Below are 144,179 nucleotides of genomic sequence, written 5' to 3'. Positions count from 1 at the left end.
TGAGGACCTGCATCCAAAATATTTGACGCTAAGAAATGTTCGGTACAAATGGGAGATGACACTGATTGACAATGCCACGCAGTCACTGGCTTAGCCAGTGACCCCAAAGTTTCCTCATGCCTAGCCGTTCTCTGCTTTACACTGGGGATGGGGGAAAACATATTATATCTCCCAGAGAAAGGCATTTTGCCTTCTACTGCAGGAGTTAGGTGCTGCTCACCTGCGGAAAATGCTGGGTGAACAGGTTTAATCCTGCTCCCTTTCAAGTGACGAAAAGGAAGATTGGATCCAATGTCAGAAAATGTCCCCTTTAAATACTGTGTAGTGTACCAAACAGCCTACTATTGCAATAAAATATTTTAACTAATCATTTTGTTAAATGAAACGTACTTTAGGGCACCTTTTGTAATTAACAAGCCATGTTCCAGTTAATTTTGCACATGGCGTTTCAGTTTCACAGTTTATTACCAGGTACTACAAGGGTACATAATAAGTACCTACAAACAACTGCCCATATTAAGCTGTAGTATTGCCAACAAAAGCAATTAAGCTCCTGGGAAGCTTAGTATTATTTGTTTGTAAACAAGCATAAGGGTAGGACCTTTGCCAAACCAAAGGCTGGGTTAGTGGGATGATAAAGCAATAAACCTTGCGATGTATCGTGTTATTGTAGAGCCACAGTGGTGGAGAATTGAGGATGTTTTAGCAGAGACTTTAATGAAGCTGTATTTTGTCGACAGATAACATTTAAGGATACTGGTAGGGTCAAGCTGCACTTAATGATGCATTAGATGACTGTAGTGCTGGGATTAGAATTGAAATAATGGTTCATGATCTGAGTAAGGCATTCTCAGTGGATTATGGCTACATGAATGTATCTAGAAATTACCATTAAGTTGTCTGATTTGTAGACTAGAGACCAAAAGAAGATGTTTAAGGGGTTTGTGCTGAAGTGAAAGCTCCACCACCTGCCGTTCATCTTGTTCTCAACAAGTCAGAAGTTGCGGATACAAGGAACCGTTACAGATTTGTTCAAATATATCCAGAGAGCAGAGATGTTGCATTCTCAGTTCGCTGACTTGATCACAGTAATGCAGAGTGCTTAAGCCATCTCCTATTTGTTTCTGCTCTGCAAGCATAGCATAGCCACTACCATCATTTCCCATGGATGTCTGGCAGGACAAACCTAGTCAGGATGAGGTTACTCACCAGGCTTCATCTTGCAGTCAAAAGCAAAAGTAAGCTTAAAACAACTAAACCTCAACATTTTCCTACTGCAGATGTAGTCTGGGGAGACAGCTCCAAATGCTTATTAAAGCACCTTCTGAAAAATAATTATCCCTTGGTCAGAGCTAATCAGATGAATATCTTGCCCCTTTCATCCCTGCCCGGCAGAACAAACAGGTGTACAGGACTCAGGCTGAGCAAGGGAGGAGGAAGCCTGGTCAGGAGCACCTGAGCAAGCCTCTCTCTGTCAACTCTTCCTAACGCAAACCCCAGCGCTCCTTGGGGAGGGATGGAGAGTGAAGTTTCCCCTCTGATGCAGACAGATGCCCTTTGTCTCTTCCGAGTTGTTGCGTGCTGCCCTGTCCAGTATGGGCAGAACCTGTGGCAGGGTGACAAGGTGCCTTGGATGGAGAAGGCATTGCTGCCACGTGGGTCAAGCCAAGGAAGGGCTAGGGGCTCTGCCTGCCCACCACTGGGGATGTGCCCAAGTCTCGGGCCCCAGCACTGCAGGATTAGGCCTTCCCATGAGTTAACTGTGAATGTGGCATTTTCTGTCCTCCTCTGAATGCAAAAGGCTGGGGCTGGCTCTGCTGGTTATTACTTTTATAGGTGCTCTGGGTTCAATTTTTGCAAATTGCTGAGCGGCTTTGCAAAGCCAATGTGTGCCGTCAGCTCTCGCTGGCTTGATTGTTGGTCCTTTGGTAAACCCATATCTACAACACGAATTAGCCATCTGCTAAACACTGCCCCACTATATTTGTGCCAAATCATCACATCTTTCTTTCAGATCAGGGACTGAAGGGGGAAAACGAGTCTGTGTGTACAATTTTCTTGCAAAACATTTCTTGTCTATTTCTTTTTTTAAGGCTGTGCCAATATTTGGCTCGTGTCCTCTGTGGAGGTAAGCATTTATGTTTCAAATATAAGGCAAAACCAGGTAAGAGATGAAGATCTTTAATGATGCTCAGTTTGAACGCTGACAAAACTGTTGTGAATTTTCACTGCATTTAATTTTCTTCTCTTTGTTCTGTATTATCCTGGTCTGTCTGCAGGGTAACTGATGTTTACCAGGCAGTCTAGCTCTGGTTAGGATTCCCCAGCTAGGTTGCTCCATTTTGATGTTGCACCAGTTTCTTTGTGTTTGCCCTAAAACTGGAGGCAGCACAGATGAAGAGATAAGTTCCCACTGACTGGAAAAGTGGAAACATAGCTGCCATTTTTAATGAGGGAAAAAGGAAGACGTGGGGAACTACAAGTCAGTCTCACCTCTGTGCCCGGCAAGATCATGGAGCAGATCCTCCTAGAAACCATGCTAGGGCACATGGAAAATAAGGAGGTGATTGGTGACAGCCAACATAGTTTCACTAGGGGCAAATTGTGCCTGACAAATCTGGTGGCCTTCTACAACGGGTTAGAATGTTGGTGGATGAGGGAAGAGCAACTCACATCATGTACCTGGACTTGTGCAAAGCATTTGACAATGTGCCACACAACATCCTTGTCTCTAAATTGTGGAGACATGGATTTGATGGATGGACCACTCAGTGGATAAGGAATTGACTGGATGGTCACACTCAAAGAGTTGCAGGCGACGGCTCAATGTCCAAGTGGAGACCAGTGACGAGTGGTGTTCCTCAGGGGTCGGTATCAGGGCCGGTGTGTTTAACATCTTTGTCAGCAATACGGACAGTGGGATCAAGTGCACCCTCAGCAAGTTCGTTGATGACATCAAGCTGTGTAGTATGGTTGACACACTGGAGGGAAGGGATGCCATCCAGAAGGACCTTGATGGGCTTTAGACATGGGCCGGTGCAAACCTCATGAAGTTCAACAAGGTCAAGTGCAAGGTCCTGCATGTGGGTCAGGGCAATCCCAAGCACAAGTACAGGCTGGACAGAGAATGGATTGAGAGCAGCCCGGAGGAAAAGGACTTGGGAGTGCTGGTTGATGAGAAGCTCAACATGAGCTGGTAATATCTGCTTGCAGCCCAGAAAGCCGGGCGTATCCCGAGCTGCATCTAAAGCAGTGTGGCCAGCAGGTCGAGGGAGGTGATTCTGCCCGTCTACTCTGCTCTCAGAAGACCCCACCTGCAGTACTGCCTTCAGCTCTGGGGTCCCCAAAACAAGAAGGACATGAACCTGTTAAAGAATATTCAGAGGCAAGCCACGAAGATGATCCGAGGGCTGGAGCACCTCTCCTATGAAGACAGGCTGAGAGAGCTGGGATTGTTCAGCCTGGAGAAGAGAAGGCTCCAAGGACATCTTATAGCAGCCTTCCAGTACCTAAAGGGGGACTACAAGAAAGCTGGAGAGGGACTTTTTACAAGGGTGTGTAGTGATAGGATGAGGGGCAATGACTTTAAACAGAAAAAGGGTAAATTTAGATTAGATGAAGAAAGAAATTCTTCCCTCTGAGGGCAGTGAGGCAGTGGAATGGGTTGCCCAGAGAAGCTGTGGCTGCCCCATCCCTGGAAGTGTTCAAGGCCAGGTTGGCTGAGGCTTTGGGCAACCTGATCTAGTGGAAGGTGTCCCAGAACTGGATGATCTTTAAGGTCCCTTCCAACCCAAACCATTCTATGATTCTATGATTCTGTGATTCTGTCTGCAACCAAATGAAAAATTCCTGGTTTCCTTTTTCATGCTGAAGTCAGCAGATGGTGCTTACCGCCTTTACACACTTCTTGGCGAAACCCTACGCTATCTGCTAGTTTATTTATGATATTTACCAGGGAACAGCTATAAGGCTTACAGCTACTTGTCATTTTTCAGAGAGCTGAAGGATGGGCTCTGAAAGCAAAACACATCCCACAGTGTTGAGAGCTTTAGGATTTCAAACCCCTACGAGTCTGGTTGTTTTCATGGACTGTTTTCTCAAAATGCTGCTTTGCTGCCACCATAATCATTTGGGGTTTTTTGCTTATAATTGGAGGGTGGGAGGAGAAGAGTAAGTTGTACCATCTCCTTGGACAGGTTTCAAAGTGGAGCTTGCAGAAGTAGACTGTAAAAAACAGCTTATTCCTCTGGTACAGGGTTGCTGAGGCCCAGGGGAACCAGTTTGAGTCGGGATGATTTGCAGGGAATACTAAGTAGCGTATGCTTCGTGAGGGGATATTCTAATATTGCATGATCCCAGAGGAAATGGGTGATAAGGTCTCAGAACACCATCTTCCCAATCCATTTCCAGCACTGGTAAAGAAGTGCTACCCATCCTCACTGCCGAGGAGAGAAAGCTGTTGGGTTCCCATGTGTGCTTTGGCAGACTTTTACACCTTGAATATTTTCCCAGAACAACTACAACTTTTCTCTCTCCCAGTGTGACTTACATCTACTGGAAGGTGCACAGAGACTGGATTACACAGATTAAAAGAAAAAAAAAAATATCAGAACCACTCTGTCAGCAGGTCAAGGGAGGTGATTCTGCCCTTCTACTCTGTTCTCATGAGACCCCGCTTGCAGTACTGCCTTCAGCTCTGGGGCCTCAACATAAGAAGGACATGGAGCTGCTGGAGCAGGTCCAGAGGAGGGCCACAAAGATGATCCGAGGGCTGGAGCACCTCTGCTATGAAGACAGGCTGAGAGAGTTGGAATTGTTCAGCCTGGAGAAGTATCCAAGGACTTCTTACAGCAGCTTTCCAGTACCTAAAGGGGGCCTACAAAAAAGCTGGAGAGGGACTTTTTTAAGAGCGTGTAGTGATAGGACAAGGGGCAATGGCTTTAAACTGAAAGAGGGCAGATTCAGATTAGATATAAGGTAGAAATTTTTCACTCAGAGGGTGGTGAGGCACTGGAACAGGTTGCCCAGAGAAGTTGTAGATGCCCCATCCCTGGAAGTGTTCAAGGCCAGGTTGGATGAGGCTTTGAGCAACCTGATCTATTGGAAAGTGTCCCTCGCCTGTGGCTGGGGGGTTGGAACTAGATGATCTTTAAGGTCCCTCCCAACCCAAACCATTCTATGATTCTATGATTCTGTCATTCAGTGTTGGAGAGTGTGAGCAGCAGTGTGCTGAGGACAAAAGGCTCAGCCACACAGTTTCACCATTCATGCCCATGCAAAGAGTTTGTTTGCAAATGCAAAATTTGCCCATGCAAAACTTGTTCTTAGTTATTCATCTATACCTTTCCTTTCTACAGACACAAAACCAGAATAGAAACTCACCTGGCAGACTGCACCTGAACACAGGTGAACACATCTTCTATTCGATATTATTCTCTTCCTCTCGTTATTTGTAGCTGAATTATGACTCTGTTAAAGCAGTGATTTCTACCTCCAGCCATGAGTCTACAGTTATAGGTATAGGTAACAATTTTGCTTATCTTTAAAACCAGTAGGAATTTCTTTCAAGATAATGTGAGTCCGACCAACTCTCCCTGCTTCCAGCCCCACCACAATGTTGGTGCTACCTGCATTTCTAGGAGTAGCCTGAGACTTAAACTTTTCATTTGACGATGGAAGCAGAAGCAGTATTCCCTTTTGGGGTTCTTTTTGGGGGGTTATTTTTATTGGATCACGTGTTGTTCAAGCACAACTATGTCTTCTACACGGGACGCAATTTCTAAACCCATCAAGGCTGGTTAGAGAAGGCGACAGCCTTGCAGTTGGGCTGGACTAACATCCTGGCTGCTCTTACCAGCTAACCCAGGGCAGTGAGAGTTGCAAGGAATTGGTGCTGCTCAGTACTCTACTCCTGCAGCCTGGACCTGCATCCTCAGGTTTCCTTCAAACAACATTATTTTGTCCTGTCTGTATGTTTACACTGGAAATTGGTGAAAACTCAGAAATATCGGTGTTTTCCTGAGACTGCCAACTAGTTATTTTATCTCTCTGGAAATAATGCAAGATAAAAATCTTGGATGATTAATAGCTGTATGATTTGATTGTACATGGGTAGTGTGAATCAAAGATTTTCTAAATTACATAGGAGAAGACTGTGTCTGGGCTTGGGCAGAGGAACTGGAGAGGGATCTGACCCTGGGGAATCTGGCCCAGTTTGAACCTTTACTGGGGAATTAGTGTATTTCAAATACCTGGAGCTGATATCCATGGCATTAACACTTTGCATTAATCAAGATAATAAGATAAAAGTAAACATATAGAATAACTTCTAGGTTTTCGGCTGTGCCCAGGAGTGCTGAGCAGCTGCCCTTTAGTCTAACTTTCTGTCAATGACTTAAAAAATGGATGTTGAAAACAAACACAAAGTGGTTACTGAGGTATTATCAAGCTACTTAATTTTTGGTTGATGTCATGTGCAAGGCTGACTAACTTTGTTTGGTCCTTAACCAATCTACAAGAAAAAGACTTGCACATTCAGTTCACTTTCTGTCCTATTTCTAAGACAAGGGTGCAAGCACAGGTCTTGTTAGTGAAGGCGAAAAGTGCTCAGCAACTCTGCAGCCCCATTTCATTTCAGCAAAGCACAGGCAGATGCCAAACACTGAGCTCAAAGGGAGACGTGCAAATGGGATCCCTTGCTTGGATGTAGGGAAGACATAGGACGGTCTCTAAAATCTGCTTTGCTCCCAAAGAAGTCAATTGCAGAGCTCTTATGGATTTCAGCGAGAGAAAAACCCTCTTTCAAGGGTAAGTAAATAAATGTATGTCACCCATATAGAGATCAGCACTCACACAGCTTTGAAATGTGAAGCACTGAGCATCTCTAGCATCACAGTGAGCGCTGTGCTGCTTTGCTACAGCACACTTTATCACCCAGCCCAGACCTTCCCCCACCCAGGCTGTCTTCATCTGCCCACAGGAGCAGAGCGAGAGGAGTCATGTCTCCTCCAGGTCACCTTGGGTTTCCATAGTGACTATTTGAATGCGATTGTCTTATCAATCAGAACCTCCTTTAGTTTCATAAGCAACTATAAAATCTTTCCTGGTTTCTATAGCAACCATCCTTAAACCCATATATTTGTTTTCTCTAGGCTTAGCTGAATTGTTTGAAATAGTGCAAATTAACTGCTGGTGTAATATTTCTTATATTTTTTTCCCTTAAGCTATCCTTTGCTGTCATCCAGAACAACAGTCATGATGAGGCTACTGCCCTTTTGTTTCAGTTACTCAGAGATCCTCTTTGCTGCCTAACCACATGAGCAATGCCTCTTAAAAATCCTCATTTCATGAGGAACATTGAAAACCTGAAACCTCTGGAGTTCAGTCTTCCCCTTCCCAGTTCAGGCCCCTATGCCATTCTGTCCCCAGACACTTAAAAGAGAAAATGGTGCTGTTTTGTTACCCCAAATCACTGCTTGTAATAATACGTAAGAATAGCACCTTCCCTCCCATAACCTCAGCGCAGAGTACAGTCATTACTGAACAGGAACAGGGTGAGTTAGTCAAATATTATTATCAGTGTAGTATGAAGAATGTGCACAAGGTTAATGGCCCATCTACACTGCAGACCAAATAAATGTCAAGAAGGTTATTTTTTTTTCAGCCTAAATATGGTAACTGCAGACAAGGCTGATATCACTTCATCTACAGTTTCGTTTCGCCAGACAGCAGGAAGACATAAAGTTATCTAAAAGAGCTGACACTGGCATGACCACAACTATGCTCTTCATGATCTGACTATAAACACACACTGCTTTTCAATCTCAAAGTTCATTATTACTGTGTAGATCATAAGTGGAGAATGTGCTTAATTCAAGGTTATACATTTAGTAAGTGATGCTTATTCTGCTTTGAAACTTTGCAGCAGCATTTTCTGGGATTCTCTCGGTAGCAGCAGATTGCAGCCATACCAGGTCTACCCCTGTGCAGTTTCTGGGCTGCATGGAAAGGTTGATGGACTATCGAAGAGGAAAAAAGACCTCAACTCCCTCTGTGGTGCTGGTTTCTAGCTGTCCTGGGCTTTTCTTACTCCTCTTCCCCTGTATTAGGAAAACAATTTTGGTTTTGGACCAAGATGACAGAATTGTTTGCTTTTCTCTTAATTTCCAACTTTTCTTAGAAACCATCACTTGGTCCCTCTGATGTTTTCATTTGCTCTCCCTTGCCCAGAGCTGCCTGGGTGCTGGCACAAGGTGTCTTTGTGCCTGTGCGATGGGACAAGCAGCACGTGCAGAGACACCAATAAAGCCGCAGTTAGTCTGTCTTGCTCCTTAGGAAAAGGATTGCTAACAAATGGGAAAAAGTTCAAGGAAAGATGAAAACATAGCCAGGGGAAGGGACATCTTCCACTAGATCAGGTTGCTCAAAGCCTCATCCAACCTGGCCTTGAACACTTCCAGGGATGGGGCATTCACAACTTCTCTGGGCAACCTGTTCCAGAGAAAAATCATTTTTTAAAATAAATGCTTTGTAGAAACACAAACTGTTTTCCACGGAAGCTTGGCTGGAGCTGTTCCTCAACCCAAAGCTCCCAATTTCACAGCAGTTCCTGCCCAAACAGATGCCCCTGGGTTGAGCAGGGCTTTTGGCTCTGTGCAGGGACCTGCCACGTCGCTGTATCCTACCAATGCTCTTGCAAAACTCTTTACAAACCTGCTGGGTACTGCTCAGAGAGGGGATGCTAGGAGCCCAGCTGCCTTAAAGCTTGCAGGGGAGATGGCAGCAGGCAGAGACAGGGCACAGGGAAGTCATGGAGCAATACTAATTAGCAGGAAAAGCCACTTTCTTCAGGCAAACACTCGCAGTATCTCTTCGCTCGCAGTGAGGAGTTGCAGTTGCTGGCTAAACCTTCCTGAGAAAATTTGCACGACTTTGCTCTCCAAAACACAAGTGTTAATAGATTTGAGCCCATTACATTTGACTTGGCATAATAAGAAACTCACAGATGGAAACTGATTATATGGAGCTGTTCTTATCTAAATTTCAGCCTATGCGCAGGCATGCTCAGAAGCCATACAGCACTGATCTTCTACCTCCGCATTTCTGGAGAAGATGCTAAAATATTTACTGTGTCTACTATTGAGGTCTGCAGAAGCTACTGATACAATACTCTGATTCTTTCTATGCAAATTTGCCTAAATTGTCTAATTTCTGAATGTGTAACTCATACATAATCTGTGCAAAATAAACATTTGCCCTTTGCTGGCAATAGAAGAACATTTACAAATCTAAAGCCAAATACTCAGGGACCGAGAAATGCCAGAGTTTAGTTTATCTCTGTATTTTACCTCAGGCCCTTTCATTGAAACGCTCCGAAGAGGAGGGCATTTTGCATTGTGGTTTTCCTCCCAAAGCCCATGGCTGGGCGAGTGCGAGGCCAGTGAGAGCACAGCTCCACAAGACCTGCTGGAGTGTCACAACAGACACAGATAAGGAGCGTCTTGCTTGCAAGGACTAAGCCTTGTTCTCCTTATCCCAGTTTTCAGAGCCACTTAAGCCCTGTGTTATTTTTTCCCCTGTGTGGCTGATGTGTCAGGGAAATGATGAAGAGCAGCTCCACATGTTCCTGCCTTCCATGGGGCTTGCACAGCATGGCTGGTGGTCCTTCCCTCGGAAACTCCGGAGGCACGGACTGTGTCCGTTTAACACCTCACTATCTACACAGTGTGTAGCTGCACATCTCCGTCATCTTCTCAGCAGCTGCCCCCAAGAACATGACCGTTATTTATGCTGCTCCCTCTCCTGCTCCTGTCCCCATTGCACTGTGTGGGTCCAGAGCCTGTGGTGGGTTTTGGCTTGGGTGAATGACTCAAGCAGCAATAAGCCTCAGTAGCTGTGCTGAATGCTGCCCCAGCAGTTTCCTTCAGGGTTAATCTGGTGGGACAGCCAGTAAAGCAGATCAGTGCTGGGGTTTAGCACACTGCTCACTGGGCTCTCATGTCCATGCAGGTGGCTTCAGTCCTTCACCCTGAAGTCACTTGACTTCCAGCCCTTCTCTGAAGAATCTGAGCATCTCCTGCACAAACAGGAGCTGCTTCTGTAGGAGGGACTATAGGTAATCACTGGATATTGGGTTAAAACATGGCTGGCAACACTACTGTCTTCATCCTGCATTTGAAGAGGGTCGGATGTGCTCTGAGCACAGTCACGGGACAGGTCCTTCAAATGAGGTGGTGGTTGTCCTCTCCTGTGACTCCCACCAGTGTGCGAGATGACGCAGTCTAGACCTGGGCAGCTGTGTGCCCACCCAGCAGTGGCTGCTTAAATGTAGCCTCTAGACATCCAGATCCAAGTTTGTTCAAAGGGACTTGAACTACTAAAGCCCATCCAAACTCAGCCTCTAGCCCCCCTTGTAGTAACGATGAGACACCTCAGGTCTCAGTAAAGGTGAGCTAAGGACATGACTTTTTCATGTTGTTCAACAGACAAGAAAGCTGGGGTACAAACGTGGGGGCGAGGGGTGGGAATTTAAGTGGAGCTTCTTGTCAGAGTCTGAACTTCCTTTGCCTTTCTTTTTTGCTTTCCTTTAAAGACAGCTGAAGTGTGTGATTTTGAAAAGGGAAAGGAGTTATTTGAGTTCACCAATGCTCACAGAGAGGTGGCAATCACCTGTTTGACTTTTGATAGCAGTGGAAGAAGCTACGAAGCTTTTTATATTGGTTACATCTTTGTAGGCATTATTGCTGGCACCTGCAGCAAAGAGCACTGAGTTTGGGTCCTGTGCTAGGCTGGCTACAGGAGGCAGAGACGAGCACCTGAAGATAGGGAGTTACAACAATGGGTGCTGTCTGCATGCTCTGAAAGTGGTAAGTGGTTTGCAAATCTCTGGAAGAGTGCAAAACATTTGAAGGACATAAATGAGAGTGCATTGGGCTCTTTTTCCCCTGCAGAAGGGAAGTGTGATGAGATCTGTGACTACATGTATGCAGAGGCGGACAGGAGCAAGTAAGGTCTTTCCTGACACTGTGTGAGCTTTGTCCCGGGGCCAGATGCATCGGGTGGGAGTTTATGCTGCAAGGAACAGTGCTTTTCTGTGGGAAGTTCCTCCTCTCAGACATTCCTGAAGGATTAGTCAGATTCATATGCCTCCGAAAGAAACTTGTACTACAGCTTCTGGAAAGAAAAGAACAAAAATAAACCCAAGCAGAGTTGTAGTTCAAGCAGATGGAGTTGCCCAGCTTGACCAAGCAGGCTCAAGCTGCCCATGGCTGGCTCTGCACACCTGCAGAGTATGTGCAAGTCAGATAGTGCTCTAAAAAAATAAGTTTTCTGTGCTGTTGCTCTGCTACATCATAGACAACACACCAGTGCTATTTGTAATATAGAGTCACACGCAAGTCAGAGCCTATTGTCCTAAGCACAGGACCAAGTACGTCTGTGAAAGGTTCTGTAGTTTCCAAAAGGAAGAGTAATTCCAGAGTGGAAAATTATTACTGTTCCATCCTTTTGGAGACCAGTGGGTAGATTTGCTCATGTTTGAATATTTGAACTAATCATGTGTAAATACAACATCTCTTTCTAATTTTGGAAAAGTATGTTGATAAATCAAAGAGTGTTGCGAATATTCTTCTAGGCATATCATGGCTGTTTGGTGGAACAGAAGAATAAATGTGTGCTTTGTAAGAAGAAAGACTGCTTCTAAAAAAGATGATCTACTAGTATAAAATAATATGAAATTGTTTTAAAAGAAAACATAAACTCAGTGTTTAGATCTTAGTGAAAAATAAAACAGAGTAAAAATCACTTTACCACCACTAGAACCTGCTGTTTGGCCTTGAAACCGAGACTGTGCTCAAGATACACAAATCCTTGGGGATATTTCCACAGGAGAACTGGTGTTACATTAGTTGCCCACCCACCCTGCTTCCCCGGGAAAACACTCAGTCACTGGGCTGTGGGCTGACTTCAGGAGCTGGGAGCAATTTTATTGAGTTCAGCTTGACTTACCAGCCCAGAGATCCGGATACATCTGTACACCTTTGCAGAAGCGCCACGAGGTTTTATTTCCTCTGAATGCAGAATCTTGAATCATTCACTGGGAAAAAAAGTCAGTGTAAAGCTGCATTTGCCAATGATCAGAGAAGCATCCAGGTGTCTTTTGTTGCGTAGCCAATTCGTGGTGGCAATGGCCAAGGCTGGATTTAAAATGCAGAGAGAAAGCATGTTTGTTACTTCTGCTGACCTGGAGGGTCTGCTCTTTCCTTACAAGGTCCAGGATGCCCCAGGAAGGCATCAGCAGGCACCTTCCCACAAAAGAGGTTTTCATCACAAACTGGACATTTGTTGCAACCAAATGGCTTCAACAAACTGGGCAATGTTGGGTATGGGACTGAATGGGAAAGAAAAAGCTTGTAATCAGCTGCTGGTTAATCTGAGACATGCCTCTTACTTGCTCTCTCCTTAGAAGAAAAAGTAGTTCATTTTATCCAAAATTGGGGGAAAAAAGTCAGGAACTTCTATCATTTGTGACATGGATTTCCTGTTTTCTGGCCAGCTCCTTTTGCCAGTAGGGCCACGTAGCCTGTGTAGCGCTGACCTTGTCCCCCAAGCTGGGAGCACATGTTGGGGGCCAAGGAGGACAAAGCTCTTCTGGCAGCGGCCAAACCAGCCTCTCTTGTCAGTCTCCTCAGTCCAGGCCTCAGTGGATGAGGTCTATCATGCTCAGGAATCTCAGCCCTTTGGCAGGATGACATAGTAAATCCACCTCAAGTCTGAATTTCAAATATGTTATTTAATGAGAGCTGTAAATAATGGCTCAAGGTAAGTCAGCATGGCACAACAGATACATCCTTGGTCTTGATTTGATTCATGAGATTTTTGTGTTAAACTGATAATTTTATCTTAGCATCACATAGTTTTCAGTCTCTAGTTTTCATAAGGTCTTGGAAGAGAAGTCAGAGACAGAAATAATCTGAACTTGGGGAGGGCTAGGCAGTTAAAACTGCATGGTTGCGAACTGAGATGGGAGGTGGAAATCAAATGCCATCAAGCTTGGGGCAGGGTCAGGCTTATGTATATGGTCTGACCAAGCCAAAGAACCTGCTGAATGAAAGGGGAGGATGAACACTGTCTTCCGTGGCTTTTCTCTGCTTCCATCCAGCCCCATGGCTCCAAAGAAGATGTGCTGTGTGATGGCCACTGTCCACCGACTCTCCTCACTTCAGCTGGTTACAGTGGTGACACTACTGTTTGGATCACACCTTCCAGCTGCAACTGCCATCACCATTTCTTTTTCTGCAGGTTCCTTCTGCTTCTGGAGCCTTCTTGGCTTCGCAGTTGTAAGCTTGCCCGCTGGCACGTGCACACCACGCAGAGCCGAGCTCAGCACTGTTCGTGCAGCTCCAGCCAAACCATGCATGAAAGGAGGGATGAATAGCGTGTTCCCTCTCACACGAGCTGCTGCAGACATGCATGCCCTCTCCAGATTTGTTCCAGGCCCTGGCATGACGCAGTGTATGTCCATTAAAGCAGCCCGTGCCGTATTGTCACGGGCTGTAAATTACTGGTTAATCACACAACTGACCTGGATGTCCGTCTCGGTCTGGAACGCAGTGGCAGCTCCGCAGCATCGCTGTCACTTCCCACGAGTCAGTTCTCCGTGTGGCTGATAGCGATGGGTGTCTGCGTGCCAACGGCACCAAGGATTACACCCTCGGGAATGCAGGACGGAAGCAACCACAACGTACATGATATGGATAGTTCCTACCTAGATAAACTGTTTGAGGGGTTATATGTATGTGTGTGTTTCTGAGCAAACACGATAAGAGAAAACAAGGATTTAAATTAGCAAAATTCTGCCTGTGATTTGTGACTATATAAAAAAAAAAAACAACAAAGCAAACAAATCAAAATCCCCTCTTCTCCCCCACGTTAATCTCTTTTCTCCTCTTGTACTTTCTCGTAAATCTGTCCTTGGTGTTGCAGTGGCTTGTTTTCAGCACGGCTAAGTTTGCCCCTGTGTAGCATTTCAAGTAAAACAATTTAATGGCCCATTGGCTAAATGCTGACAAACCTACTTTGAATCCAGTAGGAGGTAAGGACTGAGCAAAATCTCAGCAAGGACTTTGGCATAGCATCCTGTGACACATCCTTGCAGTTTAGTAGGAGCTGTTTACCCACATGGGTCTGTTTCACGCTCCGTGTGAAAACTGTTTTAACATTTTGTTGCATTAAACCAGCATTACCGAGGCCCTTAGCTTTCAGTTGTTAGGCTTTGTGCTCAGCCTGCACAAAGCGTGGCCGCTTCGCAATGTCATTCAGCGACACGTTCTTCTCCATTGACCCATATCTGTGTATTGCTGCCAATCGTATGGGATATTACAGGTGTATTCTGTATTTTGCTGCAGATATGAATCATTGGTGAGCGCACATAAACACAGTTGTATTGTAAGTATGGTCTTACACAGCTCAGTATGGGCTGTGGAAATATCCACAAAGTACACAGGCCTATAGCCAGCTGCTTTTCAATGGCAATCTGATTAGGTTACCTAATTATCATTCCCCCTGGTAGCACCGTAAATCTCAGCTCTGCTCTCTGCATGATCCAGAGGTCGCCAGCAGTGATCACTTCTCAAATCATGTCAAGTGCCATTCGTGGTGTCATTTCTACTTCAGCATCCTTCAGATGTGTCTGATCCTCCCTGGAGCCTCCATTCCTCCAAACAAGCAGCTGGGTTACAGCTTTAGCACTGGGTACAAGTACCAGATGTGCCATCGGAGCTCCTCAGTCAGAGAAGGCTGGTAGCCCCAGTCCCGCAGGAGTCCAATCCCTCAATTCCCTTTCTAAATCTCTGTTTGCAGAGTCTCTCTCCTCCTCTTTCTTTGGAGGGCTATCCTAAGGGGAATAAGCACCCATACATTGAAGTCAGTCTCCAAAGCTACCTGCCATCGCTGACAGCAGAAGTTAACAACAGGCAGCATAAGTTGGTGACGCTGTTACAGGTTTCCTGGTAGGATCCTGTGCACCTACGTGCTGTTCTTCCTCTGCTTTGATAGATCAGAGGCGATGGATGAAGACTGAGTCCTGCTGTCCTCGTCTATAGATGGCATAGCTTGTCTCTGGCTGGAGAACACACAGGTAAACAACGCTGATGGCTGAGCACACAAATGGTACGCGGCGGAGGCATAGGGAAGAAATATCTGCAGGAAGCCAACAGAGCCTTTCCTCATCGCCCTACTGCTGGAGCCATGGGTGAGTAAGCCCCTACAGCATAAATTCACGAACTGTGTTTAGACCGATATACACATCTTGAATCTTCTCTTTCAGTTTTCATCTGTATTTTGAATTACTAGGAGTTACATCTGAATGACAGGATGGGGTTTCTTCATTCCACAGGGAACGCCTTTGGGCTTTTTCTATTTTCCCATATGCATTCTACATTCCAAGGAGGAAGAATATGGTCAAACAATATTTAAAATTTACTTCTTTCAGCCAGAAGAAGTAGAGGCCAGCTTTTAAGACACTTCAAAAATCTAAAAATGCAGATGTTAAGAGGTTTTATTATGCATGTTATGTGTTTTAACAAAAAAAAAAAATGTGGAAATTTTATGCTTGAATACCATTTTATTCCATGAAGTTTTGTCTCCTTCACCACTTTTGAAAGTCAGCTGAAAACTATCTGAATTAACATCCACTGAAATCAATACCAGTTTGGGAAACTGATCAAGGCCCATCGAATAAATAACATCTGACTTGGAAGATTACATAAACATGTATCTATCTATTTTTGGAATATTTTTCAAAGAGCTGTGCTGTGGCTTAATCACAGGGAGATAAAAAATACAGAAATATTTGCATAGGACACAACATTATCTGTAGATACCCTGGTAATCAGGCGATCAGCTGTAACAGAAGTTAAAACCTTCACTCAAATTCAGTAACTCAACTGACAGTCCAGTATCCTCATCTACAGAGTTAAGGGAACCAGTAGCCCTAATTCACATGAATAAAGAGCCAGGAGACAAAGATCAGTCATAGCAATGCTTCAAGTTCCTTTTTCCTTTACAGCTTTTTTCATAAGTGGCAGCTTTTTCAGTTTGAGCTGTTACACGTATGTTGTGATCCTGCTTTCTGTTCCTCCTCTCCCCAGAAGTTAACTGAAGACTTCCTACCACCTTTACAGCTGGTATTACCCTGAACTTAGAGATGAGACTTCCTTATGCACCCCTTCACATGGTTACCTTCCCTCCCTCGTGCCTCCTGGAAGCATCTCAGGGCTCCCTATGAAATAGTTAGACTCGCGAAGCCTGTCCATTCACCTAGTGCTAGAAGGAGGATCTTCTGTCCTGCAAGTCCTCAACAACTCAAACCAGCAACCCAAAGCTCAGGGGAAGCCTGAGCTTTGTGCACAGGCAGCAGCTTTCTTTGTGCAATGGGCAAAGTCTCCAGTGTCTGCACTTTGCCTCCTCCAGTGAAACAAGACGGTGCACTTAGGGCACATCTTTGCATTTCCTACAACAAGCTAAGGAACAAAAGGATGAAATTCAGTATGAGACGTATTAGGCTACCATCTGCTGAATTAAAACTTTATATGCAGCAAGTATATTTGGTATTCCAGAGAGATTATCTTATTTTGACTCCATCATTTTCATCACGCACATCCATGAAGAAAGTAAAACCCGTCGCAAAAATGAGAGAAGCAGTAAATAATAAAAGGAATATTTCACTGAGGGGCAAAATACCTGACCAAGTGTTAAAATGCATCATTTGAAATTTAATAGTAGTCAGTCTATGCACTGTTAGTCCATTGAAACATTCTAGATCAAACCGTTCTTAAGAGAGGTTATACAGTAGATGAAAATAAATTTAAGATTCTACCTTTTTTATTATTTATTTAATCCTTATCTTTTTGTGGTTCTAAGCTTTTAGTGGCTTAAAATACTTAAAAATTTGATTTTAAAAAATAGCTTCTCAGACTGCATAATTTCACAATTTTTAGTTCCACTAAACCTTTCAGAAAAAAAATAAAGGCAAAGTAAAATACAACACTTCCGGTAAGTCTCGAGAAAACTCAAATCACTGATTTCTGCTTTCATTCCCCTCTGCCTCTGATTAAAGAACAAGCACTGTAAGAATTTAAATAAGCCATTTAATCATAAGGGATCAATCACTTACCACACCATTAGCTGCTGTGAAATAGTTAATGTTCCAGAAATCTGAAAAAAAACCCCAGACTTTTCTGTTCTCAGTGCAGACTTCTTTTATGAAGGTTCATTAGAGGAAAATTAGAGCAGTATCTTCTATAGAGGCAACTGAACACATGACAATCTATCACTCCAGGGCCAGCAAAGCTTCTTTTTGTAGATCCAGGACTAGATGTTCTGATAGAATTCTACTTTAAATGTCTCTACAAAGTTTTCCTTTGATCAGGCTAAGCTTCCTGCTATGCCATCCTACTGATTTTGCAATGTAAGTTCATATCTTTTATGGTGCCAGAACCATAATTTCCAATTCAGCAATAATCTAAGCAAGCAGTAGTCTGTTACAAAAACTTAACCCTTGATGCTACCGCTCCAGCAGTACCAACACAGAAGTACTCTTCCACATGCCAAACATGGTTTTGAAGTCTGGTCTGACTTACTGTTCTTTAGCTCTAGGAAGAGGATGGAAGTATTCTTAGGGTTTACTGTACATAATCGCCTGATGGATGAGCAGAGGTGAACAACAGGCAGCTCAAAGCAGCCAATAACAGGGCTCTGTATTTTGATGATTCAGTTGCTTATAGTCAATGAAGAAAACTGGGCACTACTATGGGAAGCTACACACTATGGTATTGCTCCTGCCCCTGGCTGTGAGAAGGCTTAGGGTGCTGCTAAAAGCACCAACTAGAAGAAAAATGCTTGCCATGAGTAGGATTGGTTGGCCTTAGAAAGCACCAGTCCTCTCACCTGTACTCCCTCTTCAGTACCTCCAGTGAGACTAATTTATCTTTTCTCTATTTGGTTTTGTTGTTGCAGACAAGATACTGCTGGAGCCACACTAGTTCTTAAAAAAAAAAAAAACACCACCCCAAAAAAACAAAACCAAAAAAACACACCACACCAAAAAAACCCACAAAACCCTTTGCACTTAGTGACACTGATCTTCCAGCACCTAGTGTCACATGCTTATACATGAGGTCTGTGCTCCACTGCATCAGTAGAGATAACATCCTTTGGAATAGGTTTCCAAGAAAAATCCTTCCCTCAGTACTTCAGGTGCCAGATTCCCTAGTTTAATTGATGACTAAAGCATAGGATAGAATCTCTTTCAGCATCCTCCTCTGCTCCAAGCACCTTAAAAAAAGTAAAGCTACTACAGTGATTTACTTAAGAAGGAATTCTTAACTTTTAAAGCCTTTACCAAGGTCTAACCAGAGCCACTTGCTCAGCAGAACATGCTGAAATCTCATTTTATTATTCAGTTTAGTCTGTAACAAAAGGCAGCAGAACCTGGCCTAAGTATTCAATCAAGTTTTAACGTCTTACTCTGAGCTGCAGACTATTGTCCCTAAGCTACAGGGTTTTGTGTGTTACTAATTTCGTCCTATGCTTTAACACCTGTGAAGTTTCCAGGTTCTTTCAGAATGTGTACAACCCTTGGGGCAAAGAAGAGAAAGAGCCATAACTCATTAAGCAGCTGAGTTACTTTCAACTGACTGCACAACTGTCCCGTGCTAAGTGTGAGAGTTTTAAGCCTTTTTGACTCTTGTGCACAAGAACGCAAAGCAATGGCCTGTCACAAACCGTGAAAAGGGCTCTTACACCCAAAGTACCAAAAACAGCTAAACTCAACAAGTCAGGACATACCAGTAAAATGAACTTTATTTTAAAGCTCATTAAAAAGCTTCACAATAACACTAACAGAATTAGCATTTCCTTCATTTTATGTACCCCACATGAAAAATGTATTGTTTAGCAAGGGATGAAACGTAAGCGTTTCTGCATGCTACTAACACATTTCACCATCTTATTACCTGGTAAGTGCTTTGGACTGCAATAATCAAAAACCTCAGAACGGAAGGATTTCTTCTGGAAAGCCCTTACGAATGGGACAGACACTGGCTTTTTATTGACATACCCAATTAGATGTCCAAATGAAAGAAAACTACCTTGGCATCTACAAATGCCTACGAAGGTTTCGATTACAATCTTTTGAAGGAGCAGTATATTTCAGAACAAGGTCTTATATTCATCTTTAGTGATGCAAATGGTTAAATACTGCACAGAAGCTTAGTATGAACTCACAATTCCACAGGAATCTGAAAGTTACCAAGGCAATTTTCCTTTTAGGATAGTCATGACCAACACAATTACTATTCTTCCTCCCATAACACAACATATCCCAGACAAGTCTTAAGAAAAAAATATAAATAGTTCCCAAAACAATGCATTCCCACCCCCCATCACATACAACAGCAAAAATATCTTCTGTCATGGGATGAAATAACTTGCTGCAAGTGCAGTGGTTTAGTCCAAGTCCATGCTAACGGTGTTTTGATCACTTGGATGACACTCGCCGTTCTGTTGAGGCATTTCAGAATTCTTGTCATCTTCTCCCATGTCTTCAGTTTTATAATCACTCCGTTCATTTAATGGGTTTTCTTCCTTAGGAGAGTCAACTTTTGGTTTCGGTTGTGTCACAACAGGCTCACAGACATTGTTTAACTCCTAAAAGAATGGGAAAAGCACGTAGTCAGAATTTGCATTAAGGACGCACCAGCTTCACTAGTGTTAAGAGTCCTGTGCCCAAGAGACTGATTGAAACTTAGTTCTGTATTTGTTTCCCAAGTTCAAACTGACAAGCACTTACTGTACCCCGAAATAAATGAACTAGTCTACTTTCTGACGTTCTGTGGGCAAAGTTCTTCACATTAATATTTTGGATTTTGCATGGATTTTTTCAAGGCTATTTTGTGCCTACTAGGAACACTGAAAAATAATCGGAGTTTTTAAGGTGACTGAAATACACAAAATGTGAATAAGCTCCACAGAACTGTACACAGTATAGTACTGCTCCTCTGCTTTCTACTGAATGTCTCTCTGTCCTTTCTAAATATCTTTTCACAATGGAGCAGTAAGATGAAACTGGGGGAGGAGGAGGAGGAGGACACATAGCAGTCTAGCTTTAGCATCAGCCTCTAAAATTAGTTTACGGTACTCACCTGTAACTTTGCCTTAATTTCACTCGAACGCACAGCTGGATCCTGATCTAAGCTCTTCTTAGCCTGTGCACTCACAGCATTATTCATCCACTCTACCACTTCACTAACACACTTCTCTACTTTCATCATTTCCATTTCATCGATATGGATGTATTTCTCATCCTGCCCAAATACAAACATTTTGTATTAGTTATTACTGTCGTCAAGTTACACCAACAAGACTATCTCAATTATTCACAATTTATAATCTTTACCAATTTTCAGAATAAATAGAAGCTGGCAACCAGCCAGATCTGTTACAGTAAGAGACAGCAAGGAAGAGAGATGTCAAATAAAGATTCCTTTGCCCAATAATCAAACAAGAAACCTAGTTCACAGAGGGAGTGGAAGCTGCACAAAACAGGACACAATAAAATGTGTTTTTAACAGGGTTGATAAAAAAACATCCCCTCCCTCCTGGAGAGTCTTACATGGTCCCAAGATAGTTTAGAGAGTGGATTTCTGCTGTACACAAAGGGAAAGAAAGGACCAGTTGTTCAACGTTAGGAGCACTCCTTACAAAGCCATAGTTACACAATTAACAGATATCAGGAGAAGGATTTACCCAGCAACACAACCTATGATTTTAGTTACAAATTCTAAATATGGATTCAAGTCTTAAATGTACTTTTTTCAGTGATGCTAGTTATTTCAAGACTGCATCTAGTTTTTTCAAGACTGTGTAATACTACTGAAGGACTTCAATTAATAATAACAATTCTGTAATCTGTAGCTGCGTGGTCATAATTGCTTCTGATGCAAGTCTCAATTTCAAACTGAATTTAGATTAAGTGTTGTGAGAGGCCCTGTTAAAACTCATTAAATTGAAACCCAAGGAGTACATGTTTCAAAAGGCAAGAATGCTTATCAAGAAAGTAATCTTCAAATATCAATGGAAAAAAAAAAACAAACACCATTTATATAATAAAAAAGCAAGATGTTGTAGTTTATCCTGAGTAGCTTTTACCCTAATTCTTCTTACCACGGCACAACTTTTTGTTCCCAGAAGAAATGGATGAACTTCATCAAGAATGGATGAATCTGACACTTCAAAAAATGTCAGATTAGCTTTTAAAAGGCCAAGAATTAGACCACAGTCTAACCCTCACTCTATGTAAGAATGTCCTTTTTGGCCTGAAAACATCCAGAAGTATGAAGTAACTGAAGATATGACGCACTATGCAAGATTTTTTTAAGTACTGGGAAACATTTGCAGTGTTAAATTTGTGACACATATAATAGTAGATTGCAGCTCATCTGAAAGTGAATTTGAAACCTGTGCCAGCTGGTGAGCCTCAGTGAAACACTATGTGGTAAAAGAAAGGTTCTTTGAGGTCACTTACTTTATTCCTGAATTCCCCAGCTATTGTAGCATAATACTGGAGCCTGTGTCCCAGTTCTTCTAACAGCTTTGGTCGTTCTTCAGCTTCTTGATAGCGCATTTCAATTGGCGTACCTAATTTCTAGAAAAAGCAACTCTTGTGTGTTACATGATTCATTAACATTGTGTGTGATATTCTGGAAATTATGCAGTTTGGGTATACCAACAGACCTACCTTTAAATCCTCTAATTTGTCTACATACACCTGCTTAGCTTCATCCTCACCCTCTTCATACAGCCAGCCTTCTGTCTCTGTTAGGAGTGCAGAGAATCCCTGCAGATCCTATATATCAATATAATTCAACATGTCAAACATCAAAATATGCACCAATTGACTGTGTTTGTCTTGCAGTCATGGGACACTGGTAAATATACACATTAATTCTTAGCCTCCTGTATAAAAATTACATTTCTACTGCAGCTTTTGCCTAATCAAGTCAGTTAAACCACACCAGCTTCTGAACTGGGAAACACACAGCTACTCTATTTGGAATCAAAACTTTACTCCATTTGTGACAAAATTTATTTTCAGGGATACGTACTATTTGCTAAGCCTGAACCTAATTCTGGATCAGTCCCAGCCATCATTCAAATGAGCTACAGTTTTCAGCTGTTTCCAGGGTGGCTGAGAAAGCTTGACAAAGGAATACAGAATAGATATTTGGTATCAGTATTTTCAGAGAAGCTCCTGAAACCATAGCCTACCTACCTTTTCACAAACAAACTTTTCATATGGTCCAGACAACTTGTCCCTGAACTCATACACATATTCCTCCACTGCATTCTTCGCATCATTTCTTTCTTTCTCCAGTTTATCTTGCATAATCATCTTTCCCTGTACAACCACAGAAAATATTTTAATTAGAAAATACCTATGTCCAAACAGCATTCTACAAAGCACAACTCCTGTAAAACACAGTGATTTCTCAGAGCCCCTGGCTAACGTTAACTGCTGGAATTCTCATTGCTACGAAGTGAACTCACCTGAAGAAACAGGATGCACTTCTCTAGATTACAACAGCTTGAACCAATCTGTGATGTCATTCCATGGATGAGAGCTCCGATACTATGGCTATAAACAACACTTCACTATTTCTGATTAACATTTGTCAGTTATGTGTTAAAGTTGGACTGTATATTAGCTCAGTGTATATTATCTGAGTCCACACTTCAGACACAGTAAAAGATCAGAGGTTGCCTTAAAAAGCAGATGAATGATGAATAACTGCAATCAAGAAAGCAGTTTAACTTACCTCTGTTTCAATATACATATTGAGGAGATCTTTTCCTAACTGCCAAACCAAGTTAGCTTCAATAGGTAGTTCCACATTCTTCACTTTTATCTTGGCTTTTTTAGCTTCTGGGGGTTGATCACCTTTCTTCTCGTTTGTCTGAGTTGGAGAGAAGAAAAATAAGGTAATTTTCCTGAGTTCCTTCTGATGAAGTAGCACTATGATGAAAGAAACATTCACAGGAAGAACATGCAGAGATTCTCTGTGTTCTTCAGAATCTTCGAAGTATACTTGTGAGGCACTTTCCCCTTCAAGGGCTCCACCTCCTATCCTAGTCTGCTTACAGTCCATTTCATGGACAGTAAGTACTGAGCTACAGGAACAGCGTTTCTCAGATATGTGTATTTGCACGTTTTCCAGAAGTGCCCATCTGCAGCTTAGCATGTCACCAGTGATGCTGACAGTGGCAAGATTTTAACGCAAAACATTTTTCATCTTACACAGATGAAAGAGCAAACCACTAGCAATATCATGCAGGCTTATATTTTTCACATAGATTATTTCCTCTTAGGTTTATGAATTCCTGACCCGAACTTCTCTCAGCAGGCCTAATAAGCTTGGCCTCTAACAGTTGTTAAACAAATTGAAATGTTTGCAACTCAAATAAATCAGCTGTACAATACTGCATAAAGACAGGGAAGTGGTAGAGAGACACTTGCAGAAATTTTTGCGAACTCTTTACAAAAGTCATCATGAGATATATACATTATTTTTCACAATAGAAAAGGTATGAAAATGAAAAAGGTTCCAAGCACCAAGTTCCTTACTTTGTCTCGGAGTATGTTACCATTTTAAATGCCACTATTATAGAGTATAACATTTTCAACAGAGTTAAAGGGTCACTCACTTTCTTGACATCTGGGGTTTTGTTTTCTTCAGAGGGAGGTTCTGATGAAGGGGAAGACTGTGACGTTTGCTGACCATCAGTTTGTACCTGGGACTGTGTTCCAGCCTCACTGTTCTCTTGCTGGATATTTTTCTGCAATGAAAGCCCAGGCACAAAGGATGTAGAGGGCATGTGCACTTGTATTTGATAAAAGTTATAGGGCACTTCGCTTCTGACGCACGTATTGTACCAAGTGCCCTACAAAACATTCTGTGCACATGCAGAACCACACACACTTGAACTGACAGAGATACAGACTAGGTGCAAGTTCAGAAAGACTTGGTGAAGATGCTACTAGTGCCAGGCTTCCAGCATAATGTTTGTGTGTGCGCGCGTGCGTGCTACCACTTTGTCCTACAAGAAGTGGATTTTAATTTGCTGAGTCATAGCTTTGAAGTTGTTGTTTTTCCCCCCCTCAGAAAAGTATTAAAACATCAAGTCCACCATAACAATGTTGCATTACTCCCCAGTGTTCCCCTCCCCTTCAGTGCTGTAGAAAACAACCCAGCTTTCCCTTCCACAAAAAGTTTCAGAACTTCACTAATACAAAGGATTATATACAAACCCTTTTAACACAGAAAGCACAGATGACTAATAATCCAAATCAAGTTTTTCTCTTTGGAACACTGTGATAACAATGGCAGCTGCAAACAACCCCTCCCTCAAGCAACCCACCTGCTGCTACTTGGCATTTTGCCCAATAATTGATTTTGAAGTCCACACACTTTCAAGATGGCACTAATTTTATCCTGCTCTTATAGAGACATTTTATTTCCTGGCAGCTATGCACATCTCAAAATTGACCTCACTTTGCTTCCTTAGAAGAAAGTATTTTTCTTCCAGAGCACGTAACATCAGAACACACTTTCATCAGTAAGGACATTAACACACAGGAAAGGTCAACTTACATCACTTGAGTTTTCAACAGGTCTCTGGTCCTGAGATTCCACTTCAGTCTCAACACCGACATCTTCACTCTCTTCGCTTTTAACTGGTTCTACCATGGATGCAGTGGACACGCTGAAAATGCCATGAGTATTGACACGGACTTTCACTTTGACTTTAGACTTCTCTCCATCTTTCTGGGCTGCCACGTTCTGGATAACATACCTACCTAAAAATGGAAGAATCAATACTCATACAGTGGAATTAAATAGGTAATATTACAGAGCCAGGAAAACACTGCCCTTTTTCATAGAGGACACATTTTCTAAATATTTGATGAAGCTTCTGTGCTAATCTCACAGGCCCTAAAATGAAATATGACAAAATAACCCCCAAAGTATGCTGATTTTAAGCCAACTTCATCTTACAAATCAAAAGGGAGAGCGTTCATTTTCACAATCTAGGATAGGTTCTCCTGCCATTAGTAATACAAAGTAAATAAAAAAAGCAAGGCTCACTCCCCTTTACTTGTGCTATCTGTGATGTTATAGCGGGATGAAAGAAAACTACACAAAGATTTAGTCTACCACCAACGTTAAGTGGTATGTCTTTTTAATACAAGTTACTGCGCAACATAGAAACTGTATTTCTAGAAGTGTTCTTTTCAGCTTCTTTTCCATGTAAGTCTGCCATCACCTGTTACTCTTTTGTAATTCCTGTAAACTTGAAACAAGCATTGTGAAACTAAAATAGACCAAGTAAATGAAGAATCACATCTCCTTGACATGAAGAGCAGACATATTTTTCCTGCCTATTACACAGTTATATGTGCATCCCCAAAACAGTGACCTGGAGATTACAATGCTTGTATAATTGCAAAGTACAAGTTCACTGATCTCATCACAGGTTGGATATATACATGCTCACACATCCACCATTCCTTCATCAATAGATCTAAACCACAAGCATGCAAGCTTTTACCTGCTTACTTTACAGGCTAAAGAATGTAATCGCTTCTCTCTTGTAAATCCAGTAACGCTGGAGTTGTGACCCGTTCCTCCCTTTCAGTAGTCTCATCAGAACTGTTAACTCACCCCTTAGGGCTACTAACAATTCTGTTCTGAGCAAAACGTTAATCAGCGAGTGAGCTGAAACCAGTCTGATTTTCAGTTCTGTTCTTACCAGCTTATGGAGCAGCAGTTAAACATCTCGTTTGTTAAAGTCATAAATTGAACTCTGACAAATCCCACTATCCGTCTTTATGGTTAAGAGTTAACATGAAAGGAAGTCTGCTGTTTCTGTAACTACAAAATATTGTGCTGGTTTCTAAGACAGATGGTATTTGAACTTTGTGACTCTCAGTCAACCAGACACATAATTTACTTTGAAGTAGATAAAATGACTGATGTTTCCTGCTAGGATAATAGTTTTTTGTTAACTTTGTAGTGCATTAGGTATTAGCTGAAATATTAGTAAATCAGATGGAGATGTTTTTACGCTATATCTTCTCCCACTCATTTTAATAATATTTATAAAGCTTATCTTTAACATTACAATTCTGGTGATACTGTATTTTAAGTGCATTATTAACCAACAGGACAGCTGTATTGTCAAATACTTAACCAAGATTTGTCATTTCTTCTACCACTCTGAAAAAAAGAGTTGAGCTTTCTAACCATGTAATTACCTGACAACTAGTAATAGCTTTATCTTACTTCTACATGCAAACATACAACATTTAATTATATGCTTAGAACTCAAGAGCAATTATTTAATTGGCCTGTCTTTACCATCACAATCTTTACAATGTGGTTAGTTAGAAAAAGTGGTTTTAAGTGTCAACACTGTCAATGTTGTAATTTCTCAAAAAGGATGAAAGAGCTGCTTATAAATGTTACCTAGACAATTCAAATCAATACTGTCGTCTTGTACCTGCCACTATTTCAGGCTGCCTTGATTAAAACTTATGCAGCATTATGTCAAGCCCAGAATGTATAGGAAAAAAAACTAGTTACTCAAGACATGTTCAAGTTTTTTATATGCAGGAGATATTTTTCAAATATTCCTAGCTTGCTTTAGTGATAAGCAGAGAAGAAGATTAAAAAAGTTAAAAAGTTATCTTTTGCAGTGATAGCCCCATTCTAGTTCTGGACATTCAGCTATAGTTTCCTCTCATTTCTTCATTGGACTGAAGCAACTTTAGACATTAGAAAAATAAAAATCTAAGTTCAGTTACCTGTGGAACAGGAGAATTGAAAATTGAGTCTTTCAGATCCAAAAACTTAAATATATACATCATATAATCATACTGTAACACAACACAGTTACAGAACTGATTTAAGACCAAACAATGTGAGACAATATCATTTCCAGGACTTACCAATTTTTGACTCGGGATACGGGACTCCATTAGGATCAGAATAAAAAGCTTCTAACTCAAATGGACCTTTCCTATAGAACGTAAGAACCTTGGAGAAAGGTGCTGCGTGATTTCTGCTGAAGACTTCATGAACCCTATAATTAAGAGAAAAATATCACTTTTTTATTTGAGCTGAGTATTTGAGCTGAAAGGCTTTGATCTAGAGTCAGAACTCTTCAGAGAAATATCACCATGTTTTGACACATTTACCCTTTTGAACGATTCCACAAAAGATACTTCACTACTGTCCTGTAAGGGAAAAAAACCTACTGTTGTGTACTGTAATGGGAAATCGTCCTATTCTACTAGTTTTGAGTCTCAGAAGCAAATAAGTTGAGATGTAGGTGGTAATTCAGTGACAGACTATGAGCAGACCTCCAAAATTTGTTTCCTGAAAAGACACTATTCTGAGCTTGGAATAGCATAATTTAAATAATAATTTGCACCCTTTCGCAGTTAGTCTCAAAAGGCTAATTACAGTCCTGTTAATCCTTACTCATTTACTTTCTGTGGCTCAGCGAGAACCCTGACACCAGATTATTATTATTCATTCCTTCGTATGACAGAAAGACAACCAGCTTTATTTTATGTTCTTCCTCTAGAGTCTGTCTGATATTATGCCAGTCTGATTTTAATTTCCAACTAAGTTTTGTCTCCTAATTATGGAAAGACCTCATCTAATAACCTAAATGTGAGAAAATAAGAGCTTCACCTAGAATGTGAACCCACAGGTTGCTCTCAGAAGCATATGACAGAACAATTAGGTTCTGCAGCTCTACAGAAGACAGACCAAAAAAGAAAAGGTTGAAGTACACAGAATATGAGAAAGGTATGAACAGGTCCCTCTACAACTCTGAATGTCCCCGAAGTTAAACTCAGACCTCTTTACATTCTAGACAGCCACTGCATTTCCCACGAGCATAGCATAGTTAGTAGCAGAGAAGTTAGAGTCTTAAGACGCTGCAATTGCAAGAAATTTCTCTTATGAAACCTTAAGAGTTAAATCCTTGCTTCTTTTTTCAGCCAGACAAATAGCTGACAACATGTAAGCTCACCATGTTTACACAGTGCATAATGTTCCTACTAAAACAAGAATCCAGACAGGTGTTAGGAACACCTTGAATGAAAAAAGCCAGAAAGGAAAGTGGGATCAGGATCCAGTGCTTGTTCTAGTTCATTTTGTACTCCACAACCTGACAATCGGATAAGACAAGATAAGATACTAGTTGGTAGCTCATTCAATCACAACTTCTTTTTTTAATCTTTATTTTTTTAACAAATGAGTTCTGGTTAAATTTCAATGCATACCTTTACACAATCTCCACTGTCAACCAACTCTGGTACATGGTCTATATTGTTTTCTGCATCAGAATGCCAAGATCTTAATTTAAATGCAAAGAAGATTATCCTTGAATTACGAAGGCCAAAAGCTTTGCAGAATTGTAGTTTGAGCTACTTACCCTTCAGTGTCCTCTGCTTCCGTGTTCCACAACAGAGATATTGGGAATGGTGTAGCATCTGTCACAGAGAATTCTCTCACTTTAAAAGCTGGAGAAAGAATTGCACACTAAACAAAAAACAGACATGCATTAAAGTCGGTTAACTCCTCTACTCCACCCATCCCCAAGACAGCTAAACATCTTTAAACAAGAAAAAGAGAACTGTGTTGACTTTACTAAAACGGAGCTCAGCAAACTGCTTGATTTCCACAGAATATGATAAGAAAAGAGAAACCTCCTACAGAAGCGTTTATACCCTTTGGGTTAGCGGGACTTTTGGCCTTATTCTTGACGCAGCTTGTGAATAAAGATAACAGTCTAAATGAATACCAGGACTGTAAAGAATGGAAGTGCTGCATTACTTAGTCCTAAAAGAAGTGGTGTTTATCTTACAGGTCCTGCTTCCTTCCCTGGAGACAAATGATTGCTAGTGGTGGAAAGCAATTAGTGAGATGAAGTAAAGAAACAAGTCAAAGAAGAGAGGGTGAAATAAGAGAATAAGGAGAAAAGGAAGAAGACAGAATGAATGGTTTGCTTGTAAAATATAGTTCACTAGTTGGAAACTCTAAAAGCCTGTTTCACATTGATGGAAAATTGGATACCAAAAAATGCAAGCTTGCAGTGTTTAGGGCTCTCCATAGATACTTCTCTCACACTTTGCTGATTAGAAATATCTCTCCCCTCAGCTTGACAGTGACTAAAATTTTTTTCATTAAAGATACCTAGATCTTGTTCTTTTGAAGAGTGGACTGCTTACAGAATACACTCAGCATCAGCACTTTCAGTAAAGTACTGCACCACAGAGAAGTACTCAGGGCTTTTTAAGCAGCATAGTCCCATAAAAAGACCCAGTGAACACGTATCTTCCCTTGCATACTTTAAAATCTACCACTTCTGCCATTTCTCATAGCTGCTTGGCTAATTCTTCACAGAAGTGCTGTCAGGTGTTTTAAATTTACCAAGTGTTGCCAGTAGTATACCTGCAGAGCACAGCCCCTAGCTATGGCTTCATCTGCATTCAGTGTTGTACTGACATCCTTGCCAAAGAATTTAGCAATCCTCTCTTTGACAGCAGGAATGCGGGTTGCTCCTCCCACAATCTCTACAGCAGTTACATCTTCCACTTTCAGTTGTGTTTGTTCCATTAATGAAAGCAGAGGCATCTCTATCCTTTGCAGCAGGTCAGCACACAACTCTTCAAACTGTGACCTAAGAAAAGAAATGGAATTAACCAAAGAATCCCTGTCCCATTTCTAAGATTTCCTGGTATTCTTGTTTCCAAAGTGATGCTGACCAGGTTTTGTTAACTACACTGCAAAGAAACTTAAAGCTAAACCCCTCTAAGTAGGCTGAAGTGACAACCATACACAAGGTAGTATGTGAACAGCTGCTTACAGATTTCTCTATGCTGCTATCAATGGAGTTAAATAAGATGAAGGCCTTGTTTGGGCAGACACTTACCTGTAACCTCTGCTGAGAGGCAAATATAAGAACACCGAAAACACTGATGCTTTCTTTACAATGAAAAACTGGTGTCTAAATACTGGAGGGAACTAAAAAAATCCTCACCACTCTCTTGGCAGCAGTTATAGGACTAACACTGACTACAAATTAAGTTATGCCTGTGAGTGTGTGCAAGAAACAGAGGGAGACAGACACACAGACTTCATTTACACTCAGGCCATAATCAAGTCATCCCCCATAAGCACCGTTTTTGTCCTCCATTTCTCTGCCAATATTCACAGTACAGTAAGAACAGAAAAAAGGGACAAAGCTTCAATTGTAGCTATCTTAAGAGCACAGGATTTAGGTTACCTAAAGCACTCAGGAGACCTAAATATGCAGCCAACCCCCCTGGGTCTGGTTTGCATGCATCAATCCATGGTTTTAACAATGTGCCATTCTAGAAAAAGAATCCAACCTTATTATGCATGCATTATTACAGTGAAACATTGCTCAGGTAGCTGAACATTGCATTTCAAAGCACCTAGTTATTCTAGCATTACAAAAACGACACAGCTATTCAGCACTTGTGCTTAATTTTAGCTCAGTAAGTTTCTTTCAAACACGGAAAGAAATAATTAAGAAATACAGCCACCAAAGCAACCGCCTGTCTTGTACACAACTCACCGGTTCATTTTTCCAGATACATCAGCATCATTCATGAAACACTCAATATTTAGGGGAATGTCTGTGCTATTTGAACTCATTAGTTTCTTCAGCTTCTCACATTCCTGATACAGACGAAGAAGAGCTCGAACTTTTGCTTTTGGATCCAGTTTATACTTTGATTTTATTTCTGCACAAAAGTAATCTACTAGCTTTCCATCAAAGTTTCTTCCACCTAGGAAAGGGTCAAATGCTGTGCCAAGTACCTGGTTTGAAAGAACACAATTATTTATTCTTTGACCCAGTAAAATCAAATGAAATAGCAGTCTTGCAATATCAGCAAGCCTTTGCTTCAAAAAAGGTTGGGGACACATCAGCCTGTCTTCCAATGCACAGGCTTAAGTACTTCAGTCAACCATATCAGCCAAAAATTGCTCTTCACTTTTACAGTGGAAGTAAGACTAAATAACTAGGTGACAATCCTAAGCATTCATAATTTTAATCGATACATACATTCATTTAGATAAAACAAACTAAATTATAGCAGTTGTATATTTTACATTGGTGTACTGAAAGGAATTTACAGCCTCTATTTGAAACCATCCTAACTAAATGAAGGACACTGATAAAAATCTTCACCTTTTGATGCGTTGCCACTTCCCTCTCATGCATTAAATTATTTCAGAATTTTAAAGACAAGGCAGGTTTACAGGCTACTTGATTCTAATGTCTCACAAACCCTTCTATTTCCATTTAATCTTACTACCTTTAGTTTACTCTTGTTGAATGCACAGGCTGATACTTGAAATGCAGAATGTCCCATATCAACAAACACAACTATCCGTGGCTTCTCCTCAGGAGCTGGAAGGTCTTGCTTATAAATTCCATAATTCAGAGCCACTGCAAAACAAGTGTCAGATATTGTCAATGCAATCTCTAGTGAGTCTCCAATTGCATGCCATGACATCCTATGAATATTAAGCTATAGGATCAAGAGCAGTAAGAAAAATCCAGACATACACCTATGCAAGGGCTTACCTACATGTAAGCTTTATTCCATCAATATATGTTTGCAGGATCCGAGAAGCAAAACACCCTTCCTCAGTCATGTATATGTTCTTTTAAGTCTTTAAGCACGCAAAACTAAGAAAACCCCTGAACAGGGTTGTTGCTATTTATTAACAATTTTTTTTTTCTTTGCATAGCAATCAAAATCACAGAGTACTTTTAAAACAAAACCCAAATCCCATTTCATATTTACAAGGAGTAGCTCCCAGGCATGAAAGTTTTGTCTGAGAATGGTTTAAATGGTCAGCAGAGGCTGCAAAAGGTAAGAATCTATCTATACAGAATATCAGACAGGGACAGCTTGTGAAGTGCACCAAAAGTGTAAAACCAAAGCCAGCAAGGCATGTGAACACTGAGTAATTAATACAAAGCATAGAACACAGTTTTGCAGCAGCATTCATTCTGGACACACATGTCAAAGCTAGGCAGGAGGCTGATGCAGTAATCGAAGACAAATAAAACCCTAGAGAGTCTTGGCTACATGGTTAACATAGGAAAGGCCAAGGTTTTGGCATGAGACAGAAGGTGCAAGAATACAACATTTGTGTATAACGAAAAGATCCCAAGATGAAGATAACAGCCAGGATACTACACACATTATCCAAAAATAATTAGAGCATTAGAGAAGGTGATAAAAAAGGCCAGGAACATGTGCTCTGAAGACCAATGTTTTATATTCACACTGACTCACTTCAGGCAAAAGAGACACTGACTTCCTCTCCCATCAAAAACAGTAGTTCCAGAGCATCTGGAACAAAGACAGCCAAGTTTCCCACTGATCAGAGACTTGAGACTTATGGATTCTGGTGTCTAATATAAAGTCCCTCTGCTGCTGGTGTACTCATTCTCATCTGTGTGGATTCTTTGGGGTCTATGAAAACCCAATACCAGCACTCATTAATCCCTCCCACAAGCAGTCATTAAGAGGTGGTTAATTAAAAACAAAAACTCTATTTCACGAAATGTATCTACTATATCCTTGAGATCTAGATTTGACTGAAATTGTGCACTGGTCTGTTCAGTCACATAACTTCTGTATTTGAGCAGACTGAGCACACTGCCCTTTTTTCCAAGCTAAAAATAAATTTATGAACAAAACTTGACAAATCACAGCAGAATTTGCCTTTCATTAAAAAAACTATTTTTCTTTTCTGTCCTACTATACCTCGGGACTCCTTCTCCAACAAAATAATCAAAGATTCTTACATTTAAAATATTAGAAAAACTCAGATAGCACTCATTAGCCTTGCAAGGTAAAGAAAAGACAATTAGAAATGCTATGTGCTACACAGTAAAGAAAGGCTGCTGGTGCTGCTACGGGGATGGAAGAGTTATCTGCTTCTCTGAGGACTGTTCATCCCAATAGTGAAGCTTCTAAAGATCTTTTCTAAAGAGTCATGAAAAGTTCTCAAGGTTCTTGCATGGCCAAAGACTTCGCTGATGTGTTCTTCCAAACAAACAAAACGGAAGTAACAATGCTTTTTTTGGCAAAGCCTTTAGTTGGCTTGTCTCGCCCCATCATAAGAGGTCATCTCTGAATCCAGCGTGAAAAATTCCTTCTGCTTCAATACAGAAAGGAGTTGGAAAGGTACTCTTTTGACTGCTAAGGTTGGAAAAACACTTTTTTTTTTTTTGAGTGCTAAAGTAACTTTTTTTTCTTTGTGAATACAAAGTTTCTTCATAAACATTTTTAAAATGGAATTTGAAGGTTAAAAATAGAGCACTGGATATTCATCTTTCCTCTTCCTCCTCTCTCCACAGTCACCCTACAGATGTACATGAGACAAAGTGTATGTACTGCGGGGTCCATGCTTACCCAGCTCAAGAATTCACACTACCACACATTCTCTGTAGCACTCTTTGCTACGTAAACAACGAATTAACCTAAAGCTAGAAGACAAACATGCACCTATGGCTTTTGCATCGATATGGTCAAATTTGCTCTTCATTAGGTGCAAATACATAGTGTTTAATGTAAAGAACATAATACAAAGCAACTGCATTTACCAGAAATCCTAAACATTACCATGTAGACACTCATCTGAAACTGATTCTGGAAAATTTAAGATACTACTCCATCAACGCATAGTTATGATTGCTTTACTCCTTAAAAAAAGAAAATAAAATATAAAATTCAAAAGCATAAATCCAGCTGGTTGCACCAAAGATGTTCGCATGGGACGTCCCCTTTAAGCAAACTCTTCCCTGCTTTTCTGCTCTCACTGCCCACATTAGATAAGTAATTGTCTTCTGGTACAGATCTCTACTTCCTCCAACCTTCCACACAGGAAACAAGTGCTCATTATTATACCATTTAAAAACATCGAAAAAATGTTCTCTCAAACACAAACAAACAAAAAAATGCAGAAAGACAGGGTAAGAATGCTTGTTTTATGAAAGACCAAACAGACTCTTGGTTCTGCCAATGTGTCTATTTTATAGAGTTCCAAACAGATTAGCAATGGAGAGTAATTGCACACATGCTTGTGTGTGTTTTAAAGCCACAATTATACTGACAAAAGCCTTGGAAGTTACTGAGCAATGACACTTAATCAAGGAAATTCCCTTAAGAGTGCCTAAATCCCACAACTGTGCATCCTAAAATCTCCTCCATGAAATCTGAACAGTAAATTAAGTGGACAAGTAATCCAGGCACGTGCGGTGACTCCTAAATAAGTACTCAGGGAGAAAACCATCACTGAAGCTTCACCTCTTCTACCCGTTCACACACAAAACATTAAAATGAAAGACTGTAAATCAAGAGGAGAGCAATAAGTTTTTAGAACGTTTATATCTCATCTGATTTTTCAAGTCAGCCTTGTCTCTTACAGTAACTAAATGCACCCTCTATCACATTTTTCATTTGCAGAAACTGCTATTTTGCCCTACTTACCTGCTGTCATGTCATTCATTAATCTAAGACAATTTAATCCAACAATCTGAGCTGCATCCAGAAGGGATCTCCTTTCAGCATCTGTGAAAAATGATGGAACCTGAAGAAAGGAGGAGAGAATGGGAAGTTATTTCCAGAAAATGAGATATCCCACTGTTTTATTTGAAAGTATTAATTTAAAAATTGTTATCTATTCCTCCTCTTCAAGTAATACACTTGCTCACTGCAAGCCTTTTAACATGCACTGTACTGAATATGGACTTCAAATATTCTATTCAATCAAGCCAAGATGGAAATAAATGAGCATCAGCTAGTTTACACAAGCACACACTACCAAGAAACAAATAAGCTACTTGTATACAAATGCTATGAACCTTAATTACTGGTGCAAAATATGAAACTGGGTATTATGGAGACAGAGACATGGAATAACCTTTATCAGATCAGAAAAAAAAAAATCAACTTGCTGAGAGGATGAACATAAACAGGACAGAAACTAAGGTTTTCTTTCCGCTGCCGGAGGACAAACTTCAATAAACAAAAGTATCTTTAATGAGTAATTAGTGTGCTTAGTTGGAAACAAGCTGAAACAGAAGCGTATATACCCGGATCCCAGAAACATTCTGGGTCCGAAAGTTCAGACATCTCCAAGAGAATGAGTTCATGAAGTGGGGTGGGGTCTGGAACATTGAAGTGGCCCTGGGATTTGTTTAAGTCAAAAGCTCTAAAGCTAGTTAGGATTAATCCCTCTGTAAGTGCTTATGCAGTGTTCTTTTTCACTCTACACGAATAGAAACAAAATGTCCTCAATAGCTGAAGTTAAGACATAACGTTCCTGTGCGCTACAATTACTTACAGAAATAACACAGTCTGTTACTGGCTTTTTCAGGTTACTCTCTGCAGTCTCCTTTAATTTAGTCAATAACATAGCTGAAATCTGTTCCACACTGAAGATATGCTCCTCATCCATGTACATGACCTGCATAGAAGAAATAGGTAAAATAGTTCCGTTATTTCAACTGGAGGAAAAATTACTTACATTTAATGTTTTTGATACACTGTTAACTAATACTCTATCAATCATGACATGCTTAATTATTTCCTTATAGAACTTCACTTTACAACTTAATTTCCCAGTTGAGTGTCTACAGAAGCAATAATTCCATTTTCACAGACTTAAATCATCAAGAACCATATCAACTCCACACACGAAGGAAATGGCTAGGAAGTGATTTAAGAAGTGACACAAGTCTAAAACATGACTAAAGCTAGACATGGTCACACAGCATTTTGCCAAAAATGTAAAAACAGCCATCAAATTTCACATTGCTGCCAACAGGAAAAAAAAGTCCAGAATTACTTGCTGACTATTTTCCCAACATGTTTATGCTTCTGATCAAATATGTGAAAAGTCTCTGAAAGAAAAAGCTGTGCAATAACAGTTCACCTATGCACATAAAACAAATAAAAGCTTAAGACGAAGCTCAGTTAAAAGTTTACTCGTTGCTTCCGTACCAGAAAATCATTCTTGAATTATCGTTTTTCTGTGTAATATAATAAATGGCAATGATGAAGTGAAAGAATGTGTTTCAATTGATTCTTGAAAACAGTGCTAGCCTTTTCCTCGCATCAGTCCAATTTGGGGAAAAATTCAGCATACCAGTTTTAACAGAAAAATCATTCTCTAAACATCCAGTCTTAAATGCACAGCCCTAAGATAGGGCCTTCTTTAGTGAAGCAGCACCATCTGTTAGCCAGCAAGGCTTCACCATCAATATTTTATACACTTCTGTAAACGAATACACTGTTATTAACTGCACTTATTCTAGGAAAAGCTGACATTATATCAGCAAACTCCTTGAAATTTAAGCAAGAATCAAACCTGCAGTGTGGTACAAACTGGTTTCGAACATTTGTTGCAAGCAACTTATACCAGGCGGTCCACTAAAGACAAACATGTCACTCATTTACAGCAATTGTTCTAAAGAAGAGCTCTTACTACTTTATAAGGAACTTGTAACCACATAATCAGACTGTTGCAATGCATTCCACACAAGAGTGACAGAAAGGTTAATACTTCAAAGTAAAACCACACGACCTCGTAATTGTCTCAGCAGTTTTCCTGACTGGATGTTTGAGCTGGATGTGCCATTTGCCAACAGGGAAGCCTGCATTTCAGCAATTACTCGCAGATCAACCTTAATTTGATAGTTAACATCCACTACTTAAAGATGAAGCTGTCTACTCAAACAAGAGCTCTTCTTTAAGAGAAAGGTTAATGAAACCTTTAAGGTAATTAAATAAAACCCATATTATCATGACTAGGTGCTGAAACAGAAGCTTTTAAATTTAGCTATAAACCCCAGAAAGATACACGGCAAATTTACCTTTACTCCAACTCCACCGTTCTTCATAGGAACCAAATCATAGCTCAACTTTTCTTTTTCCTTCTGAACAAAAGGATCATTAAATGCACGGCCATGGAATCTCTTGAAGTTAGATACTGTGTTGTGGGCATGAGTGATTTGCTGTAAAGAAATACAGGACATTCAGAAATCCACTCTTAATCAACTTGCAATATTCGGTGCTGCTCTGTATGCCCCCAAGCATCAGTCAAGTTTTAAGATAACTGCTCACTCACTTGTCACATCTGTTTCTATAACACCTGTAATTACTATCTTGTACTTTATATCAGCTCATTAATACAGGGGATTACATGAGTCAGAGACATAGATACGTACAGACCATTATATGTTAAAGTATTATAAGGATTATACAAGTGTCTCTAAAACCTCTAAGCAATCAGGTGAGCAATAACAGAAACTATAGCACCTACTACTTTAGTCACCTAATTTAGACAGAATCCAAACAATTAAAGACAGGAGTCAGCTTCACAAGTACTTGCAATGCCTGTAAACTGGCACTCCAATCCCAGCCACCTCACCTCCAGCTGTTCACTTTAAACTCCAGTACACTAAATGCAAACAATTGTTTTTGTAGTTACTAAGTTTCAAGATGGTAAGTCTCTCAATACATTTCAATGCTTCTTTTTTTCCCCCTGAGCTACTTTTAAACCATGTCTTTTCCCTGTTGATGCTCACCTAGCAGTCACTCAAATTCTTGCACCAGGCCAAAGAAGGACACAATGCATAGGCAACAGCAAGAAACAGGAGACTTTGTTGCTAATAATGCCAGTTTAAAGTATATGCTAAACTACAGCGCAGGCTCCCCACAGAACCAACTGACCTAGAGAAGCATTCTTTATCAGGAATTCAATATACAACAGAAATTAGACTAGACCGGCCTAAAGGAGATACTGCAAGTATCTCAGTAGAATGAATCCTACCCTACTGGAGAGAAACTATAAAAGTCCCTTGTTCTCTCCAGAATAGATTTAGGCAGGCACCAACAGACTGCATGATAATAACGCAAGTGACAAGCACACACCAAGGAAGATTTCTAGCATTCACTACCCTCAAAGGAAAGTATCAGTTTCTTATTGCATGCAAAATTTTCCATCATGGAATTGCAGCATTTGAGCTAGGTTTTATATTAGGAAACTATGCAACTATGACAGTTCTCCAACAGAAAAGCTCCCTGACAAAGCAGCAGGCCATAGCCATACTATTAAACAGTAACTTTCAGAAAGCTGTGTGTGTGGAGAGAAAGATGTCACACCCAAATCCCCTACTGGGAATCATCTCAGGTTTATTCTAATTGCCAAACAATGCTCAACAATTATTAGTAAGAGCACGAGATACAACAGGCCAAAAAACATGCCAGACTATTCCAGTACTTTAATGCAATGGAGTATGTAGGCTCCTGTGTCCAAGATTGTTTCCCAGCATGATTTCATTTATTTATATAGCTATAACTTCAGAGTACTTGAACGCTACGTAATTCACAGCTGTATTGCTGAAGAATGTAGAAGCAAAATTATTACCATGCAGCGGGCAGAGAAGCACAAACACTCTGGTAGCTTTTATAGCCTAATTTAGAATTAACCTCAAAGCCTTTTCTAAGAGAACAATCTTCAGATATTTTTAGCGCAATTGTATGCCATTAGGTCTGTAACATGTTTTAATATCTTCCTGCTTAGTCACAATTAAGCAAGCTGAGAATTATGGTCTGTTAACTAAGATACTGCTCTCATCTCCAATGCTACCAGACTTACCTAAAGGAAACAGAAATTCTCTGTAAATTTGCTCCAACAGCAGCTCCTCCAGTGTTAAATTAAGAGAGCACCTCTGCATATTATGAGCTCTCTCACACATAATCACATTGTTGAAGCCACCAGTCAAAACCTATTTTTTTTTCTTTTGTTTAGTGAGGGGTTTTGTTTGGGTTTTTTAGTGGAGAGTTTGGTTGTTTTTTTTTTAAAAAAAAAAACAAAACTAAAACTCATTCAAATGAAAGGGATAATTTTACTCCTTGACTTCAGTAGCTACTACACCCTAGGACACTGAAAATATAACTCTCGATTGTCCATGTCAAGAAACTTCTACATTTACAAAAGAAACACGATGTACATCTCAGATGGTTAGCCAAACTAGACTGCTTATAGCAAGAGAAATAAAAAGATAAAATACTTCAGAGCATTCAAGTACCCTATTCTTTCTGTCCAGCAAAAATATGTAGTTTCCACTGCCAGGACAACCAAGCATGAAAGACTTAATATAGTAACATCTTATAAAGGTTAGGCTGAAGGCAACTGAAGTCACAAGTGTCCATCATTGCAAATACATGCTTTTAAATGCAATTCAAGAGACATAATGTACTTCACTTTCAGCTTACTTCACATTTTCAATAGCATTTACTGGAATAATCCAACAATACTGAAACACACTCAAAGAGTACCTACGATTCAGATCATTTGCGGTTTTGAGTAACAACTCATTTCTGCACACCGACGAATCACACTAGTTTCTGACTTGAAACAGTGGAAGCAGTCAAATAAACAAAAGCAATGCCAAAATGAAATTTAAGGAAAAAACACAAACATATGTATTTACTTTATTACTCCAAATGTTAGCCTGTAACTGAAAGCGTATGTGTGCTTGTGAATATCACTTATTCGTATTGCCTTGGCTGTTCAAAATTAAGAGGGGAGCTATTATAGTGGGGAAAAAAGGTGTCCTTCAGTGCTCTCTCCATGGAAACCCACTGCAGTCCTTTTACTACAGGAGAGATCCGCACAGGCCAGCGGAGGCTGTACGCTCAGTCTCTGCCAGCAGCAGTTACATAACAACCTACAATACAATACCTGAGGATCTATTCAACCATTACATTTAGTTATTCTAAGATTTCCCAGAATTAAGCTCTCCTTTTAAATTGAAGATATTACTTTAATGAAGAAAACATTCAATCTTTCAGAGTACCTCAAAAAAAACACCCGTAAGGACTTATACCTTCAAAAACACAGGCATTTACCTTTCAGTGAAACCACAGGTAGTAAGGTACCTAAATAGCTTCAAGAATTTGAGCCAAGACTCTCTCTTTGCATCTAATTTTAAGAAACTCTATACAGCATTTACAATCTTTTTCTTTAAGTGCAAAGAAAGTCTTACATATAACCATTGGGAAAAGAAATCCAAGGACCTTAAGTTGTCAGAAAAGGAATGTATTCAACTGGAAAACATCACCATTAATGAAAAAGAGAGCAGAAACGTTCTAGCAAAACCATCCTGCATTTCTCTGAAGGAAGCATGGCAGCTTAGTGCAGCGTTTCTAAACTAGAAGGCTTGACAAGGAAGATGAAGTTGTTTGTTTCTAACCACAGTGAGCCAACTCTCTCTGCATCTCCTAGTACTCGAAGGGTTTGCACTGGCCGATTCACTGTTATGCACAAACACCAGGAAACGACCTACCTGGTTTTTAGCCGAGACGCCAATAGCTCTGTTTTTGGATCCAAACGAAACCACTGATCTGAAAAGAGCAACAACAGGCTAATTAACTCAGTACTGACAGTAAGCACGACTGAGGACTGTCGTGGACACGTTTTCTACCATCACAAACAGAACACAAAAGTCTTTCTGTCAAGGCATCATTCTCATGGCTCGTGGTGAAACACCACAGTAAGACTCTTACCCATCCTAAAGCCTTGGCTCGAATCCAGGGCTTCTCACAACGGTTTATCCAAACACTGTTGCATACGACGATTACAGTTAAGATCCCACATCCAGACTACAGCCCACCCGCCTCTGTTCAGCTGCTCCTAACTTCACAACTAACTCCTGCTTTCAGCCTAAGGCTTTCCATATCTGACCTCGGACTACAGGAGAATTGCTCCGGGGCAGTTTCAAAAGAGTCCATCCGACCCCAGAGAAATTAGGTCGTGTCCCGTCCCCGCCCCCCCTCCCGCTCCCGCCATTTAAACCGTCCCGATGGGGATTCCCCTCGCAACCACCGGCTTTCCCGGCCTGCGGCACAAGGAGCGGAGAAGCCCCCGCACCGCGGGCCTGCCTCCATTCCAAGTCAGTGCCCGCAGGACACACTCCAGCCCCGTCCTGGGGTGTGGGGGACACGCAGCGGAGCACCGCCCGGCCCCGCACCGCGCCGCCGCCGTGCACCTGCCCCCCGTGCCCGCCCCGGGCTCCCCAGCGGCCTCTCGGGGGCCGGCGAAGCGCCGGGGCCCGCGCCGGCCCCGCACAGCGGACACACATCCCCACCGGGAAGCTTCCAGCACCTTCCACCGCGGGCCCCCGGCCGGCCACGGTCCCCCGCCCGTGAGGGAGCCCGCTGCGCCCCCCTCCCCGCCGCACTCCTCACTCACGGCGTGCACCGGTCGCTGAATTCGTTGGCGACGGTCTCGATGCCACCGGCCCGCGCCACGGCGATGTAGCAGCTCTGGAAGCCCAGGTCAAAGCCCACCACGGCCATGGCCCCGCCGCCAGGGGGAGACCCCCGCCCGGCCCCGGCTCGGTTCGCTTCGCTGCCGGCGCTGCGGCCGCCGGCCCCGGTACCGCGCGCGCGGCGGCTCGGTGCGCAGGCGGGCGGGGAGGGAGGGGGAAGCGGCCGGCACCGCCGCTTTAAATATGACAATGAGACGAAGTTTCCAGAAACTGCGGCAGCCACTCACCGGCTCCACGTGCGGCTTCCGCTTCCGCCTTCGGCGGCGTTCTCGAACAATTCCTGCCAATCAGCGGCGCCGGGACTCGGTGACGCGCGCCGTTCTCATGGCGACCGCGGACGCCGCCGACGCCGCGAAAGGAGGAGGCGGGGCGGGGATGTGCCCGGCCGTGTCTGCGCCGGCGGGGCGGGGCGGGGCGGGGCCGGGCCGGGCCGGAAGGAGCGGGGCCGAGCGGAGGAGCCGGGGGAGGGCAGCGCGCGCCGGCAGTGTCTCGGGGCCGCCGGGCGGAGGCGGTTAAACGGTTTCTGCGCGCGCGGTGCGGAGTGCGCCGCGGCGCCTCGGTGTTGCCGCCGCTGCCGCCGCTGCAGCAGCAGCACGTTCCCCCTGTCCCCTCGTCTGCCTTGCCCGGTCCTTTCGCTCGCCGCTCCCGAAGCGGCGGTGGGGTTTTACCCTGGCGCGGGGCCGGCCGGCGCGGGCTGCTTTGCGGGGAGGGACGACTGTGCGGGTGCTGAGGAAGCACTGTAAATGGCCGTACGCGCCGATGGTGTCCGCTCTGCCGGCGGCAGGGCGGAACGAGCCCGAGTGTAGCCGGGGAAGGGCTGCAGCCGCGGCGGCCGGGATGGAGCGGCCCGGAAAGCGCAGGGGCAGGGGCTGCGTGAGGAGCGGTGCTCGGCTGTCCGAGTGTGTTACTCGGGTATGCCGTTCAAGGAATTTGTGCTGTGCTGAGTCTATACGTGTGGGAGAATAGAGGATAAGCAGCTACCTGTGACAGTATCTTGACTCCTCTAATACACTGGGAAACCTCTCTCTGTATTATTATCTGTATATTGTTAACAGGTGTTTCCCCGCTGTGCTGTTGGGATGCTCTTAGGTCTAGCAAAAAGAAACAGAACAGGTTAAATATAGTAATGCTACAGATGACTCGCTCTCCTCTCAGGAGGACTTTAATCTCTGTGTGCAGTGCCACAGTCCATTATAATATAGATGACCTGTTGTCTCCTAGCTGTTGCTCTAGCTGTTTGTTCAGGACCCCATCCCCTGCTACAGGCAGGCCTTAACCTCCTGGATTCCCTATGGAGACATGGCAGGTACGCAGATCTTGATTTTTTGCTCCTCAGTGGTACATCTGCTCCTGGCTGTTAAAAAGGGCAGGGAGAGATGGTTGCATTCAGGGTCCTAAGTGTCCCTGTGTGGAAGAGGCAACATGTCAGTATTCTGCCCCTACTCCCTTTCTAGATATACTGTGCAGTGGCAATTTTATCTCTGCTAAAGCTTCACTTCAGTGTTAACATTTAGCTCTGTTGGATCTTGACCCCTCCTGAGTATATGGGGAGGCATTGTTCCCCTAAAATATTACTTGCCTGTTTCAGGGGAGCCACATAGTTGAAAAATCCATTGAGACCATTGCATGACTGTAGCTGAGGTTGTAACTTTTAACTTCAGAATAGACTGACGAGTTGGCCAAACACTAAGGTGTATGTGTGTGTTGGTGAGGTTTCCTGTCCCTGCTTGGTGTGGTTAATATTCCTGACAATGTACTTCCAATTTTAAATGATAAGGTAGACTTTTTCAAAATATTTAGTTGCTTAAATATCCTGCATTTTCTTGGGTGATACAGAAATGCTCAAAATACTTCTGCTGCCTTCCTGAGTGTCTAAAGTCCTTGCATCCCAGATAATGCTTCTCTAGAGCCTGAAGATGAAAATCCAGTCCCTTTATTACCAGTTCATCTGCAGCCTTCGCCCTAGCTGACAAGAAGCTGGGTGCCTAGTTAGTGATTGTCTAGAAAATCCTGTTGTGGCAAATAATCAGTATACCTGCTAGTTTAAGTGTCACCATAGATTATAAAACTGGATACCAAACATTCCTTTTGCTTTTTCTTCTTTGCTGTTAATTGTTTATCCTTGAATAGAAGTAAGAAAAACTTGACTGACTGCCCAGATTTGCAGCTGGTCTCTAAAGGGAGAAAAATGTTAAGCTCAGCATTGAATTTGGAAGTTACTCTGCTGGCACCATCTGTCTGATGGTGCAGTGGTTGAGCTATGGCTTCAGTGAACTGGGATACCAGTATAGCAATAAAGTTTTTCTTACTTGGCCTAGAGCAGAAGCACATATTGATAGTGACTTGCGTCATCTGGGAGGTGAATTCCCAGTGTGGAACTGTAAGTAGTGTCAAGGGCCAGGGAGGAGCAGAGGGGAGATATGAATTGCTGAGGTTGGTAATAGTGGTAAGATGCCTGCTTGGGATGGTCCCTAAGGCTGGGCCTGCAGCAGCCAAAACAGCGGTGAGGGCCATTCTGCAAAGGTCGCCAGTGCTGTATGTTGCTGGCGTTCTGTAAGCTGAAAACCCTGTGCTGTGGACGCAGCCCAGGTACCACCCTGAAGTGCTGTGTGGAGGAACAAGGTTGACTGTTAGGCCATGAATAACAACCCCCTGTTTTTGATCCCTGACAAAAGCCAACAAATACAAGATCAAAGAGCGACAAGATATTAATTGGCTAAGGTTAACACACTGGTTAGGTCTGACAGCGACAGGATTTGCATCTAGCTAGACTGATGCTCTGGATAGACCCAGCAAGATTGGAATCATTAAAACTGTCATTTACCAGGGGCTTCAGGGATGAGATGATAAACTTTAAAAAGTCTAGGAAAAAAACTTAAAACTCTTGGTTCTTTCTTCCAATGATGTGGAGACTCTGGGTGTTGCTTGTTTCTGAGCTATAGATAGTATGGGTTACACAGGAACAGTTAACTGTCCAGTGGAGGGGGGGTGGGGAAACGTTATAACTGACTTCTGCTGGGGTTTACTTGTGTTGGAAATCTTGTGAGAACAACCGGTGTGCTGCTCTTCCCCTTGATTGTCACATCAGCCTTTACTGCGTGTCTCTGGATAGACACGCTGGCCTGATGTGAAATTTCTGTTAGTGTTCTCCTTGGTACCTGTCACACAGTTTGGGATCTTAATGCTGCTGGGGAGGGAAGAGGGAGGTTCTGCTGCTCCTGCTTTCTCATTGTTCATGGGATATTCAATTCTTACACATGGATGCTCTATTTCAACCTTTGTGTTTTTGCAGTGCACCAGCTACTGCAGCTTGTTATCAGAATATAATGATTGACTCATGTTTTTCAACTTTTTAAGGTTGCCTTGCACTGTTAGGATGAGTGTTATTCAGTCTACCCAAATATTCTGTCTACTTAAGTGTTTGGCTTATGGTAAATAAGGAGACAGTTTTGTGACAAAAAGTCTCTTTATTCCTCAGCATGTGCAGGGAGTTCAGCTAGGTAGGTGCTTATATTGTCTGTGACAGTTGAGGGCTTCTTTAAACATGTCCACATTCTGACTTGGAGAAAAGAGCAATCTGGCCTTCATCAGTGCAAGTGATGCTTTAAAATGGTGGCTGGTCAGGCCTTTAGAGAATTATTTTCATATTTGGTACTGGATGTTCTATGTTGTGGCTTCTACCAGAGCATTAGTAAGGGTGTTAAGAAACTGAATTTGGCATAAGAACAGGAGTTATCTCATCTGTTAAACCAATCCTAATGTTGGTAAACTGTCATGGGGTATGGAGGTAGAATTACATTAGTGTCTGTACAGGGAATATTACCACTATAAAATGTGACCTCAGTGAACTAAAGAGGACTGGCTAATGTCCCTGTGGAAGGCCAGGCATCACAGAAGGTAACATAGGGATCTGTTGAGTACTTAGGATTTCTGCTGTGTTGCCAGGGGCCTAAACAGAGATGTAGAGGAGTTCTGCTGGGACACTAGAGGCAGTGTTTATTGTACATAATCTGCATGTTTTATTTAAAACAGAAAACAAGAAAGCCCATCCTGCCATAGGCAGGCAACATCTAAACATTGCATTACAAGTACATAGGTCTCTGTGTCATTTCTCTGGGGACTTGATATATGATGTTCTCACTTTCCATTTGTGGGCTGAGCTGCATTCCAGCCTGTGCTATCGTTCTAATCTATTTGGAGGTTGCCTCTGCCAGTTTCACTGCAGCTGGCGTTCTGTAACCATGAGTAGTTGGCTCTTATGATCGTGCGTGATGGACATGCTGGTCAATCTAAGCTTCTGCACCGTTTCTGTCTCTTATAATTTTAGAAGGCCTTTAATGCAAACCTAATGAGATTAGGGTTCATTTGTTCTTGGGTTCCAGGCTAAGTTTTAAAGGTTAAAGGACATCTGAGATCATTGCTTAGTCTGAAGAAAGACTGACTTTCCTGTCAAGTCATAGTTCTCTGGAAATATTAATTCACTAGATAGCTCCAGTAGTCTCACCCTTGGTGTACAATGCTGTACTGTAGCTCGTTTTTTACACTAATCTTCAAACCACTGTGTTGTTACTGTATGATATTTATTTTAATGTATATAAACATTTTGTAAGTCAAGTGAAAAAGAGGATAGTAATAAGGAAAATAATATGAAATGCCAAATCTTTTTTCAACTATATGAAGCAATAGGTAACACACTAGCCTTGGAAAATAGCTAAGTATTTTCATTTGGCCTTTTTTTTTTGTTGTTTCTTCTGTATAGGAAGTGATAATGATAATGTTCTATGGTATTATCTTTGTTAATACCTCGATCTGCATCCTAATCCTGGAGAAAGAAAGAAAGAATGAAGAGGATATGTCACCAAGGTGGCAGTGTGAGCAGTCTGAAGCATAGCAACCAACGGGCATTGCTTTCTAAAGGTTTGGCACACGAGCAGTATTGTTCAGAACATCCCTGCTGTGGGGAATATCCACTCTAAACAAAATGCACAGCCTCTCGGGTAAGGCAAATAAACTTCACTGAATAGATTTTTACATGCTTTCTGATAAAAGCCTCAGCACTTGGTGAATTCTAACGCGTCTCTTCGCGGCTCTGCCCATGTATCAGCATGATTTAACACACAGCATAGCATGGAACCAAATCCCAGAGTAACCAAGGGGGTGATGCTTTATCTTCCTGACACTCTGAAGAAGACTCTTAACCCAAAAGTAGCTTTTTAATCTGAATACAAGGATGTCCTTTATCTGTTTTTTTTTGTTTGTTTTTTTTTTTTTTTAAATTTCCACACCTATTAATAGATCTGTGTGCTTCTAAAACATGTATTAAAATGGAGCAGGCTTTGCTTTTGAGGTTAATGTGAATTCCTCAAAAATTGTAATTGTGAATGTTTCCTTTGATTGCTGGGAAACTACCATTACTGTCTGATGTTGATTAAGCGTTCTTTGGATTTAGAAAAACACAAAACTAAGACTGAAACTATAGTGCTGATATTATTGTAAATGTCTTAGTTCTGTTCTCTTACATGTACAGATATTTTCATCCTTTCACTTAAACAACTGGATTTTTAGATTGTCTTACTGAAAAACATGAACATTTTAGGAAAAAGAACACTTATACTTTATTTACTTTGTGTTTAATAAACTTAGTACAGCAAGGTAAGTGTACCATAAATGCTTTATGATACAAAATTATGGAATTCAGTAACATTCAAATAATACTAAACCTGAAGTGTTCATGAATCTCAAATCCTATAACTTGAATGATTATGTGTTTATAATTCCATCATGACCTTTTTTTACTCCCTGTTGCTTAGACATAAGTGTTTTGAATAAGAAAACTAGACAATAAGATTATGGTGCAAAACAATTTTAATGCAGGTGATCAGCTGCACATCACTGATTGGAAATAGTGAGGAGTTGAACAGTTTTTAAGTAAATATGGAATTAGATTGCATGAACTCTCTGATGCCTAAGTGCAAATAATGAAATAAATGCACTTGTAAAAGCAAAAAGATTGCAAAGCAAGGAGGCAGTCTGGGTTTAAAAAAAATAAATCATGTGTTTTTGACTGGTTTGTGTATATAAAGTCAAAAGAACTGAATGTTATTTGTAAGTAGAGAAATGAAAACGGATATAAATGAAAATCGGGGAGGGAGGGAGAGAGTAGTGAAAAAGAAGCTAAGTTATTACTACTTGATCTGATAGCATACCATCTGGCAATATGCTGGTAAATCATTATATATCATTTATATGATTCAGTGCTAATTAGATGTGCACAGATTATGCAGACTTGTGCTTTCAACATTGGTATAATGTTTTAAAAATAACACTTGCAGTATTAGTATGGCATGTACTTGTTAGGAATTTCTGACAATAATCCAAGCTGTTTTTTCATTAGAAAATACCCCAAGCACCTCAACGACTGCTCAGGTTTTGACTTAAGTAAAAAAAAAAAAACACTGAAAAAAATCCATATAATATCAGTATCTTCTGTACAGACACTAAGAAATTAATTTCTTTCTCTTTTTCACTAACTTACTGAAAATATACTGACTAAGCAGTTAGGCCTGAACAGTATGAAAAATAACTAAGTACATAGATACACTATAGGTTACGTTTCATCCTGCCAGGACTGCTGAGGTTCGTTGAGCAGGCTGGGTCCGATGTGGCTGCTGCAGAGAGAGGACTGAGACGTGAGAGAAATGGCCACACAGACACCAGGTCAGTGAAGATGGAGCAGGAGGAGGTGTGCTGGAGCTGAGATTCCCCTGGAGCCCATGATGAGATGGCAGGCAGCCCCCTGCAGCCATGAGGGACACGGTGGAGCAGAGACCCACTTGCAGCCTGTGGAGAGCCCTACGCCACCGCAGTAGAGATGCCTGTGCCCGAAGGAGTTCTTAGAGGATTGTCTCTGTGGGAAGGACCCCCCGTGCTGCTGTCACTGAAAATCTGGACAGAAACTCTCTAACACAATTTGTAGTGTTAGAAAGCAGGCATTACTTTATTGCAGTGCTGGGTGCAGGGGGGATATCTCCTCCTGTAATGCACACCTGGCCCCTGGATAGAAACTTGTTTATGCACTGCAATCATGCATATTCATAACATGTTTACATATTCATTGTTATTCTCTTAAACACTTGGTTAATTTTCTCTTGCTTTACATGAAAATTACTTTGCATGCTCAGTCCTCTTCCTCCGCTTCTTTCTTTTGGGTCTGGGGTATGTTTAGGGTAGCTGGTCCATGAGTCAGTGGTAATTCCTGCCAGAATTACGTTTTCCCCAAGTCACTGCTGTGCGTGTTCACAATTCAGAAAAACATGAGAACAAAGTTTATACGTTTTCTGGAATGTTCCCTTCAAGGGCAGACAGTTCTTGATAAAGATGCTCCCTCCTAATCATTTCTGGCAGCTTCAAGGATGGTCATCTTGTTATATTCTTTAGGTATATGCAAACAGCCTGCTAAACCCTTCATGAAACTCTTGCACAAAAATTTTAACCCTTTGTTGTTGGATAACACTACTGAAGATTGATGGTGGAGCAGAGATGCACCTGCAGTCTGTGGGAAGGAACTCCACGCAAGAGCGGGTGGCTGCACCCTAAGAAGCTGTGACTCTATGGGGAAATACCCCACTGGAGCAATCTGATGGGTAAGGATTACATCTGGTGGGAAGGACTCATGTTGGAGAAGTTCTTGGAGGATTCTTCCATGAGGAGAAGCCCCATGTTGGTGCAGGGGAAGAGTGTAATGAGTCCTACCCCTTAAGGAAGGAGTGACAGAAGCAGCGTGTGACGAACTGACCTGCAACCCCTATTCCCTATCCCCCTGTGCTGCTGTGGGGAGGAGGTAGAGCTGGAAAGAAGGGAGGAGTGGAGGGGAAAGTGTTTTTAAGATCTGTCTTGTTTCTCATTATCCTCTCTGAAATAATTGGTAACAAAATTGGTTTGTCCCTAAGCCAAGTCTGTTTTGCCCAGGACCATGGTTGGTGGGTGATCCCTCCTTGTTCTTATCTGGACCCTCAGGCATTTTGTTACACTTTTTTCTGCTCTCCACCCCATGGTGGGAGGAGGAGTGAGTGAGAAGCTGCATGGTAGCTTAGCTGCTGGCTGGGCTAAGCCATGACACCCTAGTAGAAGGATAAGAGCAAAATTCAAAACAAAAACGAGATGTACAATTTTAACAGTGACTGTCATCAGAAATTTCCTGGTAAACTTTTCCAATATGATAAACTTGTTTTAATTCTTTATAGTTAGAGATGGTTGCCTTTCTAAAAAGTTACTGTCCTTTATGGGCCAGATTTAGGGCTCTGTGGATGAAAACTGGATCGTTGTGCAAGAGAGTTTGTTCTAGTAGTGTCATAGTAAAGTACATGCGCTGCTTGGAACATGCTGAAGACTGATCCCTATGAGAGGCCCTAACTGGGTTGACCCAAAAAGTGAGAAACTAAAATAACTAGCACCTTAGGAAAATGCTAGTGAATGTGCTTTGACAGTTTGTCTGGGTTTGCCTGGGCTATGCTAATATCCATTTTACAGAGAAATCAAGCTGAAACAAAATATGAAATATTTGCCTGTTTTGAAATTTACCACATCTGTTAATCTTCTGTCTGAGCCAAACCTTGGCATACAGGTATGATTACTAAAAGGCATTACATACGGTTTGTTGTGTGTTTTTTTGCTTACTCTTGGGTCAATAAAGAAAAACAAGCTTTTGTATAATTTCTGGACATTGGGTGGCACCATTGCCTCACGTAAGCCACCATATAGATGCCTTCTAGCTGAAGTTTTACAATATTGGCTCAGTTCTTGTTTTTCTTTAGTGTAACTATGTCAGGCAAGTCAAAAAGCAGAAGTAGCAGCCTTTCTTTTTTTTAGTTTGATTTTAAGTAATCATCTTGCTTTAAATGGTAATGGACTTTTGGCCAAGAGCGGATGTTGCTTAGTTTAAGGAACTGTTGTTTGATTTCAAGCGCTGATCTGCAGATCTTCTGTGAAGCTCTTGACTGAAATAGAAAGATACTTTTTACAGGCAATGTGCTTTCCTGTGCATGTGCCCCAGCCAGCCGGTAGTGAAGCTGTGCACTAATGTAAAGAGCAGCAGTAGCACCTGTGTGTTTTATTGTTTTTAATAAAACTTCAGTGTAAAATGATTTTTTAATTAAAAGCTGATTTGCATTGGTGACATGGCTGACAGGTACCATTATATGTTTCTATAAGTGCAAGATCTCCTCTATGTTTAATTTTAAGATGTATTTAGGTGTTTTAATTGGATCTTGATCTCCTTGCTGGCAGGTACAAAGTTTGTTCCAGATCAGGAGTATGTATGCCACTTTCAAATTTCATGTATAACTGGTATAAAAGCATAGGATGAATTCCTCTTTTAGCTACTGGTATATTTTTTTTTGAGGTTCATTAAATTTATTGTACAGAGCAAAATACTCAAATAGTAGATAATAGCAGATAACTAGTAGCATTTTGCTATTAGATTAAAATGAACTGTGAGAAACTGCATTTTGAAAACTGACTGACCAGTTACACAGTGTTTACTACTGTGGAACTGAACGAGCCAGTAAAAAGGAATACAGTATGTGGGTTAATTTTTTGTTTATGGCTTTATTTGAGGCAGAAGTACAGAATTAAGTTTTGCAGTTGTTTCAAAAAGTCTCATAGCAGAGCAATGTCAAGAGTTATGTAGGTCAGTGTTAGTACTGACTTTCCTGAGATAACTGGGCAAGAAGAGGTAGAGGAGGACTAGGGACTGGTTGAAGAAGTGATGTGCTGGATTGTACTTTTCTTTCCATAGGGGCTCCTCAGCCAATACTGTACCTTTGGGCTCCCACAGGGTTTGGAGCTCAGTGTCAGCCGGGAACCTGGAGTCAATGCCTTGCACAACTGAAAGATGATTTTCATTTCTGGTGTCTCTGTGCTTTGAGAGGCAGCATGGGTCCTGCTGTGAGCAGATATGAATGAATTGACCTCTTGAGTTTTCTTCTAAGTCCTGCCTGATCCCGCACCGTGATTTTAATATTGTACATTCTGTAGTAGATTAGTCTGCTGGAAACAATAATTTGTCTTTCAAACTTACTGTGCAGACCAAATCCTTGGTCTGTTACAGTAAATTCACTGCCAAATAATGATTATGAAAAGACAAAATTGTTACTGATCTAGAGAGGATCATTACCAACTGTTGTGGGTTGACCCTGGCCGACAGCTGAGCACCCACACAGCTGCTTGCTCACTCTCCACTCACCCAGCAGGACACTGCATAGAGGAAGAGCAAAAGCAAGAAAATTTGTGGGTTGAGATAGAGACAGTTTAATAAGTGAAGGAAAGAGAGAGGGAGAAACGCAAGTGATGCCAAGGCAATCGCTCACCACCTCTCAAAGCAGAGCAATGTCCAGCCAGTCTCCAAGCAACAGCCACCTCAGAAGTCAAACTCTCCACCTTCTAACCCAGCTTTTATTGCTGAGCATAACTTGATATGGTATGGAATATGCCTTTGGCCAGTTTGGGTCCTAGCTGTGTCCTCTCCCAACTTCTTGCTCAACTGGGAGGAAGGATAGCACCACATGGGCTGCTATGAAAAAAGTTAACTTCATCCTGGCCAAATTCAGTACACTGAGTCTTTACAGCTTTTTAGGTAAAATTCAACAAATAGTTGTTTTCCACACCAACTACACAAAGCTTCAGTTATTGAGGCTTACAGTGTATCTCATAGGCATTTTCTCAGGGTTGTTGGTGGGCTTTGTAGAGCTGTGTAGAGACTGTTATTGCCATTAAGCAGCATAGCATCCTGGGCATGTCCACAAAGCAGTTTTTCTGGAGTCTTAACTAAGTAGTTTTGGTTTAGAACTGTATATTTTGAAGGTTTTGGCAATATTTTTCTTTATGATTTTGATATCAATCTCCTAAACATCTTTTGACCTTTGTATTTCATCTGTGTCATGTTCACTTGATGTTGCTGTATTTGAATGGTTCTGTACCACATGTGACATTCTGTGGTTTCTGTGATCCAGTTCTGTTTGACTTTCTGTATCAAACACAGAATGAATTAGTCCTAGGGCAACAATTGCTGGTGGACATAATCTAAAACTGCTTTGGTGCTAATGCAGGCTGTGGTGAGTGCAGTTGCTCTGAGGTGACATCAGGCTGTAATGGCTCCTAAGTGCCGTTTCATAACTGAAAATTTCTGGAATGAGGAGTGCTCTGGTTCATACTGTCTGTTTTGCTCAATAAGCTCCTCCTCTGGTTAACTGACGTTTCTGCCAAATCATTATTTTAAACCACTGTTCTTCCAAAGCGAGGAGCCTCAACAGGCAGCAGATACCAATTTCTATGCTTGGAGATGGTTTACAGACTCAAAATTATAGATTGATTTTTTGTTTGTAGGTATGTGCCAGATAGCTGTCATGTCATTTTCTATTCTTCTTCCTACCATCTCAGAATAATTTTGGCTGGGAAAGACCTTTTGAGGGCATCTGGTCCAACACTCAGTGTAAAGGAGGGCCACCTCTGAAGTTGCTCAGGCTCCTGTCCAGTAAATTCTGAATGGCTCCAAGGATAGAGATTCTTCAGCCTCTCTGGGAAAACTTGTCTCAGTGTCTAATCTCTGTGACTTTTTTGTTATAGTCATTTAGAATTTCCCGCACTGCAACTTGTGAACGCTTATTCTCTTGCTGCGCACTTACTGAGAAGAATTTCTAGCTTTCTCCTTCTGGGTAATTGCTGGCAGCAATTATATTCCCCTTTAGTCTTTCTTCTATCTATCTTGAACATTTGGTTACCTTGAACCTACTTGGTATGCCACATGTTCCAAGCCCTTAACCAACTTTGTGTCTGTCCAGTGGATTTTCTCCAGTTTGACAGTTTCTCTTGTGCTGGTGGGCCCAAAATTGTACAGAGTACTCCAGGTGCTGCCTCCAGATAACAGGTAGAGGGTAGTAATAACTTCTTTTGTCCTGCTGATTGTACTATTAATAACAGCCTGTTGTGTAGTTGGCCTTCATCATCACAAAAGGGCACTGCTTTCTCACACTCAACTTGACCACCAGGACTCCCAGCCTCTTCCAGCAAAGCTGCTTCCTAGCTAGTCAGCCCCCAGCCTGTTGGTATTATACGAGGTTATTCTGACCCAGGTGCAGAATTTTACATTTGTTTTTGTTGAACACTGTAAGGTTTCTCTCAGCCCATTTTTAAAGCTTATCAGGTACCTTTTGAAGGGCAGCCCTGCCCTCCAGGATTTTGATGGTTCCCCCGTAGCTTGGTGTCATCAGCAAACATGCTGAAGGTGTGCTGCCAGGAATTGTTCAGGACAGTGATAAAAAAGACCAGTAGCTGCCTGTATAGTCCAGAGTTGTTGGTGCGAAGCCAACTGCTGTGTTTTAGCACTCTGTATCAGGTAGCTTTAGATATCAGGGGAGAATGGAACAGTATGACATTGTCACAAGCTTTTTAGGGATCTACGAGGTTTGGACTCCCTCCGGTTTTCCTGTTCTACATCAGAAAATGTTTCTGGCTGATGATGACCATGAGAAAATGATTTGTCAACATACTGGCTCTCTGTTAATCAGTCCATGAAACCTACTAGCTTTTTAACACGCTATGTGCTGGGATGCTGTGAGAGTATCCATGTTTGAAAGCTATTCCTATAGCACTGGCATTTCTAATATTTCTCTAGTTGAGAGATGAGATTTCTCTCAAATGTCATTGACAAGAACAAAATATTTATGATACATAACACAGCTACAAAGGTTTATGGTGACAGATGACAAAATGAGAAAATTATGCCTTATCTAGTTATATTAAAATAAAATGCAGAGACTTACCAGCTAGTGGGGATTTTCCAACCCTACTTGTTTAAGGGCATGAGTATTGTGCGCACTTGAGTTGGTTCACAAGAGAGCTACTTTGGCTAAATAACCTAGCTCTTCTATTCCTGCCATTGCTTAGAGTGCTCTTATCTAAGTATAAACCCCCTGCACTTCTTGGGATTACTGGCATTAAAAGCTGTAAGCCAGATGTACCCCAAAGTCTTTGGTGTCACCATCTTACAGGATGGATTTTTCCAGGGTCTAATGTCTAGTTCAGATGTTGCACTCCGAACAGCTCTGGATGTTACTGTCACTACTTGTCTCTTCTACTCCCAAGGATTATTTTTTTAATTATTATTACTAATTTTGGTTCTTTTGCTGCCAAATTCGGGTGTCATAACAACTTTCGAGTTGGTTCCTGAACTGTCAGGGTTTACAGAGCAGCTTAATAGGGTAAAACAAAGTATGTGGAAGCCATCTGTGGGATGTGGGACATCTTGAGGCAGTAATTCCAACAGCTGATGCAGTTAGTCAGTGCTCGAGGGATCACATTTATTTACAGCTCATCAAAAGAGCAGAAAAGTTAGAGACACATTCAGGGGACATTATTTGACTATCCACTCCAGTGTTCCTAGAGCAGTTTACCTTGGTTTTCTCCCTGCCACTATGACTTAGTACAGAGTGGAGAAGGGTAGGTGGTTATTTATACCACTATCTATTTTCTTTTAGGAATAGAAGCAGGGAAAGGTAGTCAATAAGGCCACTAGCTCTTTAGGATATATGGAAGCATTCTGTTCCTACATGGTTTTGCTCAATTAAGTCCCTTGCTGTTCATCTATACTTTGACTCTCAGTTGACAAGGTCATATTTTCGTATATTGATAAAAAGACACCATCAGGTAGTTTAGGACTAATGTTTTGTATTTTCAAATAGCTGTGCTTCAGCAGGGAAAATACAAAGAGCTCAGAGATGCTTGATAGAGGCAATTGTGTGTCAGATGGAAGCAGCAGGAGATGAAACAGGAAAGAGTATGAAGTCTGACAGTTCTTTTAGGCAAGCTGTTCATTTGACCAAGGGAGTGGGCAATATGCCCTTGGCTTATAATCGAGACTGAAAAGCTTCAGTCCTCTACATCTGTCTGTAGAAGTATCACCCTTGTTTCTCCTTGACTGTGTGCAGTACAAGGACAGAAGCATAAATCATCTTCCTCTCATCACCCAACAGTCACAAGAAATCAAAATAAGGCATATTCCCCCCTAGTTTTAACCTAGCAGCTATTTGTCTGCAGATACTGATTCTGGAAAATTTATACTATAGCTTTTCAGGAATGTACTAAAAATAATTCATAACTGAATCTTCCTCTCAGTATCATATGGGATTAAATAATTTCAGTCAGTCAATTCTGAACCTAGATACATTTCTAATCAAATTATTTTATTTTAAAAGTAATCTCATGAAGTAAAACTGGAGACAACACTGAGCTTCCTGAAGTAGAAAAGGAAAACTTCGTAATTGCACATAGTTGAATGTTATTAAATATTAATACTAACTTAGGGATAATAAGGTCCTTTCCACAGAGCTCTTGACAGTCTGAATTCCTTCTCTGATATGGTAGCTTAATATAGTAATTTTCAGGTAGAGTGGATAACTTTGTTTTTTTGACAGGTTAGATATACTGTAGTTAGAAGAAAGACAAAGAGGAGATAGACGTTTAGGAGTGCAGAATGACTAAAGCCAACATGGTGACTTTGCACAGAGAAAAAAGAGCTGTGGAGAACATCTGAGAATGTTCTAAGATCTAGTCAGTGAGATTTAATGTCTGAACCAATATGGCAAGAAAGAAGAAATAGATTCTGCAACTACAATCCTGTGGGAAGGAGGGATAGCCGAGTTATTGGCTGAACTGAAGGAAAAGAAGCGGGTAAGGTTTCGAGCAGGGTAGGGAGGAGGGAGGGAATTTAGTTCCTAGGTTCATCTTCCAAAGGATTTTGGATTCCAAGCTTGCATCTCTCCCAGACCTATTGATTTACTGCTACTGTGTGTTTTAAACCACACATTGAAGAAATACGAACATGACAAAGCTGCAGCTATAGGTCATATTCTTTATGCTACCTGAATAATAAGCATAACCATTGTAGGTTTCCTTCATGCTGTTTCTCTGAGATTAGACATTTCAGAAAGTAAACCACACCTGGCATCTGGCAGTCTATAGGTAACAGATTGTCAGTGATCCCTATGAGAATGATCCGATCAAAAATTTCAAGGCGTGGCCTATAAGGGAGACAGAAGCACTGACGTCTAAGCGACTGTTTTAAGGCACTGTGGAGATCTGCGTCACGTTCCACAGTTTGATAGATCTCCTGGTTCTCATTCATGGTTTAGTCTGTAATGGTTCAAAGATGTTGAAATACCTGTATCCTCCCCCCTCCCCCAAATGTATATACTCTGCCTCTTGCACAATCCTATCATGAGCTCTGGAAATACACTACATAAGGTATTGTCAGTGTTTCTGTGCCAGATGGCAGAGAGGAGCTGTCAAACAGGCATCATTTGCCTATAGGAAAGGAATTGTCTTTGGTCCATCTTTACAATATTCTAAGAATCTGTGACTGATTGCTTCATGCCTGGTGTTTTCCCAGGTCCTTTCTAAAGAGTATGTAATCTAATAACAGCAGTCCCTATCATAAGAAATTGCTTGGTTGAACTCTGTCCCCGGGACTCTCTGCTGCAGCCCCAGACCAGTTCTCTATAAAGCTTTGACTGAATGCCCTAAGATTTACCTCAAGATGGAGTCCTCAAATTTTAATTACAAGCAAGCACTTCCCAGATTGACCCAGAAAGGAGAGAGACTAAACTCAGGCTACGCTGTGGGCTATCACAGGGGTTGACTGGAGCCTGGATCTCCTTCAGTGGTTTGATTGTCAGGCCGATAGCATGTTTGTGCTCTGATACTGTGACTTTATCAATTCTTCTGAACAAGATGGGGTGAGTCCCAGACCAAGTGTCACTGTCCAAGTCATATCTACAGCGCTCAGGGCTTTCCCTGCTTGTGCAGATTTTTTCTGGGAAGAACTATTTAGAGTGGTCCAAACGGGACAAGGGAGTGTAGTTAAGAGCTGAGCAATGCAGACTATCAGAGCTCCCATGCTCAAGCTCGTTGCCTAGCATTTGACAAATGTAGATGCGCTCCCAAGGTATTAGTTGGACCTGCTGGTGTTAATGGAACTATCATTGAATTACTGTCTTGAGTAGCTGAAAGCTGAGAAACTCAATTTCCAGATCCATCTTATGATTCAAAAAGTAATTGCGTGATTCTGAACTCATTTGGATTGGCTTTGCTGACTTTTGCAGGATTAGTCATAAAGTTATGCCCTGCTTATGTAACTTGCTGAGTAGGACAGAGAGGTCAAACTGCAGCAGCCTGAGAAAGAGCTGGAACAGAACTCGTGATTTACAGGCCTGTCTCTGCTGAAAAGGTCTTTCCACCCCATCTATTGCAAGAAACCATATGAGTACACTGTTGTCCCTGGATTAGTTAAGCATTTTTCAAATGGCTAATATAAAAGTAGTTCCAGTTATGTTCTCTAACTCCGTAATTGCCATTGTGCCTGGTTCATAATTTTTCTCCTCCTGTACTATAGTCCTTCTATAGTGTAACCAGCAGGAATAGGGAAGTGATCCTGCCCCTGTACTCGGCACTGGTGAGGCCGCACCTGGAATATTGTGTCCAGTTTTGGGCCCCTCGCTTTAAGAGAGATATTGAGCTCCTGGAGCGAGTCCAAAGAAGGGCGACTAAACTGGTCACGGGGCTGGAAAATAAAACTTATGGGGAGCGGCTGAGGGAGTTGGGGCTGTTTAGCCTGGAGAAGAGGAGGCTGAGGGGAGACCTGATTACAGCCTACAAATACTTGAGAAGGGATGGTGGGGAGGTGGAGGAAGGGCTCTTTACATTAGTGATGGGTAATAGAACAAGAGGAAATGGGTATAAGCTTAGTCAGGGGAGATTCAGGTTGGATGTTAGAAAGTATTTCTTCTCTGAAAGGGTTGTCAGCCACTGGAATAGGCTGCCCAGGGAGGTGGTTGAGTCCCCATCCCTGGATGTGTTTAAGAATAGGGTGGATGATCTACTTAGCAATATGGTTTAATGGGGATTAGGGACGGTTGGACTCAATGATCTCTAAGGTCTTTTCCAACCTAGAAATCTACGAAATTCTATAGGAACAGATGACAGATTCATCAGAGTATCCTGGATTGCTGCTGGGTTGCCTGCGCACAAAGGCAAACTGCCCTTGAACAACATGCTGGCCCAGCCAGTGTCAGGTGGACTCAGTGTTGTGATCTGCTGTCCCTTAACTTCTCCCACTGTTCCCTTTTCCTCTGACACAGTGATCCGAGTATTTTGTTCTGGGCTAGAAAGGTTGGTGGTCCCTTGGTTTATGCAAAGGAACGAGTGAATACCCCAAATGGCATGGTTGGAATACAATCAGGGTTTGTATATATTGAGGAAGTTTATCTTTATGCTTGGTAAGATATAAACACTCCATTAGAACTCCAGATTCTTTGACTTCTTGTAGCCATTTGATTCATGAGAATGAATCAAATGGATCAAATCACTATTTAACCAGTTAAAATAGTGACGCTGATCTATGAAAAGGTGCAAGGACTTATATTTACCATGTGAATGGTCCTGTTGATCTCTAACTGCTTATGCACATCAAGTGTTTTCAGGACAAAAGTCATAGCTGAAAAGTTGTCCCCATTCGAATCACTGACAATTTTCAGTTGGTGAAGTAAATATTTGTCTCTTGCATCCAAGTGCCAAGCTGAAGTAAAGCAGCAAAGCTTCCACAAATCAATAAGAAAAAACAACCTCAGGAATTCTACAGCCTTTATAATCCCAGTTTACAGTTCAATACTAAATGTTATTAACTAAAAAGTAGTAACTTGGATGCAAAATTGCTGCAACATACATGCTATTATAAATATTTCGAAGGACATAATAATTTACTTTATTATTTGAAATACTCTTTTTTTGAGAAACTTCAGATTTACTTTCCATTCTGGAAAAAAATGCTGTTGTTTTGCTTTTTTCTTCTAAAAATCTCATTCGTGATGAATACTTAATTTAAAAAGTTTAATTGTGTTTAATATCTGTAAAAGATATCCTACCAGGACAAAATAAATTTGATATGCCTAACATATATATCTGACAGAATTTCTTTGTATTTGCAGCTGCCTTTGTTAATCTGAGAGGTGGAACATCAATAGTGCTACATTTCTATTATTTGTGAATGTAAGATATATGTAATATTATAAGGAAAGGGAGCTTGGTGGTGTTCTGAACCTCTGTGTTCCTTACCAGGAGGTTCATTTTTTTCATCCTTCCTGAGATGGAAATTCTCAGCAGGGTAGTTAGAACAGCAAACAAACACAATCTGAGTTTGTATGTAGAGTAGAATTCAAGAAAAAAATTTATTTCCTCCTCCCAGCCCTGAATATAAGATTTAAAACATTTAAGTGCTATTTTTCTTAATGGTTAGAGAACATTAAGTTTTCAAGGTAGAGTTCCATATTTCTAGGGAGATTGTTAACAATGAAATTTATCTTATATTTGTGGGAAACCAAAACATTGATTACATCTCAGCAAAAGGTTAGTTTTTTTTCCTCACTGACTTGCTGCATGGGGAAACATTTGAACGTGGATATATCTTAACAATTTTGAAAGTGAAAAGTCTTATGTTTATCTCAGCTATTGTGGGCATGATCTCTGTGACGTGAATACTTACGGAAACCAGCGCAGAACAGAGAAATGGGAGAAAGGGCAGGAAATGCTGCTGAAACTTAAAAGGAAAAACAAGCAAATGCAGGTATGTGTGTTGTGCGGAAGGATTCATGCCTTTTATATTGTTATAAGTACAGAAATGGAAAGATAACACTTTTTTTTCGTGGTAATGAGCATGCACGTAGAATCAGAGAGAGAAACATAGTATGAAAGTTTCTATTTAATTCGCATCAGAATTATTATTCTTGAAGCCAGCAACTTATTTAGAGAATCACAATGTTAGCTACAAGCAGTTATTCTGTAAGGCAAGTAACAAGCTGTCATTGCTCACACTTATGTCCCATTTTCCCTCTCTCTTCAACTCTCTGCAATATAAGGGGGGTTGGAAATACATAAAGCAAGTCTAATACCCCAAGGAAGTAGTCTGGCTAATGTATTTCTATTGAGATGGTTTTAAAGGAAAGCGTGAAGTCTCCTACCAAGTTACAGTGATAGAGATATGCTTGCCTGAACTTGCAGTGAGAGTGAGCATTTATCACTGTGAGAAGATTTCCATTCGTCTTCGAAATCACCTCTCTGGCATACTTTGGGTAGCCTGTTGTAACTGCTTGATCTGTCAGGAAAAGGATGCGGTAGATCTGAAAGCTGCAAAGTTTTGAGGAAAGGTGTGAGTTGGGTCACAGTCTGTTGGCCTTACTGGATTAAAAATATGGGAACTTTATGGCTGACCTGGACATTGCATCATGTGCCTTTGGTGAGATCAGTGCATACTGGATGGTTGGGTTGGTAGGAGGGGACCGTGTGGAAGCATTTGATGGGAAAATGTGTACATATAGACCTGGCTGGAATTCATGTACCCAGCGTGTAAGGAATCGTTACCTAAGGGGCCAGGTGTTACGCTCAAAATTGTGTTTTAAGGGCAAAGAAGAATCACACCTCATGTGTAAGTAAAGCCAAGAATTTCTTGCTACTGTAGTTGAAATATGAATAATCTAATAATTATTAGTACAGATTTAACTGCTACAGAAAAAGAAAGAATACAATGCAGTCAGAGTTTTATACACACCGCTGGGTTTGTACTCCTTTTCCTGCTCGCCCTTCTATGGCTCCCCTGGGTCTGAAGGTCGGCAGTTTTGTTCTGGGGTGTATGGGGAGGGGTGTCACAGCAAGTTGTCAGCATGTGGAGCACTTCACTGGGACAAATCTGACATTCATGTGGATGGTTTCTTCTTCCTTGCTGCAAGATCCACATGGGGTCATTTTTTGTTTGCTAACAAAGTTTTTGCACTCTTGATCTTTCTTCATTGGTCTGCAGCTCTGTTACATCCAAATTTACTGTCAATATCGTGATATTTATGCATGTTAGAGACGACTTCTTTGCTCTCTGTGTTATCCCTAAACCAGTTTTGTGCAGCTCCAGGGCTGCATTTCTTTACCCGACTATGGGCGAGTCGTTCGTAGCTGTGGGATCTCAGGTGCCAAGGCTGTGCCCCGGTCGTGTCCCCTGCCTGTGCTCTGTGCCCCAAGTCTCCACTCCTGGTTACACAAGTCGTTATGAAATGGCTGCCTGGAGGTGTAACGTGCTCTTTTGGAGTAACGGTTTGCGAGTGTCGTTTTAGGGGTGAACTGGGCCACTTGTTATTGTGGACCAGGTTCCTGTCAGAGTGCTGGGTATCATTGGACTGACAATATTTAAATTTGTGAGAGAAGGATGAAGCTCACAACCAAAACCCCTCTCTTTTGTCTAAATTGGACAACCTAGAAATCTCGTTGGAGGACTTTCTGTGGAGTTAATAATTTAGCATTAAGGACATTATTGGTTTTGGTAACAAAATTATTACCGGTTGGATATTTATTCCATAACCATATCTAGGGCTTGTAAGAGCTCCGGCTGCCCCAGCGGAGCTGACGACCCGCAGAGCCGCTGCCGGCTCCGGGACACGGCGGCCGCGGGCGGCGGGAGGCCGGAGCTGCCGGGGGAGAGCGCGGCGCCGCGGGGCGCCGCCTCGCCCGCTGCCGCCCGCCAGAGGGCGCCGTGGCCGCCGCTCCGCCTCCCGCCGCTCCCGGCGCTGGCGCCCGGTCCTGCCGGGCCCCGGCGGGGGGGAGGGAAGGGAAGGAGGGGAAGAGGGCGGGCTGGCGGCGGCACCGCCACCAGCCGGAGGCCGCTCGCCCGGGCTCCTGCGGCAGAGCCGGGCAGCCGAGCGCACCGTGCCCCTCTCCTCCTCTCGCCGCCGCGCGGCGCGGCGGCCCTTGCCAAGATGTCTCGGGAGCTCGGCTGCAACCGCTGGCTCCTTCTCGCTGCGTGCGCCCACCTCTTCTTCCTTCTCCCTCCGCTCCGCACCCGGGGTGAGTGGCCGGGGGCCGGGCCGGGCCGCCATGGCGAGGTGAAGGGAGGAGACCCGGGACGCTCGGCCCCTCCGCGGAGGTGATGAGGGCGAGGAAGGCACGGCGCAGAGCCGGAGAGCTCGGCGGGGGTGGGGGGCACCGGAGCCGTCGCCGCCGCTTCTTCGCCCTTCTGTGCCGCCCCGTGAGGGAAGGCGGGCGGGGAGGCAGGAGGTTCCCCCGAAGTTTGTTGGTGAGCTGGGCGGGAGCGCCGGCGGGGCAGCGCGGGCTCCCGCAGCGGCCCCGGCTCCGAGGTGCCGGTGCCGGCCCGCGCCGGGAGCGTTTCCCGCCCTCCGGGCCCCGCGGCGGCGTGCGGGGACGAGGGGGCGGCCCTGTTCGCCGGGCCGGTGCGGGGCGGCGGGCAGCCCTCTCCGCGGAAAGCGGTCCTGGCGGGGCCAGCCGCTCGGGGCGGGAACATCTTCGTGGAACAACGGGCTGGGACCCACCGCGAAGCCACTCGTGGTGGTGTTAGAGCAGCGCCGTGCTGACTGGGTGTTGCTGAGGGGAGCTGGAAAGGTGATCCCGCCTGGTTGAAATGTCAGCATAGAGAAAAAAAATGCTACTGTATTTTAGAGATGTTTTTAATGTGTCTAGGCAGGTGAGAGGATGTTAGCAGAGAAGGGCGATCAGCGGTTGGATCGCCGCAGGCTCTTGGAGTTGGAAGCTGTTGCCGTGAGTGTGAGAGACAGAAATAAATGTTTACATCTGCTGTTTCTCATTGTTTCTGTTCCTGAATGTTTCTGTCTCTGTCAGCATAGGCTTGTCAGTTTGTTCTGAGCCTTTGGATTTGATTCTCTTCCACTACTATGGCTTGTGGATCAAAATCCTGCAGGGCAAACCGGTACAAATAAATCCTGGTTTGAGCAAAGTAAAACTGGTGTTTTGGTGGTTCTTATGTAAAACACTTTTCCTTTCACGTATGCAGCTTGGTTTTTGGAGAAGTCCTAAAACTCTACTGCTCTTCCTAAAGCTGTATTTCATTCTTTTTAGGATGAGTGGTTTTGCTCCTGTGCTTCAGCAAGGTACTATGGCACTTGTAACCTCGAACAGATTGTAATCCCAGTCAGAGAACAGCAGCTTCAGTTTTCCCCCTTGTGTAGGTATATTTATTTTACATACATACATGCAGGTAGAACGCAAAAATGGAAAAACTTGGGTTCTTGCTTGTGCAGTTAACTCTTGTTTAGTAGGTCTTGATTAATGCTTGTATAGAATTTGTTCACTTGAGCCTTATTGCAGTATCATGGCTTTCTTGTAGTTTTTAAGTATCCTTTTATATTAAAGTCCTTTATTTTGTAAATACCTCATGCTTTTGAGATGGCCAGGATAGTGAGTTTGCAAAACAATCATCTTTGCTCTTGGAAAACAGAAATAATTTGGATTTCATTTGACAGAAGAAAACAGCTTCTCTGCTGGTAGTTAAGTCATTTCATAAATTCTAGCTTGCAGGTGGCAGCTTGCAGAATGTGAAAATGTATTCAGATGATTTTGTTTCCTCTGACTTCTAGACAATCAAAAGGGATATTGATGATGCTTTTTCTTCTACTGATTTTCTTTGCTCGCCTTTTATAAAGATACTGGTGTACACAGCACTCATTTAGACATTTCAGTGGATCACAGTGGTAATTTCAGCTGCCTTCTTCCCATATGGGCTACTAGCATAAAGAAATTTAGTAAAGAAGTAAAATGAGTTGCTTTTATTTTACGAAATATACTGGAAATTTACTTGCATCAGATACTGGAAATTTGCTTGCATCACCCCCTCCTCTTCCTCCTCCTCTTCCCTGCTCCCTTCTCATTTTGGTTTGATAAATAAGTAAGTCTTCATTCTTACCTGGGTAGATGAGGGTCTTTGATGCTGATAGGATAGCAATGATGAAGAAATATTATAAAAACTTGTGTATACGTACATGAAACTAATTTATTTTGCTTGCTAGCGCTCCCAGACCGTCTCATTATGGAATATCCTGTCTCTTTGACTGACAGCGTCAGTGCAGATTTCCTCTGGAATGATGTCAATCCACAGAATCTTGTGTTCTTTGAAAACTTAGGGCGGGGAGGAAACCCAACCAACCCCCCACCAAAACAAAAATAGGCTTTTCATTAAATTATAATTAGAAGCATAAAGAAATCCTATTTTAAATGTTTTGTCTATTGTGTACGACATAATCAATGGCTTTTGTTATTTGAAGTGGTTATTATTAGTCATGGTTTTGATGTACATAAGTCAGAGAATCATAACTTTTTCATAGCTTGTTTAAACTGACCCACAGCCCATTGAGATGATTGGAATGACTCTGGAGTCAGTGAGCCTTGAATCAGACTGTAAAAGAGGACGATAACAGAAGTGTAACCTTTCTACTTCAAGTGGATTTTGTCTGTGAAAGCAAAAGAATTAACTCCTCAGTTTTTAACATCCTTTGTGCTTAAAGGAGATATAATCATAAACCTTTGAAAGTTTTTTACACTTGAAAGGTTAATACTGAAGAAAGGATTACTTCTACATTTACGATGTGATATGATATCATTATATATATCTATACAGTATATCGTGTTTTAATCCTACAGTATTTATATCCATTTTCCTAACAGTTTGTTTGGAAGTATTCCTACAGTTCAGCTGCTGAACAGTGAAAATAAATCATTGAGTTTTACTTTCTCATATTATAAGCAAGTCTATTTACTCACCAAAATTTTAATGGAACACTTAAGAAAAATAAATAGGAATTGAAACTGGTTGTATTACATTCTCTGATTAAATTTCCCATTTTGAATGGATCCAAAAATGTCTAGCTTTTTCAGTGGATTTTAGTCCTGCTTTCAAAAGAAATAAAGATGAGACTGGTGAAAATAAAGAGCTTTGAAGTCTTTCTAAAATTTCTTTTGTTTTCTTACTTACCCTCAGCGTTTAGCAAAAGGAGGGGAGGACTGGCAATTGACACGTTCAGCTTCTGTCTGCTTGTGCCAAATGATGTGAATAGCTACGTGTGTTAACAAACTTCAAATTACACATGCATTAAATAATGAAGTGACAAATACGAAATTACAGGTTGCATTTAAGACAGCGCCCTGCTGTTTTTTTTCCTGCTTTAGATAGCTTTGTTTGCCAGAAATTGTACCGTGAAGCACTCTAGCCTTTTTGGTTACTGTGGTGCCTACACGGTTTGAACTTTTTACCATCTAATCGGTTTCTTCTTGCTATGTATTTTCTCTGTGCTGTGTGGTAAGTCAGTAGTCCGCCTGAGATATGCTTGCATTGCATCAAAAAACTCAGAGGGACTAGAGGAAATTCTGGATTTAGCAAAGGTACCTCTACCTCCAGAGATCGATGTGTATATTAGGGAGTTCTATACTGACAGAAGTCTGTTGCAGTTGTCTGAATTAATAATGATGTTTGGGCATGAAAAGTTACTGTTTTGTTGTAGTAGCATCTGATAGCTCCCAGACATAGGTCATCCTTTGTGTGTGTGTTCTTAGAATCATAGAATGGTTAGGGTTGGAAGGGACCTCAAAGATCATCTTCATCTAGATAGAACTAGATGATCTTTGAGGCTGGAACTAGATGATCTTTGAGGTCCCTTCCAACTCTAACCATTCTATGATTCTATGATTCCAAGCCCCCTGCCATGGGCAGGGACATCCTCCACTACACCAGGTTGCCCAAAGTCTCATCCAACCTGGCCTTGAACACTTCCAGGGATGGGGCATCTACAACTTCTCTGGGCAACCTGTTCCAGTGCCTCACCGTCCTCTGAGTGAAAAATTTCTTCCTTAGATCTAATCTAAATCTCCCCTTTTTCAATTTAAATCCATTACCCCTTGTCCTGTCACTACACACCCTTGTCAAAAGTCCCTCTCCAGCTTTCCTGTAGGCCCCCTTTAAGTACTGGAAGGCTGCTATAAGATCACCCCGGAGCCTTCTCTTCTCCAGGCTGAACAGCCCCAACTGTCTCAGCCTGTCTTCATAGTAGAGGTGCTCCAGTCCTCGGATCATCTTTGTGGCCCTCCTCTGGACTTGCTCCAGCAGCTCCATGTCCTTCTTGTGCTGGGGACTCCAGAGCTGAACACAGTATTCTAGGTGGGGTCTCACAAGAGCTGAGTAGAGGGGCAGAATCACTTCCCTCGACCTGCTGGCCACACTTCTTTTGATGCAGCCGATGTTCTTTCACACAACAAAAAGATATCTGTGCCCCAGAGAGTTTTTGATTTCTACCTGCGTTGTACGACTGATCTGATCATGAGCCGCATGTGTAGTTGGAATTTTTCTATCTGTGGTCCGCTCCTGGGAACACCTTTTTCAGAAACCTCTTGGGAGTGAATTGTGGGAGGACGAATTAATCTTAGAGATGTCCACTTGCTCCCAGGCCGTGTATCTCCTACCTACCCTGCATGCCCTTCATTGGTGAGCTGTATGCCAGGTAGATCTACCACGTTCTTTTCATACCACCCTTTCCCAGTAAATCCTTAGAAGAGAGTATTTATTTCCAGGCTGAGAGATCAGGTCACTTAGCCAGAACAGTCTTGGCTATACGTTAGTAAGACTTGAATTTACCCCACAACTGCATCCCAGTTTACTTCTGAGGACTACTTTACTTGTATCAAATTATGCGTGCATAACAGATTTGCTAATAAGGTCGTAGAGAGGCCACGGTATATTTGTTGCTGAAAAAAATTCACAGTCTGCCTGAGTGAAAAGCTTGGTTACTGCTGGGTGAAGACTCTTGAGGCTCTTTTTGTGGTGCCTTCAGGGGTCTGCTAGTCTGTTTAGTGAATGGTTCTTCAGTAGTTTAAAAATAATCTCAACAGTTTTTGTCTTGTATTAATAAAATGTATTAGCTGGAAAAAGTCTTCCTGGAATACTTGATGTAAAAGATACCGAGTCGTTTAAATATGCTTATTTGTTGGAAAAGTAGGGGAGGCTGCATGTCTGAAATCACTGGAAGTAAGAGTGTTGGTGTACAAAGAGAATTTGATGTTCGTCACAGATACTGGTTTGTTTAATAAATAGTATGTGTGAGTGTTGAAGTGACACTGTATGTCAGGGCAGCTGCAACAAAAGTAATTTTTACCCAGGCACATTCAATCCACCACTCTGCTCAATGATACAGAAAGATTGATATGAGAGATGGTCCAGGAGAGCTGTTTGATTTTCGAGATTCACCTCCCACAAGCTCAAGATGGTCCATCTTGATGGTCCATCTTCCATGCAGGAAGGCAAGCAAAGATGTCAGGAGGCCCGCATGCATGGACAAGGAGCTCCTGGTAAAACTCAGACATAAAAAGAAAGCACACAAAAGATGGAAACAGGGTCAGATCACCCCAAGAGTAATATGGAGGCATTGTCTGAGAGTGCAGGTCTACGTTAAGAAAGCCACAGCCCACCTGGAGTTGAATCTGGCAAGGGATTCAACTTGTGAAAGGTAAGGGCTTCTACAGGTGTATCAGCAGCAAAAGGAAGACTAGGGAAAATGTGAGCCTGCTTCTGAGTGGAGGGAGGGACATGGGAGAGAATGGGAACTCAAAACCTTCTTTGCCTTGGTTTGTACTGGTAAGACCCACCTTCAGCAATCCCAGGCCCATGAAACTCGTGGGAAGGTCTGGAGTGAGGAAGAGTTACCTATCATTGAAGGAGGACCAGTTTAGGGAACGTATAAACAAATTGGACATACAGAAGTCCACAGGACCTGATGAGAGGCACGCACAGGTTCTCATGGAGCTTGATGATGTCAATGCAAGGCCACTCTTGATAATCTTTGAAAGGTCATGATGACTGGGTGGTATTCCTTTAGACTAGAAGGAATTCCTAGAAGGAATATTCTAATTCTTCTATTTAGACTAGAAGGATTCATTTAGGCTAGACTAGACTCTTCAGAGCAGATGTCACCCCTGTCTTCAGGGAGGGCAAGGAAGAGAATCTGACAAAAATATAGGTTGGTCGGTGTCACTTCAGTCCCCAGGAAGGTGGTGGAGCAAATAATCACGGAAAAAAAAAACAAAAAAAAAAATATTTAGAAACCATTTCTAAAGAAGGAAGGACAAGACAAACATATGAAGGATAAGAAGGTGATTGGGAGAAGACAGCATGTTTTTTATGAAGGGACAGTCATGCTTGACCAACCCAAAAGACTTCTGTGATGAGATGACCGCTTTCATGAATGTGGGGAAAGCAATGGATGTCCTTTATCTCAACTTCATCAGGGAGTTAAACTCTCTCCTGTAACGTCATGCCCGAACAGATGAAGTATGGGCTAGATACGTGGACAGCGAGATGGGTAGAAAACTCTCTGACTTGCAGGGCTCATGGCCTCTGATCAGTGGCAAGGTGCACTCCAGGGGTTCATAATGGCTCCAGTAGTGTTTAGCTTCTTCATTAATGACCTGGACAGCGGGACAAAGTGCACCCTCAGCAAGTTTGCAGAGGATACAAAAGGGGCAGGAGGGTTTGATGCACCAGCTGGTTGTGCTGCTATTCAGAGGGACCTCAGCGGGCTGGAGAAATGTGCAAACAGCAAGTTCAATGAAGGGAAATGCCGAGTCCTGACACTGGCGAGGAGTCACCCCATGCACCAGTACACATGGGGGCACACTGTCTGGAAAGCAGCTTTGCAGAGAAGGACCTCAGAGTCCTGGTGGACACAAACTGCCCATGAATCAGCAGTGTGCCATTGTGGCAGCCTCCTGGGCTGCATTAGGAAGTGTTTCCAGCAGGTTGAGGGGGGTGATTCTTCCTCTCTGCTTGCACTGATGAGGCCCACCTGAGATGCTGTGTCCAGGTCTGGGCTCCCCAGTACAAGAGAGACATGGACATACTGGAGTGAGCCCAGCAAAGGACCATGAACATTATGAATAGATCAGACCACCTGGCTTATGAGGAAAGGCTGAAGGAGCCGGGACTGTTCAGCCTGGAGAAGAGGAGGTTCAGGGAGGATCTCGCAAACGTGTGTAAATACTTGATGGGGAGCAGTAAAGAAGACAGAGCCAGATTCTGTGGTGCCTAAAAGGACACAAGGTAGTTGGCACAAACTGAAATACAGGAAATTTAATTTGAACATGAGAAATACATTATTTTTTTTTTACTCTAAGAGTGATTGAACACTGGAAGAGGTCACTCAGAGAGCTTGTGGAGTCTCTGTCATAGGAAATTCTCAAAACCTGACTAGACAAGATCTTGAACATCCTGCTTTGGGGGGAGTTGGACTAGATGATCTTCAGGGGTCCTTTCCAACCTCAACAATTCTGTGATTCTGTAATACGAAGATGAAGTAGGTATTTGCTGAAGAGCTTTATCTGTGCTCTCAAAGACGTAGTGTGAAATAGATTTTTTTTTTCCAGGTTATGTGAGTGTTATTTGAAGGATCATGTGCATTAATATTTTATAAATCTTAGAAGCAGTGTAGCATGGATTGTTGAATGTTATGGCGAGAGAGGCAGCATCTCTTTGTCAATCACAATTGTTTCAGGTCTCATGTGTGCCGTTCCTCAGCTGCATATTAAAAACTGAAAGCCATGAAAATTCTGCTTGCATTCAGTTTTGCAAATAAGCTGAATTTATGAGGTGCTGCTTCTTCAAGCTAATACTGTGTAATTAGTACATTTACCAGAATAAGGGTGTTTTGTGTTGATCCGGTAATTAGGATCACATCAAGTAGAAAAATGTGGATTTGGTTTGTGTAGGGGAAGATATTCCTTATCTGGGGCTCTGAGTATTTTTTGTTGGAAGAGAAGGAGGCAAATGATCAGAACATGCTGTCAGCAAGGGACAGAGTAGGCAGATTGAGGTATTTTCTGTGCACTTTCGAACTAGAAGTGCAAAACATGTACTTGAGGATGATGCTGACAGGGACACTCCTACTTATACTCTGTTTTCTTCTTCCTGGCTAAATGCCTTATGTTGACCATAGCTACATTTCAATGAATCTACTGTGTTAGAATAATTTTGGGATGTCTGCGTCTGGTGGTGTGATGTAAGATTCAAGTGAGTCAGGACATGAAATATTGTGAAATTCAGCTCCTAGGCACTTGATGAAATTTGGTCTCCAGTTGAAAGAGCATAAGGGTATAGGTAATCAGAGTTGGAGCACGACAGGCTTTGGACAGTCTCATCTTGCCTTCCTACATTTCAGGTTTCTAGTGTTTCAAAGGAATTGACAGTTCTTAATAATTCACTTTGAAATCGGTTTCAAGAAATAAATAATTTAAACTTGCAGTGGGACACGCCATTTGAATCTGTTGATTTTTTTTTCCACTCCAGTTTTTAGAGGAAACCATCTATTTGACCAAGATGAGTAGTATCTTCCTTCCAAATTATCGCAATTTACTTTCATTTGCATCTCTTCAGAACCTTTAAGAAAAAGTCTCCTTATGGATAATCTTAGCAAAGCTTTCTTATGTGAAATGGAACTACTTTGACAAATGAACAAACTGAGACAAATTGATTAGACGACTACATCAACAAGCAAGAAAAAAAAACAACAAAACATCAAAACCTTTTTTGATCATTATTTTTCTGATACAAACCAGCAGTGTATGCATAGGGTGGTGTCAGTATAAAAGGTTTAAGATAATGCTATGTCTGTGCAAATTAGCTCTTTGGGGTCTCTCTTCTTTTTGTAAACATTTATTTGGGTCTCTCATATATATTAACAAGTTTGACTTGTTCAAAAATGGCATTCAAGGCATGTGACAGCCGTCTTCAAGTCTGATATGAATTTATGTCAGCTGCTGGCAGTTTCTGTGGTTCCAAGCGAAGCGTTGGTAATCCAAGCTTTAACCTAAAGACAGAGTGGAATGCAGGTCTCCCATGTGATAGCACGTTATGCTATTGTCAGGTGAACTACTGGACTGACCAGATTTGATTTTTTTTTTTCAAAAATGGGATTTATTTGCCTTGAAGCCAAGATTAAATTGGCTTCACATCAAAAAGTGATCTTTTCAGTGATGTACGGAAATAGAATTGTCAAGCAGCAAATGTATAAATTCTGTAAGAACGGGCTGTCTTATGTTCATAAAGATTATTACCAATATAGTATCATTTAATGTGAAACTCTACCTAAATGTTATTTTTCTTTTGCTGCAGAACTTTGTCAAGTGTGAAAGTAAGCTCCTGTAATATCAAAAAAGTCTGTTTTTTCTTTCAGCTTTTGCTGTAAGTGTTGTTCCCGAAGGTGCAGAAGATGAGACTGAACTACCAGTGCTGCAGGTAATAAATTTTAATTACCAGAGCAGGAACATTTTACAGACATTACAAAATAATTTACAAAAGACCAGAGCAGAAAGCCTAAAATCTGTGACATTGGTTATTTTGATCATTGGCTTCAGTAGTACTAAATGTCATATGATGTCTTTCTGTTCTGTGAGGCACCTGAGAGACCTTTAGTGGGACACAAGTTACATATAGCACCACTCTTCTAGTATTACTAGGATCTTAATTTATCCTATGGATTCGCAGAATTACTAGACTAAACTTATACTTAGCTCTTTTGATTTCTTTCTTACACTGGATTTTCTGATTTATGTTGACATTTGTATAAAGAGAATTATGGGGTTTTTGGGGTTTGTTGAGGAACAAGATGATGATTTAGAAAACTATTTTCTTTTTCCAGGATCATCTGAAGAGCACATTAGAAATTTATAGTAAAAAAATCTTAGCGATTTTGCATCGCTTCTACATGTTGATAGCGTTATTGCCGTTGAGAGTAGTTTTTCAGTATATAACTTTTATTAGTTCAAAGACAGATTTTCCTTTCTTCTTGGTTTGGTTAAATATACGATGCATTGAGAAAGAAATGGCTGCCTCTCTGTTAAATTAATGTTATTACATATTGCTACCCAAGTCACAGCTCAAGTAAAGCTTGCATATGAAATTCCAAATTAGCAGATTAGAAGAACTAATGCTCTGAGCTAGCCCAAGCATTAAACAGCATAATAAGTGTTGGGTGTGTATGCATGCATGCCCTTTAACAGATTTCTATTACCAGTTTTTTTATATGTATGTATTTGTAACAGGTATTTGTGTATGTATAAAAGAGATTTAAGAGAGGAAAATCAAATAAAAGTGCTGCAATGAATCAAGAGTTAGAATCTACAACTGCCATTTAAGTCTAGTGATCTCACATCAGATGCAATGGAAGTATGGTCAGAGCTATGTGTTTCTAAATAATTTTTGGTTTTGATGATGATTGCTATGTCTACAGTAATTTTCATAAATCAAAAAAATCCCTATTGCAAACTGCTGATCTGCATTATATCTGAGAGACTAGGTAATGTCATTCTGTTTTCATCACTTGTAAGTTGCTGTTTGTCAAATTCCATTACTGTCTCAGCCCAGCTGTTTAACATTATCATTCTTAAATAGGATATGATTTATTAAAGCTTTCCTACTATTTTAGAGTTTCAAAACCTTCCCTCAGATGAAGTCAGAGGCGCCTCCTAGAACTCTTCAGGCCAAAATCCCTTTTTTTTTTATTTTTTTCTTTTTTTCCTTTTTTTTTCTTTTTTTTTTTTTTTTGCATTGCCAGGAATGTAATGGACAGCAATGGTTTTGTGTTTTAATAAAGGTGATTGTAAAATATGATTTGTTCGTTGCACTGTGTACTATAAAACACATACTTTTTTGTTTGCATAGAAAATTCATCTCGTCATGTTTATGATATAGGGTAATGTGGTGTCTATTAAGCTGTAAGAGGGCAGTAGTGTGTATAGTCATCAAAATAACTTAGTCTTATAAGAATTTTTTTAAACTTCATTGACCCAGTCAGCAAAAAAGGGTCATAAGCATGGGTGCAATGCAGTCCTCCTTGAAAATGCTTTACAACCAAGGAGGTTGGAGCTTATGCATTTCAGTGTGAAAGTCAGACCTGGACAGAGGGAGAGGTCATCTGAAGCAAATAGGACTAAAAGGATTAGATAGATATGATATTTAGAAAAAACAAACAAACACCAAAAAAAACAGAAGGAGCAGAAAAATTTGTTTATAAATAGGAATTAAATAACGAGGATAGGAAAACTATATGCAAGTTTATTACCGAGGAGTGCCCTGTGTGGCATTTATATCTGAAGGTCTCAAAACAATTGAACCAAGATAAATCCAACAACATCCTTATGCAATTAGTGAAGATGATCTTGATTTTACATGTGGAGAAACAAAAGCACTGAGGTGCTGTTACCAGGGAGAGATTGTGCAATAAATGAATCCTCTGTTTTCCTTCCTGCTACTTTGGTAGGAAGTGCTAAGCTTTTTTCTCCAGTCCTATCTCTCTACTAGTCAGCAGTTCTTAAACAGCACCTTTCCACCCAGCTCTGTAACTTAGAAGCAATTGAATATGCTCCTAAGATATTTTTATGTGTGTGTCACTGTTGTCTGTTCCTCAGCACTCTGTTAAAATTCCATCACAAATGTATGTGATACCTGAGTAAATCCCAGTGAAGTCATGTTATGTACAATTTTTTCATATTTCATATATATTTGATAGTGGATCAAATGAGTGTGTTGCGTAGAGTCCTGTATTCCAAACTTTGTGATTGGAAGTCACATATTAGGAAAAAAAAAAAAAGACATTGTCAGTATTAACTTAAAGAGCTCTGGTATAAATTGAATCGTGGAAAAGCATTCTCTCTTTTTTTTTTTTTTCCTTTTTATTATTTTACTGTATTGTCTGAATAATATGATACAAACATAGAATGGTTTGAGTTGGAAGGGACCTCAAAGATCATGTAGTTCCAACCCCCCTGCCATGGGCAGGGACACCCTCCACTACACCAGGTTGCTCAAAGCATCATCCAACCTGGCCTTGAACACTTCCAGGGATGGGGCATCCACAACTTCTCTAGGCAACCTGTTCCAGTGCCTCACCACCCTCAATGTAAAAAATTTCTTCTTATGTGTAAAATATCTGTTTCGATTCTTGATGATGAAAAACTTTTTAGTTTTTTTACTAGTTCTTGAGTTAAAGTCTCTCTGTATGCATTTACAATGATGAATGCTTTGACTTCCTTTGCATGTCTATAGAAATATTTTGAGGTTTTGCCTGTGTCCTGATTTTCCTTTTTTTCCTTTTTTCTAGACGTCTGAAAAAAGTGGAACAATTAGTAAAATTAGCCGAGGTAAGTGCTGTATAGTCCATATATATTTTCGATTGTGGCTGTCTTTTTAGTATAAATAAAATACGGTTGTGATTTAAAAAGCGACTATGGGAACAGTGCCTAAATGTTCAACAACGTTGTTAGTGAATTGCTGATTTGCAAATACTTTGCATATTTTTTCAATTTGCTTATATAATCTCATCAAGCAGAAGCTTCTCGATCTTTGTATTTGCAATTCTTGTAGTTAAGTGTTTTTCTGAAAATGCACTTGTGCTATGAATTGATATTGTGCTTTTTGTAGTACACAATACTTTAAAATCAAATTTCATGATACTTAGTAGCAGTCCTTGTAAAAATTTAACATGAAACTGAATTTTACCATTCTTCTAGGCTCTCATGGTACTTGTTATAACTAGGGTGGTTATAAATTACTTGTAACAACTTGTGATAACTTTCTAATATCTGGAAACAAGTATTTAAGAAAAATGTCAAACATTAATAGTATTCTGAGTGGTAAAATAAATTTTTACTGGACATGTGAGATAAATTATGAGGATAAAAATCCTGCAAGCTTCTGCCTTTTCTGAAAACAAGTCTGATGTCCTTCCAGTAAAAAGTTGGAGATAAGGACTTGCAATCTCTGCACTGTAACCTAGTGCTGTCTCTGCTGTACTGCAGCAGTTCACTTCTTAAAGCAACTTGGACTGTTATGGTACTTCTCACTCTTCTAAACCCTGAGCACTTGGATCTGCTTGTTCTAAAAAGAGCCAGCTTGACCATGTGTCTGTTGCCACCATTTCTGAGTAGTTGTGAGTTCATTCTGACATCAAAGCTGAACACCAGGAAGACTGATTATGCTTTTAGTGAAGTTGCTAACAGAATTCTGAGTGGTGCTGAGAAGATCTGGGTTTTGTTTGTTTGTTGGCTTTTTTTGGACTTAGTTGCAAGCTCTGTCCCTAACATAGATAAACACTTTTGTGGAAAATAATTAAGTCCCTTGTCCCATTTATCTCCCATTTGACCATTGAAAGATTAGGACCTGTCTATAGAAGCTTTATTACTCTGTTTCCCCGTTCATCCATCCTTTCCTGGTGTAAAACAAAGTTCATTTCCTCTTTGTGTTCTTTCATCTCTTTCTGTGCAATCTCATAGCACAGCCAGGTGCTGGTTGCTGCTTTTATCACTCCCAGCAGACCTGCTGTATTTCACTTCATAAAGCACCCAGGGAGGTATTGTCAGAGTTTTTTGGCTTTTGACAGTGCTCAGTTTTCTTAAGTTTTAATATCATCTCATTACTTACAAAAGTTATATTTAGGAACATTACAAAGGCACATTATTGATGTAACTACCATCTGTCATCTATTGTTTGTTTCAGTAGGAGATCACTTCAAAGCAGACAAACAAAAATATTCTATGCAGCAGGTACTAAAATTTAGAAACTGGCTGCCACAGAAGGTTGTGGAAGCAGACCATATGAGCAGTTTCAAGAGAGGACGAGTCCATAAATGTATGGTAAGATAAATAGGCAGCAATGTATCTTCTGGCATTTCTTAATACAGTAGTTGTGGATGCTGTTAGAGTATGAGGAGCACTGGAGAAAGTGAAGGTCTTATGGTGTCCCTAAGTAGTGTTTCCTATTGCTACTCTTAAAGACAGTCTACTGGACTAGATGGACCACTGGTCTGACGTAATATGTCATTTCTTATGTTCTCTGTCTTTTTTTGAATGAGATTCTGCCTCTCCTTAAAAAAGAATATTTATTTTTTTAAATTCTCTTTTAACCTATTTCTGTGGGTAAAATCAAGGAAGGACTTGAAACAGAGAATGAAGTTCTCAGTGGTTCTTAGTTCCTGTGGTTTTTCATTCCTCATTTTCAAACTGTTACACAAGAAAATTCTTTCTTCTTTATAAATAAACTGTACCTTTGTACCAAGGAAGCAAAGTTACCATCTGTAGTTTTCCTTTCAAAGTTTTTTAAGTGTCCTTAGCCAAGCCTTTGAAGACGGATATCAACGTCTAGATATCCTAGTCACTGGGAAGATAAGTGTAACACAGAGGAGACTGAACTTCCTGTTTTCATGGTTGCTTTGTCTACCCAGAATGTGATGTAGCTCTCTGGGTTGACTGGTGTGCAAAGATTTTCATGCATGGATGTGTGATAGTCCAGCCAAAAGATCAGCGATGTGACTTGCCGATGTTGAGTCATCATTGCCACACCATGGCAAAAAGTCTTACCCTTCAGGTGGATGTACAGGTCCTCCATGGGTGGGTGTATTTGTCCCCAAATGGTAGGTATTGTTGCTGGCCAACAGTATTTTCTGCTTTTAGAATATTTGAATAACAAAAGCAAATTTCTTCTTGGAAGTGAGGCACAGGCTATTTCAGGCTAGTGTGCAATGATTTCGCCTTCTTTAGAGACTCAAGGAAGCGTTGAGCTTGGGAGCGTGAGTTGTCTAGATTCCTTCTGCAGTCTGTGGAAAGAGAGGGACACTTCCAGAGAGTGACTGAGATCCAAGGTAGGTTGAGTCATGCTCTCTGGAGATGCTACTCTCACCACAAGAGTATTAGCTTTTGTCGGCAAGGTGAGTGGATATTTTTGTATGTGTGGGTTTTTTTTTAACATTTTTTAAGTGAGAGAAGAAGAATGAAGTAGTTTGAGGCTTTTTTTTCTTGAATTTGATTCTTGCAAAGGTAGTGGTGTTAAACTTCCTCTGATCTGCCACTACCTGCAATGTTCTGAAAGGATCAAATGTATTTTTTACAGTTACATTCTTTTAATATCCTGCCTGGCCTAGTTCTGTGTTTTATCTAGACTCTAGGAATTAGTGTGGAAAGTTTGGGTGGAAAGGTGAGAACAACACACGAGGTTTAAATAAGTTTTTTCTGTAGTATCAGAACAAATGTGTAGGTGATGAACCTTTTTTTTTTAATCGGTTAAGTAAGCGTTAAGACACAGTGAATTCTGAAGTGGTGAGCAACATACTTTATCACAAAACTATGAAAGAGTGTGCAGTTTGTTGAGGAACAACTGGATACTATTATTTCTAATTTCAAGAAGTAAACAAAGTGTGGTGCTTTTTTTTTTTTTGGATGTTACTAAGGCTAGTAGCGTAGTAAAATTCAGTAAATAGAAATACCAGAAATACTCAAAACTATGTTAAGAGAGAGTGAAGTTAGGATAGCTTTCAGTTCTCATGCTGCAGGCCAGAAACAGATAATCATTACAATGCTTACTGTGTATATGATACATGAGCGCACACACAGAGATGAAATTGTCTGTCTGTCCCTCTCTCTCTCTCTGCATACACTGCCTTTATTCATAGATTCATAGATTTCTAGGTTGGAAAAGACCTTAGAGATCATTGAGTCCAACCGTCCCTAATCCCCATTAAACCATATCGCTAAGTAGATCATCCACCCTATTCTTAAACACATCCAGGGATGGGGACTCAACCACTTCCCTGGGCAGCCTATTCCAGTGGCTGACAACCCTTTCAGAGAAGAAATACTTCCTAACATCCAACTTGAATCTCCCCTGACTAAGCTTATACCCATTTCCTCTTGTTCTATCACCCAACACTAATGTAAAGAGCCCTTCCCTACCTCCCCACCATCTTTTCTCAAGTATTTGTAGGCTGTAATCAGGTCTCCCCTCAGCCTCCTCTTCTCCAGGCTAAACAGCCCCAACTCCCTCATCCGCTCCTCATAAGTTTTATTTTCCAGCCCCTTGACCAGTTTAGTCGCCCTTCTTTGGACTCGCTCCAGGAGCTCAATATCTCTCTTAAAGCGAGGGGCCCAGAACTGGACACAATATTCCAGGTGCGGCCTCACCAGTGCCGAGTACAAGGGCAGGATCACTTCCCTATTCCTGCTATTAATCCAGAAAGATCCCAAAAACTTTTAAATAAACACATTTACAAATTATTATTCTTAGCATGGGAAAAGACTTGTCTTTACTTTTGATTGTTGAAGCTTTATACTAGGCTACAATAACCTGCTCAAAATATAAGAATTAAAAGATCCTGATTTGGAGTTTCAGGTTGATTTTAGAGTTGGAATAAAAGAAGGGGAAGGCCTACAGAATATGCATAATTTTTTAAAACCCGAATTGGAGGCTGGATTTTCTGACCTACACAGTAGAGTCTCTGGTTTGTGAGTTAAAATACCAGTGCTTCTGCAGTTTAGTTTTATCTGGCTAAATAACAAAAGATTTTGTACTTTGTCATTGAAAAAACGGGAATGAAAACCCCATTGTCATTGTACAAATATTCCATTTAGCCTCAAACAAATTAATTTTATTTCCATCATTTCTTAGGAAAGAAAAACCCAAAGAAAAGAGGAGCTAGATTTGAGCACCATTGACAGAGGTGCAAAGATGTCACTGGTATTCTTTTAACCTCTTAGGAGCTGGTGGTTAGACTGCATCCTAGTTGTTTTAAAGTCATAATTGTAATTTTTTGTGGAAATGTTTTGGACCATGTCACACATACTCCAGGAAGTATATAAATCACCATGGAATTCTGTCTTTTCTGTTGATGCCTGTTCTACTTTTTTAATGATGTATTTAAATATTCAGTGAGTCAGAGATGTGGGTTCTAGATGCCCGCTGTGTCAGGAGTCAGGTAATTCGGAAGCTCAGGACCATTTTTACTCTTCTCTGTTTCTAGAGCAATAGGAGAGAATGGGAAAGACCCACCTCAGAATATACTTGTAGCTTGGAAATTAGGAGACTGACTTGGAATGCCAGAGACCTACGTTGAGGTCCAAATGAGAAATTTGGTTTCTTGCATCCTGAGTGAATGCTTTAACCTCTCACTAGCAGAGGAAGGCTAGCAGACAACATCGTTGTTTTATGTTCTTCTAGGAGCTTTTTTCAATTTTCAGGGTTTTTGGACTGAAATGTTTGGTTTACATTTTTAAGTAGCTTTGAGTTGACTAAAACAGCCTTTTGTGGTGAATAAACTTTGCAAAAAAAACCCCAACAACCATAGAGGTAGTTTATTTATGCTGGTTGCTATACTGCAATGCTTAACTTTCAAATAGCAGAATTTCCCCACTGCCGTTTTTTGAATTGATTTAGTGATAATTCCTAAGGAGCTCTGTTTTGCACAGGTTGTTGTATACTTGCTAAAACACACATTACTGTTGATGGCTTGTTAATAGTTTTTTAAGACTCCATTCTGTTTAGGAATGAGCCATGGTTGTGATAAGACTCAGGAAGTTTCAGCATTCCTATTTCCCAATTTTTATTTTTTATTTAAATAATTTTTTTCTGTGAACTTTTAGTATCTTTCCAATCATTGAGCATTTGAGATAGCTGAAGATATTTTCCAGATATGGAAACATCTTAGGGAAATAAAAGAGAAAATAAGACAACAAGAGAAATAAAGTATCAGTGTATCTGTAGCTCTTTTAGATATTAATCTTACAAAAGACTCCATTCTTTTTCTTGCTTGGTTGACTATTTCTCGACTTGAGAAACAATTTAGGTGTTTTAAAAATATAAATGCTTTCTGTGGACATTTTAATACAATGACTGTTTCTTTTTATGAACTATTTTAAATTGTCTGTACCAGAGGAAACTGTTTCCATTGGATTAAAGCAGTAACACCAAAGTATGTGTTAGATTACTCCTAGAAAGTCTTCTATTGTGGGATATCGCAGCTGTTGTTAAATGTACCGTAAGTGAAACTGAGTGTAATTCGGATGTGTGCGTATCTGTAAATGTACTGATACTAAACCAGTAATTATATAAAGCAATATAGCTTTTGCTTTTCATCTCTGGTGATGTTTTCAGTGTTGTGTATGTAGATTGAGCCCTTTGAGTCTCACTAGCATCAATGAAGTGTAATTTTAATTTTTGCACTAATTTTAATTTTTACACAGGAAATCTAGCAAATGTCGTGCTAGTTAGCAAATAGCTGCTATTCAGACATTTTTATTGTGTGTGGGTTTTTAAAAGCAGTTTGTTGGGTGGGTCAGAGCATGAAGGAATGCTGCATGGGAAAAAACATGAAAAAACATTCACACAATTTGACATTTTCAGAGTTTGTTTTGCTGAATAAGTTAATAAATTGAGGGAAAAGATTATCGGGGGAAAGCAGAAAAGCATTTAACTGCAGCTTTGAGCTGTCACAGGTCTAAATTAAGTAACTGTTCAGAGGAACAAAGGAATGTAGTCAATGGTCAAGTCTTGGACATGGCAATCTTCTCATAATCTTAGCGAAGATATTTGGGGTTAATGCTCTTTTTGTTTCCACTGTTTTCCTTGTGATCCTTCATGTGGTCAGTTTTACTCTTTTTCCTTGAGACTACTGCTTTCCTTCTTCGGTCATTTATTCTACATCTTTGTTCCACTGTTCTTCACTCATTCTACTCCATTTGCCAACTTAGCATTTTTAACCTAGAGGTCAAGATCTTGACGTGAAACTAGGATCTTTAAGGTTGACTTGATCTACAATGCAAGGATATGCATTTTAAAAATAAATATCGCATGATGTAAAACTTGAATTAGTACTGCAGTGAAACTGCAAATTTAAAGTGCTATAATCCTCTGCTGCCCGACAAGAAGCTTTGTGTGCTTCCTCTAAGGTGCTTTGTCCTTGGGGTGTGTGTCTTCACACAGACATTGCTTGTGGTACAGTCTGGCAGCTTTCAGTCAGCCGTGACTCTGGACTTTCTCTACTGAGCTTTCGTCCTGGACTGTCTTCAATTTGACATTTATACCTCATTGACAGTTCGATTTCAATAGAATATCAGGAACTGTTCTCAGAAAGCTCTCCTAGAGTTTTTGTATCTTTAATTCCTCCGTCGGCTTTCATAATGTTGCTAATGATGGTGCTCTTGAAGTTCTGCTTTTCTGAAATTTGACTCCTATGTCTTTTTTGTTACCTATATGTTTTTTTTTGGTGTGCACTTTGTTCCTTTTGCACATTTTTTGACATTCTGTACAGATCCCATGGGACTTCATATTTGATTTCTTTCCTTTTGGTACTATCTTGTCTTGGAGTGATGTCATCTTTAAACATTAACACAGCAGCCTGTCTCCTCCTTGAATTAACTAGAATCTGTTATCTTTTATTCCTGATCCGACTGTCACTTCTGATAGAATTTAAATACAGTTCTCAGTCTCCAGCCTTCCTCTCCACAAGTTTAGACTTATCTCCTTGTACACTGCACATAGAATCATAGAATCATTTTAGGTTGGAAAAGAGGTTTAAGATCATAAAGTCCAACCATTAACCTAGCACTGCCAAGTTCTCCACTAAACCATGTCCCTAAGCACCACATCTACACATCTTTGGAATACTTCCAGGGATAGTGACTCAATCATTTCCCTGGGCAGCCTGTTCCAATGCTTGACAACCCTTTCAGTGAAGAAATTTTTCCTGACAACCAAACTAAATCTCCCCTGGTGCAAATTGAGGCCATTTCCTCTTGTCCTATTGCTTATTACTTTGGAGAAGTGATTGACACCCAAATCGCCACAACCTCCTTTCAGGTAGTTGCAGAGAGCAATAAGGTCTCTCCTCAGCCTCCTTTTCTCCAGGCTAAACAACCCCAGTTCCCTCAGCCGCTCCTCATAAGACTTGTGCTCCAGACCCTTCACCACCTTCGTAGCTCTTCTTTGGACACGCTCCAGTGCCTCGATGTCTTTCTTTTAGTGGGAGGCCCCAAACTGAACACAGTGTTGGAGATGCTACTTCACCAGTTCCTACTACAGGGGAACAATCACTTCCCTAGTCCTGCTGACCACACTACTGCTGATACAAGCCGGGATGCTCTTGACCTTCTTGGCCACCAGGGCACACTGCCAGCTCGTATTGGGCAGATTGTCAACGAACACCCCCAGGTCCTTTTCCGCTGGGCAGCTTTCTAGCCACTCTTCCCTTTCCCTAGGCCTGTAGACTTGCATGGGGTTGTTGTGACCCAAGCGCATCATTACTGTCTTTTTTGTTCCTTAGACAGTAATTGATCAGTCACTTACTGATATCTATTGAGTTATTATACCCCGAGCTTCCTTGACTGCACGCTTTCTGCATAGTATTATAAAGTTCAGCTTTTTCTGGCAAACCAAACAGGAACTACAATATAGTGTCTCCTCATCTTATACGTTGCTACTTAGTTATGGTCTTTGGGTGGGTTATACAGCATAGGTCAAACTTGTTAAGAATTCTGGAAAGGGCATCTGTCCTCTCCTCTTCCTTTCACCTTCTCATCCTCTGCTGTGTTCTGCTTCTGAATGGGATCAAACCTGCCCATTCTTCTTAGCTGTCAAAGTGCTGAGAGGTTATTCTATCTACTACCATTAAGAAAATATGGCTATTTTCTTCTCCGTAGTGTCAGCCTTTGTCACCTACTTGCATTTTTTTAACAAGCATTTTCTTCTGTCTATAAATGTTTGCAAAGCTACTTCATTATTTTCTTTTAAGTTTCTCATTCTTCTCTGCTGTTGAAAGTTCTCAGTTACGTTGCTTTGAAACACTGTGAAGATACCTTTGAGGTGTTGATGTTGTCCTGTCAGATAGAAGTATTACCTCATTGTTCTCATGAGTGTCTCTCTCCATCTGATGTTTGTTTCTGGGTAGGATTTTAAGCTTTTTATTGAGGAAGCATCTTTTCCATTTTGTGTTCCTCCATTGCCTAGCGAGGAGACATGCTGGTCTATGACTAACACTTTCTAACTCTGGTAACAAGGAGTGCTGGTCTATTGGAGAAAAAGTAACTTCATGAACGTGGCTACTGTTAATTGCAGGTACAGGTTTCTTTGTGGCTGCAGATCTCCTAGTCATGTCGTGCTTTTTATGTGTTGATCCTTAAAAGGACTGTTTTGTGGGGTTTTTTTTGTCTGTTAAATTATACCTTTTTATTATATCGTGAGATGTTTGTATAACTAAAGAAATGACTTACTATGTAATAGATTCCCACACACACTCGGGGTCTCAGTAGCTTTGGAGCAAAACTGAAAATAACTTATTTTGTCTTTAAATCTTCTTATTTTCTGGTTCACAGAATTAAAAGAAATTGTATTTGTCATCCAGAGTCAAAGTAATTCTTTCCATTCCAAGAGAGCAGAAGATCTAAAAAGAGATATTTTAAAACAGGCTGCAGATCTTGGAAAGGTATGTTTAGATAATATAGATTGCACCTTGTTATGTATGTTTTTACTGCATTTTACTAAAAATACCATTTTCTATTGCGCCTTTTTTGGATCCATTTTATTCATTGTCTTCTGTGTACTCTAAAAGAGAACTATTTCGGTACATGTTTACTGATTTTATGCTGTATCACCAAATAATTTTAGTTTGAACTATCTACCTCTTTGTATAATAACTGTTTTTGTTTGGATGGCATGTGATGTACAAGTGATAACAAGAAAGACTTGTAGCATGTGTTTAAGAAAAAGTCAGCTGCTTTCTTTATGAAGTGAAAACCATAATCATTGAAGCACTACTTAGAAAAATTTTTAGGCGAATGCTTTATTTTATTAGAGCCAATGAAGATGCTGTAATGTAGACTTTGCCAGAATTTCATTGTGCAACTGTAGCATTGTGGCAGTAGAGCAGCAACGAATGTGGACATCAAAATCCCGACGCAGGGTTTGCTACTTCCTGCAGTAGTCTTCCTCACCTTTCTTGCCCACGTCGGTATTAGCTCCCTCCCTGGTGCAGTACCTTCCCTAACTACTCCTTGTTCCTCTGGCACCCCGCTTCAGGCTGAGCGCTGCCTCTCACCTGCTGGCCTGGGAGCTGCAAGTTGTACAAGTCTGGTTTTGACTTTACACTCTAATACAAAATTTTCCTTGTAAAGCTTTAGCCTGGAGAGAAGAGGTTTTTAAGGGACTTAAATTGAAAGTGAAGTGTACATAAACAATGCTTTATTTTCTTTGTCTTTAATAAAAATAAGAAAAAAGTAAGGGAGACATACATCCCCTGATATGAAATAGCTTGCTGTGTGGTTATTTGAGCAATTTTTCAATTCCAGGTTCTTTGTTGTAAAGGACGAAGAAGTCTGATTTAAATTGTCTTATGTATCTTGGCCTTGGAGTGCCTAAATCAGGTTCCTGGATGTTTTAGGCTTTGTTTTTCCAAGCTTATCAAACCTGTTGTAATTAAATCCATTCTAAAGGCAATTTTTAATCCCTTAATGAAGCCAGTCATGTGAACAGCCTTTGTTCTGCGGAGTTCCACTCTTTCAGAGTCCTCTTTGGGATTGAGGCAAGTGTTCATATATAATGTGTGCAGAGAGGATTATGGCTTCAGCTGTTAAAAATAAGCAGTTTAGCTGAGTTCTGTAATTGATGTTGCCGGTTATGAATGATGAAAAGGTCAGTAAGTGGAAGTATAAATAATTTCAGTGAGGCAGGAATATAGGCATGTTTTATAGGAGAGAGGTAAAATCTTTTTTGTAATTAAAGGGTTGTAACTGTGAGTACTTCTGCCTTGAGCAAACTGAACTGGCTTTTTAAAACTTTATTGTCTAATTAAGGAAATTCCTTTACAGGAATGCTGAAGTGGTGATGCTTTTCCAATATTAAGAAGTGCCTGTTAAACAGCATTTGTGGCATCTTAGAGAAGCAGCCTTCCAGTACTTAAAGGGGGCCTGCAGGAAAGCTGGAGAGGGACTTTTTACAAGGGTATATAGCGATAAGACAAGGGGCAATGGATTTAAACTGAAAGAGGGAAGATTTAGATGAGATCTAAGGAAGAAATTTTTCACTCAGAGGGTGGTGAGGCACTGGAACAGGTTGCCCAGAGAAGTTGTGGATGCCCCATCCGTGGAAGTGTTCAAGGCCAGGTTGGATGAGGCTTTGGGCAACCTGGTGTAGTGGAGGGTGTCCCTGCCCATGGCAGGGGGGTTGGAACTAGATGATCTTTGAGGTCCCTTCCAACCCAAACCATTCTATGATTCTATGATTCTAAATACATCACACCAGAAATCTCATACCTGAAATCTGGGTAAGCCATCAATGTACAGGGAAGAATGAACGTAGCCAGCATGTACTTGGTATGTCTTGATTGTTTTTGTCAATTTGCAATTCCCCTGTATGGCACTGTGAAGCATGACCCAATAATACTAGTTACGGAGAAGAGACAGAAGATCTCTGAAATCCTGCACATCGACATTTGAAGTTCACATTTTTCATTAAAAAGAATTCACATGAAATTACTACTTTCAGACAAAGGAAGTTAAATCCTTGTGTTTTAAAGGACAACTGCTGTACAGCAGCAGAGGACAGGTTCAACTGAATTGTCAGGTTCACTTGCCTGTCGTCACAGGACCAAACGATAGATGTTTAGTTCATAAGGATTCATTAGTTATTATTTTCTGCTGTTTTAAATTGAGAAGTGGAAGCCAGCTGTTAGCTTGTGCTAATTAATGAAACTATAATATCTGCATTGCTTTAAAATGGATTAAATCACTCACATTCATATTTACATTAATCTTTGCAAGTAATTTGTTCATTTATTTTCTTTCACTATGTACTTAAAACATTTTTTTTCATGTGAAACTAATCTGTAATTGCAGTCACCAGTGGATGTCAGTGGTACATTCATGCTTCAAAGCATATTCCATAGTGATTTATTGAACATTAACCAAACTCTTAATTTAGAGCATAGCAATGAAGACAATTCCTTAAGGTTTTTATCAATTTTCTCAATTTTCTGAGATTTCTGAGCATTTAAGAAGCGCTGTAAACTAGACCTTCCTAAGAAACACCAGATAAGAATAAGGAAGCTGTCACAGTGTGAAATTATAATATTTGGGACTCTTCCCTTTCTATCTTCTTAAAAAATTGAAAACTGGGATTACTTTTTGGCTGTTACATTTAAGACTAGAAACCAGGTAAAATATGTTTTTTGAAAAATGGTAGGATTTTGTCTGAAATACTGTTTTAGATGCAGTTAATGCTATTTAATTGCCTGGGATTGTGACGTTGTTTTGAAGGCAAAGGTCTGTGTATTTCTTTATGAAAACTGGCCTAGTAGAGTAAATATCTTTGTATTTTTTTCTTGAGAGTTTTTATATTAAACACCCTTGGCCAGTTCATTATATTCAAAAAAATTTTATTTTTCCTGAAAAGTGTAGAAATTAAATGGTATCCTGTGTGTATTAACCAGAACAAGTATCACAAATTAGTAGTATTTATTATGGTGTTTAAAAACCCCACAAACCAATCATAGAATCATTTAGATTGGAAAAGACCCTTAAGATCATCAAGTCCAACCATAAACCTTGTACTTGCTTGGTCCACCACTAAACCGTGTCCCTAAGCACCACATCTACAGTCTTTTAGATACTGCCAGGGATGGTGACTCAACCACTTCCCTGGGCAGCCTGTTCCCGTGCTTGACAAGCCTTTCAGTGAAAAATGTAAGAATAAGATTTTAAGACTGATACCACGGAGTATTGTAAAATGAAAATGAGCATCACATACTCCCATATGAATAGTAGATGATGAGACGTGTGACCTCTGTTTTGTAGAAGTGTTATAACTATAATTTGTAGTATTTTTACTATTAGGCTTAATTTTCTTTGAGCAAAATCCTATATTTTTTTCTAGCTCACAGAAGTGAAGTTTCATAGATTTAAACTAACCCTGGGTATAAAGGGGAGTACTGCTCGTTTGAGGTCTGTTACTGTAGTGATTATTAACGTGAGTTTGAAAGAAACAAGCACAGTCAAAAGCATGGTACTGTACAGAAGAAAACCTCCATATTACATTGCTTGAGTAAATACTTTCTTTAGCTAACATTTTCATTGAATTTTCATAATATTGTTTCTTTATCTATCTCCCAATTTCCAGTCTGGTTAATGTAAAAATAGGTGACAAACGTTAGGAGCATTCTGTAGTTGTCTTTGTTTATTTAAAACAGTTTTGCAAAATTCTCTTTACTGAAGTGCAGCAGGAACAAAAATGTTGAGAAACCCAGATGACCTGTGCCACTGCTCTGTGCCTCAGAAGTTCAGTCTCTCTGCCATCTTACAGGATCCTGCTTACAGAAGGTTCTGGTTTTCTGGTTCTAACACATGTTGACTATAACTCAGTATCCTAGCTGCTGCGTCTTCAAGGTTTAAAAGGCTCTTGGTGCCTATCTCAGCTTTATTTTATTGTGTCATTAGAGTCATGGCCACAATGTCTGTTGCCAAAGTGCCAATTGTTGTTGAGTATGGCATATGTGCATTAAAAATCCATTATTTTTAATTGCCTAGGCTGTACTGATGGCAGCATCGCCATTTCAATAATATGCAAGATTTCTTTGTTAAAATGTTAGAGAGGGGGAAAAATAGTGTAATTGGTCTGCTTGAATTTTCATATATATGTTAAGCTGTCACTATATTCCTGCCTGAAGTGATCTGACTCCAAATTATTCCTGCTCATGTTTTGGCTGTCTGTGAGAGACTACTTCTAGGGAATTTGTAGACGGTATCTTTTTTTTCTTAATTTGCCAGTGGGACATGCATTCCTTTTCTGGGTGAATCAACATTTTCTAAAGTTCGTCCTAGCTCTACTTCCACATCCGATTTCAGGTGCTGGAGTGAAGCCAGCTGAATTAGTGTTGTCCAAAAGCCTCCTTAAATATTCCTCTGTTATTGTTTTGATACTATTTCTACAATGAATTCTGACATCCGTATCTCACCTGAAAGAGACTTCAAAATACTATCAAGCTATGATGGAAACAACTCTGAAAATGTGTCTGGATTTTTCTTGGCCTGTTCTAGTAGTTGCCTTATTTTATTCCTTGTTAGATATATTCCACAAATGAACAGGCATACATTCCTCTTCCAGATCTACGACAAGGTGTATAGCTAAAATTTCCCGATGGTTCTGAGTCTTGGAGTGGGTCTGAACTGTTCTGCATTTTACCCTTGCTGTAAAGCACACATACATGTGAATTATAGAATGGTTAGGGTTGGAAGGGACCTCAAAGACCATCTAGTTCCAACCCCCCTGCCATGGGCAGAGAAATCCTCCACTACACCAGGTTGCCCAAAGCCTCATCCAACCTGGCCTTGAACACTTCCAGGGATGGGGCATCCACAACTTCTCTGGGCAACCTGTTCCAGTGCCTCACCACCCTCAATGTAAAAAATTTCTTCCTTATATCTAATCTAAATCTCCCCTCTTTCAGTTTAAATCCATTGCCCCTTGTCCTATCACTACATGCCCTGGGAAAAAGTCCCTCTCCAGCTTTCCTGTAGGCCCCCTTTAGCTACTGGAAGGCTGCTATAAGATCACCCGGAGCCTTCTCTTCTCCAGGCTGAACAGCCCCAACTCTCTCAGCCTGTCTTCATAGCAGAGGTGCTCCAGCCCTCGGATCATCTTTGTGGCCCTCCTCTGGACTTGCTCCAGCAGCTCCATGTCCTTCTTGTGTTGGGGACTCCAGAGCTGAACACAGTATTCTAGGTGGGGTCTCACAAGAGCTGAGTAGAGGGGCGGAATCACTTCCCTCGACCTGCTGGCCACACTTCTTTTGATACAGCCCAGGATACAATTTGCTTTCTGGGCTGCCAGTGCACATTGTCAGCTCATGTTGAGCTTCTCATCCACCATCACTCCCAAGTCCTTTTCCTCTGGGCTGCTCTCAATCCATTCTCCGCCCAGCCTGTACTTGTGCTTGGGATTACCCCGACCCACGTGCAGGACCTTGCACTTGGGCTTGTTGAACTTCAGGAGGTTCTCACATGATCATCTGAATTATGATCTATTCAGGTTTTCATCTACAAGATTGGAGGCAATTGTATTGATGTCGACACATTTTGCTGCTGCTCCTGATCCTGGAAAACACAGGCACACTTAAATTCTTTGTATTCCTGTTTTTCAGTTTGCTGCAGGACAATTGTTTGTACCAGTAGTTGAAGAAAATCTTGTGGTGTCACGTCAACATACTGCACTGATTACTACTGACCACAAGTGAATTACTTCTGGATCACAAAAAACTTACTGCACCTTTTACTGATTTTCTGATTGTGGGAGATCTAGATGTGGCAGCATCTTAGCAATTGGGAGCATTGTAATACGCGTGCTGAAATTTACTCCCACTACTATTGAATAGCAGCCAGGGAAAATCAAAAATTAGTGGCTACCAGCATCTTTCCCACATCAAAAAATTACATCAATGGTAATTACAGGTTTTTGAGAAAGAAATACGTTGTAGCAGAAAGCTTTCTTTTTGATCATGAAATATCTGGAATGACAATCATTATGCAGTAAACTAACTGCCTAAAAATCTGTCCCTTCAGGTAGAAATACTTACTGCAGCTGTTTTCCCGGGCAATGTGTTGGAACTAGCATGCCAGCACTCAGGAGTCAGTGCTTTGGTTATGCATTCAAGTGTATTTTACTGGCAGCTAAGTTGCGTTCTGAGGCTTTCAATATTATGTACAGTAGGAAAGAGGAATAAAATTACTTCCTTTTCATTAAAACTTATTTTTTTCCTCATATTGGAAGTTATAGTCACGAGCACTTCGAATCACTTAAGTTGCGGTTATTACCTCCATGTCATTGGATAAATGCTTCCATCTTTTCGTTATTGTGAGATCATTTGACCACAGACTCACACACAGCATCTTGCCCTTGGTTTATGAAAGCAAGGTACTGCTATGGCCTCTCCCTGAACCCTTTGAAACTCTACATAATATATTAAGAAAACTTGATTCTTTTTTAAAAATTATAACCAGGCATCTGAGAGTAGAAGAGAAATTGAGATTCTTTCTAATGGATAATAGTAGATTATTACTTTAGGCTTCCTGAGCAGCGAAAGACTACAAGATGTCTATCTATTGGATATTATGCTTTGTTAGCAATGTGAGTTAGAACAGCTTCAATGGAGAAATGGAGCAAAGGTTTAAAAAGGTCATGACTACCTTGGAAAAGCTCCCAGATAACTGACTTGTTAAACAGAAGCCAAGTGCTTTTGTTACAGTTGTATTGTAAAATAGTACTTTAAACGATATGTGGGTTTTATTTGAAATAATGTTTTGCCCTGGATTCTTGGGCTTGATGCTCTGATAAACATTTCTGATTCAGGAGCTGCGTGATTCAACAACAGTGTCTAGGGTTTAGGATTCCCTGCCTTCTGCCCTCCAGCTCTGGGTTTCATGAGGCAGTTTAATAAACTTACAAAACGCAGAGATATATGCAAGGCACCTGCAGATACCAGTATACTGGGCTCGTTAAGAGCAGATTCCTAGACACTGTGGTATTTTTCTATCGTGTTATAAGTTTGCTGTTTGCTCTGATCAGATGACTCAGTAATATAACAATAAACGTATTACTGTCATGTTTTGCATTTCACCACAGTTCCATACCTGTTTATGTGTAGTACTTAACAATATTACGTCACATATGGCATATAATAAATACTAGTGAGCAACATCCAGTTTGAATTACGTTCTAAAAAGTATGTTCTCACTAAACCATACACTTAGGGCAAAGTTTAGTTATGCTTAGATGAAATTCAGTGGACTCCGTTCTGCAAGAAAACAAAGCAAGTGCAGGTCTGCTAGGGGATCTTCAAGGATGTGACCTTGCTGTGGCTCTGAAAATCCCATTTTAGCTGGGGAAGATCTCTACCATCCTGGGTGCTTACAGAGGTCACTTTTGACCTTGTAGTCTATGAGATCTTAGCCGTTTTCTTTGTTTTCACACACTACTGTTTTTTTCTCTATAAATTGTACATTTCTCATGTAGGTTTTGGTAGATAAATATGAAATTGCATGTAGCAAACAAAGATTTCAGGTATTTGTTTCAGGTTAGCAATTCTCTTAGTCATTTTTTTTTAAATCTTTTATTCTGAATGATCTTTTTCCTCATTGGATATGCTATTCCCTCAAGGTTTTTCACGTGTTAATGAAGAGGACTTTTAATGTTTAGATTCAAGAACAAGAGTTTGATTTCAGTTCTGATGATGATTTGCTGTGAAATTGAGCATGTCACTAGAATCTTTGTACTTCAACTTGCATAAATAATACTAAATGATTTTAAAGGTACGTATGAGGCTGTGACAATGTCTTTTGAATTGGTTTGAAGATGTTAATCTAACCCTTTATTCACATTTAGTTTTTTTCTTCGTGTAGAGTTTGCAATTGTAATCCGTGCCACATATTACTGCTCTCACTGTGCTGATACAGTAGGTGGTATTTGGAGTAAAAATGTCTTATACTGTGTTTCAGACCACAAGTGATTCCATTTTTTTGGTTTTGCTCTTTCAAAGTCAGCTCAGTTGTGAAAGAGGGGAGGGTAGTTTCCTGGTCTTCAAAAGTGATTAAATTATTTTATTTAGATTAAATTTGACTTGTGCCATATGTAAAATGTTAGTATGTGTGAAAGCATATGGGCTCTGTAACTGTGGAAACAATAGTTTCTAGATAGAATAACTGATGAATACAGTACAGGATATGGATGCATTTGTAGGACAGTTTTGTAAGATACATGGACACAGTGTCTAAGTTACTTGCCACTACCGAGCCATCCCCTGATGAGCTAGTCTGCACATGCCCTTTCACTCCCCAAAGCTAATGTCAGGTACGTTTTGCCTTTTTTGTGTCTTTGTCCTGAAGGCAGAATAAATAAAATGAATAGGTCAGCCCAGTTCCACTAGGTTCAGAGTGAAAATACATAAAATGAGAAAGAAAAAGCAACAGAGATCCTCCTGTATTTTTTGAAAGAGGCTATTTTACCTGTACACTGCTTTTTATGCATTTCTTTTACTAAATCAGAATTGGTGCATTGTTAGAGATAAGTGAAAAGACAGGTATATGCAAGATATGTATTTTCATGTTTTATAGGAAGGTGAGTAGAGAAAGAGAGCAGGCTTATGGGAATGTCAAAAAGAAAAGATACCTTGCAAAACTATCAGATTAGCTAAAAAAACGAGTGCTTTTTCTTGGTCATCACCTCTTTGATCTGCACAAAGGGAAGAGTTGGGGTTTTTTGTTAAAGAGGAGATACCTGAGTATATGGTACGATACTTAGATTATGTAATTTACTTCATGCCTTTTACATGGAAGAATGTCATTTGTATGTAAAATGAAAAATGAATACCACTTAGCCTTTAGTGTGTTATAGACAATATATTGTTATTAACTACTTTTATCTCTCTCTGGCTCTGATTGTACATGAAATATGTGACCACATACAAATACTAGCACAACTGCAGGGTTTGTATGCTTGTAAAAACAAACATTCTTGTAAAGACAGAGGTTTGTCCTTTTATCTTCCTATCTGCAATTCCATAAGCAAACATATGTTTGTGGTTTTACCATGAAGTGGTTACATTTTGGTGAAATACCAGAATTTGATCATACTGTTACTGTTACTAAGGTTTGCCACTTCCACTAAAAACCTCTGGACTTCTTTGGTTTTGCGATAAATTGAAACTAACCAGAAACATATTTGATAGATTGGCTTAACTAGAACCATAAATCAGAACCACTGATGTTTTAGATGCAGGTGAATATCCTGTTCTGAATTAGACTTTTGGAATGTTTTTTTTTTTTCCAGTTTGGGTCATTCACAATAGCATAAATATTTTTAAAACCAGTAGATTGTTATATTTTGATAGGGTTAATGCACTCCTGAGAGACACAGTTACTCTTTAGAGTGGTAGAGATGTTTTCTTTAGTGTGTGATGTTTGGAGGTTTTATGTATTTCCAGGTGCTATGCTTAACTGTCTTTAAAAAGGATTTAAAGTGAACTTGACAGAGTCAGCAAGCAGTGTGAACTTTATCTTGTAGCTTTTCTTAGAGAATAAATTATTTCTTGTGTTTAAATGTGAGTTTTATGTTAATGGAATTGGCTCATATTCATGAGATGCATTCATTGAACAAAAATGTTTGGCATATGCATGGTGTAAGTGGAAAGGAATTAGGCCCTTGAGAGGTCGAGGTGGTTTGTCTCAGGAGGTGCCGAACTCAGCAGCCTGGCAGAGGCGAGGCTGCTGCAGCTCTGTGTCCCCAGGCCCAGCCAGTGGCGAGGCTGAGCACGTGTTCCCACATGTGGATGCATACACTCAACACACGGGCATATGTACGTGGTCATCAACATAGACCGACACAGACAGCACCCACAGCACTCACACAAACACAAACTGCACCAGTGGCCTGACCCCTCTGGCCGATCAAGATGAAAGCCTGTTTGTGGAATACGTATAGATAAATGTACATCATGACAACGTGGATGCCTTCAGTAGCTGGTCTTTGACGTTCAGGCTGTGCAGTCGCTGGCCCTCTGCAGTTGCCAGCACGTGAGGCTTGCTGTGCGGCTCACTGCTCCGTTCCAGTTGCTGGTGCTCAGCCCTGCTTCTGCACACGCACTGGCAAATGCCCACACACCTCACAGGATCTTTAGGCAGCGTATCCAGTAGTTGACCCCTAGACCCTCTGGCCTCCTTGTCGCCTCACGCGCAGACACACACATGCAAATGGGTCTTTCTGGTAGGTGGTGCAGTCTTACACCCGAGCAGTACCTGACCCTCATACCCCAGAGGCTCTCCTGTAGCTGGGACCTCCTGGTTCCTCCAGTAACTGTCAGTGCCCTTAGTCTCTCCAGAGTCTGCCCCAGATTTGTGCCTACTCTGATACCTGGCTCCAAGCCTCTTCTAATATTAGTCCAGCTTGATGCTCCTGAGCAAGTACACACACTGACACGCTCACATACAGACAATGTGTATGCATCCCACTCTCCCCAGTTTCTGGCACCACAGACATGCACATCCCTATGACTTCTGGTCCCCCCTCCAGTTGCAGGCACTCAGACCTTGAGGCAGAAAGAATCTCCTGCCCAGGAGTTTAGAAGTGGAGTATAATGAGAAGACAGAACAGAATGCAGTGATCAGTGCAGGGCACTGTTTTAAGTAACCAGCTCCTTTTTTACCTTCATTGTGTTTACCAATGATTGTTCTTCCTCAGACCACTTTGATCCCTCTTTTCCTGGCCTTTCATCTTCCTGCAAGCATCTCATAGTAAGTTTTGTGCCGTACCAAAATGCTCTTCGTCTGAATCCAGTAATGAGTCATAAAATCATAGAATGGTGTGGTTTGTAAAGGACCTCAAAGATCATCTAGTTCTAACTCCCCTGCCACAGGCAGAGACACTTTCCACTAGATCAGGTTGCTCAAAGCCTCATCCAGCCTGGCCTTGAACACTTCCAGGGATGGGGCAGCCACAACTTCTCTGGGCAACCTGTTCCAGTGCCTCACCTCATGTTGAGCTTCTTATCAACCAGCACTCCCAAGTCCTTTTCCTCTGGGCTGCTCTCAATCCGTTCTCTGCCCAGCCTGTACTTGTGCTTGGGATTGCCCCAAACCACATGCAGGACCTTGCACTTGGCCTTGTTGAACTTCATGAGGTTCTCACAGGCCCACCTCTCCAGCCTGTCACGGTCCCTCTGGATGGCATCCCTTCCCTCCAGCGTGTCGACCACACCACACAGCTTGGTGTTGGGTCCCATGAGTCCTGTGCCTCTGGAGGCAGTAACCCCCTGTCAGGCTGTGAGTGGGAAGCTCTCCCTTCTCTGTAGCTGGTGAGTGTCACACCTGGGCAGGCTGGTGGCTCCTCTGGGGGAGCTGGGTCGGGGTGCTCAGTTTTCTGTGATTACCTTGTTGGGGCTTCTCCCCTGTTACTGTTCCTCCCTGTGCTTCTTTGTGTTTATGGAGATGAGCCTTTAGTCCCATAACCTAACAGTTTGTGTAATGGAAAGGTGGGACCATTTACCTGCTAGTATTAAGTCATTTGTGTTAAAGTGCATTGATGCCACCAGTGCTTTAGTAGGTTAATTGTTGTAATGGGAGGTACTTAGATGGAAGTTTAGATAAACTGGGAGGTTAGGCTTTTCTGGTGGGAAGATCTTTGCTTCAGCACTAGTGCAGTTACTAAACCCAAAGGATTTAGACATTTGTGAGGTGGTTGAGACCCTAAGGATGCTGCAGTACAGAATTGTACTTCTAAGTGTAGTAAATCAATGGAGTGAGATACTGCATGTATGAACTGCTTAATAAATTATGCAGTTTGGTCTATCAGAGGGCCATGTTTAAAGGGTGTTTTCTTGGGAACTACCTCAGAATGACAGCTTGTCTGCTAGACATCAGGATCTGCCACACCAAAGGGATTTCAAGTAACAGAAATGCATGAAAAGATTTTCCTTTTTAGGGAGCTGCTTTGATTTTTCAGGAAGAAAAACCGCCAACCCTTCATTTTGATTTTTGTGTAAACTTGTGGGTTTTTTGTCCTGCTGTTAGTGTGACAGGTCAAAGCTGAACTCAGTGAAGTAAAGAGTGTTAGAACTCCCACATAAGCTCTCCGTAACGTGGTTGTCAGTGGAAGCCTTTGTGAAATACCCTACGTTGTTTATAAGTCTTTCTTTGCGGTATGGCATTTTATGATGCAGTAAAGAAGTGAGTATGATATATTGCTTAATTGATTACATAGGATCTATACAAAACATTTCACTTGGAGTGTATTAGCTTTGTATCTAATAGAGAATTAAGAAATCATGAGTTGGAAGAAGCACTTTTCCTAAATTGTAGGTCACCTGGTTTTGTACCATCCTTAGTAATGTATTCTGCAGGGCTACAGACAATGTGGCCCTGCAGAAAAAACAATGAAGAGCTAAGTAGTCATTCCAGAGTATTTTTTTTTTTTTCAAGATTAGTTGGTGTTTAGGAAAAAAAGTGCATATAATTCAAGTTTAATGGTAATATTTTTATTTTTCTTAAAGGAATTACCTACAGTTCTCCTTACTCATCAGATGGATGGGCATGAAGGTGCATGGACAATATTACCATTAATGAGAGAGTAAGTGTAATGAATTCCAGTTATTTTCAGAATTTTTTGCAACCAAGGATATAACTATTAATTGCTGAGACCTCTTTTTTCAGAAGAAAAGTTTTTGAATGAGTTGCAACCTTATCTTTTCACTTTCTTGCTCTTCTTTTTTAGTTTTCCAAAGCAATTTTCTGTTAAATTTCATTAAATCAGAGAAAACAATTTTAAATAAAAGAACAACAATAGTATAATGTAACTGAACAACTGCCTTCTTCGAATTATCATGACTTTTACAATTATTAAGGAAGTAAACTAGTCAAAAGAAATACCATGATTTAAATGAGTATTTTCCTATTTGGTCCCCACTTCTTACAGTGTAAGGTGTGAGGTATTTCAGAACTTTTGACCTTTCAGGTTACTTGGCTGAATGAAATGGATAAATAATTTCTTAAAAATAGATAATAATACCTGGTTTGGGTTTTTATCTTTTTTTATAGTTTATAGTGTTTCTAAGAGGTGGTATGCCTCTGTAATGAAAAAGTATAGGTTTTGACATCTTTTTAGACGCTTATATGGCCAGTTTTCATCTTAGTATGGTCAGAGAAGACAGATATTCTCAAATATCTTTTCTTTTTAGCTTATGCAGATGGCTCCAAGGAAGACATGCTGCATTTACACAGCAGTATGTTGCAAACTGTTAGGAAGCAATGATTCCTATTTCAGAAAGTCCTAAAGCTCCAAAAGTACTGAAAGCTATCCTTTGCCTAAAACTTGCATTTGAAACTGATGCCAGAGGCTCTCCAGTCTCTTGAGGTTTAATTTAGTTAATATAATTCGTTAGAGTTACTCAAAAGGGTGTTTTTGTTTTGGTTTGAGGTTTCTGCATCAGACTGGTGACAGGACAGGATGCTTTTCCCTCTTCTGCTTTCCATTGCTTTCTCTGTGTGTAGAAACATGAAAACAGTGCTTGGATAGTAGGTATCTTTGAGATACATGTAAACTGTGAAAAGAAGCAAAAGGAGAATTAAAGTAAATTGAAAAATTGGAAGATGATGTTCCAACTATCAGTCATCTTTGTTTTTCGTTCTTAGCTCCTGTTTCAATCACTTAGTGGCTCCTCTTCTGAATTATTTATGTGTTGATGACAGAGTTTACAGATACAGCTCTTAGAAGATAGCAAAACTCAGAAGCAAAAATACAAATGCTGGTTTGTGCGATAAAGCAGAAGAAAATTCTTCAGAAATCAGAAGGAGTCTTCAGTAGAGGATTTCCATCTTGAAGAGAATTCTAGAATATGAAATTCCTGGTGTCTGCTACTTCACTTACCACTTTTGGCAGAATGAAGATGTGGAGTAGTTCAGAAGTATGTAGATGTTCTGAGGCTTGTACTTTTTAGTTTTTTCAATGGACAGAAGAGGAGAAGGGTAGACTGAGGGGTCAGCCTATTCTGCAGCAGCTGACGATGCTAGGATTTGAGATGCATTCTTATCTGAAAACTGCTTTCAGAAGAATGGCTTCCCTCAATTCTTTGGTTGTCAGCATTTTAAAGTAGGCCTCTAAACAGTTATGACAATTCTTAAGTTTTAGTTCTTGAGCACAGGCTAACTTGGACAAAATACTTCATTTCAGAAGATGTTTCCAGAAGGCCCACTGTGTTTCTTTTCAGTAACCATGTTCATCAAGCAGAGAAGAAATCTCTTTTTTAAATTACATAACCCTGAAACCAGATCTTACCTGAGTATCTCCAGTGGCTCCTTGCAATCTGAACTCCAAATTTGTGTGCTACAGAGGACTCTGTGCAAGCCTAAAATACTCAGCCTTGAAAATCATTGTTTCTCCATCGATAGCTAGATGAACAAATCATTCTTTTTCTGAACTTGTATGTGCTATGTTCACAAGGTACAATAATTCTTTTTCTGTGGATCATTCTAGTGTTTTTCTCCTTGTCCCTCACCCCCCTGCTTTTGTGTAAATCCAGATATTTCTCTCCTAAAGTTCGAGCTGAGAACTAAAGTGTGAGAGAAAACCCTTCAGTCTTCACAGGGCATTGAATACTGTACGTATTTAAAAACATGTGGGTATCTGATACCCTTTCTGTACTTGTTTGTCAAGTTTTAGAAGAAACAGCTAGGAAGTGTCTTTCCCAGCTGATTGTACCCTGTTTACTTGCCTGAATGGCAGAGAGTTGCCCAGATTTCAGTGTTGAGTAGACAACAAATACATGCTTTTATGAACTAAAAGGATGAAGGAATTGTGAGTTCTTCTGGCCATTATAGTTTAGCAGATTGATTATTCACCACTTTCTGCTTATGATACTTAAATACCATTGCGAGACTTGGAGGAAAGGTCGCTTTATAGGAACATGGTTTGTCCCAAATGAAAAAAAGGCTGAACTAGTTTAGTACCTGGCAACTGTCTGGTGCTTCTAGCATGTAATTAAAAGACCTGCAGAGGCAGGTATCACATGTTCTAGCATAAGTATTTCTTAGATAGTGGGTTGGAGTTTTGGGGTTTTTTTGGTTTTTTAGGCAAATACTGTTCCCTAAAACATAAATGATTCTATCACTCTTTTTTACTTATTTTTGCTGACTTATTTCTGCTGTTTCTTTTCATTGCTGATATTATCAGTAGATAAACTGTCTGCAGGGAAAGAAATCTGTGATGTTTATAGGTGCTAATATTCTTATCCCTCTCCTCAGATGATTTCTTTAATTAAATCAACGTAAAAGCTATGCAAAGGAAACTAGACAAGTGACAACTGGATTTTTTTTCCATTAGGATGTAATGAATTAATAAGGCTTTGTTTTGTTAAGTAGTGGAAGAATTAAGCTGGGAGGAATAGAGAAATAATGAATGAGAATTTTCTGAAGGAATCAGGAATCCTGCATTGAGATTAGTGTTAGCTTTGAGGAAGGTAGAGGAGTCCCTTCAGTCTGTGTACATTCACTGTGCTGGAAAAGGTAATGAGGTTTTTAGGCTGGGGATGATCTGTGTCAAACAGTTATGAGAAAACCTGTCATTAGGCATTTCCATGATTGTTGCAGTGGTGTTAGATGCCCAACAGTGAGGCTCCTTGGAAGAAGGTTAGTATACAAAGGGGAAGGTAACTTCAGCTGGTATCTATAAACCTCTGAATTCACAGGTGGCTATTAGACTTGTAGTGCCTATACATTTCTGAGTGGACATTGTTTATGTATCTCTTCTCCCTTCTTCCTGGGATAACTGGTGCTATATAAATAGATAGTAGCAGAGGCAATGTCTTTATCCATTCACTGTAGTTGTTTGATACTTAACTCTAAGTTAGTAGTAAAAGTTTTTGTTCCTGTGTAAATGAATACTTGACTGCAATTATTTGGGGAATGCGGGTTGAATTTATCATTCTGTTCATAAGTCAGTTTATTAGTAAAGTGTTAATGTCTTTTGTTAGCTTCTCTGTTACCTATGGTAGGAATTCGTCATGGATTTTCTTCTGTGAAGAAGACACCAGAATACAAGTTGTAAAGCTGCTAGAAACACTTGGAAGATTTGACGGGTCTAAGGTGAAATAAAAATTTAGATATTTAACTTTCTTTTGAATGTGCTTGAATGGGTTTTTAGATGAAACTTGGAATTATTTTAAGTGCTTGGAATTATAAATACAGAATTCTAAAATTCCTAGTTACAGAACTGTGGTCCAGAATTTAATTTTATAACACTACCTGGATATCTCAGAGCTCCAAACATTGGAAAAGGTGTATCCAAACAGCTTAAAATAGGGGGATAGATTTCTGTTGCTGAGGCTGAGAGTGAAGCAGTATGAGTGCCTGCTGTTGAAGAATTGTTAAAATTGAGCAGAGAAAACATTCCTTCTGTGGATATCCTGAAAATGATGTAGCATCAGTAAAAAGATGAATATAGTTTGCTGTGTGGTCCCTTCTCCCCATTTTCCTGTCTGTCATGAGTTCTGACTATCATCAGACAGAATGACTGATGTTAGTTTGACTGTCTCTGATGTAACACAGTGGAGTATTTTATTTGCATTTTGTTTCTGAACTGTCTTGGTGATAAGACAGTTTTCTTTATCTGCTGGAAAAGACACAATACCAAAAGACTTGCAGAACAAAAGAAAAATGCAGCCACTGGGGAACAAAGTAAATTTGGCAATGCAACTGACACAACAGCTGTTAATGTTTTGAATTCTCTGCATTCAGAAGAAAATTCAGCTTGATGTTCGTCCTTTGCCTGGATTAAAGAAGCCAAAATCTCCTGTGAGAAATATGTTTTGCCTCTTTATGGCTGCCTTGACTGAATATTGAACTCTGCTTTGGGTCTCACTTTGGCATATTTACTTCTTTTGCAGGCACATGGCCTTGTCATGTTTTTTTCACAATTCTTTTCTAAAATGGTAATAATAATAATTCAAAGGTCTTACATTTTTAAACACTCTGTCTTCAGAATGGCTGACTGAATATATTCAGACCTTTGGAATATCCATTTATTTCTGTTTCAGAAACACCTACTCCTAATTGATATTCTTAGAATAAAAATGTAGGAATTCTTGTTCCCGATGCTGCCCTTTGCATTACATGTAAATTCTATTACAATAACAAACTATTTTCCAACCTGCATTAAAAGGAAAATAAAATCTTTTGCTTTTGTACATAGTAATCGTCACCTTAGTGTAACAGTCCATAACTGATTCCTTATATAGAGTAATAGTCCATCAGTCACAAAATTTAAGATGAGTTAGACCAGAATGAGCTCATTCATTATTAATTTTAAAATGTCATCAGCCTGCATGATAAAAAGCTGGTATACATTAATCACAACAAAAGGTCTGCAAGGGGCAAGCGAATTAGTTGATGAATCTGCAGCTTTTCAGTCTGGATATGTAGAGATTAGTAACAGAACTATTGAGACCGAAGTGAGTGTAATGTTGAGTGAAAACAGACGTGTGAAAGCATCCTCAGAGAATGTGGAGAAATGTTAAAGAGAATGACCTGCATTGAGATAACCAAGGACATTATTGACTGCTGTAAAGCTAAAAGACGGTGAAGAATATCTGATTTATGTAAAGACCTCAAGGCAAGCACTCAGATGGTGAGTTAAACCTGAACATCAGGAAACACTTTTTTTCTATGAGGGTGACTGAGTGCTGGCACAGGTTGCCCAAAGAGGCTGTGGAGTCTCCATCCTTGGAGATAACTCACAAGCCATCCAGACATGGTCCTGGGCACCCTGCTTTATAGGTGGCTCTGCTTGCACAGGGGAAGTTAGACCGGATGATCCCCAGATCTTCTCTTCCTGTCATCCTAACAGGATGATAGATTACAGCCCCAAAGATATCCAGAATGAGTAAACCAAACTGATGGGCAGCAGTGACTTAGTAGCTGTTGATACCTAAAGGGTATAAAAGATCTGCCTATAAACCAGTTTGTCTTTGAGAATCATGAGCACTCATATGGTGGTGTGGTAAGACATAGTGAGGATGTGACAGCCGAAATGTCCTGTTCTCTGTGTCAGACCCAAGACCTGAACAGATGAATTTGGCACACTTGTCTTGGTATTTGTGAGTAAGTGGATACAGAAGTGGGTAGAATCAACTTGATTAGCAAGTTAGTTAAAGTCACCTCTGCCCTCCTTCAGGTCTGGTATTGAGTTTCATTGCATCTCTTTCCTTCAGCTATTAGTTTAAAGTGCTCTAAAGGCTTTGGAGTGCTCTTACTAAAGGTAGGTGATTTTTTCCATTTTTGAAGCACAATATATTAACTGATCCTGTGAATGGTAGTTATCCATAATGCAATAAATCACATACTTTTTTTTAATCCACTTTTTTTGCTTGTATGCAATTTGATTACCATCATTCCTTAAGTTACTTTATAAGTTTCTTTGCGTATAACTAATTTTTGTAAAGCCAACCTGCAGAGATTAACTTGTCCTACATTATCAGTGTGGTGAATAAACAATGTTATGACCAAATAAGCTTGGAGAGTATTGACTGTAACCTGGAATGCTTTCATTGTGATTTGTGGTGTAATATTGCCAGAAATAATATTATGTGAAAGCCTGAGGAGGGTATATGTATGGGTTTAATTTTCTGTGTTTTATAGAGAAAGGAAAGTAAGATTGTGGGTTTTTTTTTTAATCCATAGATTATTTTGGTGTAAAAATTAGCATGCAAAATTAGGAAAAGTAAAGATTTTTTTCACTCCATAGCATAACAAAGTGGAGGTCCAGAAAAAAATAGTCTGCAGATGATACTGTCATATTAAAATGCTACTATTTATTAACTATTTCTGAAACAGAATAGTGTGCTTCTGTCATGAACATTTTAAAGCCTTGGAGGCCCTAGAAAAGTTTTAAAATGGTGTACATAAATGCTTCTAAAGAATTATTTTGATTCTTTCAAGGCAATCATCTTTGTGCATAAAAATTAGAATGTTTGCTCGTTTTCTTTTACTTCCCAATATTTTGGTTTTTAATCCTTCTAGTGAACACTATTGAATCCTTCCAATAAAGGAAGGAGAAAACAGGGTCTGTTGTGATTGAAGGTATATATCACAGGCTGAATAAGTAGGTGCTAGGTGGCAACTCCTATGAAGGTGGTTGAAAAAATGGTGGGAAAAATCTTCACCCTTACCTTCTCCATGTATTGAGTAGTGTCAGTTTAACTTTGGCTCTTTCCTCAATAGATTCCTGAACACCTACCTCTCAGCCTCAGGAGGCACACGGGGATTGTGGGAACAAACAAGTTTTCAGCATTTGTGGTACCTGAAGAAGTCACTAGTCAACTACAAGCTATGTTGAATTTAGTTTTATTGAGAGTAGCTGATCAAAGTAGAGGGGAGAAATGTGCGGAATTCATGGGAAGTGCACTCAGCACCTCACACAGGTGTCCAGGAACGTGCAAACCATGTTACACTTTCTTCAGTGTGTTGGAGAATAAGAGTTCCTGGCAGAGGTGGCATCCCATAGTTTTGATTGGCTGCTTATATGGGTCCTGACCATCCTTGCAGAGGTGGAGTTCTTGAAGCAGGCAGCACCCCATAGCTTTCACTCAGTGTGTGCTTCAAGATAAGCATCCCTGGTAGCTCCTGGGGGCTGCCCTTTTATTGATTTTGGGCAGCCAGGTTGAGTACTGGCTGGAAGACAGAAGGTTGCCAGGCTGTGTCCTCTGGGGCAGCCACACTTACACACTCCTGCCAGGCTCAGCCAGTCGGTTTTGGCTGGAGGTGTCTCCTGGTGCATGTGGACCTCTCTTCTGCTGTTTGCTGACTGCCGCACCCTGGCCGAACCTCGCTCGTTCCTTCTCCTCAATTCAGCTACAAAATCTAGCTCGATCTATATGGCAACATCTGCTTGGACTTAGAAAGATGCCTACTGAGAAGTAAGATACTCTTGGGGTTAGATTCCCCCCCCACCCCCCACCCCAGATATTTCTACAGTACTTGTTCTTAAATGTTTTCTCTTTTGTCTTGAATTTTGTGTGAATTATTTATTCACCTCATGTCAAGTGTGTGAACTATGCCTTGAAGGAATTTTTCATTGTTGCTGACAACTGCCCCTTTAACGGGAAAAATCGAATATGGCAGTGAAAAAACAGTTGCCCTAACTTTGAATCTATTTTAGTGACGAACTTGTAAATTGTCAGGAAAAAGAAAAGCCTGAGTTACTGTCATAATGCAAAGAACTTCACACTTTAAAGATTTAATATAACGGAATTATTATATAATAATTCTGAATTAAGGTAATTCAGAATTCTGATTCATCATTTGTACTTGTAGGCCTGAAAAGCAATTTTAATATTATTTTTTTTATTGTATATATATATACACACACACATGCACACAAATTCTTTTTTCCTGTTCATTACAGCTGGAGTTCGAATAAGAGAGCTGCCTTTAGTTTCATTTCTTACCAAGTACAATTTTTGTCTGGATTATTGTGAACAATACGGTTCTCTTGTTTTTGTTTTCAGGTTTGCTTTATTCAGCATGAATGCAGTCATCATCTTCGCTAGAAGGATGCTGTAGATGAACAAAATTGTTTCCTATATTCCTTTGCAGGAGTGGTTTTTAGGTAAAGCATTATATGATGAAGAATCCACAATAATTCACCATTATGCCTTTGCTGAAAATCCTACAGTCTTTAAATTTCCAGATTTTGCTGCTGGTTGGGCACTTAGCATTCCACTTGTTAACAAGTAAGAATTGATTTTTAATCACTTCTTAATTGTTTATTGATAGTAATTAGCAGTGTTTAAATTATAAAATTTTTCTATATGCTAGTAAATATAATTTTAATGAGCTATGATTTCATATGGATTCATATTTTCTATAAAAGATGAAGGTGTTCCTGCAGTAGTTGAAGGTCTTACTGTAGATCATGTAGATATGCAAAGTCGAATTTTAATTTTGAGCTGTCTTTGAATTGAAGCTGCTGATTGCAGCAGACAGTTTGGGATGTACTCAACCAGTGCAGGCTCTCCTCTCAGCTATTTATGTGACTTCAGAGCCTACACTGAGCTCTTGCTGCTGCCACCTGTATTGTCAGCATCCATGCTAATACATGTAACCTGCTTCAGTTTGAGGATCTGAGGTGCACAGCAAGACATTCAAACAGGCACAGTAATGTACCACTAGCTCTGGGTATACCTAGATAGATTTGTGCTCCCACTATAAAGTTACCCAGAAAGTACTCTGATAAAGTTCCATTTCCTCCTTATCATACACATTCTAGGCATAATTATTAGAAGTAAACACTCAAGAATTTATTAGTAGGCAAGGATACAGAAAGATATTTGTCATTACTGTGCATGTGTTTTATTTTGCTTCACTCTATCTAAAAGTTAACATCATCTCAACTAGGTAATAGTTATTCATACTAGTTGTTCAATTTGTTCAGTACCCTCTCTTGTCATTTTAAAAGTGTAATCTCTTCCAGACAGATGTTTTATTCCTGGATCTCAGAGTGACTGCATTGCCCTCTAGACTCTAGAAGTGCTTCTCTTATGCTATAGAGGGAACGTAGATCTTTATTTCAGATTAGATGCTTAGTTTTTAAATGAGATTGGAAAAGTTTATAGATTTCAGAAGTCAAATGCATCTTGCTGTAGCAAGGATTGATGTTTTCATACATTGAAGGTGCTTTGGAATACACAAAGAGAGAACATTGTCTGAAGTTTGAGATGCTGATCAATGTTGAGATTCAAACAGGCTGCTGCTTTTAATCTGTTGGAAATGTTATGCCAGACTGTTTATCTACTCCAGATGAGAACTATCTTCTTGGAAGGGAAGAATATACCAAAATGTGTGTGCTGAAAACTAATATTAACTTCATCACACTGTGTTCAGATGAAAAAAAAAATGATATGGAAAAGAAATATCAGTTGTTTCTGGGGCAATAAATATAGAAGTGGTTTTTATTTTTTGTTGTTTGGTTTTGTTTTTTTTTTTCTTCTAAGATGGTCATTAATGCCAGCCACACTTTGCTGCATACACTAGTGATTGATTTACATATTTTTAATATGCTTTTTGGAGTAAATTTCTTCATCTTTGATTGTATAGGCTTGCAAAGAAGTTGAAAAGTGAACCACTCAAGTCAGACTTTACAATAGATTTAAAGCATGAGGTAAGCAGTGATGTGATGAAATAAAAAATTGTCTCAAATCTATATATTTGAATGATGATAAATGTTAATAGAAATAACAGATTTTCTTAGAAGTTGCTAAAAAGTTTGAGTGCAATGACGTTTATTTACCTTCCTTTAGAATATTATAACATGATACTTTAAAATTATATTTCAAGCATAGAAGAATTCATGAATAAAATTGCATTCGTATAGGAATACATACTTGGTTGCATATAGTGAGGTATCTTCTAAGGCTTGCTCTGTAAAGAAGGGAGACTTACAATCCATGAAACTTAAGCTGACTTGAATAGTATCTCAGATACTAGCCAGCTTCACTTACTTTCTGAATTGGACTCTTAAGAGCTAGATACGATGGACTTGGTTTCCTTGAGCTATTTAAACCAAACTGTTGTGTGAACGATCAACTCAGCAATTTGCAGCCTGAAATTATTTTTTTTTGGCCTCTGGTTTGCGAGAGTTTTAAAAGGTAGCTACTAGGTCTTTCAGAGAATAAGTGAGTGGACTGAAAGGAATATGAGAAGAAAGGAGTGGAGCATCTCTCTTATGAGGAAAGGCTGAAGGAGCTGGGTCTCTTTAGCTGGGAGAAGAGGAGACTGAGGGGGGACCTCATTAATGTTTATAAATATGTAAAGGGTGACTCATGAGGATGGAGCCAGGCTCTTCTCAGTGGCATCCAATGATAGGACAAGGGGAAATGGATATAAGCTGGAACATAGGAGGTTCCACTTAAACATGAGGAAGAACTTCTTCCCAGTAAGGGTAACAGAACACTGGAACAGGCTGCCCAGAGAGGTTGTGAAGTCTCCTTCTCTGGAGATGTTCAAAACCCGCCTGGACACGTTCTTGTGTGATCTGATCTAGGTGGTCCTGCTCAGGCAGGGGGATTGGACTAGATGATCCTTTGAGGTCCCTTCCAATCCCTAACATTCTGTGATTCTGTGAGATCTGAAAGATGATCAGTGAGACCTTTTCTGAAGCTTTTTTATTTTTTCTTTCAAAATGGGTTTTCTACTGGCACTAAAAGTCAACTCCTGAACCAGGGTGGAGGGGAGGATGAATCTGGAATAAGGTTGTTGATTTTGGCCTGAAATTATGAGTGATGTTGAATTCATTTTAATTTTCTATAACTCCTGAAAGTCAGCAATAAATTGTGGTTCTGGCCCAGAAAAAAAAAAACACCTTACTTTAAACTACTGCTGCTGTTCCAGATCTTTATTCTGTAATGGTTATAAACCTCCTCATTTCCAACATAAATCCACGGTGTATCTATAGAGTATAAATTGATAGCATATTTAAATGAATTTGGCTTTGTGCCAACACTATTCTTTCACATTGTTTCCCCTTCTTGACTGATGTATTTCTCAAAAGCAATTTGACCTCTTTCAGCTTTCATTTTGCTACGTGAAACAAGCCAACAAGCTGTTTCTTTCCTCGTTAATTTTTCTAAATGCAAGCCTTGAGCTTCACACTGTTAATCTTCTTTTTATAAGTTACCTCAAAGTCATTTGTATATTCCCAGTATTCCAGTCTACCTACACTGACAAAGCCTCTAAACACATCATGAAAAAAAATAGTAATTCATTAGCAGATTTTTTTTTGTGTGCCACAAATTGCTTAATGAAAAACAATCGATCGTTCAACTGGCAAAATGACTTCCATCCACTTCTTATTCTGTTAGCCATTCTTTGCATATGTTTCATTTCAAATTTATTGCCATTGGTAACCTACTTCAGCCCTGTAGTTATTCTTTCTGCACAGTCTCATGTCTCCCTAGAGACAGTTCCATTCCCCCTCATTTATTTTATAAATCGCCATCTTTTCCGTCTTAAATCATTTTTATATCTACGTCCTTCTTCTGTGAACCAAGATTGACAACAAATCAAACGGTATAATCTGCGATCTTTAATGATTGTGTGTAATGTTTAAATTTATGAAGGATGATAAATGTTTTAAGAAATGTTTTAGTTTGACTGAGTCCTAATAACATGGGCCTCTAGTCCTTGATATTTTATTGTGCTCTGTATCAGGTTTTTCACACTCTACTACTTTCCAAGTCCCTGTCTCTCATATCCGTAACATTTATATCACTTTCCATCTGGAAGGCCCCTCTTGCAAATATGGTAAAGGCTTTTTTTTCATGCTGCTGCTCATTTGTAGCTTATTTTTTAGGCTTTTTGTAACTGCACAAAATATAGCATACTCCTTAATGCTATTCAAAACTGGAAGTGAATAATGGATTTTTGTGTATCTAACATTAGATTTCAACTAGGACTAAGTCTAAGAATATTTTTTGTCTTTTTATTGTAAATCCATTTCCATTGCTTTCAGAACAGTCTGTCATCCTGTTCTATAACTCAAAATGGCACTCTAACCTCCCTTCTGAAATATGGTAGCTTCACGCCATTCTAAGGCTTTCTATTGAAGATTTCATTATTCATTAGGAAATGTTAGCACATTATGAACTTTCATAAATAATTCATGTTAAGTTACAATTGTTAAATATTCTTTGTGCTGCAGGAGCATTGCTTCTTTGTTGGTTCACATGATAGACATTAATTCTGAATAGCTGAATTTTGAACTAATACAATCCTAAAATGTACTGGAAGCTCCTTAGAAATCCCATTTCTTGCTCTTATGTAGTCTTCCAGCTATAAGGCAGCATCAAGAACCACTCTCACATCCCATAATGTGAATGTGGTGACAAGGCAAAAAGGTAATGTTGGAGGTGTACATATGTTTATTGGCAGCTGCTTACCCCGAGCACATGTGTGTTGCATGTCATTTCCATACTCCTTCTCTACTCCAAGCACTATCAACAGTATTTGTCTTAACTGCCACTCATGCTTTTGCATTTTCTTCCCTACAGAGTGGCATTTCCCTTTAGTACTTCGTTGAATGCATCTGTAGTGCTAAGACCATCTGTGTTTTCAGAAGTGTTCCTAAAACAGCAAAGAAACAGACCACTTAACAATGGTGAAGCTAACAGAAATTAGAGCTTGCAAACTACACAACTCATTGTTGAATGGAAAGAACCTGCAGCTGAGTTACAGTGCTTTAGCAAGTCACTATCAGCTGAGCAATAGTAATGACCACGTTTGTACTCACAGCTCCCAGTCATCTGCATCCACTCAATTACAAGGAAAAATACAGTAATTTAAACTCTTTTCAGTGCAATCAAACTAAATGTTTTTACCTTGCAGTTGAAGTGGTCTAAGAGTGCCTGTGTAGTTATGACAGCCCAGTTACAATCAGCAAATTGCTAAAAAGTCATCAGTTAGTTGTGTTCTAGTACGTGGCTGTACCCTAGCTGTTTGCTATCACAAATCTTTCAAATCTGGAAGCTTAAGTTTCAAAAATATTATTGTATTCTCAGCCTGCCCCCAGTCCCCCTCTGCCTGTAACAAACTGGCCCTTCTGTTTTATTCCCTCTAAGTTCCAGAAATGGCTGTGTTCAGGGATTTTCTAAGGATGTTGAGACCTAAATGAGATGGACAGGAAAATAATCATCTATAACTGTCTGTAACTGGTTTGGTGACTTGGGCTTGTCCAGACCATACTTAAATGCTCTTGTTTTCTGCTGAGTTGACACTGGGGAGAAGGAAATATTTTGCCTTCTTAATAATAGCTCAATGATCACATTATTTGCTAAAAGAGGAGCTGAATTCTGGTCTGGGGTGAGAGCAGGGCTTAAAGCTAACAGTTCATAAGTAGGCATAAAACAGTGAAAAGGAGACTCTTTCATTGCTTTTGATTTGTGCTGGGTCTGGTCCCATATTCCAGTGAAGTACTTGTCTTCCATGTAAGAGTCATTGAGAATATGTGTAAATAACATGGGAAACAGAAACTAGAACCTAAGACTGATTTTCCTCCCTTGGAAGAGTCCCATTCTCCTTGTGCAGTAGTCAGGCTCCCCTTTGCTGCACTATCTTGTTGGTTCCGTGAATCTTAACTTTTTGCACAGTAGCTTGGTTTCATGAGCTAGCATGGAGAGTCTTTGTTCCAGAATCATAGAATCATAGAATGGTTTGGGTTGGAAGGGACCTCAAAGATCATCTAGTTCCAGCCCCCGTGCCATGGGCAGGGAAACCCTCCACTACACCAGGTTGCCCAAAGTCTCATCCAACCTGGCCTTGAACACCTCCAGGGATGGGACATCCACAACTTCTCTGGGCAACCTGTTCCAGTGCCTCACCACCCTTGGAGGGAAGAATTTCTTCCTTAAATCCAATCTATATCTCCCCTCTTTCAGTTTAAATCCATTGCCCCTTGTCCTATCACTACATGCCCTGGGAAAAAGTCCCTCTCCAGCTTTCCTGTAGGCCCCCTTTAAGTACTGGAAGGCTGCAATAAGATCACTCCGAGGCCTTCTCTTCTCCAGGCTGAACAGTCCCAACTTTCTCAGCCTGTCTTCACAGCAGAGGTGCTCCAGCCCTTGAATCATCTTTGTGGCCCTCCTCTGGACTTGCTCCAGCAGCCCCATGTCCTTCTTATGTTGGGGACTCCACAGCTGAATGCAGTATTCCAGGTGGGGTCTCAACGAGAGCTGAGTAGAGGGGTCAATATATCTGTGGTTTGTTGGTGTGGGTACCCTTTTGAAAACTAGAAGCTGTGACTTCTGACTGAGGCAGAAGCAAACCTAGAACCCACATCTCCTGCATGTTGAGTATATGCTCAAACAGCTCTTGTCCAAAGATACTGTCACATCTTTGGTCTGTCCTCAAGAGAGACTAAGCATTCAGAACCGGGAGCGTATGGCAGTGCAGCTGGGAAGCGCTGGATCCACGTACTTGCTGAGATGTTATTTTCTGCCTTTTAGATTTTTAAGAACTTCATTTTGTTCTTACAAGTTTCTGAACAGTATTATATAAAGTGAAGTTAATCTTTTACCTGGTCTGAGGTAGGCAGCCAGTGTAGAACTTGCCTGCCTGAATGCTTAGTCTAGCAAAGTTACAAGCAGTGTAGAAGTATTGCAGTAGAAATATTGGACAAATCTAAGCGTTCTCGATGCATCATGAAGTACAGACTGAAATATTATTATTTTTGTTATGAATTTAATGTAATTTTATTTAATTTAATGTAATTAATTAAATAAATTTTAAATACAAAGAGGTTGGAGAGGTTTTTTTAATCTTCTTCAGACATTGCTGGTTTGCATCTTCTTTTTTCCCTGAAAATTCTGGCTGGCTTTTCTGTTGTTATTACATTTAAAATGGACAAAAGTCTTCTATAGGATAGCATATCTGTTACATTATTCTTCATTGTATTTTACAGCTTCTCAGAGTTTCATTACTGATTGTGAGCATTTTAAATAAATGTCACCATTTTAAATTGTCACCAGAGAATGGGTCTATTTTGAAAAGCTGAAAATTGCCACATAGGGTGAAACAGGCCTACCTATTCCAACTTACCAAAATAATTTAAAAAGAGCAACACAATAAGAATTTTTGTTTACTTTAAAAGAAGGTGTAAATATTCACTCTACCACCTTTTGTAAAGTTAAAGATGAGTTGTTTTGTCATGCTTAAATATATGAAACTAATTGTAATTCTATGAAACAACTTTTAAAACTTGTCTATCTATAGAGTTTCTTTTATAGCAAAAAAGTTACATGTTGGCTTTAGAAATGTGAGCAAGAAGTAAGGTATGCAGCTAGTTAAGCAACTAAGAGAGAAGTCTTCTACAGCATCCCATATTTTTCAGTTTTTCTGTCAAGCTTGTCTTGTAATATGATTTCTTTGTATGCCCTGAGAATTTTTGTCCAGTTTCATTACTGATATAAATGTTTTCTATTTTGATAGATTGCCCTGTATATTTGGCAGAAAGGGGAAGGACCACATCTTACTCCAGTGCCTGAGTTCTGCACAAGTGATGTGAACTCGTATAAGACTGATAATTGTGCAACAACATTCAGTAATTTTCTGCCACTTTGTGTAAGTACCGCTTACCTTAGCAAAGGTAAACTCGTACTAAAATTCATAATACTTCACTTCAAAAATCTCAAACTGAAGAAAGTATTTTTCAGTAAGTTTAAAAAAAAAAAAGTTTGTTCTGGCATTTATCTGGTTTTCATTATGCTTTCAGCCTTCCGTGGCGCTGAATATTTCCTGGCAAACAAATACCACATATGCGTTAATGGGTCTTTCTACCACAATGTTTAAGCAGCCCACAATCTATGAAGTATTTCTCCTTGCATTTCTGTGAGATACTGAAGTATAGATAATCTTTTCTCATAGATAGGAATCTAAAACTTGTTGAGGCTAAAGATCAAATGTAATATAGTATTTGATGCATTAGAGTGCAACTCATCTTTTCCATCTCTAGCAGAATACATTTATGATATTGTGGATTAACTCTTGCTAGAATCCAAAAAGTGTTCCATGCTTCCAGGAGAGTAAAGTTCTAGATGCCAAAAAAGAAAACAAATAAAAGTAGTTAAATGATTTATTACAGTTGAGGAAATTGGAAGATTTCTAGTGTGTGGCATTTAAGCTTCTTTTTCCAAGTATGATACAGTTCAACATGTTCTCATAGTGATTAATTTCAAAGAAATTAAGAAATCGTTCTTTTTCAGGTAAATAATTTTTAGTTCAGCAAGTTCTATCATCATTCTCTTTTCCTAATGATATGTGTTTTAGTTCATGTAAACATACTACATCAATGGAAAAAGTATTTCAATAATATTATTTCAGGAATTTTAAACTACTAATGGCCTTCTTTCAAGAGACAAAAATGTACTTTCAATTGTATTACTATTACACTATTCTACTTGATACACTATACGATGAAAAAGTATTTTCTGTTTTATTATATATATGGCCATACTTATTGTAAAAAATGTTACAGGCAGAGCCTGCCATTAAAAAATCAATTTTTGTTCTGTTCATGTAGGGAGAGCCAGTGAAAAAGGAAGATGTTTTTGTTGCTGTAAAAACATGCCGGAAATTTCATGGTGACAGAAGTAAGTTGTTGATTAGTCAAGGTAGTAGTTCTCTGCAATATAGTTTATGAAAATAATATCTAAAAACAAGCTGATATATGCTTCTGTGTAGCTCTTGGGACTAAATATTTGCAAAATGCACTGGGAAGCATGAAAGCTTCAGAATTGTAAATGGCTTATTCTTTAGATAATTTTTTTTTTCATATTCAGAGTCTTCAGGAGCACTATGAAATATTTAAGACAAAAAGTTGTAGTTTGATGTTTCATCATTAGTGATTGGTTGGCAAAAATCTTGAAACTGAACGTCTAACCGAAAAATATGCATAAAGTTAGCATATATTGATGTAAATTGGAGCTGTTGCAATATTAATAAATGTAGCAGTTATTAATATCTTCAGTGTGTTTCCCCCAGATAATTGGTTCAGTTCTGTTCCTTCTACTAGCAGTGATAATTGTGCAGCTGTATTTAGAAATTTGAGCAAGCTGAAAGCTCTCTCCTCTCCTCCTTCCTTTTGTCCTGCCCTCCCACCCAATAAAAGATTGAGCAGCTTACACTGTCGTATTGCTTTTATCTGTTCTCACCCTATACAATTGGATGTGCACAAATGTTTTATCATGCTTGGAATTAGAAGTTTTGTCTCTTGTAGAAATCCAGTCATCTGTAGTACTTTGTCCAAGCCATGGCCCAGATCAGGAGTCTCCAAGTGTGCAATGCTATAGCATGATTCATCTGGAAATTGTAGTGTTATACAAGTAATGAAAGTCACCATGAAAACATGACCATGATATCCATGGCAAAAATAACAAACAAGTAAAAATTCCAAATCCACTCATTTAAGATGCTCTGGCTACTTGATGCCACCTACCAGTCCATTCTAGTTTAGTTCTGGACATATTGTTAATAAGGAAATTCAGGAATGGATTTATTTCCAGGCATTTACGTGAATTTTGTGTGCCCTTGAATACTCCGGGTACGCAATGCTGTCACCATTAGGCTTACTTTATTCATAAGCTTAAATTAAAGTGATTACTATTGGCAAAAAAAAAAAAAAAAAGAAAATTAAGTAATGACTAGGAGTTGTACCAAATTTTGAGGGGTTTTTGCCATGCCTATTGTTAGTGGACAGGATGAAGATAAAAGCTCTTTTCTTAACCAAATCTCCCTTTGCTAATGCATCCAAAACTGTAGGTTCTGTCACTTCTGTATTTAGACTGTTTTCCAGTTGTTGTTCTTTTTTTTTTTCAAAATAAAATTTATGTAATTTTTTTCTGAATATTACTGCACTTGATGAAGATGCATTTCCAGTATTTTAATCGCCTAATCATTAGGATATCTTTAGCAAGTAGCTTTTGACAAAACAAAATTGACTATCCTGTAATTGGAGTTCACTGAAGAGTTCTCCTTTCTGGATCCATGTTTATTTTCTTACATCAAAATCAAAATTAAAAACCCAAACAAACTAGAAAGTCAGTAAAGAACATAAGGCTTCAAAAAGAAAGCATAAACATCCTTCAAGAAACACCTGTTGAAGACTGAGGAAAATTCTTGAACTTTCCTCACAGCTTCCAGTGTTATGCAATAGAGGATAATCTTACTCAAGATTTTGAAAGATTAATGGGTGCCAGCTTCAGAGAGCTCCTTTTACCTGGTAAGTCATTTTTAATTGTATGCCAAAAACTACATAAGTGCAACATTAAGGCTTGGAATTTGATGTGCAAAACCTGCTAAATTTCACTTCCAAACTTACTCAGATATTAGTCTCCTTCATACACATATTGTATATGGTTATATAAGAAAATTTCAAGACTGCAAACATGCATCACTGTTCTAGAAATAGCACAAATAAAATACAATTGAGAGCTTAGAGCTGATCTTCCATAAGTATCTCTGTAGTGCAGTATGAAAAATTCCGTGTGATCACAGGTATTACTACATATTGACAAATATTTGCATTAACAGCTAGTTGGAAGTTTCATATAGTTGTTCTTTCTTTGGAACATAGGAGTTATAGGGTTTACAAAGTATTAATGGGCTTCAGTTTTCATTAGACATTAGTCTGGATGGTGACGCTTCCATCAAAACAAGCAAGGAAAAGAGAAAGACACTTCAGCCAGTAGCCCCCTTGTTAGACCACTTAGCTGAGGTGAGACTCAGGACCTTGCTTCAGTGAACTTTTTTCATTTGTACAAAAAAGGAGGACTCCACTGAAGAAAGTGAGAGGCTCAGTCCAAAATAGCAGATAGTTCTGTATGTTGAAGCACCCTACTGAGGTTGAGGTCCTTGGTTGGAGAAAGGTGAAACGGTCTTCACAGGCGCGTCTCTTCTGCCACGTGTGGGTCGGAAGCGTTTCATACATCTGTGATGCCTCTGTACTGGGGCCTTTCCGAAAGCTTTCTGATTTTGTTTTTCTGAGAAACACTTTTGAAATAGAATATTTCCACAACATAGAATAATTTCCTCCCTACTTGGGTTTTTTATTTCATTTTGGAGGGGGGAGCAGGGAGGAAGTTTACGTGGCATTCTCTGTCAATTAATGCATGATTATGCAATTATTATATGACGTAATGTGATGACTTAGTACATGGGAGGTAGAGTTAATATATTGTGAAATTCCTGGCTTTGCATTTCAAAACTCCACTGCCATACTGTATGAACATATTTTGTGTACATAATTCCCTTTGGATTTTTTAATGCAAAAATTTGAGAGCAGTTTTGAGTGTCTAAAACTTTTAAAAGCAGTATTGTCCATTGCACAACGCTACAGAAGTGGAATTACATTTTTTGCAAGTATTAAAGCCTTTCCATTAGTGCATTAAGTTCTTGTTACTCTATCCTAACAGTCACCTTTCAGTTCGTTTTAGTCTTAACAAACTGACTATTGGTCAATCAACAATAATAAATGCTACGAGTCCCTGTGTGATCAGAGTAGAGGCAAGTGAGCCAAGTAGGTAGGCAGCAAACATCAAATTAGGTGATGGATGATTCCAGCAGGGGGCTAAAATGAGTTGTTCACAAGCAGTTGAGTAATATAGCAGCAAACAGAAGTTATATAAATCAGCAAACAGAAGTTATATAAATATTTCCCTCATTTGAAGAGCTAACTACTACAGATGAGACCTACTGGGTGGTGTCAAAGAGCATAAAGCAGACAAACAATCACAGCGGAATGTGTGATGTTTCAGAGTAGTTGTTAATCTAAGTCCTGACCACTTAATTTTTAAAATGGAAAAAAAATAATTGATTTTAATCTGATCATTCTCTTCCAAACACTCTGCAGGTGTTTGGCTTTTTTTTTGTGTTACCCATAATTTATTCACTTCTGGATATTACATTTTTAGCATCGTTATTAGATTTTTGTATGATCGATTTTAAATGTTTTTGTTAAATGGCAAACAGAAGAAAAAGATTGCTCTTGTAGGGAAGCGTTAAAAAATCCTCTTTTGGAAAGAATCTCCATGAGATAAAAATTGGTTATATTATACTTATAAACGTCCTTCTCTGAGTGTGTCTCCGGAGACAGCGTTATCATGACCTTGCTGTCAAATATGATGTATGTAACACAAGCGTAGTATTTCAAAAGGTGCATTTGGTCTGTTTCTGATTCAGAATATTTTAAATGCTGTGTAGTTGGATGTGCTGTTTTTAAAATGCGATAGTTTCAATACTGGAGGAATGATTGATCTCTGATAGCGTTCGTGCTCATGTGTGCTGTAAAGTCTGACATAGCAAGTGTGAAAATAATGAATTCCATACTTTGGTTAGCATAAATGTGAACATCACAGTTTTCAGCGTAATATGAATGAAACTATAGTCATATTTTAAAAGATAATTTGTTACTATATAAATAAAACTGCCCTGACTGGCTCTCATAAAAATGTAAAATTGTTTCTCTCTAAATATTGTAGGAAAGAAAAAAGAACGAACATTTAGAACCGTGATGCTGTGTTTGAAACAGCATTTTCATCACAATGTGAAGGAATATGTCAGTTAACAAGGTCCATAAATGTTTTGATCAAGTACTTATTTTAATCAAGTCACTCATGTTTCGTTGTCAATGATTGTTTTACAGTACCAGTTGTAAAGGCGACTTGGGAAAGAGAAGCTGCCCTTATTGAATACTACAGTGATTATGCAGACATCTCCATTCCTACTATAGATTTAGGTGTACCTAATACTGACAGAGGTGAGCTTTTGACTGTTGTGGTGGTCAGTTTTGCACAAATAACTGTCTAAAGATGGCAAGTTTTTTGATATGTCTGTTTTGTGTATACTATATCATTTATAAATTCTGTATTTCTGTAGAACGTTTGTACAGCCTAAACTAAAGGAATGCTTTTGTCACACAGGAAATGGATGGAGAGTACAGCTCATCCATGTAGGTAGAATGTTCTTTTTAGCAGAAACTTAAATACTGAGAGCATAAAAGCACGGTACACTGATACACTCCAAGAGACAAAAAATGGAGTTATTACTCTTTGTAAGAGTAATAACTCTTGAGTAAGATCATCAATAGTAGCAGAAGTCATAGATTTATATCAAAAGACCTCAAACAGTGCCAGCTGGTTACTGAGCATTAACTACTTGCCATATGGTATTCAAATATTATATGCTTTTGCCTAGTATGTCTTGATTTAAGCAAAAAAACTGAATGTTAATATTGGAAAATCTTTTTATGACAAGTAATGTGATTTTAAAGTAATTTACTTTGTGTTTGAATGGAAGAAAAAAAAGCTATGGATATGATGGTTTCAGAGGCAGAGAGAAGACAGGCAGGGATTTCCATTTGCGTAGGAGCAGTGTGACATGTGCAACCAGTGAGTGTTTTCAGGAGGGAGCAGACTTGCCGGGCATGTGTGGATCATCTGTAGAAGCCATGTCCAGTAGTTCTAGTCATACCAGGAGGAGGGGACCTTCCACGTTCAGCCTTTGAGCGCTGCTGTGGGGAGCAGTGGCACCTGTGTGCTGCTGCCATTCTAAACTAAACAAATGGTGCCGAGTTTGCCCTAATACTATTTTTGTCCATCTTTCATGATGGAGTATAATATAGAAATCTTAGTTTTAATTTTAGTAAATGTTCCTAAGTCAGTCTGCATTAAATTGATGGTTTGTCAAAGTCAGCAAAGACTGGACTTCCTTCATTTCTTAAGCATACAGTTACTGCCTTATCTCAAAAAAAAATATTAGCTGGAAGTAGCTTCAAATATAGTATCCTATCCTTATTTTTTTAATTCTTGTTTAGTAATTGTAATATTGATAATGATAATTGCTTTAGACAATCAGCTGTAATCTAGATGAATAAAGACTGTTTGCAATTAGATTTTTCTGAGATCTAGAGAAGATTCAGTAAAAGTCTGAAACTTGTTTCTTTTGTCCTGCTTATTCTGAGTAATGGTTTTTCACTTCTCAACTCCTAGTAATAAAGGGTGCTTTATGTCTCGACTTCATTATAGTCTCGTGACGAATGTAAAGACCTTTCCTTGGAGGAAGCTATCAGGACCTGAGTTACTTATGATGAGTGTGGTAGATTAATGTAGACTTAAACATCTATATAAAAGCCATGGACCTGCCTGATGCATCATGAAATGCTATGGAGTATTTTGCAGAACATGTTTCTATCATAGTCTCCTCATGTTTTGGTTTTAGAAATTAAGACTAGCAGTTTGCCCAGTATTGTCCAACAGCTTAACAGAATAGCTGGAATATAGCTTAATTTTCAGGTTTCCATAATGCAAAGAATTTCCATACTTCAACATCCTTGGAAAGTATGTTCCTGCACAGAGAGCAATGATTGTGTTGGAACAATTTGTACAAATACCATTCAGCACAACGAAGGATGTAATTTAAACTTGTGTCTCAAATCTTTTGTCGGTCATTTCCAAAATGTTTTGCACAGTGCAGTAAAATATTTATTTAATTAATAATTGTTTATTACAAAATCTCATTTTATTTAAATGTATATATTCTGTTATTTCTCTTCCTTTAGGTCACTGTGGGAAAACTTTTGCCATTTTGGAAAGGTTTTTGAATCATAACTCTCCTAGAACTCCTTGGTTAGTCATAGTGGATGATGATACACTGATAAGGTATACATTGCAATACTTCAGGAATTACCATTGTTCATGTTAATAGGAGTTTTAACAATTTTCATCCTTTGTTCTATATGTAAGAGTGTTGTGGTTTAACCAGTTAAACCATGACAAACATATGTAGCTGGTTTATTAGTTGCGTAGCTTTACATTTCTTTAAGGAACAAATTGTCACTTTTCTTCAGCATTCCTTGACTGATACAAACAACGATGTAATCTTGTAACTTGATAAAAACTCTGCATATTAGTGTTATTATGTAATCATATAGTCTGAATACGATTACACGTTGTGATTCTTCAGTGTGGATATGCCTGAGCTGATTGGGTTTAGTAATTTTATAATACACTTTCTAAGATGTATTCCTCACATAAATGTGCCAGAAGAAAGGTTCCATGGGCTAGAGTCAGTTGTCAGAGCCACCCAGAACAGTGTCCAGGGACTTACCTTTGTTAGAAAATTAGATCCCATTCACATGAAAACTGACACTATAGAATAAGCAAAATAAGGCACAGTGATCAACCAGCAGGGTCACATGGTCATGAATATGAGAATAAGTGGTTCAAGACAATACTTTATATTAAATCATGTGCAGAAGAAGAATTTGGAAGATGTTTTAACTGTAGAAAAAGCAATATCCGTATAATTAAATCTACCTTTTGTTTTTCAATTCCTGAGGAGAAAAGATCATTTGCAAAGATCTTACCATTGTTTGGAAAAAATAATTTCATGTTTTCTCTGAGATAAGACTCAGTTTTGCTGAGAAACTTCGCCTGCTTCAGAAAAATATTTTAAGCTAATCGATTCATCGTTTGACCAAGTTGAGTGGTCATATCTTACAGTAAATAACCCATCATAAATTTCTGTTTAAAAGTTTGTATCTCTATTTTTGTAGAATTTCTGAATTTCTCTTTTTGTTTTTGTGCTATTTACTAGAATGCCATTTAGGCTAGCAATATCTGTTTCAAAATGAATGTCTACATGATTTTTATTTTTTTAAAATGGATTTTGATATTGCAGTATCTTCAGACTCCGAAAATTGCTCAGCTGCTATGACCCAAATGAACCAGTATTTCTTGGAGAGCGTTACGGTTACGGCTTGGGAACAGGAGGATACAGTTATATCACTGGCGGAGGAGGGTAATTTATTTAAACTCCTACTGAGATCTATGTCAGTCCCTGCTTTGAATGCAAATGTTTTAAATTACAACACAAACTAGTTTCAACAGAAACAGTGATGTTTCCTACTATGATTAAAATGTAATGATGCTCAAAGACCCAAACGTCCTGACTAGTAAGAAGTTATGCTGCCCGTTGGGAACAGATTTGTACAGTAAAACAGTTGGTGCTGAGGACCATGCATGTTTCTGAGGGGGTCATTTTGGCTTGACCAGTCCTGTGAACTGGGTGCCTGTTATCAGTTATCTGCATGTTCTCCTGATACACTTCATGCAGCCTCATTTCATCCGACAGAATTCATGCTATATACTCAGAGACTATCTTACAACTCAGAGATTCAAAGTGCAGTAAGCAGAGGCAATTGAGATAGTTGCTTAAAAAAGTAAACTCATGATCTGAAGTGTTGTGGAGTTTGTAGAACCCAAAGCAGCACACCTGTGGATAAAAATTGCTGCAATGAAAATATTTTTTCCTGTTCTCTTTCTTTGTCCAAGCATGGAGAAGAATTATAGTAATTCTCCTTCTGTTTTTGAACTTCATGTGATGATTTATGGAGAGGTGACTGAACAAGTTTGATGTTGATGTCCTGGAAAATAGTTTCTCATAGAAAAAGATCATTGTGGTTTAATCTCATGCATGAGACACATAGGTCTGTGTGATTATATGCAACATTTGGTTTAAATCAACATGAATATGAACTGTCAGGTTGGCTTATATTGCAATAAGAACAATCTTAAGACTCTCATCTGTCCATCTTGTGTGTCTAAAGCAAGTAGTGTGGAATTCTGACTGTCCTTAGTGTCTTTCTCTGTGGAAAGTAATGGCTATATTAACTTACAGATTCTTATCCATCCACGAGTAAGTAGAAATCAACTGACTGATCTTCTCATTATTTTGTATAGTTGCATAAGATCTTACTTAAGTAGGGTTTATGCTTGAGTTAAGAAACAAACCTTCTACTTGTCCTGATATGTTTATTGATTTCCGGTCCTATACTTACATGTCTTTGTAGTGCTTATCTCTTAGTTTCTCTTCTGTCATCTAGATGTGGAAGTTTGGGGGTTATTTTCATTCTCAGATTTTAGCAGATAGAGGCACAGATCATGCATCTTGCTCCGTACCCTAATTTTGAGAAAGTTCGTTGTAAGTGAAGAATTTTATACAACTGAAGGGACACAGCCCAGATAAGCAGCCAGCAAGTATATTCTCCAAATGCGTGCAGTTTACATCACACCTTCTGTGTAGCAACACATGCTGGTCACAAGTCCCAAATCTTTTTTTTTTTTTTTAATCCCTCTCTCTTCTTTATTTTTTCAAGGCTGTAGTTTATTATTCCTTCTCTATTTTATCTGAATACTGACATTTGACTTCCTGTCGTGCTCTCCATTTTTTTTTCTTTTTATGATACATGCGGTCTTCAAAGTTGAAATGTTAGTGATGGAGTCTTTCACAACTTTAATCTGATAATATCTCACGTCAGTCTTTTTGCCTTAGCCTTGGTATTTGTAGAAGTTTTGCCATGTCCCAGTGTCAAGCAAAGGATTGTCATACAGTGAATGAACTCATGAAGCCATGTAGTGATTTCAGTGTGAATCTGATTAGTATGACTTGTAGTAGCTAGAGTACCTTGCATTCTGATCAGACTGGGTGGATGATATAACTTCGGAAAACGCAGCTATGGAATACTAGACAAGAGTAAATTCCCTCACTTATTGAATTTAAGACATCATCATGTTTCTGGTCTCTTGAAGACTTATTTTAGTGATAATGATCTAACAGCTCCAGGTTCTGGTTATTATTTAGTTGAGCAAGAAAGTTAGGATGAACAGAAGAGCCTTACAATGCCTTCAAGGAACATTTTTCACTTACAGAGAGAACAGAGGATTCAAGGAACAACAGATCAGGTTTAGAGGTCTTTTCATTTAATTGCTAAATGATAACTAACTGGACCATACCTTTGAGTAAGATAGAGGAGAATATCCCTTTGAAGCACTGGCCAAATTTAGGAGGAATTATCAGCTGTGGTAAAGCTGGGGGCTAGCTAAGTAATGGTTGGAATAACAACAATTGGCATAATTGGTGTAATTAATTTTCACTATATAAAGCAATTATCTTTCAGAAAATGCCTCTTGCACTTCTTGTCAATACTGACTTCTCAAATTTTGACATTTCAGATATGTTGTACCAGAGGGCTACATTTTTTCTTGCAGTCAAATGATACTTTTGTATCATTTAGCAATATTTATTAATTACAGTCATTTGGCTTCTTTAGTAGTTATTCTGTTATATGTTTCATTTGCTCTTTTTATTCAGGATGGTTTTCAGCAGAATAGCTGTTCAGAAACTACTTGCTAGCAGATGCCGGTGTTACAGCATGGACGCGCCTGATGATATGGTCCTTGGGATGTGTTTCAGTGGCTTAGGAATCCCTATAACACATAGTCCACTTTTCCATCAGGTCAGAGAGTTATTTTTACTAGTATTTAAAATATATTTCATTCTTTTAAGTATACAAATAAAACAGGACTCATAAATATGGAAACTCACACATATTGTAAACTCCATCAATGTGTAATAACTGTAACCAAGATATTGCTGCTACACTTTATTTCTCTCCAGAACAAGTTTGTTCAAGCAAATAAGAATATTGTCAAAGCATGGATTACTACGGTGCTTTAATCATTTAGAAAGTATTTCAGTTACCCTATGACTACATTTTGTAAAAAATGCATTTTATATAAAGCAGTCTGAGGTGAGGACTTTGAAAATAGAATGAGGAGCCACATGCTTTGAATACTTGTGATATATCCTCTAAGAAAAGAAAACCAAAAAACATACCTCAATACTTTTCAGGTAATGGAGAACTGACTGAAATTTTTTAGTAAATTTGTCTTCTTTCCAATTTTTCTATTGACTCAGTGTTTAATATTCTGAAATATCTCATTAGTGAAGATACAAAATGTAAAAGTATTCCCAGAACTGTTGCTTTCGTGATGGATTCTGAAGAGTAGTGTAATACGATATAAATTGCCCTATTCTAAAACAACGGAAAAAGAGGTCAGGAAACATAATTTTCTTGTGAGTGTGTTCTCCAGTTTGGGAGAAGTGGGTTGGAATACATTTGAATCTTTTTTCTATCTTCCAGAATATTTAACAATCTAACTGTTGTGTCACAGTGGAAAACATGATGCCTTGAGTCCCAGAGAGATTTGCTGCCTCATAAACCAAATAAACACTTAGCCTTCCTCCTATGGCGTTAAAGAGAAGAAGCACTTAAGATTTTTCTCAAACAGTTCACAAGTTTTTTAAAAATAAGCATTTAAATCAGTGTAGTGTGTGATTTTTTCAGATTTTAATCCAGTTTAAAAGCTGGGAAGACCTGAGATTAAGATAATATGCTACTTGAAAATTAGCAAATTGCCATGTAATTCAAAGCAGCTATCAGTGGGGGGAAAAGTTTGCTATTTAAATTATCACTTTTTCCTATATTAAGATTTCCTTTCTGATTACATTTACTTTTTAGAGAAATGGGAAGACTGAGAACACACTATTCAATATTCTAATTCCTTGTCCATATAAAAAAATCATATCTGTTGACTTTCCTGTTTTGTCATTTACTCCTTTCAGTACAAGTATAAACGAAAGCAAGTAATGTATCTTATAAAATCAACAGAATTATTGAATAATTTGTGCTTGCACAGATATTTTTAAAAAGTACAACAAACCCACCTAATTAAAGGAAAGTTGGAAAGAATAGAACACATTTTACAGAGTTGTAGGAATGACCCTTATAAACAAAACACTTCCTTGTAATTCTTAATGGTGTGCATTTGAAAGTGAAATCCTAGCAGTTTGATTTTCCACGTAGAAAATTACTCTTCAATTGTAATTCATCTTTACTGTTGCTTATAGCAAATTCTAGTTTAACATAACCTTGAACAGAAATTAACACTGGGGGAAAACTACTGAATAAAAATTGAATGTGATTATCTATGGATTCTACTATTATACAACAAATATTTTAAAAATGAGAAAACCAAAACTGGATTTTCTATCAACCAGAAAATTATTTTTTAAAGACTTGATTGAAATATTAGGATGTACAATGTTCCTTGAAGTACATGAATCCAAAATTGTACTGAGTATATATTATGAAACAGAAGCAAAAATACCTTCATTCTCAGAGTGTCAATGATGTGACAGTGTTGGCTCGCTCTTACTGGTTTCCTCTTTGCTATGTGCTCAAGCAGATACATATTCTGTAACCTGTTCCAGAGGCTTTTGATATGACGAGACTCTTAGAGAGAACAGAAATCTTCTCATGTTGAGTAGCAGCCAGGATTGTGGTCTTAAAATAAAAGAAAAATACAAAATCTGGGCAAGAGCAATGTGTTTGGCTTTTGTTGAATAGCAGATATAAATTCTAGAACAAAAAAAAAGCAAAAATAACAATAATAAATTCCATAAAATGTAAGGAAGAGAAAGTTAATGGAATTTACATCTTGAGGTCGACCACCTATAAAGCAGTGTGATTCTTAGAGAGCAATGTAATAAAAATGATAATTATTGGAACAAGTCTCATTAGAATTATCAAAACACCAAAATGTTGTTTATAGCTCAATGAAAAGCTGATTGATTTTCAAACTGAAAAAATATTTGGTCTCGGATATCTAAAAACTGTTTCTATCCAAAGTAACTTCTTCAGGTTTTTGAAACCTAAATGTTCATTAAAGTTTTTATCAAAAGTCTTGAGGGAGATAGACTCCTGCTTGATTTCTCCAGGGCAATTTTTAAAAATAAGCACACTCTGGTTTAAATATCAACATTAAAGAAGTCAAACACCACCACATATTCTGATTTCTTTATATCAAATTCTGTTACTTAATTTTATGACTGGAGTGTATAGAGAACTGCATGAAGAACGCAGCATGTAGAATTCATTAATACCTCCATAATCAAATCAGTGATTCAGTATCCAAATCACTCGATTCTCTTCTTTTGTTTTACATCCAGAAAAAAAAAGAATGTGTGCCTTTTGTGCATGTCTCTTTACAAAAACTCTTATTTACAATGGAAAAATCTAGTTATTTTACCAAGGACCATTACAGGTGGGTTTTTTTGTGTAATGATGCACTTACATGCCATTAGACTGTCAGAGGAAATGAACCATGCTTGGTGCGTTAAGGAGTCAGCTGCATCATGAAAAGCAGGGGAGAGAATTTCTACAAGGGCATGTCATGAGGACAAGGGGCAATGGCTTTAAACTGAGAGAGGGTAAATTTTTATTAGATCTAAGGAAGACATTTTTTACTTTGAGGGTGGTGAGGCACTGGAACAGGTTGCCCAGAGAAGTTGTGGATGCCCCATCCCTGGAAGTATTCAAGGCCAGGCTGGATGAGGCTTTGGGCAACCTGGTGTAGTGGAAGGTGTCCCTGCCCGTGGCAAGGGGGTTGGAATTAGATGATCTTTAAGGTCCCCTCCAACCCAAACCGTTCTATGAATCTGTATGATCATGTGGCTGTGTTGTAATTGTGTCTTTTTTGATATAACCTCATAAAGGGTTAAACCTTCACTGTAGTGAAGGGTTTAGAGAACTTGTCCTATGAGGAGCGACTGAGGGAGCTGGCACTGTTTAGTCTGGAGAAGAGGAGGCTCAGGGGGGACCTTATTGCTCTCTACAATTACCTGAAAGGAAGTTGTAGGGAGATGGGGGTTGGTCTCTTCTCCTGTGAATGACAGGACAAGAGGGAATGGCCTCAAGTTACGCCAGGGGAAATTTAGGTTGAATATCAGGAAGAATTTCTTTACAGAGAAGGTTGTGAAGTATTGGAACAGGCTGCCCAGGGAGGTGGTGGAGTCGCCATCCCTGGAGGTGTTTAAAAACCGTGTGGATTTGGTGTTGAGGAACATGGTTTAGGGACCCTGACAGTGCAGGGTGAACGGTTGGACTCGATGATCTTGAGGGTCTCTTCCAACCAGATGATTCTATGATAAAGAATAACAAGGCAGTTTTCTAGCACCACAGTATTTCCTGGTAGGGAAACAGGGCATACTTAGTATCAGTTTATTTCATAGCATGATAACTGCAGCACGAGTTTAAGATCTAAATCTAGAATGATGTAAAAAAATCCCTTTGTTACCATTTTGTGTATTTTGTCAATGCCACGTTGCTCTGTTATGATACAGAGGCCACTGAGTGGTGACACTTTCTTGTTCTGAAATTATTCTTCATCACTGAATACTGGTGGGTTTGGTTTATTCTTCCATCTTAGGCACGGCCAATGGATTACCCAAAAGACTACCTTTCTCACCAAATTCCAGTATCATTTCACAAGCATTGGAATATTGATCCAGTGAAGGTGTATTTCACATGGCTGGCACCAAACACAGAAGAGTCACTTAATGGAAGGAAAGTTGGATATAACAGAGAGGATTTATAAGCAGAAGAAGAATTTAAGTATTGATAATGTACTGCAGGTGAGAGACAGTCACTACTGTGATTTTTGTGTTGTTCTCACGTTGTTCATCTGTTCATGACATAGAAGACACTGTTTTATTCCTGCTTGTTACATTCCTTCAGAGCAATGGAAGAAGGCACCTAATTGACTTTTGGATTCTTTGTTATGCTTGGTTTCTTTCTAAAATGTTTTTGGGCTTTGTATACCAATGAACTTGACACACATTTAAAATGTCTCATACAACTTCATCTGTGGTCTGGTTTGGACTTTGAGTCGGACAGCATCAGTTTACATTTCCTTCCTTTGTTGTCTCGAAAGCTGAAATCATGTATTTGAGAGCCTAATATTGAACATGTGTTGAACATCATCTCTCACTGACCTACAGAAACAGTTCTCTAAACTGTTTGGGAACAGGTTCCTGAGAAATGGGAGAGGAGACATGACTTTGTTTCTGTGACCAGGAGCTAAATTGTGTGAAGGCTGTGTTCCTTTATAGTCGTTTCAGATAGAAATATTTTAGCTTCCCGGCGTAGATGGGCCAAGCGTGAACCACTGTTGCACATTTAAGTTTATTCGCGTTTGTGAAGAATGTCATGCAAAATCGGTAAAAACGGTTAAGGACAGGGATTTCTTCAGTGGCCACGGGAGGTCACTGTGGCTCCTTTAGAAACCCAAGTCACTGTGTATCTATTTGGCAAGTATAAATGTGACTCTTAAGGATTTCTGCAGAACTAACACTTCAGTACTTCTGATGTGTGCGTTTCAATAGTATACGGATGCCAGCTTTAAAAAGTTTGTAGTATTCCTAATTTATATCATCAAGATAAGTAATTTTACACATTCAACATGGAAAGAGTGATTCATATTTAAAATGTTCTGGATTTTTTTTTTTTTTTTTGAGTAATTCAGTTTTGTAAAAACGTTTGTACAAAACCTGGGTAGAGTATGTTCTAAACTAATTTTTATACTCTAAAACTGCTCCTTTTAAGACGATATGGCACTTGCTGTTATTTAACTTCGCTTGCTGTATTGTAACCAAATACAGGGTCTTAAAGCCATACTGCTGAAGTAATTTGGGTTGGGTTTGGTTTTAGTAGGTTAAAAATTGATTCCTCTTCAAAGTAATGCAATACTTGCTCTTAAATCCAAGTAGGGGAGCCACTGATTGCAGTTTCAGTAATTACTGAAGTTGTGTAAACATTTGTTTGTGAATGTAGCTTGTGGAATGTTAAGCATTTGAATAGCAAGCACATATACATAATGCATCCAAATTCTGATTAAATCGGAGCAATCCATGTATGTATTTTTTCTGTTTTCTTCCCACTATCAGTGCCTTAAACAGTAGACATTTTACTGATACCAGGGCTATGTTCTCCGGTACCATGGGTGATTTGTTAATTATGTTTACTGTTTAGAACTGTGAGAGCTGAAAGCTGAATAAAAACGTTCTTCTTTAAGCTTTTGTGCCTTCTTCCTCTTTGGAAATTGAGTACGGGATTATTTAGGCAACCATGTCATAATTTTATCACCCGAATAATATTCTGTGGTCAGTTGTACTGAAAGGCAGCTTAAGGTGGTTTTTTTTAATATTCTGTCCTCACATGCTTTCCCAGTTTAGGTTTATTTTCAAGCCTCTAGTTTTGTACAAATGCTTTTGCAATGGGCATCTCCTGTGATGGGGAATCTCAATCACAAAATGTAAGTCATTATCAAATTCTCCAAAGATCTTGCAACGTAATCCAATCACTTCCAACTTCAAACTGGTGATACTTCATATCTCCTTGGGCCCTGTGGAGGCAGAACAGACCCGGCAAAGATGATGAGTTTTGGGTCCATGCTGTCTTACTTAGAGCTTGGGAGCCATCGGTTCATTCATTGCTTGCTTACTTGTGGTCTCACAAATGTAACGGTAGCTGTCTTGAAGTTAAACTGAAGCAAGAGAAGGGGAATTCACAGCTCACTTTTGTAACAGGCAGATTAAAACAGGACTGCAGAGCTGTTTGACTGCTTGGATTTCCCTTTTCTGGGGCATTCCACAATTGTAGTGTGAAAAAGAAAACCTGGGAAGCATTATTGACTGTTTTTAATGTTTATAACACAGGAAATTAAGCTTACCATGTATTAAGCTATTTCTTTCATGGAATTCTCTTGATAATTTGGTTGGTTGGTTAATCCACTTTCAGGAGCCAAAAAGAAATCTTGAAATACTGGTGCCTTCAATATTGCAGGGCATGTAAATGATGAGAGATGAAGTATTTGAGTCCCACATTTGATCACAAGTGAGAATGAGGACCCTGAGTCTTATGTTTGTTTCCCTACATCTGGAGACAGCCCAGGCATGGGGAGACTCGAAAGGAACTGACCTTTATCTCTTTCTCTGTGAGAAGGAAAATGGGCAGGAGTCTGAGGCCGCTTGCCAGCTGGGTGACTTTATTTTTGTGCTGGAAAACTCTGCCCTAACACGAACTCTAATGACTGCTGACTGGAGGGAGGAGTCCAAATTACTTTATTTTCAGTTCCTTAATTTCTCAAGGTTTAGGCCTTTTTGTTATCATGGCTGGAACTAGAATATGTCTCAGCCAGAGAGCCAAGATGCCATTCCATTAGATTCCTGGAAAGTGAGATCACCACTGGGTAAGGACTATCGTAACAGGCACTGTGAAGTGCCTCCAAAGCCAGTAATGCCACTTTATTACTGAAAAACATGGAAAAGTAGCAAGGTGATTTGCTTTTTACAACCCTGTAAAAGTCTGAAGGCGTTTGTTCTTGGATTCTGTGATAAAAAAGACATTTGCTTTAATGGAATTGCTTCTGCTTATTGTTGATATGAAACTAAAGGAGAAATTTAGAATAATGAGCAAAGTACTCCCTGACGATGCCACCTGATCGTACAGTTACGAGGAAACCAAGAGCACTGGAATCTCTGCCATTAATGCTGCCTGGTGCAGCTCTAGCTCTCAGGTCTTACATCACAGCAGCACGGTTACATCATCCCTCCCTGCTACCCAGCTGCACACACCTACCTTGTCAGTACAGAACCAACTCACCTCCCCAGTCACAGTGAGGATGAGATCCTTAAGTAATTATTTCATTCAGCAAAAAATAGATACAATACTGATTTGTAAGCAGTTCATTTTTCTGTTTCAGTTTGGTTTGTGTTATGTGCATGTATAAAGATTCGCTTTGTTAATAACGCAGTCTTACAGTGGCAACTATTGTGTCACTAACCACTTGATTATTTAAATTCTGTCCCAAGAAGAAAATTCCTCACACTTAACCGATCTCAGACTGTGGTTTACAGGAAAAGACCTGTGGGCCTAATGACCCACGAGACTAGAGGAGGCAAAGGGAGGTGAGCTCTCTGTTTGCATCGCCTGCTTTTGCCGAGTCCTTTAACTCTTACCTTGTAAGCTAAAAAAAAAAAAAAAAAATGTTAAGCTACTCCTGTGAGAAATAAATTTTTAAAGCAATGCTTTTAGAAGTCTGAAGGTGAAGAGTCTAGCTCTTGCACAGAACAACTCCAAAAAAGTAAAAAGCAGTAAGCTGTTAATATTTTACGGACTTGACTTACAGAAATATCTAGAGTGTGAGCAGTTGGTTAATTGTCATAATAAAAAGCCAATAAAGAAAATTTTCTGCAGGGAAAATTATTGTGCATCATCAATTAGTTTGTGCCCACTTCTCCTGCATGTATTTCAAGCAGCTGTGACTTTGCAGGAACATCTGTTGCTCACTGATGCCATGGGACAAAGTGTTGAGGCGAAAGCAGTAATGAAGCGGGCTGGTGCGTGTGCTCAGATCTAACTCAAAAGCACTTAAATAATGGAAAGAAAAGATGCTGAAATAAGAAGCCAACACCAACCATAGCCAGGGTTACATCTCAAGTTCTTGGCCATCCTTGCTATTTTACTATTCCTTTGAAGTGTAGCAGCCGTGGATCATGGTCAAAGACGAAGGGGATGGGCTGTGCAAGCTTTGGATGATGCATTGGGCATTTCACTGGATTCTAGTTGGGACACCTCCAGATGAAGGCTGCACGCAAACTGAAGTGCTGGTTCACCACAACTTCCAGGCCAAGAAACATGCCGAAGACAAAGATTCCAAAGCTCGGGCTCTGCAGGGCAGCCAGCCAAGCTCTCTGCTGGATATGATTTTAGGATCCCAGAGAAACTGAGCAACTTTTTGTATCAGGAAGTCAACAAGCTTTGGAGCTGATATGTCAACAGCACCGGACCTGTCAGTAGTCTCCTCATCAAGAGGGATGATCATGTTGGGAGGCAGTCTCAACCACTCCTAAGCCCCTGCATTACAAGTGGGAGTTAGGGTTTGGCCTCCTAGGGATCACATTTGAGGACAAAGTGATTTGAGGTCAATCTGCTTCAAAGTCTAGCTAGAAATGCCAGATATTCTGTGGAAGGCAGGGCTGAGCCCTGATTCTTTCCAAATCCTGTGTTTCAGAGGAATAATTTATGCCTTTCCCTCATGTGACTGACTTCCAGGGACCTCAGACAGAGCACCAGAACTCAGCATGTCTCCACCTGGACAAAACAGTTGTGTTTCCCATTTTTGCTAATGTTGGGGGCTGAAACCCAAAGCCCCTTCCCTTCCTGCCCAAGTTGCTCACAGAGCACTTGGGGAGGACCCACTATCCAGACCTGTCCTCCATCACAGCATAGGTGCTGGGTGAAATATATTCATCTTTGGCGAGCAGCTGACAGAGGCCAGGTGGCCACCCATAGCTCCCTAACAGCCTCTGTGTTCTCTTCCCACTGCTTGGGAAGTCCAGGTCTCTTTTGTGGGATTTTCACCTTCGTTATTTTTTGCTGTCTGCTAGGAGTGAGGGACTCAGTTGTTTGAGGGTGATTTCCACAGATCGCCCTCCAGTAAATCCTCTTTAATGATTTCCACATCCCACAGTTCACATGTTTTTTTGTGGGCCCTTGTTAAGGTTTTTCCTGAAGGATGCCCCACCTCACAAGGACTGATGTCTGTCACGGCAGCCTCCTTTGGATTTCTGGACGTCTTACTCACTGCCACAGTTACTCATGAAGGTGACCTCCTGATAGCCGCTGCTTCTGCTGGGCACATATTAAAAATTATGGCAGGTCATCCTTAGCAAACTTTTTCATCAGTAGGATGCCCTTTCAGGATCTGAAGCTTTTCCTGTGCTTATGACAGTTTCCTTCAAACTAGATGTTTCAATGACCTGTCTTGTTTCCCTCAACATCACACCATTGAGATTGAGATCTTGGGTGCCCTAGATTCCATGAAACATCTGTCCTTTTTGATCCACAGGGCCAAACCTCTTGGACATACTCCAGCAGTCACTTTGATAGCTCTGCTAGGCCACGTCTTCATTCCAGACATCCTTGGAGGAGCTAGTGGGAGTTGCTGCCTCTGCAGACACTTCGCCAGCCCAGAGGTATCAAGGAATTGGGTTGGGCTTGGCAAAGCTGTGCTGAGCTTCCCTATAGAACTGCATAGTCTCCTTTCAGGTCACTGATACTCTGGTAAGCACTGCTGGACATCACCCAGGTTGTTTGGATGGCCATCTGAGGACCAAAGAAACAGTGATTTACCGTTTCTTTGGAAATTCTCCAAGACTTAGAGAGGCACATCCTACTTTCCCCACCTTTCGCCTGCTTTTTCTTCCCTATGCTTTGCTACATCATGGTTTTCTGGCTTTGCAGGTTGAAAGGAATGAACATTTTAGGCTACACATCTGGTTGAGACCAAGTGCTCTTGAACAGCTTTATGCAAACAACAACCTCAGCACAGCTCTGGCAAATGCAGCATTGGGGCACCTGGGCACCTAGGACAGATAATTGGTGGAGCAATACTTCCACCAGCTCCTGGTCTGGACAGCAGAGAGGCCTATAAGACCTGAATTTACATGTAAATTATCATTCAGACAACTCCAATAATTCAGAATTGATATCTTCCCCCCCCAGGGTTTGGGGTGTCCTCTGATAGACTGCAATTCCTGCAGCCACTTGACTCTAAAGTTGGTAATTTATTACTAAAACCACAACAAACTGACAGAGAGATGAGGGAAGTAGTATGAAAATATGGAAACACGGCCTTGAGCCAGTGTGGTGACACCACCGGCCAAACTCTGCTGCCAGGGACTTGCTCCTTGAAAGCTGAAGCTCCAAGCAGGGAAGTTTCTTCGTCTTGTCTCTAATTTTCGTTGGTGCGTGGCAGAAACTCTAGCTTTGTGCATCCTGCAAAGTCCCTTTAGCACTGGACCTGTGCACAGAGCCGTGCTGTTTCTCCTGGCTTGTGAAGAGGAAGAAGGCAGAGCCCAGCTCTGGCTGGGCTGAAATGCCTGCTCCAGGTGAGTATGTCACTGACTCCCGTCAGTATTAACCACACTCAGTCCCTGAGAGGAGTGGAGCCAACGTTGTGCTTTGGGGTGAGCAGATCCCTCGTGCTTTACCTGCCTCGGGGAGTGCCTGTTGGAGCTGTTTCTCAAGAGAACAGCACTTTTGCACAGAAATTCAGGATGGCAAAACAGCCCCGGTGCCTCTGGAGGTCACCTGGCCCATCCCCTTTCCTCGAGCAGCGCCACCTAGAGTTGGCTGCCCAGCACTGTGCCCAGATGGCTTTTGAATATCGCCAGGGATGGAGACCCCACCACCTTTCTAGGCAGCCTGTGCCAGTGTTCAACAATCCTTGGAGTATAAAAAGGTTTTCTTATGTTTAATTGAATTTCCCTATGTTTAACTTGGTGCCCATTGGCTCTTGTCCTGTCACTGGGCACCACTGAGAAGACTTTGGCTTCGTCTAATCTACACCCTCCAGTAGATACTTATTGATAAGAGCCTCCCTGAGCCTCAGCCTCTGAGAAGTCTCTGAAGCTGCCTAACAGGCGTTCAGATCCGATTTATCTCTACTTATTTGACAGATTCTCTTTAACTCGTCCGGGTGACTCCAGGCATTTTCCTTCAGAGCCTGTTTACAGGTTTTTAATAACTATCACAGTGCCGGGTGTTTGCCACATGGTGAGAAGCTGCTGGGAATAATTAGCACCGAGAGGAAAATGTCAGAGAGATTCAAATGTAACATTTGTACAAAATGCTACTCCTTTTTCCCGTCAGAGGCAGCACAAAACCTCTGCGAGTCCCTGGTCCCTGGAGTTCATCCCACCTACACCCCTCAGAGCCCCATTTCTCTTCCCTGCAAGGCTGGTGCTGGCAGCGCTGGGAGCTGGAGAGTCACAGGAGCTGCTCGATGCCCCGGCGTCCCGCACCTGGCACCTTTCCACGAGACGGGTTATCCGTAGCTCACAGTCCCAATGGAAGCTGCTCAGGCTGGCTGCATCGCTCACCTCACATCACTGCTCAGCCCATCTCTCCTATTACCTCACTTCCCCCCTTGGTTTTGCCTCCAGCCACCGTGTCACCACACCTGGCTCTCCAGACCTGCACATCCGTCCTGCAGTATCGGCCATGAGTTACGTGGCGCGTTCCTCCTGCTGCCCTTGTCCCACTGGAAATCAATTAGGCATTTACCGCTGTGATCTGCAGGTTTTAAATCTTTTGCTTGTGAAGGAGAGTCTGTTTTTAATTAACACACTGCCCCCTCGCAGGGCTTGTTACTGGTATCTGGCAATAAGGGTTTCACTGCAGCCTTCCCAGGGGTTGCGTTGCTTGGACGGAGGAGGTGACGGAGGTGTAACGCTGGAGGCACTGGGGAAGGGATCGATGATTTCCTCCAGCTCCTCGCCTGCTCTGTGGCTTCCCTGACACCCCAGTGTGGCAGTGCCCTCTTCCCTTCAGCACACAGACCATCGGCTTGTAGAAGTGCACACTTTGTTGTGTCAATTATTTGAGGGTCAGATTGAGGCTTCTCCATGCCAGAGCCTCTCCACTCATGCAAAGAATGGAAGAAAAGCGTTTGCTGCTGGGCTGAGCAGAGGGTTCAAAGCACCTAAGGGGTCAGTGCAGGCAGATATCTCTCTTAACATTCACAAAGAATTGCTTCCATGGTGAGAAAAAAATTAATACATTTCTTCAGCGGTGCCCCAATAGGACTGAAGAACCAGTTTATATCTTCAAAGCACCTCAGGAGCTGCCAATCAGCTCAACAGCAGCCCCACTGCTGAGTGCAGAGCACACCAGGATCAGCAAGCAAGTTCCCAGTTGCTGCCCTCTCGCAAGGAGCCTCTTGCCGGTGTTGGCTTCTCAGGGCTCTGGGTCAGCCCTCAGGGGAATTACTGATTGCTGGGTGCAAGGACTGGTCTGAGCAGAGCAAAGTTTTTCACTGGAATCGTTTAAAGAGGCGATATAACTATGTTTTCTGGTCAGCTCTCAGGGATCTGAGCTGTGGATGACCATTTTGGAGAAGACGGTCATAAGCTGTTTGAATTTGTAAGATATGGATATGGTTGTCTGTAATGTCTCCGATCCTCCAAAAAGTGTCATTTTCTCCATTGAGTCTTCCCGAATAGTGAAAAAATAGTCATTAATTGCAGATTTCTGGATAATTATGATATATTCTCCTCTCCCATCCGCAAATAAAAAAAAAAAAACCAACCAAATTTCAGTAGCAACCTCTGTGGAGCGTGTGCCCAAAGAGAATTTATAGTTCAATGTTCTTCTATGTTACATATGTACGTTTATAAGACCTATTTCAAAGACCCATGATTCTGTCAAACCTCAGTGTTAATAGCCCTAAGGCAGTGATTTTACACAGTCATCACCATTTAGATCCTAAATTTACATCTCACCATTGCTGGACTGGGAAACAATGGTACAGAATGGGGGAGCATACAGTTAATGATTTATACTGTCCTATCTAATTTTCTCAGGTGTTCCTAACACCTTTGTTGGCCAAATTCCTTTCTGAAGTGCCCTCTTCACCTGTGCTGAAATACCACAAAGGGATCCAAGCATTAAAGTTTGAAGCTTTGAACTTCACAACTGCAACTATTTCTGTCTAAACTATTCAGATAATCAAATACCCATTAGTGAGAACATCCCTAGGAAGTGCCCCATCCCTGGAAGTGTTCAAGGCCAGGTTGGATGAGGCTTTGAGCAACCTGATCTACTGGAAGTTGTCCCTGCCCATGACAGGGGGGTTGGAACTAGATGATCTTTAAGTTCCCTTCCAACTCAAACCATTCCATGATTCTAACAGCCAGAACATCCTCAGCCATGATGCTGTGGCAACGTTAAGACTTTCAGCCCTCCATTGGGGTTTACAGACAAGATGTTTCTGCAGCTACTGGTGGTGATAGGGTATGTTCATCCCATCCAAAACACAAAGCTTTGCATTACCTAAGCACATGGTGGTGACAGCATTACCTACAAGATGGGAAGTCATCTGAGAGGGAGCCTGAACATCCATCTCTAAGCTTTAAGCAGAGACTCTCTGTGCAACCTGGAACCACTGGACTATATGGAGCAGCAGTGGTGGACAGGTTGCTGTTGAAGGTGTTCTATTTTGCATAGAGTACTTATACACCCAGAGGAGCAGTACAGAGACCCCAGGTCTCCCTCTCTACTGGCTGAGTAGCTGCTGGATGTGTTGAAATAAAGGTATGAGGTCCGCACGCAGGCAATAAGGCTGCAGTTGCCCGTCTTTCCTACTAAGAAATGTTCAGTAATGTTCTGGCCATATCGTTGTGGACACAGAGCATCTGCCTGCAGCAGAAGGTCATTTACATCCCCTCTCACAGTAACTGAGACATCAAAGTAAAGAAATAGATGTGGTGTTTGTCGGTGGATTTGGGCTTTACCTTGGGCACTATGAGTAACGTTGCAAGACTGTTTTAATTCTGTCTTTTTAGAATTTATTTTTAAATGTACTCTTTGTAATATATCTCATGGAATAACTATTGCGCAAGCAGAAATAGCCTGCATTAGACAAATACAAACCACATTTTAGTTGACTAAGTCATCCCCTTCAGAGTTCAATTAATTATTCAGGAAGTACATATCCAATTGTTGCATAAAAGCTTTCTTCCTACTGAAATTATCAAATACATTTAAAAATTTATTAAGAAGCAGACAAATAGCTTCGAATACCAAACACCTTTGTGAACTTCCAATTGTTTTCAAGATAGGTTCAAAGCCAGTATAAAACATCCACGCGTAACGTGGCGTACTGCTACAAGTGACACAGGCACATAGAGCTCCTCAGACAAAATCATACCGTAATCCCTGAATCTGTTATTACTCAACACTTTATCGCTGCCCTCACAGCAACCAGTGAGCTCACGTTGTTGACTTCTCCGGGAGAAAACTGACCCTGAGATCATCGACGGTCATAGCAAGACATCTTGACTCCCTGGTACACCCTACCTGCAGCAGCCCTTTGCAGAGCAAGCCTCATGCCTCGGACCCCTCCACACCACCTCCATTTCTGAGCAGCAGCAGCAGCATCCTTCCCAGGCTGTGCTAATCCGCGGCTGATCTCAAACTGTGGTCTGATTTCATACAAAACCAGGGTAAATCCTAAGTTTAAATAATTTACCAGAAGACGTTATCGAATAGAAAATGATGACAGCTGGTTTTTCCTAACAGCGAGAAGCAGGAATTTTAAACAATGAGCTATTGAATAACAAATATTATCATCTTTGCTGGGCAAGTGTCTCAAATAATTTTCTTTATGAATAAGGGAGATAAAAAAGGAGATTTACATCCATACAACATAACAATTTTTTAGTTCTCTAGTTATTTGTCAAGGGTTGTAGATCAGCCCTGTCAAAGAGGCACGGGGAAATGCTCTGCAGGAACAACAGAGGTGGATTAACCCGGTGGGGCTTCTTCACAGGCGTGCTGCAAACCTCGAGGCATTTCACCAGTCTCGCAGGGATAACTGCAAGTCTGTCGGTTCCTCCTAAAACACTTTAAACTTTCAAACCCCTTGGCTCTCTGAACAGGCTGTTGCTTAGCAAATCCCACAGCGTATAAGACTTTTAGAAACTCTTTTTCAAGCAGTCTTAAATGTGACTTCCCTCATCCTCTCTATTTCTTCCTTTCTTTCTCAATGCTTTTCTTCCACTTACAGCTTGTTGGTTTGATGTTGTTTTTTTTTTTCTGATAAACCTCCCATCCAAATAGAGATTTAGCAGAGAGTCTGAGGGGTTCTTAGTCGCCTCCCCATCCCGATTAGACTGGTATGCCCTTGACATCAGCACAGCTATCTTGTCTAAACCAAGACTACCTGTGAAGTAGAAAATGCCCAGAGCACCTCAGATTTATTTTCTTGCTTGCCATTTTTCCCACTCTTTTCTATGCACTACATACCAGTATATTTTACCAGTATGTTTTCCTCCCACAGAGGAGACAGTTGTGCCATCAATCGACAGGGACAATGCAAAGAAACACCCCAGGTCTGCTGAACGCCAGCACTTCCACTGATCCCTGCTGCAAGGAACACTCTGAAAAAAACCAAAACATGGTATTTTCTTGTTTAAAAGCACTTTTGCAAATCTACCTTCTGTATTTTTAATAGCCAGTCCTTTACCTGCTGTTCAGGTCCCTGTAGGTAAATGCTGAATGCATTTAGGATTTGCCCTAAGTGTCACTGCGGAGGAAGAATTACAAACACCTGCTGAACACACTCAAAGCTGAATGGCTTTATAGGAGGAGGCAGAGCTCAGCACTATTAAAAAAAAAAAAATATATGAAAGGGAGAGTTTCACAGCCTGTTAAAGACCTGTGCACAGTTACTATTTTGTCTTTAATTAGTTCCTCTGCACCCGTAACTGTGAACACTGCAGTGGCACCATTTCTCTACCAAACGGGGAGAAAAATTCTCCATAGCCAGTGAGATTCCTTTTGACAGGAAATCCGGCTGTTTTGCTGACTTCTATGACTAAGTGTCTCCAGCTCAGTGCACCGAGTGATCATCTTACTTCAGGAGTGCCGAAAGGATGGGACAACCCCATGGTCATCCTGCTCAGGCTTGAGCCTGCATCAGCCTGCCTTTACCTGGTGCCCGCAGCAGCAGCTTTGGGGCAGAGCAGCGACAGAGCTAGGGCTTGCTCCACCCTTTCCTTCATCCCACACCCTGCCCTGCATGGGCAGACCAGCCACTGGCAGCCTCCTCCGGCACCTGCCATGGTGAGAGTACGTCCTGGGCAGAGGAGCTCTCTGTATCTCACCAGGGTCCCATACGCAGCCAGGGCTCTGTGTCCACCTATAGCACTCAGCTGCAAGATTTTTATATCCCCCATTACCCCACAGAGCTGGGTTTGGGAGAATATTCAGTTCTCACCTATTTTTTCTCCTGTGCTCAGAGAGCCATGATGTCTTCAGTATATGAGGTGTTGCCGTTCATTACTGGATATTCTGTACCTCCCTTTCAGCTCTCTCCTTTCACTGCACACCTGAAGCAGCATCAGGGGGGATTTCAGACAGCCTTTACTGATTGACTTTTTTGATTTAATCATGTAATTTCTAAAAATAGCATCCAGCATTAAGCTTTGCATGCTGTTCTTGGCTGCATTGGTTAAGCCCCCACAGTCTTCAGAAGGTGGCACACAGGTTAGTAAAGAGCTGGAGGTGGCCTTTGACGTGTCAGTGAGCTCTTAGAGGACTCAACAATGGGATTTCAAACTGTGTTTAGTTAGGGCAGTGTTATATTAAGACAGTAATCAAACAACTTCAAAGTTCTTCCTGACTACTTTCACAGCGAGAAAAGCTTTCTGGTTATTGGTTCTTTGGATCCTTGGCAACTACAGCAAAACAACACCCTCAGCATCTCCTGCCAGTGCTGAGATGAGCTACAGCCGGGGACCAGTCCTGCACTCACATGTCATGCTTCTTAAAGGTGAAATTGAATGATTTGTTACCCACAAAAACTTAATGAGCCTCATACCCTGCTTGGCAGGGCACACCTGATTAACTGGTGCACAGGGTGTCATGCCGGGTCCGCACAGCTTCAGTTCAGCAGGTGATGGCAGAGCAGCCTCAGGGTCCCAGCAGAGAGACGGCCCATTCCCCCAGACATGGAAGCCTCTTTCCCCACATAAGAGGAATAAAGCATGTTTTGTCTTTGTTCTTGAATGTAAAAAGTTCAATGATAGCCCCTTTCCAGAAGCTTTCTCTTTTCTGCATCAAATTTACTTTCGAACTCTGTGTATTTGTACTTCCAAGTTTAACTGGAACTCACAGTTCCCTTACTGGGAGGTTCACATTTTGGACATGGGAAGAATTTCATTTCCACAACTTCATTTACCTCTCTCTGCTTAAACAATAAAGGCATAAAAATATTGCTGCAGATTTCTCTGGAACATGTACCCATTGTAAACTGGTGTGTTTGGGACCTTCTCACCAGCGCTAGAGCAGTGAAGTACACCTCTCTAGAACTCCTGAGAAGTAACAGGTACTCAAACATACCTGAAATTACAGGGTTCAATTCTCTTCTCACTGTAGATATCCCTATATTCAGTCACAGGCTTTAAGGTTGGAAGGAATTAGTTGCTGTCTAGTCTGATGTGCTGCCGAACAAAATCCATACGCCCAACTGGAGCCTGGGTGCACAATCTGGGGGAAGAGTGAGGTGGGCAAGAGGGGACCTCGCTGGAAGGAAGCATGGTGGTATCCCTGGGAGGGAGTGAGTGGCGTCCATAGACACCACGGATGAGTGGTCATGGAAGGCAGGGAAAGGAGGGGAGATGAGGGGTAGGAGCAGGAGGAGCTCTAAGGCTTGTAGAGAAAACGAAAGGAGATCCAGGCAAACAGTGTGAGACCAGCTGCTCTGTTGTTATAGTAAGATCTCTTTAAGGGCTAACTAGAGAAACAATTTAGCACTGAAGGGATCAATTTATTTCATTTTTTAAAAAGTGAAAACAATTCTCTGCATGGCTTTCATTGGCATTTATAAGCCAAAATATTACTGTATAGATAAATGTGGATCTTTGCTCCAAACCATGCTTGAATCTTAGAAAAAATTTACATAAACTCAAGTATTCAAAGACTGATGGCATCTGTTGTATTTTATCGTGTCAGTTTCCACTGAAATCTATTTTTTGTGATGATTTAGTTATGACTCTATACAAAATTTAATTCAAAACTAGGCTCCAGCAATGGTTTATACTTGATCAAGGTTTTTAAATAGTGGTAAGCCATAAAAGTTTCTTCTACTCTCCACCTGCAGATTTCCAGACAGTCTCTATCACCCTGTACACTTTGGGTCATCCCATAAAACACCTTCCCAGCTGATTTTCAAGACAATTTTTCCTGCATGTACTTATTGCTCAGGGGTATTTCATCTCGTCCTTTCAGAACACTGCTCTGTGCTGCCGTCCTGCCAAAGGTGATGAGACTTCACAGGGACTGAGGGAACATGAATCAATGCTTCCCCCTGCCCAAGGGTTTCTATGGGGTACGTGACTTTTTTGTGGAGCCTCTATGGAACTGCTAGAAAAGTCACCTGCTGCTGCTGGCTCCTAGGACGCTCCTCCATGGAGAGCAGCATCAGTTGGGTACATGAAGAAGAAGCTGGAGCAGTGGTGCTGCAGAAACAGCAGCAGTCTACCAGCAAGACAACACGTGGAGGGCACATGTTGGTTGAAGTGGGCAGGGTAGGACAGGGAAAATAAGTTTTGTTTTTTTTTGCAAAACCCTGTGTGACCTCAGGCAAGTTACTTTGTGCCTGGTGAGATGTGATAGCTTCAGATGTCAACAGGTGCCACAGTTTCATGGCTGTTCAAGTATAGCTAAGCCCATGGAAATTTGTGGATTGCACCACATTTGGACATAAAGCCACAAATAATCTAAAGCTGGACACCTGAAAACAACAACAAAAAAACTTCAGTGAAATGTGGATCTCCATTTTATTTTACCTTTGTTTTCTGGCTACTGGAATAATCTGTAGCTTTGGAACACTATACATTTTGTTAAAGTGAATTTTATTTCTGCTCATGTATTATGCATGATAGATGAGTCCTCAGTACTTGTTTGGTACACATATATGTTTGTGTACATACATATATGAGCAGGGTAATTGCACAAATCCTGCAAAAAAAAAGCTTTTCAATAAGGCTTCTTTTCACGAAACCCACAGAGAGGCATTTTATATCACAGATTCATTTTGGCTGACAAATGTATTTTAAATACTGCTCCTTACATCAACTCTGCTAGCTCTTCTTTGCAAATAAATTTGAGGTTTGGGAATCAAGACAAACAGAATGTATGTAAACGAAAACCTATGTGATATAAACAGTGTCAGCCACTGAGTCATAAAATTTAATGTATTGAAACCCATTCGTGGTAATTCTAGCTATATCTATCTGCTGGAAAGGAACAGATTGAAATATTTCAAAAGGCTAAGAAAAGACAAATATTTATCTTGATTTAAATTCAATATTCAAAGCCGAGGTGAATTCTTTGCCTTCAAATAAAAGAGGAAGATGGGTGGAAGCCACAGCATCCGCTAGGTGGAAGGCAGGGCTGCCTGACGGTCTTCTCTTCCATGATTAATGCAAGGTTGTTTGCCACAGCGAGCACTATAGCTGCCTTGTGGTGAAATAAAAGCAGGCTCAGAGGCTGGCTTTGCTTTGAGGAGGTGGTGGGTAGGGTTCCACTACAAAAATAACAATTTCAAACCCATCCCCAGGGCTTGCATTTAGGTTCAAAGAGAGAGAGGTACTGTCTGTTTGGTTCATCCGAGGGCTGGAGCACCTCTCCTATGAAGATAGGCTGAGAGAGTTAGGGCTGTTCAGCCTGGAGAAGAGAAGGCTCTGGGGAGACCTTCTAGCAGCCTTCCAGTATCTAAAGGGGGCCTACAAGAAAGTTGGAGAGGGACTTTTTACAAGAGAGTGTAGTGATAAGACAAGGGATAATGGCTTTAGACTGAAAGAGGGCAGATTTCGATGAGATCTAAAGAAGAAATTTTTTACTTTGAGGGCAGTGAGGCAGTGGAACATGTTGCCCAAAGGAGTTGTGGCTGCCCCATCCCTGGAAATGTTCAAGGCCAGGCTGGGTGAGGCTTTGAGCAACCTGATCTAGTGGAAGGTGTCTGTGCCCATGGCATGGCGGTTGGAACTAGATGATCTTTGAGGTCCCTTCCAACCCAAACCATTCTATGGTTCTATGATTTTGAAATGACCAAGTAATGAAGAGCAGAATACCTATGACCGGGTGGGTTTTGAGTCCTTTTTCTCTCTGAATGATGTTCAAGCTCTGCAGTGTGTCATGCAGTCCCTCTTACATTATGCAGCCTGGGGTAGTTTTTCATGGGAATGAAGTGGATCTCAAAACAGTTTCTCAGTTTTTTTGCTCATTTCAATAGATCTGAACAAGAGCAAGAGATTTTTGCTGACATTCTGTTGTCAGAAAAATTTTCTGACTTTATTTAAAAGTCCAAGCTGGTAAGTCTATGAAGATCTCTTCAAAAAATTAAACTTCTGATTATACTTTTTTTAATTCAAAATTAGAGTTGACCAGATAACTTTGATTAGAAAGGCATTTAAGGGAAAAATATTTTTTTTAAAAAACAGTGCTTTCCTGGGGAAAATTTCTTTTTTTGCGTAGGTTTGAAGCAATTCACAGTGTTATGTGAATCGTCTTGAGTCTGCAGAGTCGAAGGAGTCTGGCTTCTTTTCCCTTTCCTCTCATGAGATAGTGCTTGTAGAAAACAGTATGTCCCATTGGACAACGCATGCTTCCTTCTGGGCATGTTACACAGTGTACTATGGAGGTCACACCACCCTGAATTCGTTCCACACTCTTGCTTACAGAGATCCATCAGGTACTCATCAACCCTGAGCTGAAATTCCCATGAAGCAGTGGAAAATATCCAATGAACTTAGTGACAAGATCATTCAGTGAGTCAAAACAAAGTACCCTGACTGTGCAAACGCTGAAGTCATTTATTCTGATATCCCTCAAAATAATACATCTCAACTTTTGCCCTGGCATGGGATTAAAAGCAAGGGTTTAAGGCCAGTATTTTCTGCAACCTGGATCTTCTGGGCTCAGCTTATCTTGGCAGAGCAGCACCTGGGAGAGTGTCGCTGCAGCATCTTCCCTCACCTTTGCAGTGCAGACTGGAGCAAATCTAAACCATTAAAGGTCGTCGAGTTTTTCTACACGTTTAGTTATCAAAGAACCTGTAACTTCTGTGGTTTCATAGTGAGAGGTGAGCTAACGACATCCTGTGCCTGGCAGGGTGACAAATGTCTGTGCCTGGGGACACTAGCACTCTACTTCAGCTTGTTTGTGCAATGGTCAGGCAAGAAACTGTCTCTACCAAGACCCTTACAGGGACCAACCCTTCTGCTCACTTGAGTGACTGTTCGGCCTCAGTGTTCACCCAGAAAATGCAACAGAAATAGTTACTGGCTTTCAGTGAGCAGTTGCTGAAACTGCAGTGTCTTGGACATGGAAAACTCAACAGATTTGAGTCTTTGCTTCTTTAAAACAGCGCCCAAAAAGCTCCCTTCTGGAGCTTTCATCAGGATCATGTAAGTGCCTCTAGATCTTTGCCTAGTGCTTTTTTGCTATTTTTTGTCTCTTAGTAGTGTGTGTCTGCTGTGTATTTTGCTCTGATACACTGCTGAGAGCTACTCAGCTTGCTGTCTCTGCATTGTCA

At 40.4% G+C, this 144,179-nt stretch overlaps 2 protein-coding genes across 3 annotated transcripts; one reads left to right on the top strand and one right to left on the bottom strand.

Moving 5' to 3' along the window:
- Window positions 1-18,843: 18,843 nt before the first annotated feature.
- Window positions 18,844-41,551, bottom strand: HSPH1 (heat shock protein family H (Hsp110) member 1). Of its 2 annotated transcripts, XM_086621165.1 has the most exons (18): window positions 41,445-41,551; window positions 40,540-40,597; window positions 37,060-37,200; window positions 35,529-35,651; window positions 34,673-34,772; window positions 31,478-31,611; window positions 30,733-30,977; window positions 29,583-29,811; window positions 28,564-28,670; window positions 27,065-27,198; window positions 24,708-24,913; window positions 23,761-23,892; window positions 22,875-23,012; window positions 22,331-22,456; window positions 21,797-21,904; window positions 21,584-21,703; window positions 20,202-20,363; window positions 18,844-19,707 (listed from the first exon to the last, which is right to left on the bottom strand). In XM_086621165.1, exons 1-18 carry the CDS (start codon window positions 41,549-41,551, stop codon window positions 19,507-19,509), a joined length of 2,571 nt encoding a protein of 856 aa, XP_086477291.1. In that variant the 3' UTR covers window positions 18,844-19,506. The 2 variants fall into 2 exon arrangements, with proteins under 2 accessions (XP_086477291.1, XP_086477297.1); XM_086621171.1 differs by lacking the exon at window positions 23,761-23,892.
- A 20,815-nt stretch (window positions 41,552-62,366) lies between these two features.
- Window positions 62,367-126,611, top strand: B3GLCT (beta 3-glucosyltransferase). The gene is made up of 15 exons (XM_086612991.1): window positions 62,367-62,454; window positions 71,628-71,689; window positions 74,553-74,592; window positions 83,584-83,693; window positions 96,294-96,370; window positions 99,768-99,879; window positions 104,386-104,522; window positions 105,886-105,949; window positions 111,769-111,900; window positions 112,859-112,928; window positions 116,978-117,091; window positions 118,892-118,991; window positions 120,013-120,132; window positions 122,485-122,629; window positions 126,444-126,611. Exons 1-15 carry the CDS (start codon window positions 62,367-62,369, stop codon window positions 126,609-126,611), a joined length of 1,539 nt encoding a protein of 512 aa, XP_086469117.1.
- Window positions 126,612-144,179: the final 17,568 nt, after the last annotated feature.

This window comes from Tauraco erythrolophus, chromosome 1 (assembly GCF_009769465.1).
Source record: "Tauraco erythrolophus isolate bTauEry1 chromosome 1, bTauEry1.pri, whole genome shotgun sequence".
In the NCBI taxonomy this organism is placed as follows: Eukaryota; Metazoa; Chordata; class Aves; order Musophagiformes; family Musophagidae; genus Tauraco; species Tauraco erythrolophus.
This window is presented reverse-complemented; position numbering and strand designations above follow the sequence as displayed.

Coding starts and splice junctions, on each gene's coding strand:
- B3GLCT (XM_086612991.1), top strand. CDS start 62,367: ATGTCTCGGGAGCTCGGCTGCAACCGCTGGCTCCTTCTCGCTGCGTGC. Junction 62,455..71,627: donor CCCTCCGCTCCGCACCCGGG/GTGAGTGGCCGG, acceptor TTTTTCTTTCAG/CTTTTGCTGTAAGTGTTGTT. Junction 120,133..122,484: donor TATATCACTGGCGGAGGAGG/GTAATTTATTTA, acceptor CTTTTTATTCAG/GATGGTTTTCAGCAGAATAG.
- HSPH1 (XM_086621165.1), bottom strand. CDS start 41,551: ATGGCCGTGGTGGGCTTTGACCTGGGCTTCCAGAGCTGCTACATCGCC. Junction 37,201..40,539: donor GCGTCTCGGCTAAAAACCAG/GTAGGTCGTTTC, acceptor ATTTCTTTACAG/CAAATCACTCATGCCCACAA. Junction 24,914..27,064: donor GTATCCCGAGTCAAAAATTG/GTAAGTCCTGGA, acceptor TTCCATTTTTAG/GTAGGTATGTTATCCAGAAC.